The sequence below is a fragment of the Heterodontus francisci genome, chromosome 12, assembly GCF_036365525.1.
Source record: "Heterodontus francisci isolate sHetFra1 chromosome 12, sHetFra1.hap1, whole genome shotgun sequence".
NCBI lineage: Eukaryota > Metazoa > Chordata > Chondrichthyes > Heterodontiformes > Heterodontidae > Heterodontus > Heterodontus francisci.
Window position 1 is genome coordinate 44,113,062 of NC_090382.1, and position 144,179 is coordinate 44,257,240.

General features: G+C 41.5%; 1 protein-coding gene across 4 annotated transcripts; it reads right to left on the bottom strand.

Annotated features, from left to right (window-relative positions):
• Nucleotides 1-1,775: 1,775 nt before the first annotated feature.
• On the bottom strand, nucleotides 1,776-115,468 carry cpeb4b (cytoplasmic polyadenylation element binding protein 4b). 4 transcript variants are annotated; one of them, XM_068043373.1, is made up of 10 exons: nucleotides 114,010-115,467; nucleotides 82,985-83,075; nucleotides 72,159-72,209; nucleotides 48,087-48,110; nucleotides 33,435-33,608; nucleotides 32,978-33,067; nucleotides 23,249-23,367; nucleotides 22,511-22,625; nucleotides 7,792-7,973; nucleotides 1,776-6,043 (listed from the first exon to the last, which is right to left on the bottom strand). In XM_068043373.1, exons 1-10 carry the CDS (start codon nucleotides 115,087-115,089, stop codon nucleotides 5,816-5,818), a joined length of 2,154 nt encoding a protein of 717 aa, XP_067899474.1. In that variant the 5' UTR covers nucleotides 115,090-115,467; the 3' UTR covers nucleotides 1,776-5,815. The 4 variants fall into 4 exon arrangements, with proteins under 4 accessions (XP_067899474.1, XP_067899477.1, XP_067899475.1 ...); XM_068043376.1 differs by lacking the exon at nucleotides 114,010-115,467 and adding an exon at nucleotides 112,593-112,770; XM_068043374.1 differs by lacking the exon at nucleotides 48,087-48,110.
• Nucleotides 115,469-144,179: the final 28,711 nt, after the last annotated feature.

A 144,179-nucleotide genomic window follows, 5' to 3' on the forward strand; every position in this document is an offset into this window, starting at 1 on the left:
TTGTAGCTGCTGAAAAAAATCAATTTACAATTGACCTATTAATAGCTCTCTTTGAAACCATTTGGTGCACTTCTTGTTTTATATTGCACATTAAAATTTCCATGTCTTAGTAATTTAGGGTCTGCAGATTGCATGAAAACAATCACTCTTGAAAGCTAGGGTCATTACATTTCACCATTTTCTTTTAATGAACAAACATACCCATGCCACTAATATCTCCTTCAGGAGCTTGATCAGCACAATGCACTTCACTCATCGTTTTAAGATAAATTATCTTAAATGAGATCAATTACTTCTGTAAATAACCAATTTGCACAGCATATTCAGTTACTTTGAAAGACTGGAAGCATTTTTGTCAATACTTGAACTGACAGTACCTACCACCCTGGTGACATCTGTATTGACTGAAAGCAGAGTGCAGCCTTCAAATGCTACTCAATTTAATTATCTAGATATGCAAGAACTAGGTGGCTCATTTAAAAGTCAAATGAATTGGGAAATAGCTTTGTGCTACAATGCAATCCCCATGTATTTAAATTAATGGTCTTTCTGCTTTTTTTCTCTTATGTGCTGCAGATTTGAACATTTAATGCTGAAAGGAAATGAATAAGGTCTCTTGGCCTACATGATTATCAACCGCTCTGCAAACGGCTTCATTAATAATATTAAAATCTACATGAATTCAACAAACCACAATCAAGTTGAACTTGAAGTTCCAGATTTATGAAGGACCTTGGAGAAAGAGTTCAACAACAATTAAGGGAATGTGTATATACCAGATTTACAAATAAAGTGACAATGTTCTCACATACAGACAACTACTACCATTTAAATTAATTATAAACTATACTAGATACTAGTCATGCGAATGTATTTGGATCAAGTTAAGCTGTGCATAATTCCTTGAATTTAAAATAATGACCAAAAGAATTAATGAGGTTAGAAAAAAAATCGTTTAACACAGGACATGGTTAGAATGTGGAAGTCTCTGTTACAAATCGTCGCTGTCCATAAGTTCGTTTAAAAGGGAATTGGATAATTAAAAAAAGAGTAATATCAAAGGATATGGGGCAAGCAGGAGAGTGGAATAGGACTAGATTGTCATGAGGAAAAACAACTGAGTGTTGATGGGCCAAATGGTTTATTTCTGTAACACACTATATAAATGCCATGGATTCACTGGATTCATATAACCTGAAAAGTGCCAAAAGATTTTAAATATTCATGTAATTTTGTGAAATGGATCTAATGCACTGACAGTTTTCGTTCTTGAAATTGACTCTCAATGTATACCATGTTTATTTTTTAAAAAGTCTTTAGCATTACAAAAATCAGTTGATTTTAAAAGTACATAACAACTGAAATCTGTTCTACATTCAATCCCATGGAAACTGTTATTTGGTGTTCACAGCTATATACATCTTTCATCTCCCAGTTCTCTAGTTTGGTTTCATGTTTTTCACCTCGGCTGAAACCTAGTTATGTTTAAATGTGCAAATGAACATGTGCTACAGTTAAGGTTTCATGTGAACGAGTGGCTTGTAATGCAATGGTTCATATTATACTTGTCTCTAAACAAACCTTAAAGATCATAAGAGAGACAGGCAGGAACACTAAGACGACCTTCAATAAAAACAAGAATACTGTATTGGGTACATTTCAAGATGCAGTACATAGAAGCAGTATAGGCAATGGTTAGCTATCTATTCAAAGCAAATAAATAAATGAAAAATAAGTTGCAGACCAGTGTTAGTATAAAGCTCAGACATTTACAGTACATTGAAACACTTTAATCATTCAACATTTCACATTACAAATATTTTAAAATTACTGAGCGTTATAAATAGTTGGCATAAAACTTTAACAACATTATGTTTTACTACCACTTCAACAAACAAGCTGTAGAAAGGGACATTTTTGTACCAAATAATTTAATAAAGGGGGTACATAAAATATCAACTCAAAAAAGTGAACAAATATTAATAAAAATGAGTTTCCTTTATTTAAAATTGTTAATCATCACTACAACCTCCCCAAACACAGTGAAAAGCACAAGGATTTCAGCCAGAGACACACCACTGATGGCTGACTTCCACAAATAACTATTCTTTCTTTATGAATATTTGCCATACAGTGTTGAATACATAAGCTTTCAATAAAAACTAGACACTTTAAAATATTAAAAAAGCTGCACATTCAAAAAATATTACAACATAAAAAATCTGAATGGTCAAAATGATAAAAAACTAATTATACATTTCAATTTAAAATACCAAAAAATAAAATGGACAGGATATTGACCCAATTATTATAATGCTGCTGAGAAAAGTAGTCTTTGCTACTTCTTAAAGTAAGGTAACAAAAATAAGCAAACAAGCACATTTTTCCTTTAGTCCATATCTAAAAATAACTTCAATTATTTATATTAGTACAAAGATCATATTCTGAATTTACAAATATCAGTAAGATAAAAGGGAATATAATAACAGTAGAAAATGACATTGTGGACAACATATTAATCTGAATGTTTGCAATTAAAAAAAATCGCATTAAAGGTTTACACTGTAAAGTTTTTTCAGAAGTTAGAAAAAAAGTATTGCACATAACAATATGACATTAACTTTCCACAATTTACCACATTCAAGTCTTCTGTAACTTTGTAAGAAATTCTTAAAATCCAGACACAAAGAATAAATTATCAAGTCCTTCCAATGGCATTCATAAAATCCTTTCCTTCTTGAACCACAAGATCAGATTTAAAATCATGCATTCTGCAGAGGTCTGTGTATGAGGATATATTTGCCATGCTATGGGCAAGTGAGAAATGAAATTTAACCTTTGTAAACAACTTTACAACACACAATAAACAAGTAAGTTCTTAAGTTTACATATTTTGTTTTTTTGTTTACATGCATGCTTTTTTTTTCTTAATCATTTCAGCCTTGCACACTATCTAGAATTGAGGTATCTCGATGGCAGTTCAACCCGGTTTTTGTCCATTAAAAACAGGTAAATCTTTTTTTTAAACCATCAAACACCTAAGAATCCATATGTCAAAGTTTACTGCTAATTGTTCTGTGTGCGTTTTGTATTGTAAATTGTGCCAGGTCAGCTTCTGTACCACAGATACAGGAACTGCGAGAAAGAGTCTATATGAATATTTTCAAAGAATATTAGCTAAAAACAGTGTACTATTGGAAGAAATTAGAATCCACATTTAAACAATGGGGATTGGGCTGAGATTGCAACCAGGTCCTAATATCTACTGTATCAATACTTCAGACTTATGAACAATATCAACACCTGGAGCTGGGCGTGTTATACTTTCTATAACTATAGGTTTTTTTTCTGACTCCGCAGTTTTATCAACAGCATTGCTGATCCCTAACATTCATGATATTCAAAGTTCTCTTTGCCTTCAAATGTTAAAAGAAAAAAAAGAAAATTAAACCAAAACTGATTGCTTCAACTCATTTCTTTGCACAATTAAGTTAACTATATGTGCAAATCTTTGAATAACAAACATAGAAAAACTTTTCATCTCTCTTTAGATTATGAAAAATCGAGGTATTGCAAAAGAGATGCCATCAGTGAAAAAAGTGAGCTTAAAAATATTAACTGTTGGAAAAAACAAGATATACAAAAGTAGTGCATAACAAATGTTGGTATATGTATATAAAAAGAAAAGGGGAACAAAAAGCCAGCTAGAGAAACAACATACCAAAAAGTTCAAAGGCAGATTATGCTATGTAAAAAGGGATTTAAGTACTAGTAGAAAAGTTATCTTTCAGTGTCAAATTTCAAAAATGTTAATTCACCACACCTACAAACATCAGAATTGGGCAGGAATGGCACAACAGCACACCAGTACACCAAGAAAGGATGATAACCAACACTTTCTATAGCTTAAAAATTGCCACTAAGAATTACATATTCTTTAACAGTAAATCCCTGACGAGCTAAAAGGTAAGCACCCTCACAACTCTCTGCTGCTGTTAGTTTGTCACCACTGTGGTCAAAACATAGATCAAAGTTAAACTCTTTAAACTTGATCATTTAACAGCAAATGTCTCCATTTTGACTAGGTTTAATTCTTTAAACCCTATTACTTCAAAGGAATAGTTACACTGCTATTATCAGTGTGTTACTTGTGGGTCACAAGTCAGCAGTTAGCAGTGAATAATCCAGTCTTTGGTTTGCAGGAGTTTGAAGATGCTATGCACTGTATCAGAAAAAAAAGCAAGAGTAAGGAGCAATAACCTTTCACATATATAATTTTTAAAAAATCGCACACGGATGCATAACCACCTTTGGCTGAATCACGCAATAATCACAAGGAGATAATTCCTTCAATGCAGTCCAGCATCTACAGCGCCACTGCAAGGGCAGTACCACTTAAAGCTAACCTGCATAGTATACACTTATAGTGTTGTGACACCACATGCTAACCTACAGTAACACAGAAACATGCACCTTGGCACGCTCAAACAAATTTCAGTGTTTCCTTTGTTCTATGCCATTTACATTTTCAAAGTGTAACATTTAAAAAAAAATATAGGCAGAATATAAGTACTGTAGATAATGGGAAAATGTATGAATATATAGTGCATGCAAAACAGGTGTACAAGTAAACATTCAATCATTCATACCATTCCACATAAAAAATAAAATAAAAAAATCTTAGGCAGCTGAAGCCATAGCCTGTGCTACATCTAGTTGTGTTGCATTGTAGCCTTTTTCTTTGTTATTCTCTAATTCCCATTTTATTGGAAAAGAAATGGTATTTTATCATACCATCTAAACAGCAGCGAGGCTCCTATTGTCTCTTGCAATTAAATAGCATCACTAAAAATAAAAAAATATAAATCAAGGCTACAATTGAGGTATTACTTTTTGTGTGTCAAAATGGAGAGCAAAAGCTGACACATGACAATATATTAGTAGATCAAGTCGACTTTGTAAATAGCAACATCAAAAAAATAAAGGTATAAAATCTCTTCCATTAAGGAAAATGCCTCTCTACAATTAGAATTGTGTCAATCTCAACAACTTTGGTAAACTTTTAGGGGCAGCAGATCTTCGAATTGTGGTTTTCCATTTCTGAAATAAGTGCACACTTCAACCATAGCAGCAATCTAACCCCCTTTTCTTAAATTGTTTATTTTGGGGTGGCGGTGAAGAGATGGGGAAGCACCAAAAGCATTTACCCCATATATTTGTATTGTTAGTAAAGCCTGTAGTGTGTTAGAAACAACTTTTTAAAACCACACTGACACAGTTTTTTTTAAAATAACATTTGGGATTCATATTGTTTGAGGGCAAATCCAAGTTTTCTTATATCATACACAGTGCTATTTCCCTACTTTAGATATAATTTAATTGAAAACCCAAACACAGAAGGGCCTGCAGTATAACTTCACATTAATTTTAGATTCTGTCTATACAACCAATAATGGTGCTTAAACTGGTTCCCTATCAGTTTCCTCAACATGACATTTCCCATCAAGTACAGCACCAAGCTGTGCAAATACATGACCCAGAAATACCAATCATGCACACTGACTGAATCTGTATTATTCCATTAAGATAAGGAACAAATATACAGTGGTATCACGTCAGTCAATGTTTACAGAAAACACTGAAACTGGAGTTTAGTTTAACCAAATTGTTTTGAAGTAAATTTTCGAGACATACATTTTGAAATCTGGGATGAGGCAGTAGAAGAATGCACTTATTTATTTTTCCTAGCTAGTCTGGTGTCTGCAGCCCTAGAACACTCTTATCTTGCCACTAGAATCATGTTTAAATATTTCTCTTAGTTCCAACGAAAGGGAACCTGGCGTGGACGGTCTCCTCCTTCTTTCACGAGTGGCTTGTGGAACTCTCTCCCAGCCCGAGAATGTATGGCAGCCCAGCAGTATTCACAGTAGTACTGCAGACAGGTGACATTGGCACAGAAGAATGGAGCAAATTTCCCACCACAACGGGTACCCTGGCATTCATCACACAGTTGATCATCAAGGACATATGGCTTCACTTCCACCTAAAAATTAACACAATACTTCCATTACTGGATGTTGAGATAAATATTAACCAAGCAAAAGCACAGCAAGCTTATGGGCTGTTACATGTAATCCCTGAAACTGTTTCCAGACCTGCACAACATTCATGCTCGTGAGAAAAATAGGATGGCATCATATACTGTTGTTTTCATCAACTAAAATGAGGAGAAAAATAGTTAAAAGGAAGACCTTACATTTACAAATCACAAGATGAGGGTCTCTCAAAGTGTTTTACAAGCAACATTATTTTCTTGAAGTAAAAACTGAAAGTGCTGGAAATACTCAGCAGGTCGGGCTGCACCTGTGGAGAGAGAAACAGACCTAATGGGTTGGATTTTCCAGCCCTGATAGGGGCAGGGACAGAGGTGGACGGGGTCCCAAAATACCGGCGTCAGCCGATATACTGGTTTCCCGACAGCGGTCATTTTAGCGGAGGCGGAATCAGGGCTGACAAGGCTACTTGACCCGATATGGCGGGTAGCCAATGAGGCTTGTTGAGAGCCTTGTCAAGTCCAATTAAAGGAGGCCGGCTGGAATTTTCCAGTCGGTTTCCAATTTCCCGCACCGGCGGGGGACATTTTAGGTGCCTGGAGGCGGGCACCTGGCAGCAGGCTAGGGGGTCAGTGCTCCAGGCAGACCTAAAGGCTCTCCCTGCTTGCTTGGGTGCGAGAGCAACCACATGCCGGTGGCCTGGTTGCAAGAACCATTCATTGACTACATTTTTAAAAAATTGGTGAGGGTGTCTCCATGTTTAAGTGCCCTCTGGGTTACTTACCTACCATCACAGCCTGCTGCTCCTTTCAGGTTGAAAAGCCACTAATTGATCCTCCAGCTTTGAGTGCCTGCCTGCTGCCCTTAATTGAGCAGGAAACCTGTCTCCATGCCAATTAAGGGAGTGCCACCATGAAAATCCAAATGAATGACTGCTTTCCTCCCACCCCCCACCCCCGCAAGGGTGGGTTCGGGATGTGGAAACAGTCCCAACTTCTGTTTCTCCCCCAAGTAGGGAAACTCCAGTCCAACGTTTGAGGTGGATATCTTTCATCAGAAGGTCTTCATCCAGAAGGAGTTCTGATGACAGGTCATTGACCTGAAACGTTAACTCTGTTTCTCTCTCCACAGATGCTGCCGACTTGCTGAACATTCCCAGCATTTTCTATTATTTCCAGCATGCACAATATTTTGTTTTTGTATAACTTTCATGTATATCGACAAATGTGACAGCCAAGTTTCACAGAGCAAGGTCCCAGAAACAGAAAATAAATGACCAAAAAAAATCTGTTTTTGGCTGTCATGGTTGAGGAAAGAATAACACGGGTCAGCACTTGGAACAGAAGTTAAAAACTGAAATGGATGAATGAAATCTTAGCAGTTATTCGAGCAGCACTTTATGATTTCTCAACATTTATTGCGGTCTTATATTGTGAAAAGTGAAACAATTTGAACATTCTTTTCAAAGATAAATTTTGACAATCTAGGACCGAAATATAGACAGCAACACCAACATTTTTTTCCAAAACTAGAATCGAACTACAATTTTGGAACAAAACTAGATCAAACTGCGGATTTTACTCAAATGGTGAAAAGAAGCAAGACTAAAACTAGAACTATAATTTCCAAGTAAAACCCAGCCTGTTTTACATCTCTCCTGACTTTTACTCCCATTCCCATTGAGACATAATTTTTTAGAATGTTTAGATATAAAAAGTGTGCACTGATCAATGCTTACCCGTTTATCAATGTCTCCATGCTGTAACTGGACAAAGCGAGCACTGATAGCAGCAATATAGCTTTGCTGATTTGAAAAAGCCACACGCCCTGCACCTTTTGGATACTTCAGCTCAGGGTCCGTGTCAATGCCAGCATAGCATACTCCACCATAGAGCCTATCCATGATCATTGCCAACTCCACTGCAGCACAAAAATCATGACAACAAAGTAAGCTGGACAGTTACAAATATTAGTGCATTTATACAAAAGAATTTGAATTAAAAATTATGAAAGCATTAAAATTATTACATCAATCTTATTTTCTAGATTTATGTTAGAATTAGAATTAGAACATTACAGCGCAGTACAGGCCCTTCGGCCCTCAATGTTGCGCCGACCTGTGAAACCATCTGACCTACACTATTCCATTTTCATCCATATGTCTATCCAATGACCACTTAAATGCCCTTAAAGTTGGCGAGTCTACTACTGTTGCAGGCAGGGCGTTCCACGCCCCTACTACTCTCTGAGTAAAGAAACTACCTCTGACATCTGTCCTATATCTATCACCCCTCAACATAAAGCTATGTCCCCTCGTGTTTGCCATCACCATCCGAGGAAATGTGACCGCAATTTTTACAGTAGGCACCATATAAACCTAATACTGGGTGTGGATCAATTTAGTGAAATCTTTTTTATCTTCCCTGGACATCCACACCATGTACAAGTCACCTGATACCAAACAGGCACAAGAATGCTGGCATATTTTTTACCTCCAGCCTCAGGTCACTCAGGCTAATTCTAGAATCCCTCCTGCCAAGCCAAAGGCATACTAACAGCAATATATGGGGCATCTTATTCCGGTCAGCTAACACAAAATTACATCTATAAATTACAATTTACCAGTACTGCAGTGGAAGCACACCTATCTATTGTATCTATAGTTGTCCAATACAGAAACTATCCGAGTTTGCAGCTAAGTGACTTAGAACTAAACTCCTGAGATGTTGGATTCTGCCAAGTGAGATCGTTTAGAAACATGGCACTTACAACACAGAAGGAAACACTTAATCCATTTTATCTGTTCTGGCTCTTTTCCAAAAATAATGGTTTGGCCCTGTTCCTTCTCTCCATATCTTCCTCTACTTCAACTATTTATCCCTCTCTCGCATTTCATGAGGCAAAGCATTCCTTATTCCAGTAACATTGTAAAAGAAATTTCTCCTAAACTCTTTCCTGAATCTAATCATGACTATTTTAATTTGAAGACCACACATCACTGACCACTCCTCCTCGCCCAGAGGAAACAATCTTTCCCTATTCATCCGACCGTACCAAAATCCTTCACAATTTGTAAAAACATAATTTAAACCACTTCTAAGCCATCTCAACTCTCCCCCCTCACCCCCCCCCTCCCCACAACTCTAGCTTCCCATCCCTGGCACAGTGGCGCAGTGTTTAGCACCGCAGCCTCACAGCTCCAGGGACCCGGGTTCGATTCTGGGTACTGCATGTGCGGAGTTTGCAAGTTCTCCCGGTCACGGCGTTGGTTTTCGCCGGGTGCTCCAGTTTCCTCCCACAGCCAAAGACTTGCAGGTGATAGGTAAATTGGCTGTTGTAAATTGCCCCTAGTGTAGGTAGGTGGTAGGGAATATGGGATTACTGTAGGATTAGTATAAATGGGTGGTTGTTGGTTGGCACAGACTCGGTGGGCCGAAAGGCCTGTTTCAGTGCTGTATCTCTAAATAATAAATAAATAAATGTAGGCTGATCATGAACTACAGCTTTAAATTCTTCTGTAAAGAAAAAAGTTCCAACCTGTTCAATCTGTAAAAGCTGTAATCTACTGTGCACAGTACTCACAAGTTAGCCTGACCAGGGTTCTAACCCCGTTCTTTGTTAGCATTTTTATTGTTTTGTTTACCTGCGATGCTGGTTTTAATTATTTGTTCACCTGTATCCCTTGATTTCTTTGCCCTTCTACACCTTAGAAAATAAACTGTATGGGGTAAATAATGTTTGTTTTTCCTACCAAGTCCATCACCTCACATTGAACCATGTTAAAATCCATTTGCCACAACTGCCTAAACTGTAAGTTTTCTAATGTCTTCATTGCAATTGCATCTTTCAAGGAATAATGTATTTGAATACTTAGGACTCTATTTATCCACATATTTTTTCCATTCCATATCCATTCTTTGTTTCTCCTGTGGGAATGCCATAGTCCTGGAGCATGACATCCTTAAAAGTAAAGCCAGTCCTGACATTTATGCATCAAAAAACCAAGATACAATTAGAATCAGCTCATAATATGTTTGGTAGCTAAGTAAATAACAGTCTGCTTCCGACACAGAGCTTTGTCTGGTCAGGAGCACATTACGGCAATTTCCAGTTCTCACGATTTTCCATTCGTTTAAATTAATGAGTGGAAGATCTGGGGAGCACCCCTGCAATTGTCAAATATGTGCTTTGGCAGGAAGAGTTCCACAGAAATCAGCCTTTAACAAGCATGTTTTCCCATTCCATAATTTTAACAAAAGTAATAGATGTGATCAAGAAGGGCCACGACAAAGCATTTTTAGTGCCATTCCAAAGAGTCCTATTCCCTCAAAAATCAATCAATGAAAATTAACAAAATGTAAAAGGGAAAGATGTTTTTAACTGTTAAGATATTGTTCGTGTCATTAATTATGAACTCAAGCAGCATTCTATAGTTGTACTGTCAGATTGAAAGGTAACTATTTTTACTCTATAGTAGCTCTGGTGTTAACTAAAGAGAACAGTATACAGGTTTTCTTCTGATAGACACCATTGAGGTAGCAGTCAAACGAGAACAGGAAGAGGAAGAGAAGGAAATAGGATCAGTTATCTGGGCATGGTAGAGGGTCAGTGCATGAGGAAGCTCAGACTCACCAGGGAGGCTATGACTGAGGTCTGCAATTTGGTCTACAAGACCAATAGGCACTCCACATTTGCAATGCATTACCAGGAGTATGGTCATGACTGCTCACAGCTTTTCTGCCACTGAGTCCATCCAGGAATTCAGTGGACAGCTCAAGCATCAGACACTTGACTTTCCATTTGAACAACAATGTTTTGTTTTGCACAATGAAATAACCTCAGACTGCAAGATATAGTAAAAGTGAATATGTTTTATTCAATTATGCCATGTGCTTTGCAGGTGCATTTGCCTTCATTGTATCACAAGCATCTCTGTGCTGTTTGTGCAAGTGCCTTACCAAGCGGTCTCCTACTTCAAGCAGGCATAACTCATGAGCTAGAGAGAGCTCCTACTGTCATATCTAAGATTACACGATGGCACGGAACTGTTGCTAATGAGTGCCAACCAGACATTCTTGCGCTACTCAAGGAACTTCACTTCTGGAGGGCAACTTCCCATAACACAGAATAGTGGGTATCTACAAGGTCTTGGAATCTACCCCTTGTGGTTAACTGTATCCATTCTTAAAGTGAGCTGAAACTGGCTATGAATTCAAATTGAAGTTTAGTTTAGTTTAGAGATACAGCACTGAAACAGGCCCTTCGGCCCACCGAGTCTGTGCCGACCATCAACCACCCATTTATACTAATCCTACACTAATCCCATGTTCCCTACCACATCCCCACCTGTCCCTATATTTCCTAACCACCTACCTATACTCGGGGCAATTTATAATGGCCAATTTACCTATCAACCTGCAAGTCTTTTGGCTTGTGGGGGGAAACCGGAGCACCCGGAGAAAACCCACACAGACACAGGGAGAACTTGCAAACTCCACACAGGCAGTACCCAGAATTGAACCTGGGTCGCTGGAGCTGTGAGGCTGCAGTGCTAACCACTGCGCCACTGTGCCGCCCCATCAGCAAAGCCTCTAGTTACAGTGGGAATATTCATAACAGATGCTTTTCTGGACTATGTGGATGAGGTCACTTTAGTGAATGTCTTTGCTATAAATGCCACTGCTGTTTTAGGCTGCAGTATGGACAACTACTATTCCATGATATTCATCTGGGGCATGCCAGGGCATATCTCGGTGTTAGTAGTGACCATTTCCAACAAGAGAGAAACCAATCACCTCCCTATTACATTCAAAGGCATCACCATAGTCAAATGCTCCATCATCAACATTCTGGGGTTGCCACTGACCTGAAATTCAACTAGGCCAGCCACATAAATGCCATGCTTACAAGAGCAGACCAGTGGCTGGTATTCTGTAGGGAATGACTCACCAAAGCACCTCTCCAGTACCTACAAGGCACAAGTCAGGAGTGTGATGGAATATTTTCCACTTGCCTGAATGAGTGCAGCTATAACAACTCTCAAGAATCTTGACACTATCCAGGACAAAGCAGTCCACTTGATCAGCAGCCCAACCACCACCTTTCATATCCATTTCCTCCACACTGTGGCAGCAATGAGTACTAACTACAGGATGCACGGCAGCAATTTGCCAAGGCTTACTTGATAGCAGCTCAGAGCTCACAACCTCCAAATCCCAGAAGGACAAGGGGAGTAGACCCATGGGAGCACCATCCTTCAGGTTCCCCTCCAAGTTACACATCATCTCGACATGGACATATATTACCATTCATCATAGCTGGGTGAAAATCTTTGAACTCCCTACCCAATAGCAGTGTGGGAGTACTTTCACCACATGGACTGTAGCAGTTCAGTAAGAAAGCTCACCACCACCTCTTCAAGGGCAACTAGGGATAGGTAATAATTGCTGGCTTTGCCAGGGATGTACACATCCAGAGAGTGAATTATTAAAAAAAAACTGTCCTGCATGGATCTTTCAATATGATGTGCAAAGACGTAAGCAATTGCTCAATAGCCCTGTTGTTAAATCAGTGTGCATGTAAAGCACAATTAAAAATTGCATCTCTGCAAAAGTCAGGAGGGCCACTTAGTAATCTGGATTTCTGCTCTGTACTAGTTGGCCCCTCTTCGGTTACTGTTCTGTAACTAAAATAGTGCTTCCTCATCAACATCAGAAGGGGCTTTCCTTGCAGTGTGTATAATCAGTGGCAACTGCTTGAGGTGGGACTGCTGAAGTTTGAATCACTGGCAAACAGAGGTCTTCAGGTTCAGCTGAAGTATTATTGGGCTCTGTGAAGACAGCAGACAGTACATAATGAGTAAACAAGCATATTTATTCATTTAGTTATTGTCATTAGATGCACTATTATGCACACTGTATGTAGGTATGTTTATATAACATATGCAAATCATTGGATATCTAAATAGTTAAAATGTTATGGGTATTCTATTCCAATTCTCTCAGCTTTTCCAAGTATATAAAAAGGAGGAGTAGCTAAAGTATTCGTTGATCCCTTAGAGGCAAAGACAGGAGAAATTTTCGTGGGGATTGAGGAAATGGCAGAAAAGTTGAATATGTTGTGTCTGTCTTCACAGTAGAGGACACAAATTACATATACAGGGTAACCAAAGGGCCAATAAGAGTAAAGAAATTAGTATCAGCAGAGAAAAAGTATTGGAGAAACTTAACGAACTAAAAGCCAACAAATTCTCAGGACTTGATGGCCCAGGGTTCTAAAATTGGTAGCTGCAGAGATAGCGAATGATTTTCCAGCATTCCCATGATTCTTGAATGGTCCCAGCAGATTATAAGTTAGCAAATGTAATGCTGCTTTTCAAAAAAGGGAGAGAGAAAACAAGGAACTAAGGCCAGTTAGCCTGACATCAATCATCAGAAAAATGCTGGAATGTATTATTAAGGAAGTCTTAACAATGCACTTAGAAAATCATGGTATGATCAGACAGAGTCAACATGGTTTTATGAAAGGGAAATGGTGTTTCACAAATTTATTACAGTTTTTTGAAGATGTAACTTGTAGGACAGAAAGGGGAACCAGTAGATGTGGTATACTTGAATTTCCAAAAGGCAATCAATAAGATATCATACAAAAGGTTAATAGGCAAAATAAGGGCTCATGGAGTTGGGGGTAATATATTAGCATGGATGGAGGATTGGTTAACCGACAGGAAGCAAAGAGTAGGGATAAACAGGGCATTTTCAAGTTGGCAGGCTGTAACTAAGGGAGTGCCGCAAGGATCAATTCTGGGGCCTCATTACAATCTATATTAATGAGATGGAAGAAGAGACTGAGAGTAAAGTATCCAAGCTTGCTGACAATACAAAGCTAGGTGGAAATGTTAACCACGAGGGGAACACAAAGAGATTGCAAAGAGACATAGACAGGCTAAGTGGGTGAGCACAAAGGTGGCAGATGGAGTACAATATGAGGAAGTATGAGGTTATTCACTTTAGTAGTGAGAATGGAAAAGCAGAATATTTTTTAAAAGGCATGAAACTTCTAAATATTAATGTTCACTGAGACTTGTGTGTACTTGTGCAAGTAACACAAAAAGTTAGCATGCAGGTACAGCAAGCAACCAGGAAGGCAAATGGCATATTGGCCTTTATTGCAAGCGGACTGGAGTACAGGAACAAGGAACATTAACGCCAATTGTACAAGGCTTTGGTGAGACCACACCTGGAGCTGTTTTGGTCTCCACTTGCATTGGAGGTGGTACAGCGAAGGTTCACTAGATTGATTCCTGGGATGGGAAGGTTGTTCTATGATGAGAGACTGAGTAATTTGGGCCTGTCTGGAGTTTAGAAGAATGAGAGATGATCTCATAGAAATGCACAAGATTCTGAAGGGGCTTGATAGGGCTGAACTTTCGCTGCAGGGGTAGGAAACAGAAGTCGGGACCATTTCCAGGTCCCAAACCTGCCCCAGCGGTGAAACAATTATGGGCTCCCAGTTACATGGGGGTGACCCCTTAACTGCTACAGAGATGGGTTTGGCAGTCAATGAACAGCTGCGGGGCAGGAACAGAGGTGGGACAACTCAAGCGCAGGCCTGATTTAAATTGACCGTAGCAGCCATTATTGTGGCTGCCATTTCACTGCTGTGACTGCAATGTCTCGGCAGAGCCAGAAGCCTGGAGTCCTGGGCCAGGCAGTCACTCGATTTTTAGATGCGGACCTGGACGTTATGCTGGAGGCCGCGAAGGAGAGAAGAGAGGTCCTCTTCCCAGAGGGTGGCAGGAGGAGGCCCTACCCAGGCAAAGCGAGCATGGATGGACATTGCTGCCACAGTTAGTGGAAGAAATGTGGTCAAAAGAAGTTAGAACTAGTGTGGGAAAATGTTCAAAGACCTGGCAAGGTGAGTGAACCATAGAAAGGTTACGGCACAGAAAGAGGCCATTCAGTCCATCGTGTCTGCGCCGGCTGAAAAAAGTACCTGCCCAATCTAATCCCATCTTCCAGCACCTGGTCTGTAGCAGGTTATAGCACTTCAGGTGCAGGTCCAGGTACCTTTTAAATGAGTTGAGGGTTTCTGCCTCCAATACTGATCCGGGCAGTGAATTCCAGACACTCCCCACCCCCTAGGTGAAAATGTTTTTCCTCACGACCCCTCTACCAATCACCTTAAATCTGTGCCCCCTGGTAATTGACCTCTCCGCTAGGGGAAACAGATCATTCCTGTCTATTCTATCTAGGCCCCTCATAATCTTGTATACCTCAATTAAGTCACCCCTCAGCCTCTTCTGTTCTAAGGAAAACAACCCGAGCCTATCCAATCTTTCCTCATAGCTGCAATTTTCAAGCACTGGTAACATTCTTGTAAATCTCTTCTGTACTCTCTCCAGAGCAATTATGTCCTTCCTGTAATGTGGTGACCAGAACTGTACGCAATACTCCAGCTGTGGCCTAACCACCGTTTTATACAGTTCCAGCATTACATCCCTGCTTTTGTATTCGATACCTCGGCTAATAAAGGAAAGCATTCCATATGCCTCCTTGACCACTTATCTACCTGTCCTGCTACCTTCAGGGGCCTGTGGACATGCACTCCAAGTTCGCTCACTTCCTCTACCCCTCTCAATATCCTCCCGTTTATTGTGTATTCCCTTGCTTTGTTTGCCCTCCCCAAATGCATTACCTCACACTTCTCCACATTGAATTCCATTTGCCACTTTTCCAGCCACTCAACCAAACCATTGACATCATTCTGGAGCCGACAGCTATCCTCTTCACTATCAACTACACAGCCAATTTTTGTGTCATGTGCAAATTTCCCAATCATGCCTCCCACATTTAAATCCAAATCATTAATATATATCACAAACAGCAAGGGCCCCAAAACTGAGCCCTGTGGAATGCCACTGGAAACCGCCTTTCATTCACAAAAAACATCTGACTACCATTACCCTTTATTTCCTATCTGAGCCAATTTTGGATTCAATGTGCCACATTCCTCTGTATCCCATGGGCTTTTACTTTTCTGACCAGTCTGCCATGTGGGACCTTGTCAAATGCCTTATTAAAATCCATGTAGACAACATCCACTCATCAATCCTCCTTGTTACTTCCTCAAAAAGTTCAATTAAGTTAGCAAGCCACAATCTTCCCTTAACAAATGCATGCTGACTATCCCTGATTAATCCGTGCCTTTCTAAGTGACAGTTTATCCTATCTCTCAGAATTGATTCTTATAATTTTCCCACCAGTGAGGTCAGACTGACCAGCTTATAATTATTTGATCTACTCCTCGTACCCTTTTTAAACAATGGTAAAACGTTTGCAGATCTCCAATCTGCTGGTACCTTGCCTGTATCTAGTGAGGATTTGAAGATGACTCTCAGAGCATCTGCTATTTCCTCCCTGGCTTTCTTTTAACAGCCTGGGATACAATCCATCTGGCCCTGGTGATTTATCCACTTTTAAGATGTCAGACCCTCTAGTACTTCCTCTCTCATTATGCTCATCGTATCTAATATTTCACACTCCTCTTTAACTACAATGTCTGGGTTTTCCTTGATTTTACCTGCCAATATTTTTTCATGTCTTCTCTTTGCTTTCTTAATTTCCTTTTTAACTTTACCCCTGCATTTTCTATACTCCTCTAGGATTTCTAAAGTATGATGCTTTTTGTAACTGCCATAAGCTTTCTCTTTTTGCTTTATCTTACCCTGTATGCTTCCAGGTAACCAGGGGGCTCTAGATTTGGCAGTACCATCCTTTTTCTTTGTGGGGACATGTCTACACTGTGCCCATAGAATTTTGCTTCTGAATGCCTCCTACTAATTTGCCACTGATTTTCTTTCAAGTAGCTGTATCCAGTCCACTTTCGCCAGATTACCTCGCTGCTTCGTAAAATTTGCCTTCCCCCAATTTAGATTATTCCTGTTCAATCCTCGTCCTTTTCCATAATAATGCTAAATCTAACTGTATTATGGTCTTCTTCTTTGGCCTCCTTGTCTCGAAGACAATGGGTAAGCGCCTGGAGGTGGTCAGTGGTTTGTGGAGCAGCCCCTGGAGTGGCTATAAAGGCCAATTCTAGAGTGACAGACTCTTCCACAGGTGCTGCAGAAAAAATTGGTTGTCTGGGCTATTACACAGTTGGCTCTCCCCTTGCGCTTCTGTCTTTTTTCCTGCCAACTGCAAAGTCTCTTTGACTCGCCACATTTTAGCCCCGCCTTTATGGCTGCCCGCCAGCTCTGGCGATCGCTGGCAACTGACTCCCACGACTTGTGATCAATGTTACAGGACTTCATGTCGCGTTTGCAGACGTCTTTAAAGCGGAGACACGGACGGCCAGTAGGTCTGATATCAGTGGCGAGCTCGCTGTACAATGTGTCCTTGGGGATCCTGCCATCTTCCATGCGGCTCACATGGCCAAGCCATCTCAAGCGCCACTGACTCAGTAGTGTGTAGAAGCTGGGGATGTTGGCCGCCTCGAGGACAACTGTGTTGGAGATGCGGTCCTGCCACCTGATGCCAAGGATTCTCCGGAGGCAGCGAAGATGGAATGAATTGAGACGTCGCTCTTGGCTGACATACGTTGTCCACTATCTCCAAAATGGTCACACACCGCTACTTCACCCACTTGCCAAGCTTAATTTCTTAAGACTAAATCTAGAATTGCACCCCCTCTCATTGGGCTTGTTATGAGCTGGCTAAAAAAGCTCTTGAATGCAATTCAAGAATTTTGTGCCCTCTGCGCCTTCACACAGTTTGCATCCCAGTTGATATTAGGGTAATTGAAATAAAGTTGAGTGCTACCCCCAACCCTCACAGCAGGTCTCTGGGTATTCATTCTCCAGCAGACACGCAAGCTGAGGAGCTGCAAGTTATAAGCTACTCATGAGCATGTGAAGGGTGTGTGCACAGGTCACTTACTGACCCCTTAGAATGGCTCAGAGCAATAGTGCTGCTGAGGACCTGTAACCACTGATAGGTGCATTTTCTAATGAATAGGAGCAGCTGCCAACGGCCATAGAGAACAGCAGTACCTATCTCCTTCTCTTTGGTCCTTGCACATAATGCCTGAGAGAGGGCCCCAACGGGTGGAGGTGTCCCCTACTTCAAGTCTTGGCACGCATGGGGGAAGGAGAAATGGAAATAGACAGGATCGCAGATCGTGAGGATGTCAGACATGGCGAGATGGGCAATCATGGTGGAGATAATGATTAGAGAGGGCAATGCGTTCATTAAGGGGGTGCATTGCATTCCACCCTGGCTTACAGCATGTCGAACACGGAGTTGCATTGGGAAGCCTCAGCACTGCAGAGGCTGCTGCTCTCCAAGGCTTGCTCGTGATCTCTTCGTGTACCTCCCAAAGGGGCAGACGTCGACCCAAGGAGACCTTCTCCCTCCCCATCACCAGGCCAAGAAGAGCAGCAAAGCTCCGAAGGAACACTGTCACGCATTACAAGCGCACCGTCCACCAGCACAGATACACACACCTCGGCGGGTTCTCGCATGCGTTTCGATAAGGCAGCACATGAAGAGCACCGCGCTACTGTACAGGAGGAAGTGCCAGAGGCAGATGCAACTATGGGCAGTTCTCCTCAGAGAAAGGACAGACACAGCTCTGCTCAGCTGTAACAGATGCAGGGTCTCAGGAGTCACTGGAAAGGAGGCTCTACCTAGACTACCACCAGCAGATGCGTTCCCACATGTCCAAGTTCTTTAAGGCAGTGCGGGGTCATGGGAAGAGAATGGAGGAGTCCATCCAGCTCATGTGTGCAACAGTGGCTCAGGTCTTTGACACATGAACTCCTTCAATGGGAAAGTGGACAACCATATTCAGTAGCACTTGGAGTGCATGCAGGAACTGCACACTCATGGACACAGGATGCATGCCACACTATGTAGCCTGGACCAGTTAATGGCGCAGAGATGTTTGGAGGGAATGCCAGTTGCGCCCCAGCTGGTACTCCCATCAGAAGCACCAGTCAAGGGCTGAGGATGCCACCGGAGGTGCCAACAAATTCTTTGGGCTCCTTGGCCCCTCTAACAGAGGCACCTCTATGATGTACAACTCAGCCGCAAGCCGAGACAAGTTGCCTCCAGCTCCTCTGAGGCCACAATGGGAATACTGCATCGTGTGGTGCAGTGAGTGGGTCTTCTTCCTGTAACTGTGCACTGTTTTACTTTTTGAGCATTATGTAAATAATGACACTTGAAGCCAGACATGTGAGACTCCTTTTACTGATGGCAAGACAAGAGGTGTGAGGTGTTATATTCCAGAAAGCCAGTTGATGAAGGATAATACTGGAGCCAATCTTGACTCATTCTTACATTTACTTAGAGTGAAACATTACATGCATACACCCCCTAACTCAACTACACCAGTTTCAGTAAATGTTTCTTTACATGTGCTCAAGTGAAATCCCAATTAATGCACACCACCTGCATATAATTAAACACAATTGATACACAAGTAACATGAGGTGATGAAGGAGATCAATGGTGACCGCAACACCTCTGGGCAGATGTGCATCCTTTAATGCCGATAAGAGGTTATGTTCCAGGCGGCATCCTCAATAGAAGTGTTAGTACAGGCACCACAGAGTGAGTTCCATGCCACACTGTTCATCCTGGGTCAGATGGGCTCAACTGAAACATTCCTGAATCAGAAGATCCTTGACGTTCATGGCAACCTGATGAGAACTTCCAGCCCGGGTGTTCTGCAGCTGAATGTTGAGGGAGTGGAAGCCCTTCCACTGTTGATGAAGTGGAGTGCGTGGTCACTTGGTGCCTTGATTGCCACATGGGTGCAATCAATGACATGCAGCACCAGCGGGGGTGGAATCCAGCGATGGTGGCGAAACCAACTGTGCTCTGTGCCTGCGAGATCCCATCTGTCGTGAACTGAATATATTGTCCAGCTCTGGCAATAAGGGCATTTGTGACCTGCGAGATGCAGTGGTGTGCTGCCGTTTGCGAGATGCCACCAAGGTCCCCAGCTGATTCTTGGAAGGAGCCAGAGTTGAAGAGGTTCAAGGCCACAGTGAATTTGAAGGCTACTGGCAGGGCATGGTGACTATTGCTGAGAGGTGCGAGGTCATCGGCGACAAGGACACAGATGTATGTGACTATCTGACTGGAGAGTTGCAGTTTCCTGCAGCACCGGGTCTCGGTCATCTCCTGGTAGCTCTGTCTTCACCAGTAGATCCTGTGCTGAGGATATGGCCTCCATGTTCTTCCTGCCCCTCACCCCTCTCCCTGCCCCGCTGATTCCCGGGGCTCTGCTATTCTTGCAGAGGGTGTTGCTCCTTATCGGCACTGTGCTAAAAATCTGAGAGCTATGTCCCCATTGTTAGCTGCTGCCTTCCTTGCGCTCAGGTGCCCCACACCCACCCCCCAATTGCATTTGGCAGTCCTGCCCTCTGTTCTTATGCCCTCGTGATATCAGGAGGGTGACGACCCCCAGCACTGCCTGAAACTTACTGCCCACTCTCCCCACAACCTGTGCTGCACCAGTGGCACCTGTTTCCCAATGGCTGAGTGCCCTGCAGTGCCGTCCACCCCTTATGGGGCCCAGCTAATTCTCTGGGGCAACCAGGACCATGTAGCCCGTGCATCCCTGTGAAAAAAACCAACAAGCTAATGAGCTCTTAAATCATCTTAATTGGGCTTCATCATGGATCATGGGACCGCCCTCCCCCACTGCCCTGGTGAAAACGGCCGGCACTAGGAAACAGACACGCTGGCCAGCCTCAGCATTTTAGACCTCTGTCCACCTCTGTTTCCTCTCTTGGTGGGAACTGAAAATTCAGCCCTGAGAGGTTGTTTCCTCTGGCTGGGGCATCTAGAACATGGGAGAACAGTCTCAGGATAAGGGGTCAATCATTTAGGACTGTGAGGAGGAGAAATTTCTTCACTCAGAGGGTTATGAATGTTTGGAACGGTCTACTCCGGAGGGTTTTGCATGGGCCATCATTGAGTATATTTAAGGCTGAGATAGATTTTTTTCATTTCTTGGGGAACCAAGGGATGGGGGGGGCGGGTGGGAAAGTGCAGTTGAGGCAAGAAGATTAGTCATAATCGTATTGAATGGTCCAGCAGACTCGAGGAACCGTATGATCTGCTCCTGTTCCTATTTCTTATGTTCAAATAGATATATAACAGTTTGTTTGTAAGGGATGAGCTGTAGAATATCTAGGTGGAATCCATCACCTATTCCAGGCTGCCATCTCAGATTATATGCAAGTGTTTAAACCCAAGAGAGATAGGGATTGAGACATGGAGAATGGGACCATAGAAATTTATTTCTGTAATACATTCACTTTCCCATCATGGTATGTATAATATAATTTGCACAACTTTTTAATTTTTCACTTCTACTTCCTTATCTGGACATCTTGCTATAACTTATTTCTGTTAGTGCTGTATTGTTTTTTGCATACAAATTTACAATTAACACTTTCGTTTATGTCTACATGTTCTGTTTGGCTAATTTGCATTAATATTTAGGCCTTACCTTGGTACTCTTCAGATGACATGCAACTTCATGAGGACATCCCATCAGGTCTTCAGAGTTGTTGACACCACATCGACATTCAGTGACATACTGAAATGCTTATTGCTTCCTTTGCATATCTGGGAAGTGTTCTACCTCATCAAACGTGCTCAGGTTTATCCAGAACAAAATTTAATATTTCAGGTTTTAGCCACCAAATTGGGCTTTTTCTAAAATTCACTGAGCCATTTTAATCTCAAATTGCACATTCCACAATATATCCTACATGTATAGCAATTCAGTGTCTCATTAGTTCCTTGGAAATGTTAAAGCATTATTAAAGTTGTGCCATGATAGCCAATGGCTACTATTTACTAATGAAATTGCATTCTTAGGAAATACTCATTCTGCAATTTTTTTAAGTCATAAAGTACAAAGAAAATGGGCACTTTGTTGTTTTATGAAAGCAGGGAAATTCTAGTCTCAATTTTTATATACTGCATTCAATTCCATCACGCTAACTTTAACCTTCAAAGCAGCCCTGTAACAAATTCCTGAAATATATTTTTGGAGCTGTGAGATAGTTGCAGGACTGAGGGACTAGTGTAATCCCATTTCAGCCCTTGGAACTAAACTGTGCAAATGAGGTTGAACAAAATTATTTTACATTTCATTTGTATGCATTTTCATATTTATAATATATTAAAGTCTAATTATTGCTTGCACTTACTCTCAAAAATTCCTCTGTCTATATTTATAATAGAAACTGCCTTTGTAAACGTATCATGCTGTAATTATACCCTCCCCTTTAAAATGTGTATCATAGTACAATTATACCCCAATCTCTAATTCAATTCCACATATGGACTGCCATGGGAGATTGACTATTTCTAAATAATAATACAAAACAATTTTTTACAATATGAGAGTATATTATTGATCTGTTGGCTTACCAGCTCTCAGAGGTCTGGGAACACCACCTACAAAAATAGTCTTCCGTGGATCAAGTGGTTGAGAACCATCCATTACAAAATCACTATCATTGAGATTCCATGGCCGTATTTGAACCTGTGTTTAAAAGTGCGTAAATTTAGGACTCCTTGAATTTCAAAAATGATGAGGATGATTCAATGCTTATATGGATCCATGCATTAATTTAAGATGACACTAATCTACTTTTTTTTTTTATTTATGTTGTTTTCACACTGTTGCATTTCATTATGCATCCATGAACGCTGCTCTCTTGAAGAATCTTAATAGTCCACTGAGTGCTGGAGTTTGATCAAATTCTCCAATTGACAGTCCAATACTAAGGCTAGAGTTCAGCATTTTTATATTTTTAATGAAGTGATTATTCTAACTACAGCATTGTAATTTTTGCTTTGTTTTCCTTCCTCTGTACTTAGTAATTTTAATGCAATGCTATTGTAGAAGTAAAACAAATATGAGGCTAGCCTTATGGTATAGGAATACCATGATTTTCTGACCAAAGGGGAAAAAAAGATCCACCCAAAAGTTCAATTGAAAAATTATTCTGTTTTAAAAGGAGCTCATACCTGCATTTATGCACCATTAAAGCCATATTTCCTATCCTACCAGGACCCTTAAAAACAATACTATCTTAGTCTCTGCCTAATTGTTATCAACTATATTACGCTTTTACTGTTACTATGAAATGTGTATCTACTCACTGGTTTATCCTTGATGGTTGGACTTGACACACAGAGATACAACTTTCCATCCTCTTCGATACAAGCATCAATTAAAGCTTGCACAGAACCTTCCTCCTGAAACAGCAGAAATGCATAGCCTGCAAAATAAGACAAAAGTTAATTTATTCAAGTCAACTAGTTTTGTTGTCCATCCATCTAGCATCTTGCCTTTATAATTATTGGAATGTAAATTTTGCAAGCCCAAACACGAAGTGGTATAATTTTTAATGTTAGCAATAATAGTTCTGCCTCTTTATTGAGAGGTCATATACTATATTACATCTTGATAGAATAAAAATGCTCCAACAATTCTAGCAAGGGATACTCCAGGAAACTACACAGGGATCAGCAAATTAAACTCTTGACAGTCATCACAGGCTGTTCTTAGACTGCTGGCAGGTTGAGGAAAATGCTGTCTCCCTGTGCTAAATGGTTTTGTAAGGGTTACATGCTGAAACAAAATACCATTATTATACAAATAAATTTATATCTTGAGAATAGCCTTATATTATTGCTGCATTAACCCTAAATTAGTAAAATATACTACAACATGAAGTTAGTTTACCTGAGCTTGCCCACCCACTTTTTCTCTCCTATTCTCTTTTCCTTATCCTTTTTTTCTACTTTAGCCTTAAATTTACTCTAGTCTTTTTCTAACTAATACATAACTTATCCTATCTTTTTCCTTTACTTTCTTTAAAATTTTGAATTTACCTCATTTCTCCTGCCGCCTTGATCCCATTGCCCCACATTGAAGTAGGGGAAAACTTTCAAGAAAATTGATTACAAACTGGATCTAATGGCCAATCTTGCAGCCTAAGAACTGAAGATTAACATGGTGCCCATACCAACCGTTGACGCATTTGCCATGTCAAAGAGGATGGTGTTGCTGATAGACTAGTATATCAGCTGGTGGTCTCAAAAACTGTGTGGCCAGACAACTAAATATGTCCATAGCGCACTATGGGATAATATGCAAACCTGCAGAAATTGAACTGGTTTTGATCAAAACTGGAAACCTTTTGAAGTCCTTTCTCTGACTGCCATTGTGTAGACACAGATGCCATTTCACTGACCTCCTGATTTCTGAAGTCCTAGGAGTAAAAACAAATCCCTTCGACTTGATGGTAGTGCTAGATACCCCACTTTCAGTCTCATCATATTGGAAAAGAAGCTTCATGAGAATCTGGTTGACCAATATTATTTAATGATTCATCATTACTTATTTAAAAATAATCATAGCTGATCCAATACACAGTTTGCTTCATAAAACCTATCAGCACACATCCAAATTGAAAAGCAAATATTTAACTATCAATTTTATTAATATAAAATTTATATCATATAATGAAAATCTTCTAGCTATGTGCACTTAAGTTAACTTAGTCCATTATAAATTTCTAAGCCCACATTTCAAATGGAAACTGTCACGGAACTAAGATTCATCCTAGCATTGTGACTCCCTGCAGCAACATACCTTATTTTGGGTCAAGGAATGCACTATAAATTTAATCCTTAGCTAAAGAAATTTTAAGATGTCACCATTTCTGGGCAAAGAACAAAGGAAGCTAACAATTCTCCTTTTATGTAGAGAAAAATCTGTTCTGTACTACTATAAGAATGTGCATCAGTGGAAGTATGGGATTGACTTGCATCAGTATCGTGACAATTGCTGTACTCAACCCCTTCACAGAATACTGTGCCAGTTCAATTGTTAGGTGTACCTTGACCCAGATATTTTCTTGGAGAATTGAAAATACTTACCCCAATGGTGTCAGAAATATCAAAGAGATCAATACCGTGCTAAATCTTGAAAAAAAAACAATGATTTTGGTTGATGCATCATTACAGATCAGTTTTCTTTCATCTCTGCCATGGACTAACTTTCCTACATTTAATCCAAAAAGAACTGTTCCTTCCGATAACCTGTATTTAATTGATTTAATAGGCTGCAATCTCTTTGTTAAAAGTTCTTGGAGACAAACCTCATGATGCAAAATTGCAATCAGTGGAACAGCACCAGACACAAATTACAGAAAACTTCAGCCTGAAATTGGTGCAAATTTTGAAAACAATGTTTGACATAAATAACTTGCTCCAATTTTTAAATGATGTTATTTCTAAATCTCCTGTGTCACTTACTATGGTATTCTTCAAAAGGCAGCTGGTCAAAAATTGCTATTCCACATGTGACAGCTATAAATTACATGAAAGCAGCATGCATTGACTTTTGCTTTGGTTTCCAGCTACTCAATAGAGATGGCAGGACTAGTTAAAATCTAGAACTCGCCACCAAACTTTCTGAACACCAGTTATTGGAAGATCCTTTATGATTGTTGCATTCTAGTTTCTTCTGAGCCATCATTTCTCATGAATTCTTTTCCAATAGTTCTTTTGTATTTGAGATAGTTCAGATTTGCGCAACCACCTATCTCATGCAGAAGCATCAATTTTGTTCCAGGAAAGCATATTTACATTTGATAAACCTTCACTGATATAAACAGTTCTGATTCCAAAAACCATTGTTGCATTTTCAGTTTGATCCTATGATCACTACTTACTCCAACATGTAAAGCATCAGTACATTGCTGTAGCAACTTTGCAATCTGCAAAGTATTATCCATCAAACAAATGCATGTTCCTCAAATGAACCCTGGAATCTCTGGTTTCAGTTTAGACCAGTACCACTTTCCAATGCATACATTCACCCAATTGTCTGTTACAGCGCTATCTTCATTTCAAGGATTCCTTAAGAGCAAAGAGATATTCTGATAAATTTAAACATCTTTATTATTCGTGCATGGGAATGAGTGTTATTGGCAAGGCTAGCATTTGTTCCCAATCCCTAATTGCCCTACAGAAGATGGTGGTGAGCTACCTTCTTAAACTGCTGCAGTTCAACTGGTGTAGGTACTCCCAGGATTTTGATCCAGTGACAGTGAAGGAATGGTGATATGGCTCCATGTCAGGATGGTGTGTGACTTGGAAGGGAACTTGGAGGCAATAGTTCTCCCATGTGCCTACTACCCTTGTCCTTCCTTGCAGTACAGGTCGTGGGTTTGGAAGGTGCTGTCAAAGAGGCCTTGGTGAGTTGTTGCATTGCAGCTTGCAGATGGTATAAACTGCTGCCAGGATGTGCCGATGTTGGAGAGAGTGAATGTTTAAGGTGGTGGATAGGTGCCAAGTGGGATGCTTTGTCCTGAATGATGTTGAGCTTCTTGAGTGTTGGAGCTGGACTCATCCAGGCAAGTGGAGAGTATTCCATCATACTTTTGACTTGTTGCTTATAGATGGTGAAATAGCTTTGGGGAGTCAGGTGAGTCACTTGCCACTGAATACTCAGCCTCTGAGATGTTCTTGCAGCCACAGTATTTATATAGCTAGTCTAGTTAACCTTAACCTTCTGGGGTACAGAATTCCAAACATTCACAGCCCTTTGAGTGAAGAAATATCTCCTCATCTCAGTCCTAAATGATCAGCGCCTTATCCTGAGACTGTGCCCCCATGTTCTTGATTCCCCAGTCAGGGGAAACAACTCTGAGTGTCTACCCTGTCAAGCCCTGTCTGAATCTTAAATACAAACAGAAAGTGCTGGAAATACTGAGAGGTCAGGCAGCATCTCTGTCCCATGACACGTTTGTCATTTAATCTCTCCTGCCCTCTGCCCTAGCACACACCTTCCCTTTTGTTCTCTTTCCCACCGCCCTCTCCTTCACTTGCTTAAAACTGAATAAATTTCTAACCTTTGCCAGTTCTGATGAAAAGCCACATGCGTTAACTCTGCTTCTCTCTCCACAGCTGCTGCCTGACCTGCTGAGTATTTCCAGCACTTTGTTTTTACTTCAGATTTCCAGCATCTGATGTATTTTGCTTTTATTCCCCTCAGAATCTTGGATGTCTCAATGAGATCACCTCTCATTCTTTACTACAAAGATAGAACCAATTTACTCAGCCCATGTGAAGAGACACAGTGTCTGCTTCCGTCATCACAGTGAATTGATCCACAATTACCTTTGCAGAGGCTTGCCCCAAGGGATACCCTGTTCATCCCCCATGGTTAAAGAGGTGGGTTAATCATAGTGACAACCCTCTCATCCCAAGGACCAATCTAATGAACCTTCGCTGTACCATTTCCAATACAAGTATATCCTTCCTTAAATATAGAGACCAAAATTATGCACAGTACTCCAGGTGTGGTCTCACCAAACCCCTGTACAATTGTAGCAAGACCTCTTTATTCTTCTACTCCAATCCCCTTGTAATAAAGGCCAACATGCCACTTGCCTTCATAATTGCTTGCTGTACCTGCATGCTAACTGTGTTCCTTGTACAAATATACCCAAGTCTCTCTGAACATCAACATCTACAAGTTTCATTCCTTTTAAAAAATATTCTGCTTTTCTATTCTTACTACCAAAGTGAATAACCTCACACTTCACCACATTATACTACATCTGCCACCTTGTTGACCACTCACTTCACCTGTCCATATGTCTTTGCAGCCTCTTTGTATCCCTCGCAGCTTGCATTCCCACCGAATTTTGTATCATCAGCAAACTTAGATACATTATTCTCTGTCTCTTTGTCTAAGTCATTACGAGAGAATGTAAATAGCTGAGGCCACAGCACCAATCCTTGCAACACTCCACTACTTACAGCCTGCCAACCTGAAAATGCCCCATTTATCCCTACTCTTTGCTTCCTGTCCATTAACCAATCCTCTATCCATGCTTATATATTACCCCCAATTCCATGAGCCCTTATCTTGTAAATTAACCTATACTTATTTGGCGATTCCCTCCTGGACTTGGAACGCATCTGCGAATTATAGAATTTGGGGAACGGGAGTGCTTTGGAGGCTCACTACTGGTACATCTCAGGCACGTGTGAAGCAAAGCTAACATGCCTTCAAAGATAATCTACCACTACAGAAGGAGATGGCACAATCTTCATGATCCTTGAAGTTTGGTCTATTGGAAAGACAACTAAGGCAAACATCACAGTCATCCGTACCTAAATGGTCTTAAGACAGGACGGATAGCGATCAACTATATTGAGGGCAGGAGTCAAAAATGAAATGGTGATCTACACAGAAACCTGTTCTGGAAAACAATGTGGTGCTGCACACTGGAGCTGGAGATATGATGAGCCATATCTATATCAATGCGAGTTCAAGAATAAGAATAGATTTTTAAAATTTGTCATCTGTTACTTGTAGAAGACATGGGTGGGTGGCCACTGCTGTTTGAAAGTCATGAATTTTACCAAGATAACCATGCACTTTATAAATATGTGAAAACAAGCAAATCATGAAAGAAGAAAGTTTTCATATAATTTTAAAAGCATATTTTTCAAAACATTATGGCAGATGACAGTTAAATTTAAATGTTACTTGAAATGAAGTTCAGAGCATTAAAGAATAAGTTGAAATCTAACTGCGATATATTTCCAAGTCAGGATAGTTTGAGACTTGGAGAACTTGGAGGTGGTGGTGGTGTGCCCTTGTGCCTGTTGCTCTTGTCCTTTTACAAGGTAGAGATTGCACATTTGGGAGGTGCTGTCAAATAAGCCTTGTGACTTGTTGCAGTGCATTTTACTGATGGTATACACTGCCGCAAGGTGCACCAATGATGGAGGGAATGAATTAATGTTTAAGGTGGTGGATGGGGTCCTAATCAAGTGGGCTGCTTTATCCTGGATGTGTTGAACTTCTTGAGTGTTATTAGAGTAGCACTCATCCAGGCAAGTAAAGAGTACTCCATAAAGGATGAGATCAGTACCGTAGTGAGAAATGATCATCGCTCAGAAGATCAAGATGTAGAATCAGTTTGATGGAGATAAAAAATAGCAAAGGAAAGAAGTCACTGCTGGGATTAATTTATAGGCCTCATAACAATAGCCCCAGTGTAGGACAGAATATAAATTAAGAAATAATAGGGCTTGTAGAAAAGTACTACAATAATCATGGGCGATTTTAATCTTCATATCGATTGGTCGAATCCAATTGGCAAAAGTAGCCTGGAGAATGAGTTCATAGAGTGTACTTGGGACAATTTCTTAGAACAATACGTTTTGGAACCAACCAGGGAGCAGGCTATTTTAGACCTGGTAATGTGTAATAAGACAGGATTAATTAAAAACATCAGTTAAGGATCTTCTAGGGAGGAGTAATCATGACATGATAGAATTTCACATTTAGTTTGAGAATGAAAAATTTGGGTCTGAAATTAGTGTATGAACTTAAATAAAGGCAATCACAAGGGTATAAAGACAGAGCTGGCAAAAGTGAAATGGAAAAATAAGTGAAAAAAGGTAAGGTGGTAGAGAAGCAGTGGCAGACATTTAAGAATATATTTCATAACTTTCAACAGATATATTCCATTGAGAAAGAAAGACTCTATGAGAAGGATGTACCATCTGTGGCTAACTAGGGAAGTTAAGGAGGATATAAAATTGCAAGAAAAGGTGTACAATGCTGAGAAGATTAGTGGTAGGTCAGAAGATTGGGAACGTTTTAGAAGCCAAAGGATGGCTAAAAAAAAAGGGAAAAATTAGAGCATGAAAGTAAACTAGCAAGAAACATAAAAACAGGCAGTAAAGGCTTCGACAGGTATGTAAAAAGGAAAAGAGTAGCTGAAGTAAGTGTTGGTCCATTACAGGATGAGACTGGGGAATAAATAATGGGAAACAAGCAAACAGCAGAGACTTTAAACAAGTATTTTGTATCTGTCTTCATAGTAGAAGACACAAAAAGTATCCCAAAGAGTAGTAGAAAATCAACAGGCAAAAGGGAGGGAGTAACTTAAAAAAAGTACTAGGAAAACTAAAGGCTGACAAGTTCTCTGGACCTGATGGCCTGCATCCTATGGTAAAAGTGGCGTCAAAGATAGTGGATGCATTGGTTGTAATCTTCCAAAATTCCCTAGACTCTGGAAAGGTTCCAGCAGATTGGAAAACTGCAAATCTCGCACCACTATTCAAGAAAGGAGGGAGACAGAAAGCAGGAAACTACAGGCCAGTTAGCCTAACATCTGTCATTGGGAAAATGCTAGAATCCATTATTAAGGAAGTAGTAGCAGGACATTTAGGAAATCCTAATACATTTAGGCAGACTCAAATGTTTTCATGAAAGGGAAATCGTGTTCAACAAATTTATTAGAGATTGAAGGTTTTTAGCAGGGGGAATGTGAGGAAGAACTTTATTATATAGCAAGTTGTAATGACTTGGAACTCGCTGCCGACAAGGGTGGTAGAAGCGGAGACAATCAATGATTTCAAAAGGAAACTGAATGGGCACTTCAAGGAAATAAACCTGTAGGGCTACAGGGATTGAGCAGGGGAATGGAACTGACTGGATTGCTCTGTGGACAGCTGGCATGGACACGATGAGCTGAATGGCCTCCTTCTGTGCTGTAAATGACTCTATGACTCGTTGAGGACTTAATGAGCAGGGTGGATAAAGGAGAACCAGCAGATGTAGTGTATTTGGATTTCCAAAATGCATTCGAGAAAATGCCACTTAAAAGTTTACTACACAAGATAGGAGCTCATGGTGTTGGGGGTAATATATTAGCATGGATTGGCTAACAGGAAAGAGAGAGTCAGAATGGGACATTTTCAGGTTGGCAAACTGTAATGAGTGGAATACCATGAGGATCAGTGCAGGAGCCTCAACTATTTATCATCATAACTTGGATGAAGGGACTGAGTGTATTGCAGCCACATTTGCTGATGATACAAAGATGGATAGGGAAGCAAGTTGTGAGGAGAACACAAAGAGTCTGCAAAGGGATATAGATAGGTTTAGTGAGCGGGCAAAAGTCTGGCAGATGGAGTATAATGTGGGATGAAGGGGTTGTCTTATGAAGAAAGGTTGAGCAGGTTGGGCCTATACTCGTTCGAGTTTAGAAGAATGAGAGGTGATCTTATTGAAACATAAGATTTTGAGGGGACTTGAGAGGGTAGATGCTGGGAGGATGTTTCCCTTGTGGGGGAATTTAGAACTGGGGCGCACAGTTTAAAAATAAGGTGTCTCCCATTTAAGACAGAGCTGAGGAGGAATTTCTTCTCTCTGAGGGTCTTTAATCTTTGGAATTCTCTACCCCAGAGAGCAGCGTAGTCTGGGTCATTGAATATATTCAAGGCTGAGTTAGACAGATTTTTGATCTACAAGTGTTATGGTGGACTGGCAGGAAAGTGGAGTTAAGGCCACTAGCAGATCAACCACGATTTTAATGAATGGCAGAACAAGTTTGAGGAGCTGAATGGCCTACTCCTGCTTCTATTTTTTATGATCTTATGGTCTTTTGTCAGAGATGGTGATTGCCTGGCACTTGGGTGGAGCAAATTGGTGATGAACATACAAGTTTGTGGCAGTGGGTGAAGTTTTGGTTTCCCCAACATTTAACTGCAGAAAATCACGGCTTATCCAGGACAAGCATTGGACAAGCAATTTGATAACATAGAGGTAGTGGATGAGAGAGGTGGTGAAGAGGCAGAGCTGGATGTTGTGAAATTATTTACGCAATTATTGTTGCACTTCCAGAGATAGCCAGCCCATTTTAACAGAATGAATTTCAGGCTGCCTGCCTCGCTGGCAGTGGCGTCAGTTAAGTCTCAAAGGTCTGATTGCAGGCTGGCAGTGGCCTTTGGGAGTTCTGTGGAGCCAGGAGGAGCATTAATGTCATTGTGAGCATCCAAATCGAACTTTAAAAAAATGCAAACTTTCCTTTTGGTGGCAGCTGGTTACTAGGCTGCATCTTTAATAGGCATGAGGCTATTCATTATAATATTCAAGAGATGTAATGCCTGTTTAGGTGGCTGCCAAGGATATCTTAAAAAACCACCAGAAATTTGGCAGAGACCTGACTGCATGTGCAGATTGGGCAGAGACTGTCCCACTGGTAAATAGGTTACCATTGCACCTGTTTTACACCCAAAAAAGGGTGCAACTGATATCAAATGTCTACCCCAATGTCTTTGGATTTATCTAACTTATTGGCACCATGATACACTCCATCTAGGCACAGTCTGAAAGGAAAGCTTTTGGTAGAACCGTTGTTTTAAATTCTTGTTAGTTTGGAGATAAGGCTATTATTTTATGCTCCAAGGGTTAAAATTGTACAAACTTGAAACTCCATTTATATTGAACTGGTGAAGAGATGCCTGCACTACTGTGCACCCACAACCAGCGATGCTCCCCCTTGTCAGCTTAACTGGAACTGTATTTAATTTTCTTTCTCATGTGAATCATCTGACATCACCAATATCGCCATCCACACATCCTATACCTCAATCAAGTGACTACTCTCACTTTTAACTTTGGAACCAGCCCCAATAAATACACTGCCTGCCTCCTCATCCTCAGCCAGCGAGCAATATTTCACAAATATTTTTTCAAGTCGAAACTACTGACCTATAAGAAAATGATATCACAATTCTTAATATTACTTTCTCATGTAATTTTGGCAATATTTAGACTTCAAACTGCCTCAAGAATCCCTGATGTTTAAGACAAAAACATTATTTTGGTAATTATCTGCTCATTTCCATTACACACCATGAATCTCAAAATAAAAATCTACTGTGCATTTTAAAGACAATGAAGTTTAGACAGTATTGTTCAAATGTGACTTTTTTCCCTCAATCATGTCATGCATTAGCATTACACTAAAAGTAAAGTCAGATGGCAGATCTAATTTGGTTTACCTTTTGGTGGAAAATATGACTTGCTTTCTGCTTTATGAGGCCAGTCAACTACCAGAGAACCAAAACGACGAAAACTAGCTGTGATTTCATCTGTTTAAACAAAAAATATGTTCAGTCTCTGCTGGTTACATGGATCACTTTTCTACAAGATACATATAAAATATATTCTATATCTGTGAACATGGAAGAGAATAAATTACAATAAAAACAGACTCAGATTTCTTGATCTAGAGACCACTAAGTTGACATATACAGATAATATCCCTGATACTTCATTACATAATATAACACAGCTTAAGCAAATATGGGCTTTGTAGATGATCAGCTGAATGTTATTGCATTTATTGTTACAAATAAAAAAACTGGTTTGTCCAAACATTAACTTATCATATTTATACAAAATCATTTTTTTCATGTTTTGGGACAATAAACTAATTTTAAAAAATAGCACCGCTACCTTCATCAATATCAGGTGGCAGGCCACCAACAAATACTTTACGGGAATATCGTTCCACTCGTTCACCATTTTGATGAGGAAAACAATGAGGAGAACTTAAGCCACTATGAATAGTTTGATCACCACGACCATCATCAAGGAAACCATCTTCAACAGGGAACAGCGATGAATGACCTAGAAGAAACAGAAATAAACCATTAATAAATACACAGTTGTTTTGTTACTTTTCAGGGAAGCATTTGTGCTATAAAATTTGTCTTCTACTGTGCACAGTTACTCTTTCTTAAAATATATGTATGATATCTATGGCTGTTTTTATTGTACCGGTTTGCAATATCATATCTTTTTGTGCATAATATACTGAAATTTCCAATATTTCTGCACTTGGTTCACACTAAAACTTGTATAGGTTTGCAAGTACATTACTTAAGCAAACTGAGAAGAGTTCTGGAATAAAAATAGAAAATGTTGACTGACATAGCAGGTCTGTCTGCATCTAAACATTTAAAACTAAATAGGCTAATGTTTCTGGTAAAAATTGCCAAAATCCACATAATTTTTTTTGAATTTTGTCAAGTCAAAATTGGATGATTTATGGTCCACTTGGTATATAGCTTAATTGCACAGGATAAAAATTAAATCATGTTCAGATATTTTTTAAGAAGTATATTTCGAATAAATTTAGAATAGCAAAGAACAAGGTACAATCAAGTATAAAAATACTAAACGGAAGGAGGGATAACTTCAGGGAGTTGAAAATGGATCTGGCCTAGGTGGACTGCAATCAAAATTAGTAGGAAAAACAGTAATTGAATAATGGGAAGCCTTCAAAGAGGGGATGGTCCATGTAGAGAATAGATACATGCCAATGAGGCAGAAAGGAAAGGCTAGAGAGCTCTGTATGACTAAAGATATAGCAGTTAAAATGAGACAGAAAAAATAGACTTTTGACAACTGTAAGGTTCATAAAACAGTAGAAAACCAAGATGAATATAAAAAGTAGTGGGAATCTAAAAAATGAGGAAGAGAGAGAGTATCAGAATAGACTTAACAGTTCGCACAAAAGGGAACACAAAAGTCTTTTATAAGCACATAAATAGTAAAATGGTAGTCAAAGGAAGGGTGGGACCAATTAGAGACCAAAAAGGAGATCTTCTTGTGGAGGCAGTGGACATGGCTAAAGTATCAAATGAATACTTTGCATCTGTCTTCAATGTAGCAGTAAAGGAGGAGTCAGTAGCAATTTTGATTGTATAAAAATAAAGAGGATGTACTCAAAAGGTTGGCACTCCTCATAGTAGAAAAGCCACATAGTCCAGATGGGGTGCATTCTAGGTTACTGAGAGAAGCAAGGGCAGAAATTGTGGAGGTTCTGGCCACACTCTTTCAATCCTCCTTGAATATGGGGCTGGTGCTAAAGATTTGGAGGATTACAAATGTTACGCCTCTGTTTAAAAAAGGGGAGAGATAAATCTGACAACTACAGGCCAGTCAGCCTAACGTCGGTGATGAAGAAACTTTGAGACAATAAATTAATTGGCATTTGGAAAAGTATGGGCTAAAAATGAAAAGTCAGCATGGATTTGTTAAAGGCAAATAGGTAGAATGGTTGATGTTGTGTATATGAACTTTCAAAAGGCAAAATGAAAGCCCATGAGATTAAAAGGACAGCGACAGCATGGATACCAAATTGGCTAAGGGACAGAAAGCAGAGTAGGGGTGAATGGTTATTTTTCAGACTGGAGAGAAGTATACAATGGTGTTCTCCAGAGGTTGGTATTAGGAACGCTGTTCTTTTTGATATATGTCAATGACCTGCGCTTGGGTATGCAGGGCATAATTCAAAGTTTGCAGATGATACCAAACTTGGAAATGTAGTGAACAATGAGGAGGATATTATCAGGTGGACATAGACAATTGAAATGGGAACATGCATGGCACATCAAATTTAATGCAGAGAAGTGTAAAGTGATACAATTTGTTAGAAAGAATTAACTAAATGGTACAATTTTAAAGGGGGTGCAGGAACAGAGAAACCTGGTGGGTGTATGCACACATATCTTTGAATGTTGAGAAGGCTGCTAAGAGCATACGGGATCCTTGGCTTTATTAATAGAGGAACAAAGTATGAATGCAAGGAAGTTGTGCAAAACTTTTATAAAACACTGGTTAGGCCTCAGCTAGAGTATTTTGTTCATTTCTGGGCACCATACTTTCGGAAGGATGTCAAGGCCTTGGTGAAGGTGCAGAAAAGATTTAATAGAATGGTACCTGGGATGAGGGACTTCAGTTCTGTGGAGTGTCAGGAAAACCCTATATGCCAAATGGGACATATTAATTTCATTGGTTGGAAACTTACATTCAACTTTTAATGGAAAAATCCTACAAGTTAACTTTAAAAAAAACTAGCAGCCAAGGTGGCCAATGCAATTTACATTTGAAACACCAGAAGATTGGACTGGAGACAAAGAGTCTAACAGAAGCTCAGCCAGAACAATGGCTTGCTCTAAGTGACTGAACTACCTAGAATGACTTTCTTAGCATGGCCGTCAAGGCCATTCCCACCCATTGACTCTGAAAGAGCTAACCCCCTCCAAGTGTAGATGGGCACCCAGGGGCATATGGCACCTTAAATTTCATTAGAAGATTCCAGAAAAAAAACTCCTGAGAAACAAAGGGGATTGATAGAACTACCTGACTGCCTGCGCATCCCTGAAGAAACTAGAGTTTTGTGTCACAGACAGCAGACAGGCTGTAACTGAGGGGATAGCAGCGAAGATGGCAGCTGCTCCCCCTGTCTATCCCCGGAAAATATCAAGAAAAGAACTGGCTGTAACTGTGGGACCCCCTCCAAGCCTACAGACCGCTATAGCCAGCAACCAGGGGAAGAGAATCAACAACCAATTCTGCCTTCAGGAGCCCTGAGCAAAGCAAGCCAACCACAGTGCACTTGGACCAGCGAGGACTTCAAGACCACGGTTTCAGCCGAGGACTGCTGGACTTACAGACTGTATTTAAGTTCCATTTATTCTGGACTTTAATCCAACAACCAAATCTGCTTCCCTCTGTAATCTATTTGTGTGTGTATGACTCGCATGTGAGCGTATGTGTGAATGTGTAGCGTATTTTTAGTATTTTAAATTGGGTTAGAGTGTTAATCGTAATAAACTTACCTCTTTCTTGTCTAAACTCAAGAAAACCTGCATGATTGGTTCTTTTGCAATCACGTTAGAGGAACAAGGTCAAACAATCACTGAGGTGGTAAGCACAGCCACTGTTTTAAAAAAGTAATAAACCCTGTTGCGGTCAAACGGAAGGGCGAAAGGTGGGGCCTGAGACCCCCCTCCTCACCTAGCTGTAACAGGAGAGATGGAAAGCTGGAGTTATTCTGCTTAGAGCAGAGAAGGTTAAGAGGAGATCTGATAGAGGTATTCAAAATCATGAATGGTTTTGATAGAGTAAATACAAACAAACTGTTTGCAGTGGCAGAAGGATCAGTAACCAGAGGACACAAATTAAAGGTGATTGGCAAAATAATCAGAAATAAAGAAACATTTTTTTGAACAGCAAATTGCGATCCAGTATGCACTGCCTGAAAGTACTGAGTATATTTCTACAAACCTAACATTCAAAAGAGAATTAAATAAAAGGGGAGAAAAAATGTACAGGGCTATGGGGAAAGAACAGGGGCGTGGGGTTAATTGGATAACTCTACCACAGAGCCAGCACAGACATGGGCCAAATGGCCTCCTTCTATGCTGTATCATTCTATATTGAAGTTTTTTTTAAAGATCATAGGGATTTCTATTTGAGAAAGCTGAATACTTCCTGATTTTTTAAAAGCTTAATATACTTTTCTAATGCTAGGGAAAAGTTGAAATTATTTTGGTTGTATTGCTATTACAGCTTAATAAAACATGGATGAACTGTAACATAGTTTAGATTTCGATCATTTTTGACTTGTTGAGGACTACTTAAAACAAAATTTCGTTCTTAGAATGTGGACCATGCTGACCAGATCGCTTTCACTAGTCTTGAGTAGGTGGTGGCGGTGGCGCTTCCTGAATGCATTGTCGTAGGAATCTGCACTCAAGAATCTTGGGTTGCTGATTGAGTACCATAACCACTACATTACAGATCATTTGTGAAAGTGTTTAGTTCCTTCTCTTTCATTTCTCCTCTCCCACGCCCTCAGAAATGATGCAATGGCAGTTATAAGCAAGAAAAGAACTTCAAGAATATTTGAGACAATTTCATTTTCAGTGTTACAAAATCTTACCACTACATGTGCTGATTTAAATTCAGGAATGCTTAAATTTTGCTGCAGGAAATTTAAAAAATGCATTCTATGAATTTCAAAAATTTGTCCATATTAAACTCAGGGCATCTGGGTTATTAGTCCAGTACTACAGCCACCGCACTACCATACCAACTTAAGTCTACAAGTAATGATGATTAACTCAAATAATGCTGAGATGTAAAGTTGGCAATGTGTATGTTATCAAATTTGACTGAACTTCAAGAAATCTTTGAGGATAGGGATCAATAGTATTTGCATAAACCATTAAATATGTATTTGCCTTGATTTATTTATTTTTCTTTGGACCTTGAAAGTATGCAATATAGGAAAAAAAATTAACAGAACAAAATAATTTATTTGCAAATTAGATCCTCCAGCTAAGCATTGAGAGGACCAAAGACATTGTCTGTGGCTCTCGCTACAAACTACCTACCCTCACCAGTGACCTCATCCCCTCCCTGGACACCAAGGTTGAACCAGATGGTTTGTAATCTAGTAATCCTCTTTGAGCCCAAGCTGAGCTTCAGACACCATATCCAGTCCATCATAAATACTGGCTACTTCCACCCAACTTTGTTCCTACCTCAGCCCACCTGCAACCAAAATGCTCATATATGCACAAGAGCAAAATACTGTGGATGCCGGAAATCTGAAATAAACTCAGAAAAAGTTGGAAACAGTCAGAATGTCAGACAGCATCTGTGGAGACAGAAACAGAATTGATGTTTCAGGTTGATGACTTTTTGTCCAAAAGGTCATTGATCTTTAACATTAACTGTTTTTTTCTCTCCACAGATGCTTCCTGACCTGCAGAGTACTTCCAGGATTTTCTATTTTTATTTACTCATACATGCCTTCATCATTTCCAGACTTGATTACTTCAATGCTCTTCTGGCCCACCTCCCATTCTTCAGCCTCCATAAAATTCAACAAACCAAAATTCTGCTGCCTGTATCCTATACATCAAAGTCCCACTTGCCTGTCTTGCTCATCTTTGCTGACATACATTGGTTTCCCAAAGCCACTAGTCTAAAATTCTCATCCTTCTGTTTAAATTCTTCCATGGCCTTGCCCCACCCTACCTCTGTAACTTCTGCCAAACCTGCAATCCCCATACCTGACAAGTACTCTTACTCTTACTTTGAACTCCTTTGCAGACTTCTTCCCTTCCATTATACTTCGCAATTAGAAGCTGTGTCTTTAGCAGTGCAGGTCCCACCCTCTGGAATTACATTAGATACTACTTAGAATTACAGAGGTACAACATGAAAACAGGCCGTTTAGCCCAACTAGTCCTTGTTAGCATTTACCCTCCACAAGAACAGCATGATCCAATGTGTCCACTTTGTTCCCATAAATCTTTATACCCTTTTCTTCAAACATCTATCATAAATGTTACATGATTTCTGCTTCAGACACCAACTCCTGTAGTGCATTCCGGGCTAACAACCCTCTGTAAAAGCATTTCCTGCTCTCTATTCAAAATCTTACATTTAATCTTTTGTGTAACCTCATTTTAGATATCTCATCTGCTGGAAGCAGTCTGTTTCTATCTACTTCACCTGACCTCCATTATTTTATACACCTCTGTCAAACAACCCAATAATCTCCCCAGTTGTAATGAAAACAGCCCTTGTAAAACCATTTGCTCTTCAATTCCCTCTCCTCCTTTGACCAAACAGTTGCTCACTGTTGCTAATCTCTATTATTGGGCCATCTTCTATTTTACGGCTGCAAAGCGTCATGGGATGCTTTTCTACATTAACGGTTTTATATGAACGTTATTGTTTTACATGACTTTCTGAAAATCTTTAAACAGGAACCTCACTTCATAATGTTAATATCTTGAAATAGGAGTGGTTGACAGGCTTTCAGAACAGAATACACTAATCTTAATACTCACAGCTGCTAAATACAATAGCAATGATTTAGACCTAGGGATGATTATAAGCTGGGAATTCAAATCTATTATGGGACTGCCTTTATATAGTTCAAATCCTTGTGGGAGACACAGAACTGGTTCATACATAACTGTATCTGCTTAAAATTAATGTACTGCACTGTCCTCTTGGGCCAAATTTTCCTATGATTTTTTTCACTTGCTCATGGGATGTGAGCATCACTGGCAAGGCCAGCATTTGCTACCCATCGCTAACTGCCCTTGAGAAAGTGGTGGTGAGCTCCTTTCTTGAACCGCTGCAGTCTTTGTGATGTAGGTACACTCACAATGCTGTTAGGGAGAGAGGTGCAGGTTTTTGAGCAGTAAAGGAACAGTGATACATTTCCAAGTCAGGATAGTGTGTGGCTTGGAGGGGAAACATCCAGCTGGTTCCCATGAGTCTGCTGCCCTTCTTCTATGGGGTAGAGATCATGGTTTGGAAGGTGCTGTTGAAGGAGGCTTTGCAATTTGCTGCAGTGCATCTTGTAGAACTTGTATTGCTAAAACTCTGTGCCGGTGGTGGATGGGGTGATCAAGCAGGCTGCTTTGTTCTGGATGGTGTCAAATTTCTTGAGTATTGGTGGAGCTGTACTCATCCAGGCAAATGTAGAGTATTCCATCACACTCTTGAGCTGTGCCTTGTAGATGGAGGACAGACTTCGATGATTTAGGTGAGTTACTCACTGCAAAATTCCCAGCCTCTGACCTCTTGTAGCCACAGTATTTATATGGCTGGTCCAGTTAAGTTTCCAGTCAATGGTAACCCCACCAGAATGCCAATGGTGTGGAATTCCACAAAGGTAAATGATGTTGAATGTCAAGGGGAGATGGTTAGATTCCCTCTTGCTCGAGATGGTCATTGCCTGGCCCTTGAGTGCCGCAAATGTTACTTACCACTTATCAGCCCAAGCCTGAACGTTGTCCAGGTTTTGCTGAAGGTGGGCACGGACTGCTTCAGTATGAGGAAGGTGGTGCTTGGGACTCTAGAAAAACAGTTCACGTGTCCATTCTGTAACCACGAAAAGTCATGTGATGTTAAGATGAACCGTGCGTGAAATACGGGGCTCATATCCTGCACTGTGTGTTTGATCTAATGGTACTGAACACTGTGCAATCATCAGCAAACATCTCCACTTCTGACTTAAGATGGAGGGAATGTCATGGTTGGGCCTAGGGCACTGCCCTGAGGAACTTTTGCAGCGATGCCCTGGAGCTTAGATGATTAGCCTTGAACAACCACAACCATCTTCCCTTGTGATCGGTATGACTCCAGCCAGTGATGACCTTTCCCCTGATTTACACTGACTTCAATTTTGCTAGGGCTCCTTGATGCCATAGTCAAATGCTGCCTTGATGTCATGGGCAATCGCTCTCACCTAACCTCTTGAATTCAGCCCTTCTGTCCATGTTTGGATCAAGGCTATAATGAGGTCTGCAGCTGAACGACCCTGGCAGAACCCAAACTGAGCATCGGTGAGGAGGTTATTGGTGAGCAAGTGCTGTTCGATAGCACCGTCGAGGACACCTTCCATCACTTTGCTGATGATTCAGAGTAGACTGATGGGACAGTAATTGGCCAGATTGGATTCCTGCTTTTTGTGGACAGGACATACCTAGGTAATTTTCCATATTGTCGGGTGCCAGTGTTGCAGCTGTACTGAAACAGCTTGGTTAGGGCCACACTGTAGGTCTAAGGGCCACTTTGTAGTTCTGGAGCACAAGTGTTCAGTCCTACAGCTGCATGTTGTCAGGAGCCATAGCCTTTGCTGCATCCAATACCTTCAGCCATTTCTTGATATCACGTGGAATGAATCACATTAGCTGAAAACTGGCTTCTATGATACTGGGCACCTCAAAAGGAGGCTGAGATGGATCATCCACTTCTGGTTGAAGATGGTTGCAAATGCTTCAACCTTGTCTTTTGCATTGACTTGCTAGGATCCCCCATCATTGTGGATGAGAATGTATGTGGAGTCTACTCCTCCCAGTAGTTGTTTAATTGTCCGCTACCATTCATGACTGGATGTGGCAGGACTACAAGCTTTGATCTGATCCGTTGGCTGTGGAATCACTGTCTATGACATGCTGCTTCCACTGTTCAGCATGCACCTAGCCCGGTGTTGTAGTTTCACCAAGTTGGCACTTCATTTTTAGGTATGCCTGATGCTTCTCCTTAGATGCTCTCCTGCATTCCTCATTGAGCCAGGGTTGATCCCCAGCTTGATGAAAGCACTGAACAATTCTAACACTCATCAGTTTGTTTAGTAATGCTTAACCATCATGAACTGCTTGCCCTTTCAAAACATTTTTGCCTTGAAAACAGGATTAGTTTCTTTGCTATAAGATATGTGAGATAATTACAATTGTTACTAACATTAGTTGTACTCTTGCTTGGGACATCCAATTGCATTAGACAGGGAAGAAATGGCGACATTTATTTCCCAAGAAACTTTTAATTTGAAAGGAGCTCAAATTGCACTGTTTTTTGCTATCTGGAAACATAAGGATACATGAAATGAAATCAGCAAAGGTTGTGTTTTCTTCAAGGAATATAACTGTTGGCAAATCTGAATTATTGGCAGCTGTTTGACTTGGGCAAATTTCAAGAGTTGGAGTTACTAAATATTAGTACCCAAAAATGTATAAAATAGGGTTCCTATTTCTAACAGTGTCTAACAGATAGTTACAAGCACAAAGCCCCTCTTTCACACAGTTGCAACCCTAAATAAATTTGTCAAGATGGACAAGGAGAATACCCATAAAGGGAGCAGAAGTGAGTACATCTGGCATACAACTGGTTTAGATATCAATCAGCACCATATTTGGTTGGATCCCATCAAATGCTTTCGGGCTTCATTCTCCTCTACCAAAACTACCCACTACTGTATGAACATCCTGGAAAGCAAAGGTAACCCACCACTTTTGTCTACTACCAAATGCCTCCTTAAACTGCTACAGGTGAGGTCCCAGAGGACTGGAGAATAGTCAATGTTGTTCCTTTATAAAAATTGGCAAGTCATGCTGCAGCTGTACAGAACTTTAGTCAGGCCACACTTAGAATATTGCGTGCAATTCTGGTCGCCACACTACCAGAAGGACATGGAGGCTTTGGAGAGGGTACAGAAGAGGTTTACCAGGATGTTGCCTGGTCTGGAGGGCATTAGCTATGAGAGGTTGGATAAACTCTGATTGTTTTCACTGGAACGACGGAGGTGGAGGGGTGACATGATAGAGGTTTACAAAGTTATGAGCGGCATGGACAGAGTGGATAGTCAGAAGCTTTTTCCCAGGGTGGAAGAGTCAGTTACTAGGGGACATAGGTTTAAGGTGAGAGGGACAAAGTTTAGAGGGGATGTGCGAGGCAAGCTCTTTACACAGAGGGTGGTGAGTGCCTGGAACTTGCTGCCGGGGAAGATGGTGGAAGCAGGTATGATAATGACGTTTAAGAGGCATCTTGACAAATACATGAATAGGATGGGAATAGAGGGATACAGTCCCCAGAAGTGCAGAAGGTTTTAGTTTAGGCAGGCATCAAGATCGGCGCAGGCTTGGAGGGCGGAATGGCCTGTTCCTGTGCTGTTCTTTGTTTGTTGTTCTCTGACCCCTACACCCTCCCTTCGAACAAGTGCTCTACTGCTTCTCTCCATTCTCCTTGATACCCAAGCCAAATATCTCCAGTCTCGAGTCCACATCTTTCTCTCCCACCTCTTTATATTTTCTCCTGTTTTCCCACCTCCCACCCCCTTGACAGCTGTATGTAAATGGTTCCCTTTCCAGGTCAAAACTGTAATCATTACTCCCTACCTCAAAAAATGACTTTTGATCTCTGATCTTGCAAACTATCCCCTCATCTCAAACTTCCTTTTCCTCTCCCAATCCATGCCCATCTTTCCTGAAACTGCTTGGTTGAATTGCATTCAATCAGGTTGCTGCTCCTACTACTGTTTTGCAACAGCCCTAACCATAACAGACCCCTCAAACCCTATTCCCTCATTAAATTAGGCCATGACTGATCTGTACCTCGTTAATTTACCCTTCTTTTATCTATATCCCTTAATATCCATACCTAAAGAAGTCATTCTTAGCCTTTTGGGGGAGAATTCCAGATTTTATTTTGTTTCCTGACTGCACTAGTAAAACAGCCAACTCTAATTTTAAGATTGTACCTCCTTCTTCTGGATTCCATCAGAGGAAATAAAGGTAGATAGAATTTTGATAGAAAAACTATTTTAAACACCGTAATTAGCTTTTTTCTAATCTCAAGAATACAAGGCAAGTGTATATCACCTGCCCTCATAATTTAACTCTTTTAAGCCCTTATGTAATAGAGGGGAATCTGCACTGTACATCCTTGATGAATATATATCCTTGTGGAGGTTGAGTACACAAACTGAATGATACTCCAGATAGGGTCTGACCAACTGAAGTAAAATTTCCAACCCTTTACATTCCAGCCTCCTTGAGACTAGGGCAAACATTCCATTATATTTTTGATAACTTCTTTCACCTGTGCACCAGTTATTGGAATATTGGCCTTTAGGCTGGAAGACAAACAGGAGTAAAATACTTGGGTTGTACAGAGCATGGATCAAACCCAATTTAGAACACTATGTTCAGTTTCGGCCATCAAAATTCTGGAAAGATATCAAAAGCAAAATACTGTGGATTCTGGGAATCTGAAGGAGAAACAGAAAATGCTGGTAATACTCAGATCAGGCAGTATCTGTGGGGAGAGAAACAGTTAACGTTTCAGGTCAATGACAATCATTAAAACTGGCAAAAGTTAGAAATGTAATAGGTTTTAAGCCAGTTAAGGGGGGGGGGGGGGGATGGAGGGTGAGAAAAACAAAAGGGAAGGCCTGTGATAGGATGGAAGGCAGTGGAGATTAAATGACAAAAGGGGTCATGGCTCAAGGCCAAAAGGAGAGGTAATGGCAAGAGTAAAGAAACAAAAGATGTATCCAGAGAAAGTGTGAATGGCAGAATGATGAAAAGCTGCTGTCTGAAAGTGAAAAAAGGGAAAATGAGAAAAGACAATCAACAGAGAGAAAGGAAACAAAATGAGGAGAGGTTACAATCTAAAGTTGCTGAACTCGATGTTGAGCCCAGGATATAAAGTACCCAGTCAAAAGAGGAGATGCTGTTCCATGCTTACATTGAGCTTTATTGGAACATTGCAGGCGGCCAAGAACAGAAAGATCAGAGTGGGAGCACGGTGGAGAATTAAAATGACATGCGATAGGAAGTTCGGGGTCACACCTGCAAACTGAAGTGTTCTGCAAAGTGGTTACCTGATCTGCATTTGGCCTCCCCAATGTAAAGGAGACATCATGAGCAGCTAATACAGTATACAAAATTGAAAGTACAATTGCTGCTTCATCTGGAAGGAATGTTTGGGGCCTTGGATGGTAAGAAAGCTGGAAGTAAAAGGGCAGGTGTTGTACCTAGATGATCGTAACACCTCCGTTCAGTTTGCAAGCATGACCCAGAGCTTCCAGTTGCCTGTCATTTTAATTCTCCACCATGCTCTCACTCTGACCTTTCTATCCTGTCTCCTGCAGTGTGCCAATGAAGCTCAACGCAAGCTGGAGGAATGCCACGTCATCTTTCGACTGCGTACTTTACAGCCTTCCAGACTCAACACTGAATTCAACAATTTTAGATCGTAACCTTTGCCCCCATTTTGCTTCTTTCTTTGCTGGTTTTGGCTATTCTCTCAATTTTCCTTTTTTGCCCCCCCACCACTTTCAGATGGCCACTGTTCTGCATTCTAGCATTCACACCTCCTCTAGGCATCTTTTGTTTATTTACTCGTCCCATTACCACTCCCTTCAACCTTACATAACGAACTCGTCATTAATCTCTCCTGCCTCCACTGGGTCACAGACCTTCTCTTTTGATCCTTTTCCCACCCTCCTTCATTTGCTAAAACCTATTGCATTTCTAACTTTACCTTGAATTTTAACATACTTGTTTGACTGTAGATTTCTAAAATTTGACAGGGACCTGGCCCTACACAGCATAGATAGTGCTGAATAACTTGATGCACCTTAATTTTAAGCGGGGAGGTTTTAGTGACTTTTTTCCTAAAGAGATTTGCATCTCAGTTTCAAAGACGATGGTCCAGATTCCTTGAGAAGTGAACCATAATCTATAGTGGCTAGGCAATGGTTTTGATTTATGCCAATTTGGTTACCCTCTTACAAACACAACTTCTGTTGAAAACTAAATCAAGACGACTTCACTGCTGGCATTAAAACTATATATATTAATTTTATTCACCTTGTCCTACAGGCAGAGAAATGCATATTTATACACCCACAATACAGGACACTACAATAATAGCAGTGAGATAATCTTATTTCAAATGCTTGAATACCAGGGATCAATCATCTTCAACTCCAGGTATTCATAGAAAGTTGAACTACAAGAGTGATATGCTTTGTGCAAATTAAATTTCACTACTTTGTTTTAATGATTAAAGTCTCATTATTCATTGGTGTCATTTTTAAGAGCATATATTAGAGATTGATTTTATTCCTTTTTTGACAGCAGTTGTAGTAAAGGTGGACACATACTGCTCACCACTCGGCATTCTGGATGGATGACAACAAATCACTAAATTTATCAAGAAAAACACAACTGACTAAACGTATGCTCCCTATTTTTTGGTAATGACCAACACCATTCCTGCCCCTGGAATTCAAGATTAACTACCTGAATTCACCTACAGTAATTACATACTGCATTAGAACTTTCTGAATCTAAAATTAATTTGCCATTGATTTTGCTGTTGTTGCAACAGCATGGAGATAATTAATTAAAAATTACTGTTGACAGCGAGTTATTGATGTTCTTGCTTTTCACTTTACTGACATCGCACAGGTTAAGGGCTTTCAATGGCAAGTATACTGGTGGTAGTGAGTGACTGCTCCTTTAAAGATATCACAGGTCATGTGGTAAATCAGCTTGAATAGCAAATTAAAGGAATAAGTTACTTAGCATATATATCTATAATTACAGGTGTCATAAGTGAAAACCTAAATCTGCAATTTTATTTGGTCTACATTTTCCTTAAAATGTTGCAGAATGGAAAACTATTGCAAAATGTTGAAACATGAGATTTTAATAAATTACACATTTGCAGAGCACTAATATTGGCTGGTTATGCAGAGATGAGGACAACTTGATTTGCCTTTGCTCTTGTGATAGCTGTACACATGCAAGTAGAAAGGGTACTTTGCCTTGTGAAATGAGCTATTAGAAGAGATCATGAAGGAAATTATCATCCAAGCAAAGCTATTTTAAGGAATAGCAATTTCAAAAACCAGCCCCAAAGGATGAAGTATTTTAGAAGTGGATGATGTTTTCATGCAGAGATGAACCTCCTCACAGAGGTGAGTTTTTTCCCCCCATACTGGTCACAGCCCCACATGTAGTAGGGAGACTTAGTGAAATGTTAACGAGGATGATCTGTTTGCAAAATAATCACTGAAAGTGATTGAAAATAATACACAGAACAAAAAGGAATATTCCTGAAGTAGCAGGGAAGTTTATTGGAACACTAAACCAAGTAAAAGCCATCTATTATACTTATATGGTTAAACATGCCCAATAGGGATCCAAATTGTTAAAATTAAAGCCATACCAACTGGAGCTCACACCAAACTTAAAAGAGCAGCTTTTCAATTTTTTTTTTTTTGGAAGTAGCACATAGGGGTATTGAACAACCCAGGGTAGAAATGGGTAGCAAGGGCTACTTTAAACAGTTTTTCCCAATCAGAAAGTATATCAAATGCCTTTCCTGTATTATCAAGCTGAATTATAACCCAACATTTATCATCCTGAAACAAAAACAAGAAATGCTGGATTCACTCAGCAGGTCTGGCAGCATCTGTGGAAAGAGAAGCAGAGTTAACGTTTCGGATCAGTGACCCTTCTTCGGAACGGTCACTGATCCGAAACGTTAACTCTGCTTCTCTTTCCACAGATGCTGCCAGACCTGCTGAGTGAATCCAGCATTTCTTGTTTTTGTTTCAGATTTCCAGCATCCGCAGTATTTTGCTTTTATTTATCATCCTGAGTTCAACAGACTGATGGAGGAAAACATGAAGCCAGCTTTGTATACATCTCAGAAGATAAAAAGCAGGGATCCAGAATGAAATATTACAAATGTACAATGAAAGGATGCTATGCAATTGAATTCACTATGAATCTAGAAGGCTAAATATACTTGCAATTATGTCATGCATTTCATGCTGAAACCTCTCAAAGTCCTTCACATATGGAATTACTTTTTGTTTTGAAATACTGCTGCTTGTGTATAAAAACTGTAATGACTAAATTACTGGTCCAGTCATTGTGAAGTACTATACTATGAATACATTATAGTAATTTATTTTCATAGTTTTACCTCGCCTTCGCCCATATGTCCTTGCTGCATGTAAACAGAAAGAAAACACTTTTCAATCATAGGTTTATTTCCTTTATCACACCCATGTAGAAAAAGCAATGCAGAAACTGTAGTTTATAATGTCATGGAAATAGTTTAAATTAGTTTCATCCTGTGTCTTCAAAGGGTGCAATTTAAATGGCTGTCACTTCAGTGAAAAAGCTAATTTTAATACTGAAAACCCCCAACAGCAGCCATCTATTGTGGTGTTGGTAAGGATGTACTGCCAAGTTACCAACTTCTTCAATCGTCTAGTTACTAGACAGCCATTCTTATTCAAGAGGGACGGACAAAGGAAGACAGGATAAAGTGTACAGGTAATAAAGCAAAGATGACTAATGAGTAATTAACTATAGCAAAAATCTCCTTGCTTTTATTTTGACTTGCTGCGAAAAACAGTATATTAGTCTAATAGCTGTAAAAGTAATAACTCTCATACTGGTCATCTAAATTAAACTAGTACACTAGACTCAGCCTAGATAGCAAATCAAAAAAAAAAAAATCAGCCACACATTTGCTTAAATTTACAGTACTTTAAAAAAATTCCATGATATGTGCATTGCTAGTTTCCCCAAGGTGGTGGTGATGGACCGCTGTAGTCCACAAGGTGAAGGTGCTACCACAATGTTGTTAGGTAGGGAAGTCCCAGATTTTGACCCAGCGAAGATGGAACAGCGATAAGTTCAAATCAGGACGTGTGAGACTTGGAGGGGAACTTGGAAGCAATGTTGTTCCCATGCACCTGCTGCCCTTTTTCTTCTAGGTGGTTGAAGTCGCAGGTTTCGGAGGTGCTGCCAAAGAAGTTCTGGTGAGTTGCCCCAGTGCATCATGTAGGTAATATACACTGCAGCCATATTAAGCCGATAGAGTGGAAGCTTAAGTTAGTGGATGTGGTACCGATCAAGTGGGCTGGTTTGTCCTGGATAGTGTCAAATTTCTTCAGTGTTGGGAGCTGCATCCATCTAGGCAAGTGGAGGATACGATATCCCATCACACTGGTGCCTTGTAGGGTGTGGAGAGACAGAGGGAGTCAGGAGGTGAGGTAATCACCACAATGTCCAGGATCTGCCCTGCACTACTAACCACAGAATTTACATATTAAGCTTGTACATAACCAGAGCGCAAGCATGTCTAATTCATGCTGTGCATTAATCTATTTCAATTTTGACCTGAAAGGCTCTTAAACCTGCCAACTAATCGATCACAATCAATCTTGAACATGTCCTTGACTGTGCACATCATACAGTATATACTGTATCCAATCTCAGCTATTCCTAAAGATGATCTCAATTTGTCTCCTGAGGATTTAAAAGCAGTGCAGCAAAAGAAGAGGTTACATCAGACACAGTCAGTTCCATGCCAACTTCCAATTAACAATGCTGTTTCTTGAAAGTAAAACTAATGGCTCAAAGAAAATTTGATACATTAGGGAAAAAAAGTTTGAAAATAAACCAAAACTGCACAAGACAATGAAGCACTGGTGTAAAAAGCATGGGGTATTTATGACTGCAGTTCATAAATCGGTTTGATGGAATAATTCAGGTTAAAGTTAATACTGTCCTGGAATGACCATGAGTGCTTAAGTAAACATATTACGAAGTTGCGCATCTTTGATTTTAGTACCATCTTTCCAGGCTTATTTGTAACTTGTACGATGGAGTGAAAATCTTGCAAAAAAAATCAGTTATATGTTACAAATATTGATCAATTATATTCAAAATAAATTAACAGAAGACTGATTTCAGAGAAAATTTAAGAGTAAGGACTGGCCTGCTTCTTAACTTGATAGTCAAATAAAATTACAGCAGAATTTTCACTAATCAAACTTTGGAATAATTGGTTAAAATATATCTACACATTTTATTTCCAGGCAGGAATAGACTAGATATAGTTGAGTAAAGGAAGTGGTTTTGTTTGGGAAAGGCTTCATAGGGAAAAAACATTCCCACTTGTACATCACATTCAATGGCAGAAAAATATGAAAGCTGCCCCACCAATAATTAAAAAAAATTAAAGGGTTAAGGCTCCCAGAAAGAGATCAAAAGGGCTGTAGAGAATCAGAGGTTGACACCACAGAATCATTCAATTCATCATGTCTCTTGGTTCTTTGCTAGAAACTAAAACTAATCCCACTGACCTGCACACTCCCTATGGCCCTATATTGTCCTCTGTTCAAATATTGATCCAATGTTCCCTTAAAATATACAATGGTCTGTCTCAACCATTCCCTGCAGCAAAGCACTCCATGCCCCTGCAAGTCACTGCATGAAAATCTTTCTCCTAACCTCTCTCCTCAAGTTTAAACTGATGGTCCCTCATTATTGACATCTGAATCTGAGGAAATAGTCTCCCCCTATTGACTACTGAAACATTTTATAAATAGCAAATATTTTGAATGTTCTTTGCTCCAGTGAAAAACTGTCGCAGTATCTTGGCTCTACCATAATTATCATTTCCCACCCCAGAATCATTCTGATGAATATGTGAGTTTGAAGACATTCCAAAACATAAGGGAGGGAGAGAAGCATCTGGACAGTTTGTTCTGGATCTCAGTCACACCTTAAAGAGGTGCAGGATCAGAACAGTATTGGTACGACAAATAGCGCCCAGAGTAAGGGGAACCCAGGTGAGAATCAGAACAAGAGTCCACAGAAACTAATTCTATCCAACAAGTACAAAGGTACTTTCTACTTCTGAGGATAAAGACCATTGAAAGGCCAACCAGAATACTGACCATGGCACCTTGGAGCAAAGGGGAAGCAGAATGTCATAGTTGCAAGGGATTCAATAATTAGGGGTACAGAGAGCAACCTTTGTAAGTAGGATTGAGTGTCCCACATGGTATGCTGCCTATCTGGTGCCAGGGTGAGGGACATCTCAAGCTGGCTTGAAAAGGATACTGGAGAGGGAGGGGGAGGGTCCAGTCACTGTGGTTCATGTTGAGACTAACAACATAGGAACGAGTAGGCAACAGATCCTGTTCAGAGTATCAGGAGCTAAGTTAAATAAAGCAGAACCTCAAGGATTAAAATCTCTGGATTAACCAAGTCACGTGCAGATTGGCATTGGGATAAGCAGATTAGGGACTTGAACATGTGGCTGAAGGAGTGATCTGGGATAGAGGGGCTCCATTTCAAAGGACACTGGCACCAGTACTGGGACAGGAAGGAACTCTACCACTGGAACGGGCTCCACCTAAACCAGGCTGGGACCAGTGCCCTCAAGGAAAGGGTAAATAGGGCACTCACAAGGGCTTTAAACTAGTAAATAGAGGTGGGGCAGAGGGATCAGGTGGAAATTGTAGCATAATTTGAAAACAAAGTGAAACAGTAGAGCAATAGTCAGAAACTGTGTGTTAGGCACTACAGGCAAGAGGGAAACTAAAAGCTGTAAAGTAATTAAACCGAGAGAACACTAAAGTGCGAGAAAAACAACATTGGAGCAGAAGGATAGGTTAGGGTGTGTGGCTCATATATTGCACAAATGTTCAGGTGCAAATTCAATTAGAGGGTATGGCATGGTAGCTATTACTGAGACATGATTGAGAGAGAGTCAGGACCAAGAACAGAATATACCAGGTTATAAGGTCTACAGGAAAAATAGGGGGAAAAAAAAGTGAACTTTAGTGACTTAGAAATTACTTCAATGATGAGATGACACAAGAGGTAAACAGACAGTGGAGACCTTATGGGTAGTATTAATAGAAAATAATTGAAAACTAATGGAAGTTGTGTATAGAATACTGCTTTTACAGAGTATTTAACTTGGAAATTTGAGTGAGGGAAATGGTGCTGTTCTGGTATTTTAAAAAGAAAACAAGGAGCAGTCAGAGAGGGAGCCAGATACAGTGAGGCCTGACAGCTGAGGTCTGGAGGCAATAATTAGGTGAGCAGGGAGGTAATTGGTTGGTGAGTTTTACATTTTTTCCCCTCTAAAACTAGGGCAGTAGTTGCAACTAGGACGCGGGACATAAGTACTGTACTAAATTTACAGCTTATCTAGTTAAGTACTTAATATAATCGTTTACTGATATCAAAATTTGAAAATATAATTAAATAAAATACAATAGAGATGGCAGATCAGGTGGTGTGCTGTAGCTGCAGCATATACGAGCTGGTGGACACCAGTGCTATTCATAGCAACTACATCTGCAGCAAGTTTCTGAAGCTTGAGGAATTTTGGCTCAGAATGAATGAGCCGGAGCCCAAGCTTCGGATGCTGCAATGCGTCAGGGAGGAAGAAAGTTACCTGGACACTTTTCCAGGAGGCAATCACATGCCCTTAGGTTAAGTATTTCAGATTTGTCCTGTGTTCAGGAACAGGAGGGTGTGACTATGAGTGAGGCAGGTGTGGGAATCCAGAAGATAGCAAGGGAAGAACCACAGCCTTTGCACTTATCCAACAGGTACGAGGATTTTACAGTCTATGTGGATAAGAGCACGGACTGCAGGGAGGATAAGCAAACTCTCCACAACAATGTGGTACAGGGGGGCAACTCAAGTTGGGGCAGTAGTAGGGAATGCTGCAGTATTCGGGGTAGAAGTAGTAGACAGTATAGCTAGGGGATGGATACGGTTCGTTGCAGCCAAGGACATGAATCCTGAAGGTTGTCTTGCTTACCTGGTGCCAGGGTTAAGGACATCTCAGGGCTGCAGAGGAACCTGAAGTAGGAGAAGAATACAGCCATCATGGTCCACATAGGTACCAATGATTTAGGCAGGACTAAGAATGAGGATCTGCTAAGGGAGTATGAGCAGCTAGGGGCTAAATTAATTAAAAAGCAGAACCACAAAGGCAATAATCTCTGGATTACTAACCAAACCACAAGCAAATTGCTATCGGGTAAATAAGATCAGAGAGTTGAATGCGTGGCTCAAAGATTAGTGTGGGACAAATGGGTTTCAATTCATGGGCCACTGGCACCAGTAATGGGGAAGGAGGGAGCTGTTCCATTGGGACGGGCTTCAGTTGAACCACTGGGACTAGTGCCCTGGTGAGTTGAATAACTAGTGCTGTAGCAAGCGCTTTAAACTAAATAGTTGGGGATGGAAAGGTTCAGGTGAGGGGAAATTTAGAAAGTTAGAGAGAAAGGACAGGGCAATAGTGCAGGGTATTGTGCAATGATAACCAGAGTGGAACAGGAAGGGACAGAGCATACAAAGAAGTACATCAGCAAATACAGTCAGAGTAGGGAAAAATGGTAAAAAGGCAGAATTAAAGGCTCTTTATCTGAATGCACGCAGCTTTGTTGGCTGCCCTTCGATTTGAGTATGACGTTTACTCAAGGTCACTAGTTTCTGCCAAGGGTCTTCAGGTGACAGAGCACACAGATTCTCGACCCGCAGATCTTTGGGCACATGGAGCAGGATGTACCATGAGGTAGTGGGATCTGGAGTGCAGGATCTGCTTCCTTTTCTTTCCTTCTCTGCTGCTCTGCCTCATTAAGGCATTTGGACTCAAAACATGATGCAGCTTGATGGACAAGTTGTCGCCATTTTGAACAATTGGTAGCAAGCTCCTCCCAATCAATATCATTGCTGCCGCACTTCAAAAAGAGCTTCAGAGTGCCTTTGAAGCGTTTTCTTTGTTTCCCGCCCCCGGAACGCTGGCCATTTGAGAGTTGAGAAAACAGGACTTGGCGGGGGAGATGGTTTTTGGCCATCTGGACACAGTGTCCAGTCCATCGAAGTTGGTTTTGTAGCAGTTTTGCCTGAACGATTGTGGAGCTGGCTCCAAGGAGGACACTAGCGTTTGTTCGACAGCCCTCCCACTGATTCCGGAGGATGCAGCAGAGGCATTTTTTTCCAAATCGTTCATTCATGGGAAGTGGGCATCACTGGCCAGGCCAGCATTTATTGCCCATCCCTAATTGCCCTTGAGAAGGTGGTGGTGAGCTGCCTTCTTAAACCGCTGCAGTCCATGAGGTAGGTACACCCACAGTGCTGTTAGGAAGGGAGTTCCAGGAATTTGACCCAGCGACAGTGAAGGAACGGCGATGTAGTGCCAAGTCAGGATGGTATGTGGCTTGGATGGGAACTTGCAGGTGGTGATGTTCCCAAGAATCTGCTGCTCTTGTCCTTCGAGGTGGTAGAGGTCACGCATTTGGAAGGTGCTGTCTAAGGAGCCTTGGTGCATGGCTGCAGTGCATCTTGGAGATGGTACACACTGCTGCCACTGTGCGTCAATGGTGGAGGGAGTGAATGTTTGTGGATGGTGTGCCAATCAAGCGAGCTTGAGTGTTGTTGGAGCTGCACCCATCCAGGCAAGTGGAGAGTATTCCATCACACACCTGACTTGTGCCTTGTAATGGTGGACAGGCTTTAGGGAGTCAGGAGGTGAGTTACTCACCGCAGGATTCCAAGCCTCTGACCTGCTCTTGTAGCCACGGTATTTATATGGCTACTGCAGTTCAGTTTCTGGTCAATGGTAGCACCTAGGATGTTGATAGTAGGGGATTCATTGATGGTAATGCCATTGAATGTCAAGGGGAGATGGTTAGATTCTCTCTTGTTGGAGATGGTCATTGCCTGACACTTGTGTGACGCACATGTTACTTGCCACTTATCAGCCCAAACCTGGATATTGTCCAGGTCTTGCTGCATTTCTACACGGACTGTTTCAGTATTTGAGGAGTCACGAATGGTGCTGAACATTGTGCAATCATCAGCGATCATCCCCACTTTTGACCCTATGATTGAAGGAAGGTAATTGATGAAGCAACTGAAGATGGTTGGGCCTAGGATACTACCCTGAAGAACTCCTGCAGTGATGTCCTGGAGCTCAGATGATTGACCAACAACCACAGCCATCTTCCTTTGTGCTAGGTATGACTCCAACCAGGAGAGTTTTCCCCCCGATTCCCATTGACCTGAGTTTTGCTCGGGCTCCTTGATGCCATACTCGGTCAAATGCTGCTTTGATGTCAAAGGCAGTCACTCTCACCTCACCTCTGGAGTTCAGCTCTTTTGTCCATGTTTGAACCAAAGCTGTAATGTGGTCAGGTGCTGGGTGGCCCTGTCAGAACCCAAACTGGGTATCACGTTGCTGATGGAATTTCTCTAGCGCTCTTACGTGGTCACTGATGCACAGTCCAGATCTCACTGCAGTACAGCAGTATGGTGACAACAACTGCTCTGTACACTAGGACTTTTTTTGACTTGCAGAGGTCTTTGCTGTCAAACAAACACTGCCATAGTTTGTAGAAGGTCGAGCTGGTGCAGCTGATCTGGTGTTGGATCTCCTGGTCAATGGTGGCCTTTTGAGAGAGGTGGCTGCCAACATACGGAAAATGCTCAACATATTCCGAAGTCTTTCCTTCAACATATATGGGAGGTGGAATATCTGGCTGATATACAAGTTTTGTTTTGGTAACATTCAAGGACAGGCCAAGTCTCTTGTATGCAGAATTGAAGAGATCAAAAGCAGCTTGCAAATATGATGCAGAGCTTGTCACTATTTATCTTTTTATTTGGAGATACTGCACTGAAACAGGCCCTTCGGCCCACCGAGTCTGTGCTGACCAACAACCACCCATTTATACTAATCCTACATGAATCCCATATTCCCTACCAGATACCCACCATTCTCCTACCACCTACCCACACTCGGGGCAATTTACAATGGACAATTTACCTATCACCCTGCAAGTGTTTGGCTGTGGGAGGAAACCCACACTATCACAGTGAGAACTGGCAAACTCCGCACAGGCAGTACCCAGAACTGAACCCGGGGGTCGCTGGAGCTGTGAGGCTGCGGTGCTAACCACTACAGCACTCTTTTTTCTTTTAACAATTACCTTTTGTTTCCTGCCACTGAGCCAATTTACAACACTGCAGTCATCCAGAAACTGTAGATCATGTATGTCTATGATGGTCAGTTTAGTTTTGGCACAGAGGCGACTCACGTTAAAATAGAGTTTCCCATCTAGGCAGTATTTAATATGCACACCAGAGGGCAGCTGATCTTTCACTAGGTGAATAGCCACTCTCAGGTAGATTTGTAAATAGTATGGGGGCTATCACACAGCCTTGCATGACCCTGGTCCAGATTTTGAAGGAGTCTATTTCACATCTCCCACTCAAGACAGTTACAGTCATATCATGAAGCAATTGCAGGATTGTGATTAAGTTTCTTGGACATCCAAATTTTGGAGCATAATCCACAGACCTTCACGATTTACTGAGTCAAATGCTTTGGTCAGGTTGATGAATGCAATGAAGAGTTCCTGGTGTTGTTCTCTACTGTTTCCTGACAAATCCAGAAAAAACTAAGACCATGTCAGAGATTCCTTTGGAAGGTCTAAAGCCACACTGTCTCTGGGAGAATTTCCCCAGCCATAGGAAGGTGGTGATTCAGGAGAATTAGTTTTTTTTTTATTCGTTCATGTGATGTGGGCATTGCTGGCTAGGCCAGCATTTATTGCCCATTCCTAATTGCCCTTGAACCAAGTGACTTGCTACAGCATCTCAGAGGGCATTTAAGAGTCAACCATATTTCTGTGGATTTGGAGTCACATGTAGGCCAGACCAGGTAAGGATGACAGATTTACTTCCCTGAAGGACATTAGTGAACCAGATGATTTTCCCTGCTATGAATAAGAGGGAAATACCTCAATAGTTTCCACAGCATGATTTATCTCCCTTCTTGAAGATAATTACAACTGTCACATTCCTGGTCAGTGGGGGAGGGGGTAGTTTTTTTCCTCCCAAATCCATAGGATGAGAGCGAGTCTTGAAGTGAGCAAGAGCACACCAGCTTTGAAGACCTCAGCTAGAATACCATTAGGGCCACAAGCTTTGTTGTTTTTCATCCGTTTGATTGCATGTCGCAGCTCTCCCATCGATGGTGGTTCATCCATGGATTCTACCACAGGATTCTGGGGATAGCCTGAAGAGTATCAGCTGTCACTGCAATGCACACAGCACTCTGAAAAGATAGGTGAATTGATCGCACAAATGGAACTAAATGGGTATGATCGGATAATCATTACAGACACGTGGCTGCAAGGTGGACAAGGCTGGGAACTGAATATTCAAGGGTATCTTTTTTTTCCCATTCATTCATGGGATGTGGGCGTCACTGGCCAGGCCAGCATTTATTGCCCATCTCTAATTGCCCTTGAGAAGGTGGCGGTGAGCTGCCTTCTTGAACTGCTGCAGTCCATTTGGGGTAGGTATACCCACAGTGCTGTTAAGAAGCGAGTTCCAGGTTTTGACCCAGCGACAGTGAAAGAATGGCGATATAGTTCCAAATCAGGATGGTGTGCGACTTGGAGGGGAACTTGCAGGTGGTGGTCTTCCCATGTATTTGCTGCCCTTGTCCTTCTAGTTGGTAGAGGTCGCTGGTTTGGAAGGTGCCGTCTAAGGAGCCTTGGTGCATTGCTGCAGTGCATCTTGTAGATGGTACACACTGCTGCCACTGTGCGTCGGTGGTGGAGGGAGTGAATGTTTGTAGATGGGGTGCCAATCAAGCGGGCTGCTTTGTCCTGGATGGTGTCGAGCTTCTTGAGTGTTGTTGGAGCTGCACCCATCCAGGCAAGTGGAGAGTATTCCATCACACTCCTGACTTGTGCCTTGTGGATGGTGGACAGGCTTTAGGGAGTCAGATGGTGAGTTACTCACCGCAGGATTCCTAGCCTCTGACCTGTTCTTGTAGCCAGGGTATTGATATGGCTACTCCAGTTCAGTTTCTGGTCAATGGTAGCCCCTAGGATGTTGATAGTGGGGGATTTAGCGATGGTGATGCCGTTGAATGTCAAGGGGAGATGGTTAAATTCTCTCTTGTTGGAGATGGTCATTGCCTGACACTTGTGTGGCGCGAATGTTACTTGCCACTTATCAGCCCAAGCCTGGATATTGTCCAGGTCTTGCTGCATTTCTACATGGACTGCTTCAGTATCTGAGGAATCACGAATGGTGCTGAACTTTGTGCAATCAGCGAACATCCCCACTTCTGACCTTATGATTGAAGGAAGGTCATTGATGAAGCAGCTGAAGATGGTTGGGCCTAGGACACTACCCTGAGGAACTCCTGCAGTGATGTCCTGGAGCTCAGATGATTGACCTCCAACAACCACAACCATCTTCCTTTGCGCAAGGTATGACTCCAGCCAGCGGAGGGTTTTCCCCCTGATTCCCATTGACCTGAGTTTTGCTAGGGCTCCTTGATGCCATACTCCATCAAATGCTGCCTTGATGTCAAGAGCAGTCACTCTCACCTCACCAGTTCAGCTCTTTTGTCCATGTTTGAACCAAGGCTGGAATGAGGTCAGGAGCTGAGTGGCCCTGGCGGAACCCAAACTGAGCGTCACTGAGCAGGTTATTGCTCAGCAAGTGCTGCTTGATGGCATTGTTGATGACACTTTCCATCACTTTACTGATGAGTGAGAGTAGGCTGATGGGGCGTAATTGGCCGGGTTGGACTTGTCCTGCTGTGTGTACAGGACATACCTGGGCAATTTTCCACATTGCAGGGTAGATGCCAGTGTTGTAGCTGTACTGGAACAGCTTGGCTAGGGGCCCGGCAAGTTCTGGAGCACAGGTCTTCAGTACTATTGCTGGAATATTGTCAAGGCCCACAGCTTTTGCAGTATCCAGTGCCTTCAGTCGTTGCTTGATATCACGCAGTGTGAATCGAATTGGTTGGAGTCTGGCATCTGAGATGCAGGGGACTTCAGGAGGAGGCCGAGATGGATCATCAACTCGGCACTTCTAACTGAAGATTGTTGCAAATGCTTCAGCCTTATCTTTCGCACTGATGTGCTGGGCTCCCCCATCATTAAGGATGGGGATATTTGTGGAGCCACCTCCTCCGGTTAGTTGTTTAATTGTCCATCACCATTCATGGCTGGATGTGGCAGGACTGTAGAGCTTAGATCTGATCCGTTGGTTATGGGATCGCTTAGCTCTGTCTATTGCATGCTGCTTCCGCAGTTTGGCACGCAGATAGTCCTGTGTTGTCGCTTAACCAGGTTGACACCTCATTTTGAGGTATGCCTGATGCTGCTCCTGGCATGCCCTCCTGCACTCTACATTGAACCAGGGTTGGTCTCCTGGCTTGATGGTAAGGGTAGAGTGGGGGATATGCCGGGCCATGAGGTTACAGATTGTGGTTGAGTACAATTCTGCTGCTGCTGATGGCCCACAGCACCTCAAGGATGCCCAGTTTTGCATTGTTAGATCTGTTCGAAATCTATCCCATTTAGCATGGTGATAGTGTCACACAACACCATGGACGGTATCCTCAATGTGAAGGCGGGACATAGTCTCCACAAGGACTGTGCGGTGGTCACTCCTACCAATACAGTCATGGACAGAAGCATCTGTGGCAGGCAGATTGGTGAGGACGAGGTCAAGTCTGTTTTTCCCTGGATGTTGCGGGTTCCAGGATTTAGATGTTTCACTAAGAACAGAGAAGATGGTAAAAGAGGGGGGGGGGGGGGGTGTGGCATTGTCAAGGAAAGTATTACAGCGGCAGAAAGGACGTTTGAGGACTCGTCTACTGAGGTAGTCTGGGCCGAGGTTAGAAACAGGAGAGGAGAGGTCACCCTGTTGGGAGTTTTCTATAGACCTCCAAATAGTTCCAGAGATGTAGAGGAAAGGATAGCAAAGATGATTCTTGACAGGAGCGAGAGTAACAGGGTAGTGGTTATGGGGGACTTTAACTTTCCAAATATTGACTGGAAATACTATAGTTCGAGTACTTTAGATGGGTCTGTTTTTGTCCAGTGTGTGCAGGAGGGTTTTCTGACAGTATGTAGACAGGCCAACCAGGGGCGATGCCACATTGGATTTGGTACTGGGTAATGAACCCGGCCAGGTGTTAGATTTAGAAGTTGGTGAGCACTTTGGTGATAGTGATCACAATTCGGTTAGGTTTACCTTAGCGATGGGCAGGGACAGGCATATACAGCAGGGCAAGAATTATAGCTGGGGGAAAGGAAATTATGATGCGATTAGGCAAGATTTAGGATGCGTAGGATGGGGAAGGAAACTGCAGGGGATGGGCACAATCGAAATGTGGAACTTATTCAAGGAGCAGCTACTGCGTGTCCTTGATAAGTATGTACCTGTCAGGCAGGGAGGCAGTTGTTGAGCGAGGGAGCCGTGGTTTACTAAAGAAGTTGAAGAGCTTGTCAAGAGGAAGAAGGCGGCTTATGTTAGGATGAGACGTGAAGGCTCAGTTAGGGCGCTTGAGAGTTACAAGCCAGCCAGGAAGGATCTAAAGGGAGAGATAAGAAGAGCAAGGAGAGGACACGAGAAGTCATTAGCGGATAGGATCAAAGAAAACCCTAAGGCTTTCTATAGGTATATCAGGAATAAAAGAATGACTAGAGATAGATTAGGGCCAATCAAGGATAGTAGTGGGAAGTTGTGTGTGGAATCGGAGGAGATAGGGGAAGTGTTAAATGAATATTTTTCGTCAGTATTTACAGTGGAGAAAGAAAATGTTGTCGAGGAGAATACTGAGATACAGACTACTAGACTAGATGGGATTGAGGTTCACAAGGAGGTGTTATCAATTTTGGAAAGTGTGAAAATAGATAAGTCCCCTGGGCCAGATGGGATTTATCCTAGGATTCTCTGGGAAGCCAGGGAGGAGATTGCAGAGCCTTTGTCCTTGATTTTTATGTCGTCATTGTCGACAGGAATAGTGCCGGAAGACTGGAGGATAGCAAATGTTGTCCCCTTGTTCAAGAAGGGGAGTAGAGACAGCCCTGGTAATTATAGACCTGTGAGCCTTACTTCAGTTGTAGGTAAAATGTTAGAAAAGGTTATAAGAGATAGGATTTATAATCATCTTGAAAAGAATAAGTTCATTAGAGATAGTCAGCACGGTTTTGTGAAGGGTAGGTCGTGCCTCACAAACCTATTGAGTTTTTTGACAAGGTGACCAAACAGGTGGATGAGGGTAAAGCCGTGGATGTGGTCTATATGGATTTCAGTAAGGCGTTTGATAAAGTTCCCCACAGTAGGCTATTGCAGAAAATACAGAAGTATGGGATTGAAGGTGAATTAGTGCTTTGGATCAGAAATTGGCTAGCTGAAAGAAGACAGAGGGTGGTGGTTGATGGTAAATGTTCATCCTGGAGTATAGTTTCTAGTGGTGTACCGCAAGGATCTGTTTTGGGGCCACTGCTGTTTGTCATTTTTATAAATGACCTGGATGAGGGTGTAGAAGGGTGGGTTAGTAAATTTGCGGATGACATGAAGGTCGGTGGAGTTGTGGATAGTGCCGAAGGATGTTGTAGGTTACAGAGGGACATAGATAGGCTGCAGAGCTGGGCTGAGAGATGGCAAATTGAGTTTAATGCGGAAAAGTGTGAGGTGATTCACTTCGGAAGGAGTAACAGGATTGCAGAATACTGGGCTAATGGGAAGATTCTTGGTAGTGTAGATGAGCAGAGAGATCTTGGTGTCCAGGTACATAAATCCCTGAAAGTTGCCACCCAGGTTAATAGAGCTGTTAAGAAGGCATATGGTGTGTTAGCTTTTATTAGTAGGGGGATCGAGTTTAGCAGCCACGAGGTCATGCTGCAGCTGTACAGAACTCTGGTGCGGCCGCACCTGGAGTATTGCGTGCAGTTCTGGTCACCGCATTATAGGAAGGATGTGGAAGCTTTGGAAAAGGTGCAGAGGAGATTTACTAGGATGTTGCCTGGTATGGAGGGAAGGTCTTACGAGGAAAGGCTGAGGGGCTTGAGGTTGTTTTCGTTAGAGAGAAGGAGGAGGAGAGGTGACTTAATAGAGACATATAAGATAATCAGAGGGTTGGACAGGGTGGATAGTGAGAGCCTTTTTCCTCGGATGGTGATGGCAAATACGAGGGGACATAGCTTTAAGTTGAGGGGTGATAGATATAGGACAGATGTCAGAGGTAGTTTCTTTACAAAGAGTAGTAGGGGCGTGGAACGCCCTGCCTGCAACAGTAGTAGACTCGCCAACTTTAAGGGCATTTAAGTGGTCATTGGATAGACATATGGATGAAAATGGAATAGTGTAGGTCAGATGGTTTCACAGGTCGGCGCAACATCGAGGGCTGAAGGGCCTGTACTGCGCTGTAATGTTCTATGTTCTATGTTCATGTTGGTTCCCCCACCACCTGCCGCAGACCCAGTCTAGCAGCTATGTCCTTTAAGACTCGGCCAGCTCGGTCAGTAGTGGTGCTACCGAGCCACTCTTGGTGATGGACATTGAAGTCCCCCACCCAGAGTACATTTTGTGCCCTTGCTACCCTCAGTGCTTCCTCCAAGTGGTGTTCAACATGGAGGAGTACGGAGTCATCTGCTGAGGGAGGGCAGTAGGTTGTAATCAGTAGGAGGTTACCTTGCCCATGTTTGACCCGATGCCATGAGACTTCATGGGGTCCAGAGTCGATGTTGAGGATTCCCAGGGCAACTCCCTCCCTACTGTATACCACTGTGCCACCACCTCTGGTGGGTCTGTCCTGCTGGTGGGACAAGACATACCCGGGGATGGTGATGGCAGTATCTGGGACATTGTCTGTAAGGTATGATTCCATGAGTATGACTATGTCAGGCAGTTGCTTGACTAGTCTTTGGGACAGCTCTCCCAATTTTGGCACAAGCCCCCAGATGTTAGTAAGGAGGACAGTAGATAGTAGATAAGCAGCAGCAGACATTTAAGGAGACATTTCATAACACTCAGACATATTCCCTTAAGACTAGAAGATGGTTAACTAAAGAAGTTAAGGAAGACATCAAATTGAAAGAAAAGGTCTACAATGCTGCAAAGATTAGGGGTAGGTCAGAAGATTGGGAAAATTTTAGAAAGTAGCAAAGGATGACTTCCAAAAAAAGTAGAAATTAGAATTGGAGTAAACTAGTAATATAAAAAAAGTTAGAGCTTCTGCAAGCATATTAGAAGGAAGAGAGTAGCTAAAGTAAACATTGGTCCCTTAAAGGATAAGGCTGGGGAATCAATAATGGGAAACATGGAAATGGCAAAGACTTTGAACAAGTATGTTGTATCTGTCTTCATGGTAGACAATAAAACAGATGATCAGTAGGAAGCATTCAAAAATTTTTTTTTTTAAACTTGAATCAGAACCTGGCCAAAAGAGTCATGAATAACTAAAGAGGGAAGGGACCAACATAAAACTGAAAGAAAAAGCATAAAGAATGCAAAAAAAGGCACAGATCCTGGTGATTGGGAAAAATACAAACAGCAAAAGGATGGCAAAACAGATAGCAAGAGCTACAAAAAAGTAGTATGACAAGAAACTTGCAAGGGATATCAAAAGTAACATAAAACTTCAAATTATATTTGGGAAAAAGAGTGGCTAAGTTTTAAGACCTTTCATCAAAGGTTAGAAATGTAATCTGTTTTAATCTCCTTAAATGTCTGCTGCTGCTTCTCTACTGTCTTGCCTTTTAACCCGTTTTCTCAGTCCACTTTAGACAACTGGCTTCATCGCTTTGTAACTGCCTTTATTTAAGTTTTAGACACTTGTTTCAGACCCAAGTTTCTGCACCTCGAACTGAAAAGCGGTGTGATAGTTAATCTCTCTGGCCCTCTGCCCTGACAAAGGTGATCATGGGGCAAAGTGTGCGCTAATGGTTTGGTGAAAGACAAAAATTAGTGCAGTGTTAATGACAGAATAATGAACAGCCCTAGCCAAAAGCACAAACATGAAAAACCCAGTTTAAGGCAGGTACATGGTAAAAAAAAAATTTAATTAAATTAAAAAAGGGCGAGTCATGCTCTGAAATTATTGAACTCAACGTCGAGTCCAGAAGATTGTAGAGTGCCTAATCAGAAACTGAAATGTTGTTCCTTGAGCTTGCGTTGATGTTCACTGGAACACTGCAGCTGGCCAAAGACAAATGTGGGCATGAGAGCAGGGGGTGTGTTGAAATGGCAAGCAACCGAAAGCTCGGAGACCAAACGCAGATTGGGTGACTGCTTTGCGGAACACCTCCGCTCAGTCCAAAAGCATGACCCGCCTTTATCACTTTTCAAGTGTCCGACCCCGAGCTTCCGGTTGCTTGCCATTTCAACGCCCCCCTGCTGTCATACCCACATTTCTGTCTTTGGCCTGCTACAGCATTCCAGCAAACATCAAGGAAAGCTCGAGGAACAGCACCTTCTCTTCTGATTAGGCACTCTTCAGATTTCGGGACTCAACATCGAGTTCAATAATTTCAAAGCAAGACTGGACCTTTTTTTATTTTATTTTTTTTTAAAAACCATGTGCATGCCTTAAACTGGGTTTTGCACGTTTGTGCTTTTGGCTAGGGCTGTTCATTATTTTGTCATTAACACTTTCTCTGCACTAATGCTTTGTGTTTCACCACACCATGAGCAGACTCACTTTGCCTTTGCCCATGACCTCCTTGTCAGTTAATCTCTTCAGCTCTCTGTCCTATCACATACCTCTTTTGTTCTTTTTCTTCCCCATTACTTGCATAAAATCTATTACATTTCTAACCATTGCCAGTTCTGATGAAAGGTCACAGACATGAAACGTTAGTTCTGCTTCTCTCTCCACAGATACTGCCGGACCTGCTGAGTACTTGCAGCACTGTTTTTATTTGTGGCCAAGTGCAATGTGGACCCCTTGAAAAGTGATAAAGGCAGTATTGTCCATCAAAATAAAGGAAATGCTGGACACATTTCAATAATTACTTTGGATCATTATTTGCAGAAGAGGATTAGCAAACCAGACATCCCAAGGAAACTAACACAAACAGGGACAGGGCTCACTAAATTTTCTTAAATTCATTCATGGGATGTGGGCGTCACTGGGATGTGAGGTAGGTACACCCGCAGTGCTGTTAGGAAGGGAGTTCCAGGATTTGGATCCAGTGACAGTGAAGGAACAGCGATATAGTCCCACGTCAGGATGGTGTGTGACTTGGAGGGGAACTTGCCGGTTGCAGTGTTCCCATGCATTTGCTGCCCTTGCCCCTCTAGTTGGAAGAGGTCGCGGGTTTGGAAGGTGCTGTCTAAGGAGCCTTGGTGCGCTGCTGCAGTGCATCTTGCAGATGGTACACACTGCTGCCACAGTGCGTCAGCGATGGAGGGAATGAATGTTTGTGAATGGAGTGCCAATCAAGCAGGCTGCTTTGTCCTGGATGGTGTTGAGCTTTGAGTGTTGTTGGAGTTGCATCCACCCAGGCAAGTGGAGAGTATTCCATCACACTCCTGACTTGTGCTTTGTAGATGGTGGACAGGCTTTGGGGAGTCAGGTGTTGAGTTACTTGCTGCAGGATTCCTAACCTCTGGCCTGCTCTTGTAGCCATGGTATTTATATGGCTACTCCAGTTCAGTTTCTGGTCAATGGTAGCCCCTCGGATGTTGATAATAGGGGATTCAGCGATCGTAATGCCATTGAAAGTCAAGGGGAGATGGTTAGCTTCTCTTGGAGATGGTCACTGCCTGGCACTGTGTGGCACAAATGTTACTTGCCGCTTATCAGCCCAAGCCTGAATATTGTCCAGGTCTTACTGAAGCAGTCCGTGCAGAAATGCAGCATGAGTCGTTGCAAATGGTGTTGAACATTGCACAATCAGCAGCGAACATCCCCACTTCTGACCTTATGACTGAAGGAAGGTCATTGATGAAGCATCTGACGATGGTTGGGGCTAGGATACTACCCTGAGGAACTACTGCAGTGATACCATGGAGCTCAAATGATTGACTAATAACCACAACCATCTTCCTTTGTGCTAGGTATGTCCAACCAGCAGAGAGTCTCCCCCCCCCCCCCCCCACCGACCGATTCCCACTGACTTCAGTTTTGCTAGGGCTCCTTGATGCCATACTCTGTCAAATGCTACCTTGATGTCATGGGCAGTCACTCTCACCTCACCTTGGGTTCAGCTCTTTACAGCCTTTATTCAAACGTGAACAAATGAGGTCAGGAGCTGAGTGACCCTGGTGGAACCCAAACTGAGGTTATTGCGAAGCAAGTACTGCTTGATGGCACTATCGATGACACCTTCCATCACTTTACTGATGATTGAATGTAGACTGATGGGGCAGTAATTAGCCGGGTTGGACTTGTCTGCTTTTTGTGGACAGGACATACCTGGGTAATTTTCCACATTGCTGGGTAGATGCCAGTGTTGTAGCTGTACTGGAACAGCTTTGCTAGGGTGTGGCAAGTTCTGGAGCACAGGTCTTCAGTACTATTGCTGGAATATTGTCAGGGGCCATAGCCTTTGCAGTTTACCTTCAGTTGTTTCTTGATATCATGCCAGACTTCAGCCAATTCGATTCACTCTGCATCTGTGATGCTGTGGACTTCAGGAGGAGGCAGAGATGGATCAACAAGGTGGCACTTGTGGCTGAAGATTGTTGTAAATGCTTCAACCTTATCTTTCGCACTGATGTGCCGGGCTCCCCCAACACGGAGGAGGGGATATTTGTGCAGCCACCTCCTCCAGTTAGTTGCCCAATTGTCCAGCACCATTCACAGTTGGATGTAGCAGGACTGCAGAGCTTAGATCTGATCCGTTGGTTATGGGATCGCTTAGCTCTATCACATGCTGCTTACGCAGTTTGGCACGCAAGTAGTCCTATGTTGTAGCTTCACCAGGTTGACACCTCATTTTCAGGTATGCCTGGTGCTGCTCCTGGCATGCCCTCCTGCATTCTTCATTGAACCAGGGTTGGTCTCCTGACTTGATGGCAATGGTAGAGTGGGAGATATGCCAGGCCAGGTTACAGATTGTGGTTAAGTACATTTCTGCTGCTGCTAATGGCCCACAGCACCTCATGGATGCCCAGTTTTGCATTGCTAGATCTGTTCAAAATCTATTAACGTAAGCAAAATAACAGTAATGAAGAAAATAATGGCACAAGAGTGGCAAATACCCCAGGCCAGATGGTTTGCAGCCCTGGGTTTAAAGGAAGTGGGTGAGAACATTGCAGATGCCCAAATTATGATCTTTCAAAATTCTCTCGAATCAGGAACAGTTCCTTTCGATTGGAAAATTGCACGTCACTCCACTACTTAAAAGGAAGATGCAACAGAAACCAGATAATGATAGACTGGTTAGCCTAACATCTGTTGGGAAATTACTAGTGTCTACAAGGATATGCCTGAACACCTTGAAAACTTTCAGCTGATCACACAACCAGCATGGATTTGTCAAGGGCAAGTCACACCTGACGAACCTCACTGAATTTTTTTGAAGGGGTGACTGAAACAGTAGACAGGGAAATGTCTATAGATGTTATTTACATCGACTTCTAGAAGGCACTTGGTGCAAGTTCCTCATAAAAGACTTAACTAAAGTTGACACTCATGGAAGGCAAATTATTGACCTAGTTAGATTGGCTCAGGAGTAGGAGACAGATTAGGAGAATGGGCAGGCACTAATTGTCAGGATGTGACTGGTGGTATTCACAGGGGTCAGTGTTGGGGCTTTAACTATTTATTAACTTAGATGAGACACAGTGCCACATATTCAAATTTGTCGATGACACAAAGATAGGCAGCACTGTAAGCAGTATAGATGGGAGCATAACATTACAGAGATGTTAATAGATTAAATCAATGTGCAAAACCATGGCAAATGGATTTTAATATAAGCGTCAGCTCATCCACTTTGGACACAAAGTATACATCAGAGTACTTTCTAAATGGTGAAAAACCAGAAGCAGTGGGAAGTCCAAAGAGACTTGGGGTCCATAAACACAACTGAAATGTCTTTATATCTAGAAGAATGCTGCAGCTATACAAAGCCCTAGTTAGACGACATTTGGAGTACTGTGTTCACTTTTGGGCACCACACCTTAGAAAGGACATATTAGCCTTGGAGGGACTGCAGCATAGATTTACCAGAATACCTGGACTCCAAGGGTTAAATTACGAGGAGAGATTACAAACTCTGGTTATATTGCCTGGAATTTAGAACATTAAGGAGCGATTTGATTGAAATTTTCAAAATAAAGGGGAATGATAGATTGAATAGAGACAAGCTTTTTCCACTGGTTGGGAAATCTAGGGCTGGGTAACATAGCCTAAAAATTACAGCCAGGTCTTTCAGGATTGAAGTTAAGGAAACACTTCATACACAAAGAGTGAAAGAAGTTTGGGACTCTCTTCATAATGGCAGTTGATGCTGGGTCAATTGTTAGATTTAAATCTGAGATTGATGAATTTCTGTTAACCAAAAGGTGTGAAGGGATATGGGGCCTAGGTGAGCATATAGAGCTAGGTCACAGATCAACCATGATCTCACTGAATAGAACAGGCTTGAGGGCTTAAATCGTCTATCCTTGTTCCTATGCTCTCCCATAGTCTTTATGTAATGGGGTATTTATAACTGCATACAACCTAACTAAATGTGGCCCAACCGCTGCCTTACGCCTCATGGCGACATCTGGAGTCTTGCCCTCTATATCCCAATTTACAAAACCCAAAAGGCTATTTGGCTTTTACGACTTTGTGTGCATTTATCAGGGAGTCGCACATTTAAAACCCTAGGTCTCACTGCTTATCCACAGCTTTTAGCATCTTTCCAGAATGTAAACTCTTACTTCTCATTTTACTCTCAAAATGTATTACCTCATGCTTACCTACATTAAGTAGCATTATTTCTTATCTATGTATTCTGGTAATGTTTATGTCTTATATATTCCTCCTTACTGTTTTTCAAAGTCCCCCTACTTTTATGTAGCCTACAAATTTTGAAATTGTGCTTCTGCACCTAAATGTAAATTATATGCACACAAAACACACATATAAACACACACACACACACACGCCAAGAAGAAAAAAGTGGAGCCAGCACTAATATCTGTTAAGGAATAACGGAATACAAAAGACCAGCAAATATGACTGCTCTAGCAGTCCAGCATTTTCTGTTTTTGTTTCAGATTTCCAGCATCAGCAGTATTTTGCTTTTGTATGACTGCTCTATGAGCTGGTTGACTAGTTATGAGCAGATTCTAGTAGAATATGCAAACATTTCCCATTTTAACCAAATTTCGACCTTCAACCATGTGGGAAAAACACCAGAAGGCAATGATGGATTATGCCACCAAAAAGCTCACTGGTCATGACGCAACATTTTGGATACTTGCAATCTACGCCAAAACCAAACTTGTTTCCTTGTAGGAAACTAAGAACAGGCTGTAAGTTAACATTTTATCAGATTATAGCACATGCTTAAACTTGAACTTACCAAACATGTTTAAGAAGTTAATAAGTTTACCGATTGACTAAAAGTCCATCAATAGATCAGATTGGGTAAAGTTCATTATTTAGCGGAGCACAATATATTAAAAAGGCTATTAAAGTATTACAATTCTTAGATTGTATGAGAAAATTATATTGGATATCTCTTCATTATGAAACCCTAAATTAATAACTCACTCCTTTCAGTAGACAGCCCAACTTAGATGAGCTTCCATTCAGATCACACATGAAATGATTTAGTTGAAGGAAAAAAAATCCCAAAATGATGCAGTGTTCTGCTGTGAAATAGACTATTATGCACATCCATCAAAAGCAAGTTATTGCTTTTCAATGCTGATTATGACCCTTAATCTGCAAAGTAAAAAAACATGAGCTGGAGTGTGCATCCAGTGACTGAATTTTAACCTGGCATCCAAGGTTTAATGTGAAAGTTCAGAGACAAGGCAATCGAAAATTTTATATGATATACATATGTATAATATTTAGGGTAACTGAGGTTACATTGTTATTCAGATTGAAAATGTGAACAGAAGTTTTCTGAAAATCTTTCAGTGAATCATTGGGGAGATCAAATTTGATCAAGAATGTAATGTTAAATATTTCCTCCTCAGACATTTACCAGCATGAAGAATGGGACTAAATCTTCTGCATCCATAAAACTACATTGAGTAGAGGCTACTCATCTATTAGGAAGGGACTACTTCTACAGTTCAAACATTGCAAAAATAATCAACTCAACAGGATTGGTATTTCATGTAAATTGAGTAACATTCCTTCATGACTTGTTCTCAAATCATTAATCTGCGGTACCTTTGCTATCGTTACTTTAGAACATTTGTGCACAGTTCCACCCCACTACAACCAATTGCTACTTAGGGCATTTGTAATAGTTAATTTCAGTTTATCTTAAAATTCTAAACAGAGTTTATTCCCATAGGTGCTTAGTTAGTCTGCTTTATTCTGCACCATTCCTCCCCCCACCCACCATCCAGTGATCCCTCTAAAATTTAAGTTGTTTGTGACCAGTTTTTTTTCCCCAAGTGTGGTCCCTTTAAATGTTTTAGTGCAGCCACTATTTATCACCAAATAAAGCAGACGTGGTATCTTCCAGGCTGCTGCACGGCTGTGCACCCGCGCAGCTTAGCAGGAACATTACCCTTCCCCCAAAAAGACATTTGTGACACAAAGTTACAAAAGACATTACAAGCAGGAAAATAACTTTAGCTTTCAGGAATAGTTTCGACAATTCCATCTTTGTGATATAAAATCTTACTAACTAATCTTGGGGCATTTGAATTTAATTTAGAAATATTAGGCTGTACTGCAGGAAATTTTAAAAATGGATTCTATTACCTAAAATTTATAATATTTAGGATAAATGATAGTTGGCAGTAAACTAGAAAACTAACTCAATGAGGTTTGTTGAAAGGCAAGCATGTATCATAAATATTTTATAAATACCAAGATTGATCCGCCCTATGTGTCAAACTGATTTGTTGTACTGTGTGTTTTGTGGTTTTATTTCTTTTCTTCCTAATTGGGTACAAGAATCAGTTACCAGGCCAGACTAGAGAAGCTGGGCTTGTTCTCCTTAGAGCAGAGAAGGAGCGATTTGATGGAGAGGTTCAAAATTATTAAGAGTTGATAGAATAATTAAGGAGAAACTGTCACCAGTGGGTGAAGGGCTATGTAGTGAGTTGTTACAATCTGAAATGCACAGCCTGAAAGGGATGTGGAAGTAGATTAAATAACTTTTAAGAAGGTATAGGATATATACTTGAAGAAAAAAATTCAGGGCTATGGGGAAAGGGCAGGGAAGTGGGCCTAATTAGATAGATCTTTCAAAAGAGCCAGGACAGTCATGATGAACCAAATGACCTCCCTTCTGTGCTATATCATTCTAATGATTCTATTCCAGAATGAGAAAAAGGTCAAAAAGTCCAAACAGATGATATGCATGATTATTTAATCAGGACATGAACCTCCCTCTCATACCGCTTGTTGATCAATGCAAGAGTGAAGAAATTCTCCAGTTACAATTAAAATTCCAAAACTTGTCAGTATTTGAATAGAATCCATTATTTCAAGCTGATTTATTTACATTTTTATACATATCAGTACTTCATGATACACCTCAGTGCAGTTTTCATTTATTTGGTAGTGATGCAAGGCTACCAATATCAGATTTGTTCCCTTTTTAAAATATAGATGCTGTTTTTTTTTATAGAGATACAGCACTGAAACAGGCCCTTCGGCCCACCGAGTCTGTGCCGACCAACCACCCATTTATACTAACCCAACAGTAATCCCATATTCCCTACCACCTACCTACACTAGGGGCAATTTATAATGGCCAATTTACCGATCACCTGCAAGTCTTTGGCTGTGGGAGGAAACTGGAGCACCCGGCGAAAACCCACGCGGTCACAGGGAGAACTTGCAAACTCCGCACAGGCAGTGCCCAGAATTGAACCCGGGTCCCTGGAGCGGTGAGGCTGCGGTGCTAACCACTGCGCTTCTAATTATTCAGATGTTTCCTATAGAGGGTCCTTAAGGATATAAAATTTTATTTTATACACATAACAAAACAAGAGATCACTGGTTAATCATGGATGAGTAGGAAAGTAGATTCTGATAGGACAGATCCTAAACTAATGCTTACAGGAAATGAAATACTGCATTCCCAGTTATCCTCCGAGCTGAAAACTACTGGACCGAGATATTCACTGCTTCGAGGGAACATTGAATTTCTAGTGTGTTGCATCACAGTGATGCAATGCTGGTTGTGCCCGCAATTCTTCAAATGGTAAGTTCCCAATTTCAGCATTAAGAAATGACACTGATAACTTAACAAATATTTACCATTAATAGGAAGAGGACTATCCGATCCTGGATGTGCGTAGTTTAGACGACCTATATGAAAATAAAACAAAGTTATAGGAAGCTATAAACTCAGCAAAAAAACCCTATTAGTAAATTGTTTACAGTATGGCCTCCCTGTGCTGTAACCATTCTATGATTCTATACTAAAATCTGCAAGGACCATTTTTTGAGAAGCTTTCAGTTTTACTTTAGAGTATACCAAAATTAAGCTCCATAGTAAAAATCTCATTCATATTGATTATACACTGCTATTCTTATATGGCAGATAGTTATACATTTGCATTTGGAGTGCAGTGCTGGATTGAAGTTAAAATCCAAACTCCTGATCAATCTTTTGCTAAGGTATTCCTGTACAGCTAGCACCTTCGTATAGAAATATCTAGTTTATTGCTCATATCCAAGTATGAAACATAACAGAAGCAACTGTGGTGCTTTTTCTTCCAGGGAGAAATTATCTATTGCTCCTTTTAAAAAAAAAAATTCACAGGATCTAGGTGCCAACAGTTATTGCTCAGCCCTAACTGCCCTCGAGAAGGTGATGGTGAGCAGTCTTCCTAAAATCACTGCAGTTGGTCTGAAGGTACTCCTACAGTGCTGTTAGATAGGGAACAATGTTCCCTTGAAACTGCATGGCCACGCAGCAACCCGAAAGTTCCCACGTGGGCTGTACACAAGTTGGCCTCTGTGTTACATGTGCATGACCACGCAAAAAATTTAAAAGGCTCCGTGCACTTAAATCACCTGCACATTACAAAATAAAAATATAGACGCTATGTTGGTAAGCAGTTCCAGGATTCTGACCCAGCGATGAAGGAACAGTGATATATTTCCAAGTAGGATGGTGAGTGACTTTGAAGGGCAACTTGGAGGTGATGCTCCCATGCACCTGTTGCCCTTCTAGGTGGCAGGGGTCATGGGTTTGTAAGGTGCAGTCTAAGTAGCCTTGGTAAGTTTCTGCAATGCATCTTTCAGATGGTACACACAATAGCCACAGTGCACCAGTGGCGATGGGAGTAAATTTTTAAAGTGGTGGATGGGGTGCCAATCAAGTGGGCAGTTTTGTCCTGGGTGGTGTCAAGCTTCTTGAGCGTTGTTGGAGATGCACTTGCCTGGGCAAGTGGAGAATTTTCCATCACACTCCAGACTGGTGCCTTGTAGATAGTGGAAAGGCTATGGGGAGCCAGGACACAAGAAATCCACTGCAGAATGCCCATTCTCTGACCCAGTCTTGTAGCCACAGAATGTGTGTGGCTGGTCCAGTTAAGTTTCTGGTGACAAAAGATGTTGTTGATGGGGATTCGATGATGGTAATGCCATTGAAAGTCAAGGGGAGGAGATGGTAATTGCTTGGTACAAATTTACTTGCCACATTTCAGCTCAAGCCTGAATGCTGACCAGGTCTTGCTGCATGCAAGCACTAACTGCTTCACTATACAAGGAACTTCAAATGTAATTGAACAGTTAAAAAAAAAAATAATCACTCCTCCAGACTCCAGAGCCTGTTGCTCCCATATCAGGATGCAAACATCTACGACGTTTTGGCTCAGCTGGCAGGGGAAATGAACATATCCATTTTTGGTATAAATTGTACACACAATTTTCACAATAGATACAGGAACCATCTCTGACTGCTCTATTCCACATATTAAACTACAATTCCCCATCAATTTTGAAATGTTGATTTAACCCTAACCTTACCAAAAAAAGGCAAGATAAAAACATTCCTTCACACCAGAATAAAATGAAGTTAGGTGCATCAGTAGTTCAGAGGCAAGACCTCTCTCATTAAAAAGGTCCCAGATTTATTTGCTGACTAGGGTAGCAAATTAAAGGTGGTATAACTGGCCACAGTTTGGGAAAGGATCATCCAGGGTCCGTGCAGATGCCTGGCTATCAGATGATAATAGAATATAACTTGGATGTGATGCCCCCCAAGTTACTGGCAGTAACCATCACAGCTCTAGTGACTGCGATTCATTTGTGAGCTAAGTATAGCAGACAGTGACTTCGTCTGTGGAACCACATTCTAGGTGATGGAATCAGCACTTTTGGAAAAGGAGAGGGGAGAAAACGGAGTCTAAAATTCACACACAGAATAGGTTCATGAAAGCAAAGTTGTATAGCATTAGTTACTTCTCTGGCCCTTGCCCACTCCTTCTACACATAAATGCACATGCCAACTCCCAAGAGATAATGTATTATGCTTCAAATGAGTATTCAGCAACTTGCATATTCTTAGTTTATATTAAGGACTAAAATACTGTTAGTGGGACTGAGCAAAAGCAAACAAAAAAAAAAACTTAAGCTACCAAGTTTAATAAATTTGCTTTAAAGATCAACACTGCAGGAAGAGGTTTTTTTTGTTAAATTCTCTCCAGAAGTTATATTTTAAAATCACACTGTTAGATCAATTCAAGTCAACTATAAAAAAAACTCGCTGACTCACTAAACAAAACTGAATAATATTCATTGGTTATTTCAAAGCAATCTAGGTTATTTGACAAAGCATGAAGGAATGGTGCTGGTCTCAAATCAAAGATTTATTTACATAAAGGCCAGTGACCATCTCAGTAGTAGAATGGCCTTTTCTTTTCCTTTTAACACAAACAGCTGAAATCTTTTCATCCAGAGATGTTGGGGTACTGTAACTCACTGCCTGAAAGGACAGTAGAGACATAAACCCTCAACATTCAAAAAGTATTTGGATATGCACTTGAAGTGCCATAAACTACAAGGGTATAGACCAAGAGCTGGAAAGTGTGATTTGGCTGGATGGCTTATTGTAAGCCGGCGTGGACTCCATGAACCAAATGTCCTGCTTCCGTGCTGTAAAGCTTTATGATTTCATGATTCTGAAGTACTGTCTGCTATTATTCCAAAAGCATCATTCCTGCTTCCTATACTTGGCCCTGCTGAAATTCTTTCTCCTTTCCTGAAGGCATTGGCTCATACTGGGGTACATTCCACTTGTGCATAGTCCAAGTGCCCATTCTCAACTTATGAGCCCAGATGTCAAGTTGCAGAATACTATTTGTTCTTGGAGGAATATAGCAGCAGATCCTGATCGAGGCCTCACCCGACATCCATACACGTGCATTTTCCAGCATGGCAGTAGAGGAGATAACAAACTTCATGTGCCATTTTCAACTATAGGTAAACGACAGTGAAACAACTTGTATAAATCCTATCAATTGCAAATGCAGTGTCATGAAACTTGCTAGACAGGAGATCAGTTGACCCATCATGGCTGCCCTTTCTTTTCAAATCTACTCATCCCTTTCCCTGCATCTATTTTTATTTTCAAATACTATCCTGCTCCCTTGTAAATTATGTCCCAAGACTCTTCCTCAGTATATGGCTGTGCTCAAGCATTTCCTATTCTAATAACTCTATTTATTCACTTAATCTAACTTTCCCCTTCTTCCTTCTAATGAAGATCACATGGTCATGCCAGAGTTACTATTTATTTGTTTATGGGATAAGTGTCACTGGCAAGGCCAGCATTTGCTGCCCATCCCCAACAACACTCAAGAAGGTGGTGAGCTGCCTTCTTGAACCACTGCAGTCCATGTGGTGGAGGTACATTCATAGTAGTGCTAGGAAGGGAGTTCCAGGATTTTGAGTCAGCGACATTGAAGGAAATAGTGTCAGGATCGTGTGTGGCTTGAAGGGGAATTTGCTGGTGATGGCATTCCCATCCATCTGCTACCCTTGTTCTTCTTGGGGGTAGAGGTCATAAGTTTGGAAGAAGCTGTCAAAGGCTTGGCGAATTGCTGCAGTGCATTTTGTTGATGGTACACTGTTGCCACTTTGTGCCAGTAGTGCAGAAAGTGAATGTTTAAATCGTGGATAGGGTGCCAATCAAGCGTGCTGCATTGTCCTGGATGATATTGAGCTTCGAGTGCTGTTGGAGCCATACTCATTCAAGAAAAGAGAGATTATTCCATCACATTCCTGACTTGTGCCTTGTAGACGGATGAGACACTTTAGGGAGTCAGGAGGCGAGTTACTCACCACAGAACTCCCAGACTCTGACCTGCACTTCTAGCCACGGTAATTATAACACTAGTCCAGTTAAGTTTCTGGTCAATATTAATGCCCAGGAAGTTGATGGTGTGGGATTCAACAATGGTAATGCTGTTGAACATCAAGGGGAGATGGTGAGATTCTCTCGTTGGAGATGGTCATTGCCTGGCACTTAAGTGGCAGGAACTTTTGTGCCACACATCAGCTCAAGCCTGGATGTTGTCCAGGTCTTGCTGCAGTCAGGCACGGACTGCTTCAGTATTAGAGTTGCAAATGGTACTGAACGCAGTGCAGTCATCAGTAAACACCCCCATTTTAGCCTTATGATAGAGGGAAGGTCATTGATGAAGTAGCTGAAGATGGTTGGGCCTAGGACACCACCGAGGAACTCCTGCAGTGATGTTCTGGGGCTCTGACTGCAACTCCTGAATTCAGCTCTTTTGTCCAGGCTTGGGCCAAGGCTGTAAAGAGGTCAGAAACAAAGTGGCCCTAGAGAAACCTGAACTGCGCATCATTGAGCAAGTTATTGGTGACTAAGTGCCACTTGATGGCATTGTCAAGGACGCCTTCCATCACTTTGATGATTGAGAGTAGACTGATGCGGCAGTAATTGGACAGATTGGATCTGACGCTTTCTGCGGGGAGGACATACCTGGGTAATTTTCCACATTGTTGGGCAGATGCCTGTGCTGTAGCTGTACCGGAATAGCTTGGCTAGGGATGCAGCTTGTTCTGGAGCAAAAGTCTTCAGTATTACAGCCGGGATGTTGTCAGGACCCACAGCTTTTGCTGTATCTAATGCCTTCAGCCATTTCTTGATATCATGTGGTGAATTGAATTGGCTGAAGACTGGTATCTTGATGCTGGGGACCTCAGGAAGAGGCAGAGATGGATAATCCACTTGGCACATCTGGCTGATGATTGCAAATGTTTCAGTCTTGGCTTTTGCATCAATGTGCTGGGCTCCCACCTCTAAGAATGGTGATGCCTCTTCCCACTAGCTTAATTGTCTGCCACCATTTTCAACTGGATGTGGAAGTAATGGAGCTTTATTCTGAGCCATTGGTTGTAGGATCACTTACCTTTATTGCTGCTACCACTGCTTTGCATACACCTGAATCCTGTGCTTTAGCTTCACTAGGTTGGCATCCCATTTTTAGGTATGCCTGGTGTTGCTCCTGGCATACTCTCCTGCACTCCTCATTGAACCAAGGTTGATCCCCTAGCTTGATGGTAGTGGGTGAGGGCTAAACCAGGCCATAAGGTTACAGATTGTGGTTGAATGCAATTCTGCAGTTACTGATGGCCGACAGTGCCTCATGAAGGCCCAGCTTTGAGCTGCTAGATCTGTCCCGAATCTATCCCATGTAGCACAGTGATAGTTCCACACACGAAGGGTAGCCTCAGTTTGAAGACAAGACTTAGTCTCCACAAGGACCGTGCAGTGGTTACTCCTAACAATATTATCATGTACAGATGCAACTGCAACAGGTAGGTTGGCAAGGACGAGGTCAAGTAGGTTTTCTTTCACCAGCTGCTGCAGGCCCAGTCCTTTCGGACTCAGCCAATTCGGTCAATAGTGATGTTACTGAGCCATTCTTGGTCATGGACATTGAAGAGGACCCCATCCAGAATACATCTGTTCCCTTGCTACTCTCAATGTTTCTTCCAAGTGGTGTTTAACAGAGGAGTACCGATTCATCAGTTGAGGGAGGGCAGTAGGTGGTAATCAACAGGAGGTTTCCTTACACATATTTGACCTGATGCTATGAGAATTCATGGAGCCTGGAGTCAACATCGGGGACTCTTGGGGCCACCACCTCCCAACTGTGTACCGCTCTCCTGTCACCTCTGGTGCTTGTTTTGCTAATGAGACAGGAAACCTACAGGAATGGTGATAGAGAAGTCGAGGACATTGGCTGTAAGCTAGAATAATCAGCGAGTATGACGATGTGAGGCTGTTGCTCAACTTGTCTGTGGAGCACAGTTGTCCATGAGAACTTAGTAGGGTCGACTGCACAGCGTGCACCTTTGCCGGTTCTGGTGCCTATGTCGATGCCAGGTGGTCTGTCTGGTTTTATTATTTTGACTTTTCTGTATTCAACTGAGTGGCTTGCTAGGCCTTTTCAGAGGGCAGTTAAGAGTCAACCACATTGCTGTGGGTCTGGAGTCATATGTAGACCAGAAGGGGCAAGGGTGGCAGATTTCCTTTCCTAAAAAGGACATTAGCAAACTAGATGAGTTTTTACAACAGTCCAGTAGTTTCATGGACAAGCTTTTCATCCCAGATTAATTAACTGAACTCAAATCTCACCACAGCAGCTGGTGGAATTTAAACTCATATTTCTGAAGCATTAATCCATGCCTCTGGATTACTAGTCCAGCAACATTATCACATGCTACCATTCCCAGATCTGCCAACAGGTGGCAACAACCATTCGAAGGAATGCTTCATTATTCATCCTCTTAAAACTTTTCATAATCTTGAAAATCTGTACTATATTCCCTCAATCTCGCGTTCTAGTGTTACGACTGAGGCGGGAGGAATGCACTGTCTTTTCTAGTTCCACTTCGCCACAGTGGACAACATATATTTAAATGTTTACCCAGGTACCGATATAAATCAATCATATACTTCACTCTTTATCCCCGAATAAAATACATCAACCAGGTTGCTTTAATAAACAGAATTATCAGTTTATTATAAAACAAGACTTATCCAGTAATGAAGCAAAGCATTAACAGATTGAAATATGGAACTTCCCTTTTTACCTTAGAGAGAGACACACACACAGGTTAACTGAAAAATAGAGATTTTCTCTGCAGAGCTCTCAAAAAAAAAAAGAGAATATTTTGGCCAAATATTTTCTAATTCATGAAGGAAAAAAAAAATGATATGGAAGGATATCACTTGTCCCTTTTGGTCTGGCGTCCGGGTATACGGAGACTGGGATCTTTTCTGGAACGGTTTATTCTGGAAATGTTGAGAAGTAGTCTGGTAGGCTTTCCAGGAGAAATGTAGCATTAGGGATTTCAGTTATTCCACTCTGGATTCAAAGGTTTTTCAAAGAGGTAGAGAAAGATGAGCTGGTGTCTTCTCTCAGTAGGCTGACCTCCAACTGCCTTCGAACAGTCCACACCCCAACTGAACTAAAACATCTCAGAAGCAAAACCCCCAAACAGCAAGTCAGAATCTCCTGACGACTATAAACCATGGCGTCACTTCTCTGTAAACATCTCTAGTCAACAAGGTTTCTATTTATTGAACTTAAGGCATGTGATTTCCAGTAAAGGTTGTTTTCAAACAAGACCTCTTAGTGACTGTGTTTAAAACTAAAAAGATTCCTTGGATTTTTTTTTAAAAAAACAAGTCCTCAAAAAAAAAAATTAAGGAAAGCACTTTCATAACATTAGTTAAAAATGACACCAATTTTGAAGGCTTCCTTCATTGCTATAAACTCATTGCTCTGAAATCATGTTTGTACATTTTCATTGGCTCCAATATTCTTGCCATAACGAGATGCTTACATCTGTATCCAATATTCAACTGCAGCCGAACCAACATTTTGTACCAATTCAACAGCAATTATTTGCTCTTACATTGAGTGCTGCATGTATAAAGCCTAGTATTCCATTCCCTTTCTTCTTTAAATGACCCAATTCTCTACCTGCAGTCCTAATTTTAAACAATTTTGAATAGTGGAGCAGACTCGAGGGGCTGAGTGGCCTATTCCTGCTAATTCGTATGCATCTGTATCTTTAGATTTCTATGTTCCTTGCATAAAAGGCCAGATTTGGAGTAATGAAGAGTGTACTGGATATAAAATTGGAAGAGAAAGGATATGCATGGCTGCAGAGCGATTTAAAAGCCTGACTATAATCCACTGGCAATTGGGACGACTGGGCTGATGGCCAAGCACAAGGTATGGGCAGTTGTATATTTGAGCCAGTTGTATTTTTTTTTTATACAGAGGATAGGACTGCAGTGCAAAGGACAAGACAAAGAATCTGCTGTTTCATCAGTTACTTCATCTGAAATAGGTCCTTTACATTCCATTAAAGTTAGCTAAATTCTGGTCCGACACCTCTATGACTTACTTCATTTGTTTTTCATGTGAACCTTGTTAATTTCTAGGCATTGTCTCCCAAGATATTCTCCTAGGTAACCAACCTGCCTGGCTTCATTACCCAGAACAAAATTCTGCACTGTATCTATTATGTTGCATATTCAATAAAGAAAACAGGCCTTAAATAAATTTAGAGAACGTCGCCACATTTGACCACTTTTTAAAAATTCCAGTCCACATTAGGATAATTCCCATAAATACAACTCCTACCATTGCAAACTTCATTGAAAATCTCATTCTTCACTTCTTTTGTCATAGCCAGTAGTCTATAAGTGTACTCCTAAATGAGGAGCATTAATATTTCTTAACTTCATCTAAAGAGATTCCGTCTCAACACCAATTAAAATGTTCTTTCTGTGGCTGTAATCAGGTCATTGACTAATAAGACCATCTCACCACTGTTTTTCAGAAAGAGTGAAGCTTATAGTACAAAAAGCAGCTTTCAACCCATTGTGTCTGTGCTTACTGAAATTCCTTCTTTCTACTGTGGTAATGGTGCCTTTCTCCAATATTGCTATTCCATCTCCTTACCCAATTTCCATGTCCTTCCTTAATGATCATGTAGCCTGGAATCTTTAGCTTGACATTGTGGTCAGGTTGTACTCCAACTGGCTCCAATAACATGCACCTAACATGAGTCATCCACTTTGAGTTCTGCAGCATTTTTCAGAACAATATTTTTTCTACAGTTGCTACATAACATCCGAGTACTCTGTTCTCAGTTCCACATTCAGTTGTAAAAACTGATGCGAAATATTCACTCAGCACTCCATCATACATTCATTCTCCACAATTAGGCTCCTTCCTTCATCCCTGGGTTGTCCTACCCTCGCTTCGTATTCTTTTAGTTCAAATTTGTCCATAAAAGCACTTATTTCCTTTCACAGAATGTGTCTTTTTTCATGTTCAATGTTAGCCATTCTAATCACCCTTTTCATCTCACTACCAAATTTTCTCCATTATTAACCCTACCTTTATCAAATTTCAGGACAGTTTTAATCTATTGATCCACAGAACAGTATATAATCAATCACCCCTTTTTGCCTTATTGGAACATATTCACTTTTAAAAGATTTCTCACTGATCGATCAGCCCGATTGCTTATTTTTCCGCCAATTTAATTTGGATATGATCCTTTTTAGCTTGTAATTTGTACACTTCCATCCAGCACCCTAGTCTTTTAAAATGTTTCTTTTTTTTTTATTCGTTGTGGGATATGTCAGTCGCAGGCAAGGTCAACATTTATTGCCTAACCCTAATTGCCCACAATGCTGTGATGAGCCACCTTCTTGAACCATTGCAGTCCAATTCTATTCTTACATTGAATGTAACCATGACAGTTACTATTTTCCCAATTGTTTCCTTCACTATTGTTACTTGCTCTACTTCACTTCCCAGAAATAAATCAAGCAATGCTTCAAGACTAGAAACAATCCTGGATGCATGCTAAAAAGCACTCCTTTTGACCTTGTGTTACTCTCATTTAGCCCTCGCTTTGGATAGTTAAAAATCACTCAATGGTATCGTCTGATTGCTCTTGCATAGTTTATCTGAACTGTCTGCACATCACCACCTGTCTCTCCTCTCCACTGGTGGCTTGTAATGCACACCAAAAATTGTACCGTTTCCCTCATTTCTTAATTCTATCCAGATGGATTCTGCCTCCATTCAACTCTGAGGTCATCCTTACATTTCAGCATGACAATAAAAACATTAATTATCACTGCCATCCTACAACACTGCCCCCTACTGCCCCACCCCAAAAATGCAATCAGGAATATTCAAGTTCCCAGACCTGTGCAAATCTACCCCCTAAGATAGGTTTTTAAGCTTGCCACCAGGTGTAAAGCCAGAGTTGCAAATCAGCTACCCATTATGAAACCTGCATAATTTCCATTGATTTCAATAGAAATAAGAAAACAAGCAGCTGATCTGCAACACTAGCCTTGTGCCCAGGCAAGTTGAAAATCTACTCCCACATTTCTAGTATAGCTTCGATAATGAAATTTGACTATAGTTAATTCTTCTCATTCTCCAAGATTATTTTGAATGCTTTGACATTCACATACATACCACTCAACTGGTCTAAAGATCGAAATTATGTAATAAAGCACAATGAAATTTGGTTTCAACCCAAATTAAAAGTTATCACTTTAAATATTAATTACCTCAGTAAAAGTCATTAGAGTCACATTAAAAAGTCACAAAGCACTGAATTTCTGGCTTCAGCTGTGCCACTATAGGCAGCTGCAAAGCCCTTTCCAAAACTGGGGCTGGGGCAAATAAAAAGGCAGAAAAAAAGGGCAAGTGTTACTCCAGATTGCTATGGTCACAATGGTAGAAGCTCTAAACTAGGAGTAACCTGCTCTCTTGAGCTAGGAATAGTGTGTGGCACATCAAGGAAAGGTAGAAAACTTAGCGTTTTGTCACAGAAAGGTATTTAAACAAGTCTTCAAATTAAAAACCTTTTTCGTAAACTTTAGAAATTATATGCTTAATCTAAAACCCTCAAATATTGAAGGAAACAAGAATAATATGAAGATAGGCATTTTGTAACATTTTTCCTTTTGCTATGGCCAAAACCTCAATTTGTTAACAATTGAATGCCTGATGTAAAAACTTTACAACGCTCCTTTTGAGACTCACATTTACCTTTCAGTGGGTCCTGTTCAGCTCTCATGATGTCAATCAGTGAACTCTCCAGTGAATGCATGTTTAAAGTGTCATATAATCTAGTTCGATCCTGGAAAAGGAACAGAATTTATCTTTGTTTGCTGACCTCTTCATTACTGCAGACAAACTATGACAAACAGTAAAAAAAAAGTTACCAATGGTTACTTTCAAGATAGGATGACAGTAGATAGGAAATTAATGAATTTTCAATAATTTGTAACTAGATTTGGAATTTGTATGAAGAATTCAATGAATTTTGTACATGATACATGTAATTGAAAGATTGAAGTTAGACATTTTCAATTAGTCATTATTGTAAAGAACTGATCCTAAATTATGTAAAAATGGACAATTAGAAATTAAATCTTGACCAACACTACTGCAAGAACAAACCAAACTGCTACAATTTAAAGAGTTTCTTTTTAAAATAAGGGTATTTTCCTTCAGGTAAACATGACTACAGCCTGATATCAAATTCCAAGACAAAAATATTATGCAATATTTACTGAGAAAATGTACTTTACAGATATTTACTTACAGATCATTGGTGACAAAGCACAGTTTAAAAAAAAACTGCTCAAATACTCAATGTGGATAATATAGAACATAACAGACTTACATGATGCAAACTGTCCATTCCTTACTGACTTGCATATTTCAGATCACTTCTGAGACAGTTTGATTTGGAATAATTTTGCTTTCCAAGACTAAGGACAGTTTTAAAAGATACTGAGGCATACAAGTCGACCTTAGATGCCTCCAAATATAGTTCCAAGAAACAGGGGTCGACTTATACAGAGTACAAAATGCGATTCACCACTGTGGATGTGGGTGGTCACCATTTTGAAATGTGAAAAAAAACAGTAATCCATACTAAATTAATGTGGCACTGTTTATTAAATAAATTAATTCTATGAAGATACCTTTAACCACAACCAAAGCATTTCAAAACGCAAATTCACTGTCTTTGACAACCGATGCAAAAGGTTCATCGAGGTCATTGAGTCACTTGGCTATGCCATCATCCCAAGGATCCCACTCTGGATCAGATGTGGTGTTTTCAATTTCATAATCTCTCCACAACAAATCATCTTCCTCTCCATCCACTGAATTGGATATTCCACATCTTTTGAACAATCCGAATACATTTGCACTAATAGCATCCCATGATGTTTTGTCATCAAGTGGGGCAGCACGTGTATTTCCACTCCGAGAAGGTTTTTTCTCAGTCAACTATCCTCCTATTCCATGCGGTGTAATCATGATCCTTGAATGGCTTGTTGATGCACACATCCAAAAGGTTGAACGACAAGACGCTAGACCCACTGGTATAACTGCAAAGTGGGTGTTATTTCTTGGCAGGCACCTCTCGATCTTAATATATGGGATCTGAACATGTCCCACATGAATAAGCTGCATTATTTACCTCGGCCACCGGGATGCCTATTCCACACATTATCAATCCAGAACTTCACTTCATCCTCTCATCCATGCAACAGTCATGAATATGCACAAAAACACCTGCAGGAAACTTGATGTTCGGCAGGATTTTACATTCGAAAATTACCATTGGCTTTAATTTTCTTCTGCTGGCCATGCAGGCTAGTACCATCGGTGAATTTTGCCTTCTCATGTCCTGTCGTTTTCACGAATTGTTTTCGAACCTTTCTACTCCACAGTTTTGTGGCTGGGCATATTGAAATTCACAGGCATTTCATCCATGTTGCCAATGTGGCATAACGGGTATTCATGTTTTTGCCATTGTCTGATGAATCACTGGAAACTGATAATTTTGGCATCAAAGTCTTTTAATAGAATGAGAAATCTTGCCACAACACGAGACATTTTCACTTCATAAAACAGCTACAGCAACTAGCTGTTGCTCTGAAATCTTTGCTGGACTCAGGGTTTGATTTGGCCCATTTAAGTGTATATATACACATTGCATTTCTGGTGACAATAGAACCATTCTGACAATTGGAGGACCCATTCCGATACCTGCTTCTCAAGATCAGGCCAGTGACTGGTCCCTATTCTCATGGCGCATTTGGTCTTCAGCATCTTCAGGAAGATTCCTCATTCTTCCATCAGTTTTTCACTAACACTGAATTCACTCGCTGCAGCACAGTTATTGGACGGGTTCGGAAATGTTACTACTTTTAGCTTGAAACTTGCTTCATAATTCATTCGTTTTGCTGGACGGCCCATTTCTCTTCGTTGTTCACACAAGGTCAGCTCTGTTTTGGTGCGTCTTAAACTCCTGCACAACTTCACAACACAGCCAGTATTTCCTGCTTGATCCCTTGCGCCCAGTTCCTTTTCAGCGGTGATGAAGTTAGCACACCTGTTAGAATTAGAATTAGAACATTACAGCGCAGTACAGGCCCTTCGGCCCTCGATGTTGCGCCGACCTGTGAAACCATCTGACCTACACTATTCCATTTTCATCCATATGTCTATCCAATGACCACTTAAATGCCCTTAAAGTTGGCGAGTCTACCAGGTCTCTTTCAGCCTTCACCTGATCATACTGGAACAGGATTTAATTTTTAACATACTGTTTTTAGCTCCCCCTTGGTGAATCCTTGTTCACTGCTTTCCAATTATAAGGCAAAGAAATTAGCACAAACAGGCTTTCTTAGGTTTAAAGAAAAGTGAAATTTATTAAAACTTATACTCTAATTCGGTTAACGCCTATGGATACATGCTGCACCCCACACTAGCATGCATACGTGATACGAACATGCAAATAGAGACAGAAAAGAGAAGAAAAATAGTGGAGAGGTTTGAGGCAGTCTGTGAAGAGGGTTTTTAAAAAAAATATACTGTGGGGAAGCAGGGACTGGTTCCTTTGTTCCAACACTGTCTGCTAGTATGCAAAAAAGGTCTTTCCGCCAAGGAGCCTGGCAATTCCTTGTGATAGGCCCTCTTTTCTTCCCAGCAAGAATTTTAAGTTTTAATGTTCATGTGGTGAAATAATGCGTGCCTCGTTCTTGGCAGGTGGGGGCCTGCAGGATAGCACCATCAAAAAAACCAAGTTGCGACTCATTCAACACCGCAATTTTTTTTTTATAAAAGGGTTTTTACAGCGAGACAAAGAGTAAAAGACCAAGTTCTCACCTGCTCAGTGATTTCTATTTGATTGCAGTCTGTGGGGGCTTCAAAAGCACATTCACAGACAGCAACATCTGGATTTCTGCATTATTCTGCATGAGCCTTCATCAGAAAAGCACCTCCCACTATACCAGTGTGACTTCTTACATTTTCTATACCATCCATCTTGCAGTCTTTCCAAATGAAATTACCAATTAGTGCTAAACTAGGGACAGTTTTGTGCTTTAGGTCCAGGCACACGAGGAATAAACCCGAGGCTGCTCAGTCTCACTTTATTTACAAGATCCTTAAAGTCAGACTGGGCCTGTTTTCAACCAAAGTCCCAGAAATGAAGGTACAATGTGTTCGACACTGGCCTGTCAAGTTACATGCTGCTTTAGATTTATTGCTGTACTGTACTAATATCACAAGATATTGGCTGGGTACATTCTGGACATGCCTTCCTTTATAATTAAGTGGGACACTGCTTACATGTTATTAGGCTATTATGTATGTCCTGTATCATTGTTATTAGCCAAGGTTACTCAAGAGATTGGACAGAATTGACGGTATGCAAAAGAGGTTAGGAAGATTTTCAAGTACTGATCACCTCAAGTAGAGCTACACTTGGCACATTAAAGACATTATTACAAGATTGTGTGCCTACATTACAACAATGAGAACATTTCAAAAGTACTCCATTGGTTTTGAATGCTCTGGAACTTCCCAAGGACATGAAAGTTACAATATAAATGAAAGTTCTTTCTTTCCTCTCATTATGAAGTGCAGTTTCACCATGAAACAAGCAATACCATTCATCTTTGGAGCATAAATTATTCTCCCATTACTGCTTGCTAGACCTCAGTCTCGAGGTTTGCCTCCTGCCATCGCAATTCTTCTCCCTCAGCTTTAATGGCAAGGACAGCTTGGCCTATTTACTTCTGGATAAATGTTTCACACCACTTCGATCAGAATGAAGGAAGGCCAAAAAGTAATCATGCAGTGTTGAAATCTATTTGTTGCAACACAAGTTTAAATACTTGCAGGGAAATCAATTTTAGTTTCTTAATCATCTAGTTTTACCTTTTCTTTTGCCACTTTCATTTACTCCATTATTGCAGCAGTTCCTTCTCAAAATATTAATCTGCTAACATCTCACTATAAACCCAATACATTTACAAAGTACTTATTTTTCACATCAGACTTGAACAGGGTATTGAACAGGAATTTCTTGGCAGTAGCAATCATACAGGTGATCACTGGGTTCCCTCAGCTTTGAAATTTAAAAATTAAATTTCAGTGAAGTCTGATGATCTGCTTAAAAAAGGTATCTGAAGTACTCGAATCCGAAAGATTCACAGCTGGCTTATTTTTTTTTCCCCAGTGAAATAACACTGCTGTGTTTAATACATTTGTTTCCCAGTTATATAGATTGTAGTTTTAATGTCATGTAGCAATGTTGTAATTTCAGCTAAAACTAGTTCTAGTAGCTTAGAATGGTGTGGTGATGCATTTGGCAGAAGGAATATGGAAAGCCAATATATACTTAATGGCACAGTTCGAATGCATGTGCAGGAATAGAGGGACCTGGGGGTGCATGTGCATCGATCTTTGAAGATAGACAAATCGAAAAGAGTGATTAGTAAAGCATATGGATTCTTGGGCTTCATAAACAGAGACATTGAGTACAAAAGTAGCGAAGTTATGCTTTATAAAGCTCTAGTTAGGCCACAACTGGAGTATTGCGGCCAGTTCCTGTCACCACACTTTAGGAAGGATGTGAGGGCCCAGAGAAGATTTACCAGAACAGTTCGAGGACTGAGGGATTTTGCCTACAAAGTTAGGTTATAGAAGCTGGGGTTGTTCTCCTAGGAGCAAGAGAGATTGAAGGGAGATTTGATAGAGGTGTACAAGATTCTGACAGTTTTGGATAGGGTAGACAAGGAAAATTTTTTTCCCCATTAGCTGATGGTACAAGCACGGCGGGGGGGACGACAAAGATTTGAGGTTTTGGGCAAGCGACACATCAGGGATGTGAGGAACAACTTTTTTTAAAAAAAAAAACACCTAGTGGTAATGATCTGGAACTCGCTGCCTGTGAAGGTGGTGGAAGCGGAGACGATGAATTATTTCAAAAGGAATTTGGATGGGCATTTGAAGGAAATAAACTTACAAGGCTATAGGGATAGAGCCAGGGACAAGGACTGATTAGATTGCTCTGCAGAGCCGGCATGGACTCAATGAGCTAAATGGCCTCTTTCTGTGCCATTACGACTGACTTTTGCCAACTCAAAATATTACTATAAAATCTGTTTCTACCGCTTTCAGGTAGTGCATTCCAGATCACAACTAGTTATGTTTAAAAAAAAAAGTTTCCTCCTGTCATCTCTGCTTCTTTTGCCAATCACACCTTAATTCTGTCCTCTCTGGTTACTGATCCTTCTGCCACTGGAGACAGAGTGAATAAGGAGAAACTAATCAAAACCACCTCTATTAAATCTCTTCTTACCCTTCCCTGCTCTAAAGGAGAACAAACCCAACTTCACTAGTCTCTCCACAGAATTGAAGTCCCTCATCCCTGGTACCATTCTAGTAAAATCTTCTCTGCACCCTCCCAAAGATCTCGACATCCTTCCTGAAGTGAGGTGCCCAGACTTGAACACAATGCTCCAGCTGAGGCCTAACCAGTGTTTTATAAAAGTATAGCATGCCTCCTTGTTTGTGTACTCTATTCCTTGCTCAATAAAGCCAAGGATCCCCTATTTTTTTTTTTAAAGAATCCTTCTCAACCTGTCCTGCCACCTTTGAACATTTTTTTATTCATTCATAGGATGTGGGTGTCACTGGCCAAGCCAGCATTTATTTCCCATCCTTAACTGCCCTTGAATGAGTGGCTTGCCAGGCCATTTCAGAAGGCAGTTAAGAGTCTGTGGGTCTGGAATCATATTTAGGCCAGATCAGGTAAGGACAGCAGATTTCCTTCCCGAAAAGGACATTAGTGAACCAGATGGGTTTTTAACGACACTTGACAATGGTTTCATCATCACCATTAGACTAGCTTTTTAAAAAAAAAAATGTTTTTATTAATTGAATTCAAATTTCACCATCTGCCTTGGTGGGATTTGAACCCATGGCCCCATCTAAAAACTGAGAAAAAAAAAGATTTCCATATTGAATAGTTTAATGACATTTTGTCAGGTCCACTGGATCTGCTGAATAATCAAATGAATCTCGAGTTGTAAATATTCACATGGATTAGATTCAGTCTGGGAGATTTGAGGGCATAGAAAATGGTTGCAAAAGCATGTTTTTTTTTTTAAAGATTGCATAAGGTGACGAGACTTAACCAGAATGGAGATAGATTGGGTAATTCCCCCCAACCACACCTGGGACCTCACTTCTAGAAGTGATCAGGATTGGTTTTATGTACATAATTTGTAATATGTAACCATCATGCACTCATTGCATTTTGTTGAACAAATAATCCTGCTGTGCTCAGGAGACTCTGCTATCGTTTTGGTCATAAGTTGAGTGATATTAAAATTAAAACAAGTTCCGTCCCCAAAAAAACTCATTTTTAGGATGTGGGGTTACTGGCAAGGTCAGCAAACATTGATCATCCCTACTGCCCCGAGGAGTTTGATACAACGGAGTGGCTTGCTAGACTACTTTAGAGGGCAGTTAAGAGTCAACCACCGAGATTAACATAATATACCTAGCTCATGCCAGTCATACATCAAACCTTCTCAGATACACAAAAAAAGCCACTAGTTGACCTGAAACTGGCAAACTACTTTCTAAATTGACAAATTCCCTGATTAAACAAACTGATTAATTGTTAAGTAAAAAGTTTGTGGCTTTAAAGAGACCTCCACCAGAATTAAGAAAACATAGTACACAACCTGTCCTTGTAAAACTTGTGCCACTTCGCTTAACATTAGAGATCTACCAGTATACATAAATGTGCACACAAAAGTACACTCTGGGACAGGGAATTAAATGTTCATCACCAAAACTGGCTCAAGTGGTACCACTACTGGCAGAGTCCTGAAGGACAGAACTGCGGCAGGTGGCGAGAACCAAGAGGGAAAAACCTACTTGATCTCATCTTCACCCATCTTTCCTTCTCCGATGCATCAGTCCATGACAGTATTGCTGGGAGGAGTGACCACCATACAGTCCTTGTGGAGACAAAGCCCCGTCTCCACACGGAGGATATCTCCATCGTGATGTGCGGCACTACCACTATGCTAAAACGGGACTGATGAACAGATCTAGCATCTCAAAACTTGGGCATCCATGAGGTGTTGCGAGCCATCAACAGAATTGCATACAACCACAGTCTAACCGCACAGCCTAGCTCACTGATCAAGCTTGGCAACCAACCCTGATTCAATGAGATTGTAAAAAAGAATGCCAGGAGCAGCACTGGATCTACCTTTAAAAAAAATGTCAACCAGGTGAAGCTACAGCACAAAACTACATGCATGCTAAACAAAGTAGCAGACAACAGAGAGCTAAGCAATCCCACAAGCAACAGATGAGATCAAAGCTCTAGAAACCTGTCACATTTGGTCATGAATGGTGGAGGACAATTAAACAGGAGGAGGATGCCCCATGAACATCCCCATCCTCAATGGATGGTGGGACCCAGCACGCGAGCGCAAAAGACACGGCTCTTACAACCAACCTTCAGCCAGCTGTGCTGAGTGGATGATCCATCTCAGCCTCCTCCAAAGAGCCCCACCATCATAGATGCCAGACTTCAGCCAATTGGATTCACTCCATGCGATATCAAGAAACTGCTCAGCATACTGAATACAGCAAAGGCTACAGGACCCGACAACATCGCAGCTGTAGCAAAGACCTGTACTCAATAACTAGCTGCACGTCTAGCCAAACAATTTCAAATACTTACAACACTGGCATCTACCTGACAAAGTGGAAAATTACCCAGGGATATCCTGTCTACAAAAAGACGGACAAATCCAATCTGGTCAATTACAGCCCCATCAGCCTACTTTCAATTAGTGAAGTGATAGAAGTATCATTGACCAGTGCCACATGATAGCACTCTCACAAATGCTCAGTTTAGGTTCTGCCAGGACCACTCAACCCTAGAGACTTCATTTCAGGCTTGGTCCAAATGTGGATAAAAGGGCTCAGCATTTGACTGAGGTGCAGTACCAAGAAGTTCTAGCAAAACTGATGTCAATGGGGATTAGTGGAGAATTCTTCACTGGTTGGAATCAGACCTAATGCAAAGGAAGTTCATTTTGGCCCTAGGCCTTCGCTGCAGGACTTTTTCAAGGCAGTGTCCTTGGCCCAACCATCTTCAGCCACTTTAATGACCTTTCCTCTATCACAAAGTCAGAAGTTGAGAGGTTTGTTGATGATTGCAGTGTTCAGTTCCATTCACAATTCATCAAATAAAGTCGTCCATGCCCCACTGCAACAAGACCTGAACAACATCTAGGATTTGATTGATATGTAGCAATAACATTTGTGCCACACAAGTGCCAGGCAATGACCATCTCCAACATGACAGCCTAACTACCCCCCTGGACATTCAGAGACATTGCCATCATCAAATCCCCCATCATTAATATCCTGGGCAGGGTTTGGTGGGGGTCAGGGGGTGGTCACCACTGTCCAGAAATTTGAACTGGACCAGCCATATAAATACTGTGGCCACAAGAGGTCAGAGGCCGGATATTCTGCAGCAAATGACTCACCTCCTGACTCCCCAAAGCCTTTCCACCACCAAGGCACAAGTCAGGAGTGCGATGGAGTATTCTCCACTTACCTGAATGAGTACAACTCTAACATTTAAGAAGCTCAACACCAGTCAGGACAAAGCAGCCTGCTTGACTTGCACCCCAAGCATTCACTCTCTCCAGTAGCAGCACACTGCGGCTGGAGCATACATCTATAAGATTCACTGCAGCAACTTGCCAAGGCTTCTTCTACGGCACCTCGCAAACCCATGACCTCTACAACCTAGAAGGACAAGGCCAGCAGGCGCAAGGGAACACCACGACCGCCAGGTCACACACCATCCTGACTTGGAAATACTTTGTCAAATGATATACTTTGTGATTTCTGTGCCAAAATCCTGGAACATCCTACTCAACAGCACAGTGGGAGTACCTTCACCACATGTTCTGCAGCAGTTCAAGGTGGCAGTTCACCACCACCTTGAAAAGCAACTAAGGATGGGCAATAAATGCTGGCTTTCCCAAGGACCCCCACATTCCAAGAATGAACAAATGCAACATTTAGCAGTAGGTATGTTACCTATATCTTATGAAATTTCCAGTGAAACCATCTACAACTAGTATGGACAGTACGTATCATGGGATACATCTGCCTTCAATATGGGGAATATTTCATTTCCATTACACCACAGAAGTGTCCTACAGGAGTAATGAAGCTATACCAGCTTTTTATTATTACATAACCACGTAGAGATTTTTTTTGAAAAATGTCAATTCTTCACAAACATAATATATAAAGAAATTTAAATTTTTTCTCAGTCCTCAGCCTCCTAAATTATTCCAATGAAGTTCAATGCAATCATAAACAGCATCTCATCTTTCAACTACATACTAGAGTCTTCTGATCTTAATGGACTAACAACTTCACACATTAACCGCTGCTCTCATTTGCTCTCCCATATCAGGCACCAGTAAAGTAGAATGGAGATGATGTGGGCTGGTGCTTGGGGGTAGGGATTCCCTATCTGTACATGGCCAGCAGCTTTGGTCTACACTGGATGACTTACCTGCCTTTCTTCTGCTACATTCCTGGGCCACAAGCCCACTCCATTTTACCAGATTTTCCAAGCAACATGTCCCTTCTGCTACTCTGCTATATCCATTCACACACTCATGTCTTTATTTCTCTCATTTTACCTCATTTGTCATTTAATCACTGCATCTCATTTCATCCATCTAATCACAGACCTCTCCTGTTTTCGTTCCCTGCCCTCTATTCCCTGGCTCTGTATACGCTTAAAAGCTCATCAGTAATATCTTCTGCTTCTGAAGAAAGATCAACTTGAAGTGTTAACTTTGTTTCTCTTTCTACAGCATTTTCTGTTTTTAATATTAATTTTAGCATTCTACTTTATACAATAAAATGGTTAATTTAGAGATAGAATTGACTGACATTTAGCAGACAAGCAGCATTACCCAGAAATTTACAAGTGAAACAATACATACGAGACCCTCAGGGCAGTACCAGATACAGCTCTGCACGAAGATACCCTGCGGCACAGTCTTATTCCAACTGTTCTAGAGATAATAGCACTGAACCTTCAAATAATTTACAGGGACAGGAATAATCTCTACTGACTGGAAATCAAATAAAATTTGAAGAACTTGGATTTCTGTAGTGCCTTTCCCATTTATTGCCCATCCCTATTAGGCATCCCATAGTGCTTTACAGCAAATATGTACTTTTGAAGTGTAGTGACTGTGGAACAGCAACTTGTGCACAAAAGCCCACAGACAGCAAAGTGATAATGGCCAGATTTTTTTTTATAAAAGTGATGGTGATTAAGGTTTAAATACTGGCCAGGACACTTCTACTTTTCTTCACAGAGCAGGCTTGAACGGCTGAATGGCCTACTACCGCTATTCATGTTATGATGTTCTAAAAAAAAAATAGCATCACAAAATCTGGATATCAGAGGGCAGGTGGGCCCTTAGTTTATCAGATACAAAAGGTGGCAATTCAAACAGTGCAGCACTATCTTGGCACTGCATTAGATTGTCATCCTGGATTTTGTGCTCAAGTCTCTGGAGTGGGACTTGAACCCATGACCTTCTGACTCAGTGGCAGGAGTGCTACCACTGAGCTGTGACTGACATCAGACACAATCAATAAAAGAAAACTTGAGCAATCCTTCGTTGAAATAAAGCTAGATGGTACAAACAACATATATGCAGCTATAGATAGAATACATTAAATAACTCTGCAGTAAAAAGCTGTATGTACTAACCTGTTGAGAAAGACAGCTTAAGAGGAGTATGATATGTATGCCAAGATATACAAGAAACAAATAGTTGCACAATGATAACAGTGGACTGTACAGATTCTTGGGTTGCTGTCAGCCTACCTCAGCTTTGCTGGATGTGGACCTGACCAACCCATGAAATCTGATCAACTGAGAAGGTCACCAAATTTTATTGTACTGCTAGCTGAGGATCATCGAAATTATGGCACAGGAGGACACCATTGAGGCCATCATGCTTGTGTGCATGCTACCTCTTCAATGGCACTATCCACCTTAACCCCATTTATCTCTTTCCTGTATCCCTTATATTTTTCTTTTTCAAATTCATTCAAAATTAGATTATAGTGCATCTCAATGACCTGATGGTGAAGTATCCCATATTCTAATAGCCCAATGAAAAAAAGTTTCTAACTTTCCCCTTTTCTCTTCTAGAGAATCTATAATGCCACATTACCAATTCGCCAACCAATAAGAACATTCTTCTGTTAATTACTCCCCAAAGCTTTTCCTTTCAAGTCCCCTTTAAACCAATGAAAGCCTCAATTTCGGAGCTTCATAATTATAAACTCTTGATTCTGGTATAGCTCTAGTGAATCTGCGCTGCAACTTTCCCATCATTGATATTCTTCCTATATTGAAGGACCCAGACCTGCATGCAATACTCTCAATTGTAGTCTGAATTTAAAAGTAAAGAAATTATATTGTTTAATGCCCATATATACAAAACTCATTTTTCTACCTGCACTTCCATCTTTAAAGATCCAAGTATCTACATCATCTCAGCTTCTACAAAAACACTGGAATTATCCCCTAAATCCTTTTAACTGATCTATCCCCCTCCCCCATTAAAAAAAACTTTCACACTTTGATGCATTGAAGTGCATCTGTTACCTAACTACTCACTGCACTAACTCATGTTTGCTTGCTACATTCCTCCAGCCTTCAGTTTGCCCTTCTCCTATTTGGACATAAACAAACTTCAATATCATTTTTCTGTGCCTATATCCGAACAATTTACACTTAAATAGAAAAGGGAAGCATCCCCAGAATAGAAACCGAGGCACACCATGAGGGGGAGGGGTGGCAGTGGTATAGTGGTAATGTCACTGGACTAGTAACCCAGAGCCCCAGGATGATGCCCAGGGTGGGGGGGCATAGGTTCAAATCTCACCACACAAACAGTGGAATTTGAATTTAATTAATAAATTTTGAATTAAAAACTTGTGTAGTGACTACCATGAAACCATTGTCCATTGTAATAAAAACTCATCTGGTTCATTAATGTCCTGGTAAAAGGAGGAGTGGAGCTGATTAAGGACCAGAAAGGATTTACACATGGAGGCAGAGGGCATAGCTGAGGTATTAAATGAATACTTTGCACCTGTCTTTACCAAGGAAGAGGATGCAACCCAGGCAATGTTGAAAGAGGTGGCAAGTCAGACATGAGGGGGGTTTAAATTGATAAAGAGGAAGTATTAGATAGGCTGTCTGTATTTAAAGTGGATAAGGTACCAGGACCAGATGAGTTGCATTCAAGGATACTGAGGGAAGTGAGGGTGGAAATCACAGAGGCGCTGGCCATAATTTCAGTCTGCCTTAGACTCGGAGAACTGGAGAATTGCAAATGTTACACCCTTGTTCAAAAAAAGGGTGTAAAGATAAGCCCAGCAACTACAGGCCAGTCAGTTTAACTTTGGTGGTGGGAAAACTTCTAGAAAAAATAATATGGGACAAAATCAATAGTCATATGGACGAATGCGAGTTAATTAAGGAAAGCCAGAATGGATATCTTAAGGGAAAATCATGTTTAACTAACTTGCTGGATTTTTTTTTTGAGGTGGTAAAAGAGAGGGTTGATGAGGGCAATGTTGTTGATGTGGTGTATATGGACTTTCAAAAGGCATTTGATACAGTGCCACACAACAGACCTGAGCAAACTTGTAGCTCATGGAATAAAAGGGACAGGAGCAACACGAATACAAAATTGGCTGAGTGACAGGAAACAAAGTAGTGGTTAATGGATGATTTTTGGGCAGGAGGAAGGTTTGTAGTGGAGTTCCTAGGGATCAGTGTTGGTACCCTTGCTTTTCCTGATATACATTAATGACCTAGCCCTTGGCGTACAGGGCACAATTTCAAAGTTTGCAAAAGAGTGCAAAACTTGGAAGCATTATGAACGGAGGAGGATAGTGTAGAACTTCAAAAGGACAGACAAGTTGGTGGAATGGGCAGACAGGTGGCATATGAAGTTGAATGCAGAGAAATGTGAAGTCATTCATTTTGGTAGGAAGAACATGGGAGAGACCTTATAGAATAAAGGGTACAATTCTAAAGGGGGTGCAGGAGCAGAGGGACCTGGGTGTATGTGCATAAGTCATTGAAGGTGGCAGGACAGATTGAGAGAGTGGTTAATAAAGCATACAATGTCCTGGGCTTTATTAATAGGGGCATAGAGGACAAGAGCAAGGAAGTTATGTTGAACTTGTATAAGTCACTAATTCGGCCTCAGTTGCAGTATTGCATCCAGTTCCGAGCGCTGCACTTCAGGAAAGTTGTGAGGGCATTGGAGAGAGTACAGAAAAGATTCACGAGAATGGTTTCAGGGATGAGGAATTTCAGTTATGAAGACAGATTGGAGAAGTTAGGACTATTTTCCTTGGAGATGAGAAGGCAGAGAGGGAATTTGATAGAGGGTTTCAAAATCATGAAGTGTCTGGACAGAGTAGATAGACAGAAACTGTTCCCACTTAAGGATCGAAAACGAGAGGGCACAGATTTAAAGTATTTGGTAAGAGAAGCAAAAGTGACATGAAGAAAAACTTTTTCACGCAGCGAGTGGTTAAGGTCTAGAATGCTCTGCCTGAGTGTGCTGGAAGCAGATTCAACTGAAACATTCAAAAGGGAATTAGACAGTTATATGGAAAGGAAGAACGTGCAGGGTTATGGGGAGAAGGCAGGGGAATGAAACCGAGGGAATTGCTCTTTTGGAGAGCCAGTGCGGATACTTCTGCTCTAACGATTCTGTGATTACATAGCTTACAGCAACTACACATTCCTTCAAGGCACAAAACCCCCAAAAGTAAAGGCAGTCGCCCATGGCTAACAAAGGAAGTTAAGGATTGTATATTAAAAGAAAAGGCCTATAAAGTTGCCAGAAATTGTAGTTAACCTGAGGATTGGGAGGCTTTTAGAATACAAAAGAACAAAGGAACTGATAAAGGGAGAATAGAATATGAATGTAAACTAGCAAAAAACACAAAAATAGACTGTCAAAGCTTCTGTAGCCAAATGTTTCCTTTTTTACATAGCTAAGACAGATGTGAGTCTATTATAGGCAGTTAGGAGAATTTATAGTGGGAATAGAGAAATGGCAGAGAAGCTAAATGATTACTTTGTGTCTTCACTGAGGAAGATACAATAAATCTCCCAGAATTAAAGATCCCAGGGACCAGGGAAGATGAGGAATTGAAGGAAATTAGTATTAGTAAGGAGGTTATATTGGAGAAATTAATGGAGCTGAAGGTTGATAAGTCCCCAGGACCTGATATTCTACATCCCAGAGTGTTGAAAGAGGGAACTATGGAGATAGTGGATAAATTGATCATCCAAAATTAAATAGATTCTGAATGGTTCCTGCAGGTTGGAAGGTAGGAAACGCCACCCCACTATTTAAGGGAGGGAGAGAGAAAACAGGGAACTACAGACCTGTTAACCTTACAGTAGTAGGGAAAATGTTAGAATCTATTTTAAAGGATGTGATAGATGGACATTTGGATAATAATGATCTGATTGGGCATAGTTAACATGGATTTATGAATGGGAAATCATGTTCGACAAACCTGATGGAGTTACCAATAGAATCGATAAAGGGGAGTCGGTGGACATAGTATACTTGGATTTTCAGATTTTTGATAAAGTCCCCACAGGAGGTTGGTTCGCAAAATTAAAGCACATGGGACAGGAGGTAATATACTGGCATGGATTAAGGATTGGTTATCAGGCAGAAAACAGTAGGCATAAACAGGTCATTCTCACATCGGCAGGCTGTGACTAGTGGGGTACTGCAAGGATCAGTACTTGGGCCCCAGCTGTTCACAATATATATCAATGATTGGGATATGGGGACCAAATGCAATATTTCCAAGTTCACAGATGACACAAAACTAGGTGGAATGTGTGTTGTGTGGAAAATGTAAAGTGGCTTCAAGGGGATTTGGAAAGTGGGCAAGAACGTGGTAGATGGAATATAATGTGGAAAAATGTGAGCTTATCCATTTTGGTAGGAGGAACAGATGTGCAGAGTATTTCTTAAATGGTAAGGGATTAGAAAGTGGACAAAAAGGGACCTGGTGTCCTCATCAATAAGTCACAAAGCTAACATGCAGGTGCAGCAAACAATTAAGGCGGCTAATGGTATGTTAGCCTTTATCGCAAGTTCCCCTCCAAGCCACACACCATCCTGACTTGGAACTATATCACCATTCCTTCACTGTCGCTGGGTCAAAATCCTGCAACTCCGAACAGCAATTTTGATGTACCTACACCCCAAGCACTGCAGCGCATCACCACTTTCAAGGACAATTAGGGATGGGCAATAAATGCTGGCCTAGCTAGCGACACCTATATCCCATAAATGAATAAAAAAAATCATGCCAATCTGAAATATTCATTTACCATTATTTTGCTGTCAGATCCTTAACCATCTGGCTATCCATTCTGAGCATTAATTTTGTTACAAGTCTCTACTCAACATCTTCAAAACAATCCCCATGTACAATATGAATCACATCCTCTATCTATGCAATGATTTTCTTGAAACGCTCAAAGCTAGTCAAATACAACTTGTTCCTTAAAAGTTAATGTTGACTGGCCATATTATTTAATACTTTAAATGTTTATTCATTTCATTCTGTATTATGTACTCTGGAAGGTAATCACTTGTAGGCAAACCTAACTGGCCTGGAATTTTCTGGTTTATCCCAAGCTCATTATTGAACAGGGCAATGATACATCACCTTCAAGTCCCTTGCCAATTCATATTTCTCAAAAGTTTTGGAAATGCTGGCTAATGCCTCAGCTATCATCACCCTGATTTTCTTCAGTAATCTGGGATGACCATCATCTGGACCTGGTAGCACCTCCACTTTTAGTCCTATTAAATCAAATACAATTTTCCAGTTATATAGTAGTCTTTCCATTCTGAAGTCCCTCACATCTAAATGCAACTGAAATGGGTAATAGTTCTCAGATCATATAGTTTCATGGAATAATCTGGTTAATAATATTGAACTTGACCTTGCAAGGCCAGGAAGATCCTAACCTCAAGCCCTGATCTATGTTGAGATACGTAATCTCAGCAGTAGGTTGCTACAATGGAGCTCAGCATTCCTAGGCTTTTTTGGGTGGGGGAGGAGCTGGGAAAGAGCAGGGAAAAACAGCTCACGCAGCAATTCCCACTCCCGACTGCTCTCCTCTAATAACATCTCGCATATAAGGCAAGGACAGAGTCAGGTGCGTCTGATGGCTCCCATACGATCAATTGCAAGCAACACTTTTCATGTACAAGCCAGAAAAGTTAATGAACTGAAGGTGCTGAGCAGCCGTCACCATGGAACAATACACCAGTATGGCTAGCAAACTTCAGGACAGTAAAAAGGTGGATAAAATTAAAGATACCCACTATGCCTGAAAGTTAATGAGTAATTATGTTAGTACCTTGCAGGACATGGATAGGAATATGGGTACCAAATGGTAAAACAAATTCAGAACTGATGTCAGAAAGCACTTCGACACAAAATAATTAATATGAAATGACCTTCCCAGATAGGGCAGTGTGGGCAAAAACTGCAAACTCATTCAAGAAGCAGTTAGAATGCTGCAAAGGGATGATGATTATAGATTTAATGGTTAGATGAGCTGAATGACCTCCCTTATCTAAACTTAGCTTTGTGAAATTTTAGCAAATTCAGGTTTCCTACAGCAGTTTCTATACTTGAGACAACAGGCATTTATGAAAAGTTACATGCTGGCCATAGGAAACAACCACTGAAATTAACAGTTAAACAAAATAGAAGGGGAGATCAAAAGACTGGAAAAATAACTGGTACTCAGCATTTAACTAACCAAAATCAAGGCATTACAAAAAAAAAAAATGTGCATGCAAAATGGATTCTCTGCTGAAAACAAAAGCAATTCAACTAATTGAAACTATTAGAATGCAAAACTGATGGGCTCCACCACTTAATTCAGCGATGGTAATGCCATTGAATGTCAAGGGGAGATGGTGAGATTCTCTTGGAGATGGTCGTTGCCTGGCACCTTGCATGGCAAATGTTACTTGCCACTTATCAGCCCAGGTCTGAATGTTGTTCAGATCTTGCAGTATGTGGGCACCGACTGCTTCAGTATCGGAGGAATCCTGAATGGTACTGACGCTCTGCAATCATCAGCAAGCGTCCCCACTTCTGACCTTATGACAGAGGGAAGGTCATTGATGAAGCAACTGAGAATGATTGGTCCTAGGACACTACCTTGAACTCTGGCAGCAATGTCCTGGAGCGGAGATGAGTGGCTTCCGACGACCACAACGATTTTCCTTTGTGCTAGGTATGACTCTTACTAGTGGAGCATTTTCCCCCCGATCCTCACCGACGTCAATCTCGCTAGGGCTCCTTGATGCCACATTCACCCAACCTCTTGAATTCAGCTTTTTTATCCATGTTTGGACCAAGGCTTAGTGAGATCAGGAGCCAAGTGGCCCCGGTGAAATCCAAACTGAGCATCAGTGAACAGGTTATTGCTGTGTAAGTGCTGCTTGATAGCACTGTCAACAACATCTTCCATCACACTGCTGATGATCAAGAGTAGACTGATGAGGCAGTAACTGGCCATTTGGATTGTCCTGCTTTTTGTGGACAGGACACACCTGGGCAATTTTCCACATTGTTAGGTAGATACCAGCATTGTAGCTGTTTGCAAGGTAAGGAAACATTATGTGACCTCAAAATAAATATACTTAATCCTTGAAAGTATTGTGAACTGTGAGGATAGTGATGGACTTCAAGACAACACAGATTGGCTGGTGGAATCGGTAGACGTGTCAGATGAATGTTAATGCAGAGAGGTGTGAAGTGGTATATTTTGGTCAGAACAAAGAACAGTACAGCACAGGAACAGGCCATTCGACCCTCCAAGCCTGCGCCGATCTTGATGCCTGTCTAAACTAAAACCTCCTGCACTTCTGGGGACCATATCCCTCTATTCCAATCCTATTCATGTATTTGTCAAGATGCCTCTTAAACGTCGCTATTGTACCTGCTTCCACCACCTCCCCCGGCAGCAGGTTCCAGGCACTCACCACCCTCTGTGTAAAGAACTTGCCTTGCACATCCCCTCTAAACTTTGCCCCTTGCACCTTAAACCTACATCCCCTAGTAACTGACTCTTCCACCCTGGGAAAAAGCTTCTGACTATCCACTCTGTCCATGTCACTCATAACTTTGTAAACCTCTATCATGTCACCCCTCCACCTCCGTCGTTGCAATGAAAACAATCCGAGTTTATCCAACCTCTCTTCATAGCTAATGCCCTCCAGACCAGGCAACATCCTGGTAAACCTCTTCTGTACCTTCTCCAAAGCCTCCACGTCCTTCTGGTAGTGTGGCGACCAGAATTGCACGCAATATTCTAAGTGTGGCCTAACTAAGGTTCTGTACAGCTGCAGCATGACTTGCCAATTTTTATACTCTATGCCCCGACCGATGAAGGCAAGCATGCCGTATGCCTTAACTACCTTATCCACCTGCGTTGCCACTTTGTGACCTGTGGACCTGTACGCCCAGATCTCTCTGCCTGTCAATACTCCTAAGGGTTCTGCCATTTACTGTATACTTCCCACCTGTATTAGATCTTCCAAAATGCATTACCTCACATTTGTCCGAATTAAACTCCATCTGCCATTTCTCCGCCCAAGTCTCCAACCGATCTATATCCTGCTGTATCCTCTGACAATCCTCATCACTATCCACAACTCCACCAACCTTTGTGTTGTCCGCAAACTTATTAATCAAACCAGCTACATTTTCCTCCAAATCATTTATATATAATACAAACAGCAAAGGTCCCAGCACTGATCCCTGCGGAACATCACTAGTCACAGCCCTCCATTCAGAAAAGCACCCTTCCACTGCTACCCTCTGTCTTCTATGACAGAGCCAGTTCTGTATCCATCCTGCCAGCTCACCTCTGATCCCGTATGACTTCACCTTTTGTACCAGTCTGCCATGAGGGACCTTGTCAAAGGCTTTACTGAAGTTCATATAGACAACATCCACTGCCCTTCCTTCATCAATCATCTTCATCACTTCCTCAAAAAACTCAATCAAGAACAAGGAAAAGCAATAAAAAAAAATAAAGGCTACACTTCTAAAACGGGTGTAGGAACAGAGATAGTTAGGGGTATAATGTGCACAAATCGAAGGTAGCAGGGCAGATAAGAAAGTGGTTAAAAAGGCATATGGGATCCTGGACTTTATAGTAAAGGCAGAGAATACAATAGTAAGGAGATTATGATGAACCTTTATAAAACTCTGGTTCAGTCTCAACTGGAGTAGTGTTCAATTCTGGGCACTGCACTTTAGAAGAATGTGAAGGCTTTAGAGAGGGTGCAGAACATAGAAGAGTAGGCCATTCAGATTTACGAGAATGGTTCCAGGGATGAAGGCCTTCAGTTACGTCGATAGATCGAAGAAGCTGGGGTTGTCCTTCTTTGGAGATGTGATAGAAGTATGCAAAATCATGAGGAGTCTTATAGGCGAGAGAGAGAGCAAAACAGGAGGATGACGAGTCAGCGTTGCTTGAAAAAAAATTGAAGAGATGACACCCGCCTTTCTTTGCTGGGCATCTATCAAGGGAATTGAGAGCAAGCTTGAAGACATAGTTTTACCACTCAAATATCCTTGATTTATTATAATCCTTCATACAGACTCGCTTTCTAAATAGTCATGGCTGGGGTGTCCATTTATAAAGCAGCTATATGACACAAAATATCCTATTATCTTACCCGTCTTAGAACGCACTGTAAATCATACTTTCTCTTCCTTTTAGGTTACTCCCAAGATGAGGAAAGCAGAAGTGGCAGTGTTATGGATTCTGGCAATTCACATTAGGCTGCATCAAGTATTCCACCTTGTCCAGACACCAGACAGATGTTATCTGGAGATTATGTGATGTGAGTTAAAGGAAGGTGCATTGGTGATTCACAGTTCACAAGTGAGGAAGAGTTAGTGCAGGTAGGAGAAGAGGCAAGTTCAAAGGAGGGTGACATAACATATGTGCCGTATGAATAAGTGATTAGCATCCAAAATATTAAAGGTAATTACGAATCAGGAAGATCATTCACCGACCTTAATTCATCTATCCAGCATGATCCTAAAGTCCCTCCATTGCAGTATCCAATTGGTTCTTAAAATGAAAACCATGGAATCATTTAAAACTCTCAGTTTTCCTTACTCTATGAAAAAACTTCCTGATAGTCCTAAATTTGTCATTTACCAATTTGAACTATTGACCTATTAAGACTCTTAGGGGGGAAAAATTCGATAGGCTTATTTTTGGGCACAGGGATCGCAACGTGCAATTACCCTGCACCCAGTCCCATTGAGGCAGGCTATAAACAAACGTTGTGCTACCCAACATGATGTTGAATGGCTGCACAGTCAACAGGGGGCCGAGCAGCATGCAAGGCTAGCATGACATACAGCAAGCCTGCACTTCTTAATGGCAATTTGCTCCTCTTATAGGGGAGGAACACTCCAAGACCAGTATCTCTGATCAGAGGTTTGATGCCCAAAAAAAACGAACTGCAGAACTCTAGATGGAACCTGAATGTTGTTCTTAACTTGCTGTCATTTGCCAATTTGGATATACAACTCTATTCCTTCATCCAAATGATCATATTAATCTATATTGGGAAAAGTTGTGAACCCAAAACAGATCGCTGGGGAACACCATGTCACATTAAGCCAGAGAACCAATTCTTTATCCCTACTTTCCACCTCCCAACCAATTACCAATCCAAGTCATAAGGTTACCTCCAATTCCATGCACTCTCATTTCTGTTAATAATCACTTGTGCAGAATCCTATTGAATGCCTCCTAGACATCCATAGATGCTCCCCTATCCACCATGCTAGCAACCAGTTCAAAAACTTTCAACTAGATTGGTCATCCATGATCAACCCTTCACAAACCCATAATGACTCTGATCAACTGAACTGCTCAGGTGCTGGGTCACACTTGCCAGAGATGGCTCATCAATTGTGGGCAAGTTACTGGAACCCGATAGATCTGTTATGTCTGGTTTCTCTCACTACCTACAGTGGAGACCATTGGGCCATGGAGATTTGTCTGATTTTCTCTACTAGCAATTTTTTTTTTTTTAAACTTGCATTATATCTACTAAGTTCCTCCCCTTGACTTATTTTTAGGGTTCTTGGATTGCTGGGGACTGTGGCGTAGTCATAATATTACTAGAATAATCCAAAGGCCCCGATTAATGCTCAGGGAAGCAAGTTCAAATCCCATGACAGATGATGGAACTTCAATTCAAATAATTAATAAAATCTGGAATTAAAAAGATAGTCCCTGTAATGGTAACCATGAAATTTGTAATAAAAGCCAATACGATTCAATAATATCCTTTAGGAAGGAAATCTGCCATCTTTACCCGGTCTGGCTGACATATGACTCCAGATCCACGGCAACGTCGTTGACTTAACTGCCCTCTGAAATGGCCCAGCAACCCACTCAGTTGTACCAAACTGCTACAGAAAAGTCTAGAAAGAATAACGGATGGGCCACCAGACATTGACCGAGGCACTGGAAACGGCAACAGCACATCATGCTCAGTTGACCCTGCAAAGTCCTCCTCACCAACACATGGGGACTTGTGCCAACACTGGGACAGCATAGTCACACTCACCGAATCATAACTCACAGCCAAAGCGTTCAGACTCCATCACCATCCAGGTGACGACACAAAGTGGTATACAGTCAGGAGGGAGCTGCCCTGGGAGTCAACATTGACTCCAGACCCTATGAAGTTTCATGGCATCAGCCAAGTATGGGCAAGAAAACCACCTGATTACCAACTATTGCCCTCCCTCAGCTGACAAATTAGTGCAGGTCCATATTAAAGACCACTTGGAAGAAGCAGAGGGTAGCAAGGACACAATGTACTCTGCGTGGGGGACTTCAATGCAGATCAACAAGATTGGCTCGATAGCACCACTACTGACAGAGCCCTTAAGGACATACATGCCAGAACTGGGCCTGCAGCAGATGGAGGGGGAACCAAGAGGGAAAAACCTCTTTAACCTCGCCCTCACTAACCTACTTGTCACAGATGCATCTGTCCACGACAGCATTGGTAGGAGTGAACACCGCACAGTTCTTGTTGAGACAAAGTCCTGTCTTCACATTGAGGATACTGTCCATTGTGCCTTGTGGCAATACAACTGTGCTAAATGGGATAGATTCAGAACAGATCTAACAGCTCAAAATTGGGCATCCATGAGGTGTTGTGGGCCATCAGCAACAGCAGCAGTATTATATTCAACCACAATCTGCAAACTCTCAGCCTGGCATACTCTCCACTCAATCATTACCATCAAGCCACAGGATCAGCCCTGGTTCAATGAGGCGTGCAGGAGAGCATGACAGGAGCAGCATCAGGCATACCTAAAAATGAGGGGTCAACTTGGTGAAGCTAAACACATGACTACATGCATACTAAGTAGCGGAAGCAGTACATGATGACTGAGCTAAGCGATCCCACAACCAGATCAGATCAAAAGCTCTGCAATCCCACCACATCCAGTCATGAATGGTAGTCAATTAAACTAACTGGAGGAGGAGGCTCTGCAAACATCCCCATCCTCAATGATGGGGGAGCCCAGCACATCAGTGCAAATGATAAAACTAAAGGATTTGCAAACATCTTCAGCCGGAAATGCCGAGTGGATGATCCATTCGGCCTCTTCCCGAGGTCCCCAGCATCACAAATGCCAGTCTTTAGCCAATTCGATTTGCTCCACGTGATATCAATAAACAGAAGGCGTTAGATACAGCAAAGGCTACGGGCCCTGACAACATTCCAGCAATAGTACTGACTACTTCTGCTCCAGAACTAGCCATGCCCCCAGTCAAGCTGTTCTAGTAAAGCTAGAATACTGGTATCTATCAGACAATGTGGAAAACTGCCCAGGTATGTCCTATCCACAAAAAGCAGGACAAAATCCAATCTAACCAATTACTGCCCTATCAACCTCCTCTCAATCAGCAGCAAAATGTTGGAAGGTGTCGTCGACAGTGCTATCAAGTGGCACTTAACACAGGAAAAACCTGCTCATTCACATTCAGTTTGGGTTCTTTCATGGCCACTCAGCTCTGGACCTCATTACAGCCTTGGTCCAAACATGGGCAAAAAAGCTGAGTTCAAGAGGTTAGGAGAGAGTGACTGCCCTGGACTTCAAGGCAGCATTTATCAAGTGGGGCATCAAGGAGCCCTTGCAAAATGGTCAACGGGAATCGGGGGAAAACTCTGCACTGGCTGGAGTTATGCCCAGTACAAAGGAATAGCTTGTGGTTGGAGGCCAAACATCTAAGCCCCAAGACATTGCTGCAGGAGTACCTGATGAGTGTAATTTCAATCTTCAAGAAGGTCTACACCATCCAGGACAAAAAAAAAAAAAAAACAGTCCTCTTGATTGACACCTCATCCACCACCTTCAACATTCACTCCCTCTACCACTGGCACACAGTGGCAGCAGTATGTACCATCTACAAGAGGCACTGCAGCAACTGACCAAGGCTCCTTCAACAGCACCTTCCAAACCATAAAACCACAAAAAAGTTACGGCACAGAAAGAGGCCATTCAGTCCATCGTGTCTGCGCCAGCTGTAAACACTAGCCACCCAATCTAATCCCACCTTCTAACATCTGGTCTGCAGCCTCGTCAGTTACAGCACTTCAGGTGCAGTCCAGGCACCTTTTAAATGAGTTGAGTTTCTGCCTCCACCACCGATCCGGGCAGTGAATTCCAGACACGCACCACTCTCTGGGTGAAAATTTTTTTCTTCATGTCCCCTCTAATACTTCTACCAGTCACCTTAAATCTGTGCACCCTGGTAACTGACCTCTCGACTCGGGGAAACCGATCCTTCCTGTCCACTCTATCTAGGCACCTGCAACCTTTACCACTTAGAAAGACATGGGTAGCAGATGCATGGGAACTCCACCACCTGCAAGTTCCCCTCCAAGACACGCACTATCCTGACTTGAAACTATATTGCCGTTCCTTCACAATCGCTGGGTCAAAACCTGATATTCCTTCCCTAACAGCATATTGGGTGCACCTACACCAGATGGACTGCAGCAAGTACCACCTTCTCTATGGAAACAAGGGATGGGCAACAAATGCTTGCCAGTGACACACTCATACCACAAAAGAATAAAAAGTCATCTTCCTCCACTGTGAAAACAGATTGAAAAGTTTGCTACATCCTTATTATACTGCATCCATGGCCCACATTCCCCTTTACCATTCTCTTTTACAATATTTGGAATAATCTATATCCCTTGCAAGTTTTTCACATAGATTCCCCTTTTTGCACCTACTCCTTCTTTTGCATCCATTTTTGCTTTTTACAGCTCCCCCATGCATATGTGCAAGGCCTGTTAGCATGAAATTGTCGTTTTCTTACTTCATAATTTGACCAAGGTTCCTTAACTAAACAAGTGGAACCTTTCAGGGATACACAGGTTTTGTACTGCAACAAACACATTTTGAATAATTCCCAATGTTTTTTTTAATCAATAGTTCAACCCAAGTTAACGTAGTCAATTAAATTTTCATCCCATTGAAGCTTTCTTTACCTAAATTTAAAACCTTGGTTTTGTGACTATCCTCCCTCTCGAACATCATAGCAGATTCGATCATATTATGGTTACTATTCACAGGATGCTCCCTTATTGTCAGATTGCTAGCCAATTCTGGTTTATTAATCGCTAAATCCAGAATGGAATGTTCACGATGGTTCCAAAATGCATTGTTTTAGAAAACTATCCCAAATACATTATGGAAATTGACTGTCTTTATTACTTGATCTGTTCTGCTTTTCCCAGTCTATATGTAAATTAAAATCTCCCATTGCAACCACTGTTTTTGCTTCATGATCTCCCTATTTATACAATCCTCCATTACATCACTACTATCAGTTGGTCTGTAGACAACCCTGATGGGGGTCTTGCATCCTTTGCTGTTATTCAACTTTACTCATACTGTTTCCATTATCTGATCACCTTTACTGAAATCACTTAATTCCATCTTTTAGCAATATTGATATTCTCCCTTCTTTCTAAAGATCCCAATGCTGGAATAATTAGCTTCCAAGTATGCTCAGGTTATAATTCATCATATTCTCTAAAGTGAATTCATACTTCCAACTCATAGGAAAGATGTTTAGGTGATTGAGGGGGTGCTTAGGAGATTTACCAGAATGGTTCCTGGGATGGGGAGTTTTAGTTACAAGGTTAGGTTGGAAAAACTAGGGTTGTTCTCCCTGGAGCAAAGGAGATTGAGGGGAGACTTGACTGAGGTGTGGAAGATTATGACAGACTTAGACAAGTTAAACAAGAAAAAACTGTTCCCTTTAACTGATGGTGCAAGGACTAGGGGACACAGCTTGAAGCTTTTGGGCAAGGGATGCAGAGGGAATGTGAGGAAGAACTTTTTTTTCCCCCCCACAGTGAGTGGTAAGGAACTGGAATATTCTGCCCACAGGGCGAAACAGTGGCGCAGTGGTTAGCACCACAGCCTCAGCTCCAGCGACCCGGGTTCGATTCTGGGTACTGCCCGTGTGGAGTTTGCAAGTTCTCCCTGTGACCGCGTGGGTTTCCGCCAGGTGCTCCAGTTTCCTCCCACAGCCAAAGACTTGCAGGTTGATAGGTAAATTGGCCATTGTAAATTGCCCCTAGTGTAGGTAGGTGATAGGAGAATTGTGAGGATGTGGTAAGGAATATGGGGTTAATGTAGGATTAGTATAAATGGGTGATTGATGGTCGGCACAGACTCGGTGGGTTGAAGGGCCTGTTTCAGTGCTGTATCTCCCGATGACTCTGACTCACAAGGGTGGTGAAAGTGGAGACAAAGATTTCAAAAGGAAATTGGACGGAAATTTGAAGAAAATACACCTGCAGCGCTACGGTGATCAAGCAGGGGGGAGTGGAACTGACTGGATTGCTTTGCACAGAGCCAGCATGGATTTGATGGGCTGAATAGCCTCCTTCGATGCCATAAATGACTCATTTGTTTTATTTCTTATGCTTGTGCATTTGTGTATAGAGCTCTTACCTGGAGAACTGTCACCACCTTGCCCACATGTCCTTTTTTCCCCAGACTTTGACTTAGTGGGAAATTTCCTCTCCCACATCCCTAACTAGTTTAAAAAATTAGTTCAATGTCTTAGCGCAATACAATTTTCTAGAAACCAAAACAAAGGTACAGAGTGATGTGTGGATTTTTGACATGCAAGTAGGTGCGGGATAAATGAGGAATTGATAAAATTAGGGTAATTTTATTCTGTAATCTTACATTTCAAAAAAAAAAAATCTTTTGGTGCACCGCCAATACTATAATTGTTAAAAATTACTTTCCGTAGAGTTCCAGCTTTATGGCTATACTGAATGCAGCACAAAGGATAAGACTTTTCACACAAGAACTCTTAGTTTGGATCTCAAATAATGTATTATATGCAATCTAAACATTTTACTATATTTAGTGGCGTATTTATTGCATGCTACTGAAGCCTTGTCTTGGTTCATCAATATCTTCACTTTTACGTTCACTTCAATGAATCACAATGGCATTCATACGCAAATCCATTTTTCTATTCTATTAGCCATTCTTTCATCATGTATATATTGAGTTTCTATTTACAATATACATTAATATGCACAATAAAACACACTGCCATTCTGTTTAATGGACTCATTCCTTTGAATGCCATTAATCTCTCACGTTACATGGGCACAACAAGTTCTCTATTACAAGTACTCTCCTCCATACTCATGAATAGCAGAAGCATCAAGGGATCCAGAACAGAACTCTAGTTACTGTACGGGACAAAATTTTTCATTTTAACTTCTTGCTTTTTTCCTAAACCAATTTCCAAACAAACGGGTTAAATTTAACTCTGTTTCTATGAGCTTCAACCTTCTTTAAATGCCTACAAGTGGAACTTTATCACATCTTTTGAAATGTAGGCAGGAGATATCTTTTGGATAATCTGACCTCAAAACAATTCCAGTGATCTGTGAGGCACAATCTAGTCCATCCTGGAGAATGCCAGCTACCTCATGGTCTCTAAACAAAAACAACATTCTGTAAAATGACAACCCATTTCACCCACCACAGTTGCTAGGTTTTAACTGGACTATGATTGCAAGGTTCATACCTTACTCACTTTAATATTTGGAAAAGACTTACTATCCTCTTCTATACATATACAGTTGTATTTCCCAACTTGACCATTTCCCCATTCACTTCCTTGAAGATTGCAGGGGGTGTCTTATTTGCTCTAAATGCCTAATGGATATTCATTCCCCAGAGTGTCATCCTTGAAGGGATACTTTACTGATCTTTTACATGTTATAGATTCATTAGGCAACAAGGCTGTGATGACATGCAATAACTTGGTATTAGCAATACAATGCACCGTACATTGAAAACACAAACAATGCCTGCAATTAAGCAATTGCTCCATCTTGGTCCAATGATTGCTTTGGGTTCATTGTTCAACACAATTAGCAACTAACCATTGCCAATACTGTATTTTGTGCTCCATTTTTTCAGATTACATTCAGCTTGAATGAAATGTTGCAAACCACCAATAAAAATATGGCTCCTGCAGCTCTAACTCTTCTCTGATCAAATTTTAGGTAGTGTTCAGCACAATATCCCAGTCACTTGAGGGGGAGAATGTTTAGGTTTGCTGAATGCCATAAGACTCAATTTTTGAAGCTACTTTATTGTTTGTGTTTGTTCCTGCCAATGACTGGAAATAGGGCTCTTGATCCAACAATCAACTATCACTTAGAAACTACTTGCTCAACTGGACAGGTCGATTCTAGTTTTTTTCCCCCAAAAAAGAAAGGTTTAGTTCATGCATGTGCAATATTGTTTCTTGAAGCACATCTAACTCCATTTATGTGCTTTTGCTTTCCTGCTTGCCAGCATTATCATCTGTGGCATTTAAAAAGTAGAAAGCAAGAGAGTAAGATTGTGTGTTCTCTACATAAAGTTCTTCCTGCCACAATCTATGCAACAAAATAAAATCTTACCAACAAGCCATACAGACCAGAAGATACTGGATTCAATTCCTGGTCTGTGTTGAGCTGACTGATCTGAGTCAGGCTAGCAAAGAGAACACAACTGGAATCAATGCTCGAGCTAAGGAGATGATTGTATATATTCTTTAAATAAGCCAGGGTTCTCATTTCCTAATTACTATCTAGTAAAATTTGTGCAAAATTCTGCAAGTATCAAGTATGGGCTTCCATCTGTGATAACTTCCATAAACAAATAGCCTGCCAACTCATCACGACCAGTCACTTGGACAAAATACTGGATCCCAGCAAAAGGCAATGCCTTCAGAAGACATGAAACATCGAATTTGTTTTTTTTTAAGTCCTCATTTGCAGGGAATATTTATTTCCTGTTCACAGTCCAACCATTTGGATCCCCATACTCAGCTAACATTACAGATTGGACCCATTAATGAGTGGCTCTATGGGAAAAAAAACAAATCAGAGACATTTTCCATTTTGTGTGCCAACAGGGAAAAGAACCTGAGCCAGGAAACTTGAATACTAGCTAAATATACCTGATCAACACTGAAGCTCCCCATTATGGAAAATTCTCAATCAATATCCAGAATGCAAAAACAATGAGAAACGTTATTGTCTATGAATTGCTCACTGCTAGATCCTTCCACAGAGTTCTGAAATGATGTCAATGTAGGGGAAAAAAGGTTAGTACCTCCTAGGTGAGCATTTAAAATAAGTGTGGAGAGAAAACAAAAAATCTCTATATAGGAAGTGCTTTTGTTAAACATACATTTACCCTTTTCCTTAAAATATCAAAGATGGCAACATGCCAGCTATAAATATAACAAAAATAAAATCAATCCAGCACGAGTGTTACAGTGCATTCAGAGATAATACTGAAGAATTTATAATAATGCATCACGTTATATATTAAAATTTTGCCAATGGACACAAAATGTAATTTGTGGGCAACTTTTAGAGATACGTAAAATTTTAAAACAAATTAAGCAATAGGTCAATCTGTAGTCACTGTTCCGATACTAACTCTCCATCTCTGATTAGGAGTGCATTATCTTCTAATGGCTTACCATGTCATCAGACTATTGCACCATTAGTTCTGTCCAACGGATGGCAGGGAACATTGCTACTATGCATTGAAGACATCGATCAGCCAAGCTCATGACTGCTGGGAAGTTTAAAACTCCCCTTTAACTGCACAGGCTGAGGGGCGTATGATCTTTTTAAAAATGAGCTACTGTTCAAGTGTTCTTCATATTTTGCTCACTATGTCAGAACAAAGCCAGCAAGAGCTCATAATTACCTCCTGAAAGGGAACAAGAGTGCAATCAATTTTGCTACACCAAGGAGAAATTGCAACAGGATATTCCATTTGCCTAATACAGGTTTCAAAACTAAGACAACAATATACCAAAAGCAGCAGCTGGGGAGAGGGGAAAAAAAAATCACTGGCCCAAAATTTGAAAAGTAATTTTTGGAATTACAGGAGTATTCTTATTATACCTCATGCATAATTGCAAGTAGTTGTGAAACTAGTTTGTAAAAGCTCAAAGAACCATTCTGCATGCTCCAAAGTGCAAGGGCTTGGACTATGTGCTCGTTAGCCCATCAGGCTAATCATGCTTTCACAAACACATTGCTAAATTTACTGGCCTCATGTAGAGCAATCTTAACGTTTGAGCTTCTTCACCAACAGCTAAAATTTACAAATGTATATGCAAAATAGTAAAAAAAAAACTTAGTTGCCCCATTTAAATAGTTCAAGATATACAATTCCCCCAATATTTTTAAAGTGTCAAATCTTTCTGTCCATCAAAATTATGTAAAATAGAATTCCTGCATATTAGCTTCTGGCAAGTTTAAGGTATTTGATTTTTTTGAACTAATAAGCTATAAAGAACAGTGAAGCAATACTTTCCTTACTTACATCATTAATATTTACACCCTTTGCAAACAGGTTTGAAATTTACTCCTGTGTTGACATGTTTATTAGCACACACAAAAAAATTTAAAGGGTTTCAAAAAGCTAGATGGAACTGGTCTTTCTTTTAAATTTAAGGAAAACTAAGTTCTTAAAATATTTACACATTCCCAACAGCAAAGGGTAGAGTTCAGTACCGTGTTTCATAAAAATCAGGGTTCTGTTTGATCTTAATGCCCAAGTCTTATGGGAAGTTAGAACTTCAACTCGGGAAAGGCAAAGGAAGAGTAGTAAGAATACAGGAAACTCAATAGATAGCTACTTTCTTGATTAATATTGAGAAAACTGCATTTTTACTAGTTTATAATTAAAAATAAGAGAAACAGTAGGAATTCATACCGAAGCATTACAACATTTATGACAGCAGTCCTTTGTATTTGAAATCTACATGGATTCGCCACTGCCGACAAGCAGCCGAATTGTAGAGAATATTTGACATCATCTCTGCACTATTTAAGACATTGCAGCTTAACCCAAATAAGCGTTAGACTCCAGTAATTGCTCACCTGAAATGGTAAAATATTATCATTCCTCAGCATACTATCTTCCATCCAAGACTTTGGTGGGAAAGCTGAGCTGGATCTCGAGTACTTATGCGCCGGGATGTGGTTGCCTGGGAAAGGCTTCTTCATTGGAGATATAGAATTGAGGCCTGCCATTCCGCTAGTCATCCCTCGGCGGTGATCTCTACCTTGGGATCCACCCCAAACGCCAACACCGCCACCGGAGCTCCAGGACGACGTCGAGGATGATGAAGGCGATGGGCTTTGGTAGCTGTTCCACGGAGAGGGAGGTTTGTTGATACTATTGGCCAAATGAGGCAGCTGGTTGAAAGCATTTCTGTGCGGAAACGGTGCGGGATGCGGGCTGGCAGGAGACCTCCTCTGCTGCTGGTGATGGTGGTGAGGAGGCGGCGGCGGTGGATGGTGGTGGTGGGGATGGTGATGCTGAGAAAGGGCCATCTGAGGCGAAAAGCTACCTCCAAAGCTGGGGCTGACGTGGTGAGGGAAATTTTGAAAAAGCATCGCACCGTTGGCAGAGGGAGCAGGGACTCCCTGGTGAAAGAAATTATCTTCGCTGACGGTAGGAGGAGTCATCGCTGCTGACCAGTTGCTGAAACCGGTCAAGGAGGATGTTGACGAGGTGAGAGACGGCGTTCCAGTCGTGCCTGCTCCTCCTAGCCCTGAAGGAGGAGGGTCGTGATAGTCGAAACCCGGCAGGATGGGCGACTCCATCCTCAGCTTCTCCTTGCCGTTGGTGTTACTGTTACCGCCGCCGCTCGGATTCTCTTCCTCGGATTTCGGGGAGTCGGAGAGTATGACTACTTCAGGAGTAGCTTGATCCAGTCTAGGAGAAAGCTGCTGTTGCTGGGATTTGGATTTCTCTGACAGCAGCAGGTCATCCTGCATGGTCTGGGTAGCCGAAGCAGGAAAAAGCCAAGCCGAGCCGGTGGAGGCAGTGGCGGCGCTCTGTTGCGGCTGCTGTTGTTGGTGATGGTGGTGAGCCTGGTGATATCTGACTGGAAAAGCTACCTTACTGTTGGTATTATTGCTCTGAACTAGTAAACCGAACCCGTAATCCCCCATCGAGCGTGAGTGACGGCCGCACGATTTCCCCCCCACCCTCCCTTTCCCTTTTGGTTTCTTTCTCCTTAAATATATATTTAAAATTGTAATTATAAAAAGGGGGAAAATATCGAGTCACCGCCCTTTCGGCACCACTTTTTTGCCTCAGAAAATCCAATTAACTGTTTCAAAACCAGTAGCGCTTTTCTTTTTTCCTCCTGTCCTCTCCGACCGGCTTCTCTCACATACCCAGCTCGACTATTACATTATATATATATATAAATATGCTTATATATCTACCCCTTTTTAAAAAAAATACAAAAAAAAACTTGCCCCCCTTTCCCCCGTCTCTCCTCACTCTCGCCCGCCTGGACCGACAGACTGAGCGCAATGACAGAGTCGCGAGCTTCTTCCTGTTCGACGGTTTTCAGGCTCCTCCCCTTCTGCTGCCCCATTCGCCCTTCGCTCTGCGCAGAGAGGACAAAAACACACCGGCTTTCTCTTCCGGTTCGGCAGTTTCAAGGCTCCCCTTCCCCCCTGGCCGACTCGTTTGCATATTCATTTCACGTCACAAACGGGAAATCCGCACGTGGAGGCACGCGCGGATTTTAAATGAAAGTTCCAACTGAACTGTTGGTGCGGAGCGGGTAGGACAGCAGTTACACGTTAAAGGGTTTTTTTTTTGCACATCAGGTTTGTCATAGTTTGTGTATGTGTGAATACCACATTATTCATTGCAAAGTATTCCGCCTCAATATTGCAGTAAAATTAGGAGTGTGAAGTATAATTCCATCATATGCCTGATGAGTGGTACATAAAATCCCAATCAGTAGCCCATTGACTGAAGGGGTTCAGTTTTTGGCGGACTTCTCTGTCCTCCAATATTTTTGCTACTTGATTATACAAATGCATGTTGAAATGTGTCACTCTGTTGCAAAATCTAATGACATTGCCTTCTGTGTGTAAAGTGACCCAAAGTCTTATCCTTTCTGCAGCCATCAAGAAAATGTTCATCAGAAAGGAGGGGGACTGCTTTCTACCATCTAATGTTAAAATTTGAAATAAAGTTCTAGAACACGATATCCTTCTTTGACTGTTATGCACACTCGACATTTTAAGTCATCTTTTGCACTGAGTTACTCTGCATGTATTTTGCAGTCGATTTGCATTGACTAACCTAAGAACCTATTTTGGGGATTGGTTTGGATGCAGGTCAGGATGGATTAAATTGGGAAAGGTTATTAGTACTGCTGCATGTTTATATCCGTACTCATCCATATCCTATAGGATTCAGTGGCTCCAAAGTGCAAATTGAGATTTTCTGCTTTAGCATCCAATGAATATTTTCTAACAGGCACGATGGGCTGAATAGCCTCCTTCTGAGTTATGCAATGATAAGTGGTACAATGGGGTCCTAATTTTGGTAAAACCCAAGCTCATCAGCATTTATTCAGCATCCCTTCTCTTTAAAAGGGTGTCACCACTAAATGCTCAGAGTAGAGTGGCTCAGCTCAACTAATTTAAAACCAAAGCAGACAAAATTCATGAAAATAGCAAAATTATCTTATATTTACTTAGCACCTTTAACATAATAAAATGTCCCAAGATTCTTCACAGGGGCATTTTGAAACAAAATATGACAGCGGGCCACATATGAGATATTAGGTTAGATGACCAAAAGCTTAGTCAAAAGAGGTAGGTTTTAAGGAGTGTCTTAAAGGAGAAAAGTAAAGGAGGTAGAGAGGGGTAGGGAGGCTTTTCCAGAGCTTAGGGCCTCAGCAACTGAAGGCATGGCCACCAATGGTCATAGAGTCATAGAGTTATACAGCACAGAAACAGGCCCTTCGGCCCATCATGTCTATGCAGGCCATCAAGCACCTAACTATTCTAATCCCATTTTCCAGCACTTGGCCCATAGCCTTGTATGCTATGATGTTTCAAGTGCTCATCTAAATACTTCTTAAATGTTGTGAGGGTTCCTGCTTTTACCATCCCTTCAGGCAGTGTAGCGATTAAAATCAGGGATGCATAAGAGTGCATAATTAGAGAAGCGCAGATATCTCAGAGGGTTGTGGGGCTGAAGGAAATTACAGAGATAGGGAGAGGTGAGGCCATGGAGGGATTTGAAAACATGGATGAGATTTTTAAAATCAAGACGTTGCTCGACCAGGAGCCAATGTAGGTCAGCAAGCACGGGAGTGATAAGTGAACAGGACTTAGTGCGAGTTAAGACACAGGCAGCAGAGCTTTGGATGGCCTCAAGTTTACAGAGGATAGAATGTGGGAGACCAGCCAGGAGTGCGTTGGAATAGTCAAGTCTAGAGGTAAAGAAAGCATGAATAAGGGTTTCAGCAGCAGATGAGCTGAGACAGGGGCAAAGTAGGGAGATGTGACAGAGGTGGAAATCGGTGGTATTAGTGATGGTGTGAATATGAGAATGGATGCTCTTCTTGGGGTCAAATGTAACACCAAGGTCGCAAACAGACTGGCCTAATCTCAGATTGTTGCCAGGAAGAGGGATGGGGTTGGTATCTCGGGAATGGAATTCGGGCCAGGGACCAAATGCAATGGCTTCAGTATTCCTGATATTTAATTGGAGGAAATTTCTGCTTATCCAGTACTGCTTGCTGGATAAGCAGTCTGATAGTTTAGCAACAGTGCAGGAGTTGAGAGAGGTGGTGGTGAGGTAGAGCTAGGTGTCGTCAGCATACATGTGAAAACTAGCACTGTGCTTTCAGATGATGTCACCAAGGGGTAGCATGTAGATGAGAAATAGCAGGGGGCCAAGGATAGATCCTCGGGGGACACCAGAGGTAATGGTGTGGGAGCAGGAAGAGAAGCCGTTGTCTGGCTATGATTAGAAAGATAAGAATGGAACCAGGTGAGAGCAGTCCCACACAACTGGATGACAGTAGAGAGGCGCTGGAAGAGGATGATGTGGTCAACTGTGTCAAAGGCCTCAGACAGGGTGAAAAGGACAAAGAGGGAAAGTTTACTTTTGTCACAGTCACGTAGGATGCCATTTGTGACTTTGATAAGAGCTGTTTTGGTACTGTGGCGGGGGACGAAACCTGATTGGAGGGATCCAAACATGGAGTTCTATGAAAGATGGGAGTGTATTTGGAAGGGGACAACATGTTCAAGGACTTTGGAGAGGAAAGGGTGGTTGGAGATGTGACGGTTGATTTCAAGGATGGTGGGGTAAAGTGTTGGTTTTTGAGGAGAGGGATGATGATGGCAGATTTAAAGGAGAGAGGGACAACACCTAAAGAGAGAGAACCAGTAACAATATCTGCTAACATATGGACCAAGAGGGGAAGTTAATTGATCACCAGTTTAGTGGGAATAGGATCAAGAGAGCAGGAGGTGGGTATCATGGACAAGGTGAGCTCAGAGAGGGCATGACGGTTGCTCAAAGAGAAATGTTAAGTGTGTCCAAAATGATCGCCTTTCCTTTATACTTGTCAGGAACCCCGATGTTAGTACTTGATCATGTGCAACTTAAAAGGATCAGAAAGCAAAGCATGATTTAAAAAAAACAAAGTTCAGGATTAAGATCATCAGATTTTAAGAGGCGAGTTTAGGGCAAGAGCAAGGGGATGCATTAGAGGAAGTTTGGTCCGGTGGGCTAGTGGAAGGGAGGGACATGGCAGAAGTAGCTGATTGGAAGGTCTGTAAATAGTAAGTGGGTAGTAAGAGGTGGAGTGGGCCTATTAGGGACAAAGAGGGTAATATATGCTTAGAGGCGTAGGGCAAGTATAATAATATACTTAATGAGTATTTTGTTTCAGTTTTCACTAGGAAGTGGAATCTGACAAAATATCAGTAGAAGCGGAGAGTGTAGAGGCAATGGATGGGGTAAAAATTGAGAGGAGGGAGGTACTAAAAAGGCTTGCCATGCTTTGGGTAGATAAGTCACCTGATCCAGTTGGTTTGTATACCAGGTTGCTAAAGGAAGTGGGGATGGAGATAGCGGAAGGGCTTGCCATAATCTTCCAATCTTCCCTGGATAAGGGGTAGGTGCCAGAGGATTGAGAGTGGCAAATGTGACACCCTTATTCAAGAAGGGTGTAAGAACAGTCCTAGCAACTACAGGCTGGTCAGTTTAACATCAGTGGTTGACAAAGTTTTAGAAACAATTGTCAGAGAAAAAATCAACAAACATCTAGAGAGGTTTGAGTTAATTAAGGATAGCTAGCATTGATTTGTAAAAGGCAGAGCATGCTCGACTAATATAATTGAATTTTTTGATTAAGTAATAGAGAAGGTTGATGAAGGGAATGTGGTGGATGTTTATATGGATTTTAATAAAGCGTTTGATAAGGTACCACATAAAAGGCTGGTTAACAGAACTGAGGCTCATGGAATAGGAGGGTCAGTGTCCAATTGGATAAAAAAAATTGGCTTAAGGACAAAAAACAGCAGTCGTAGTAAATATTTGTTTTTCAGACTGGAGAATGGTAGACAGTGGTGTTCCCCAAGGGTCAGTACTGGAACCACTTTTTTTTTTGCTATATGTAAATGACTTGGATCTTGGAATACAGAGTAGAATCTCAAAATTTGCCAATGACACCAAACTTGGAGGTGTGGCAAACAGTGAAGTTAATATGAACTGCCTGCAACAGGACATAGATAGGCTAGCAGAATGGGCAGACAGGTGGCAGATGGAATTTAATATTGACAAGTGTGAGGTGATGCATTTTGGCAGAAGAAATAGGGAGAGGCAATATATACTTAATGGCACAGTTCTGAAGAGTGTGCAGGAGCAGAGGGAGCTGAACGTGCATGTGCATCGATCTTTGAAGGTGGCAGGACATACTGAGAGAGTGGTTAGTAAAGCATATGGGATCTTGGGCTTCATAAACAGAGACATTGAATACAAAAGCAGGGAAGTTATGCTTAACCTTTATAAAGCTCTGGTTAGGTCCCAACTGGAGTATTGCGTCCAGCTCTGGTCACTACACTTTAGGAAGTATGTGAGGGTCCTTGAAAGGGTGCAGAGGAGATTTACCAGAATGATTCCAGGGATGGGGGATTTTAGTTACAATGTTAGGTTGGAAAAACTGGGTTTGTTCTCCTTAGAACAAAGGAGATTGAGGGGAGATGTAATAGAAATGTATAAGATTATGGCAAGCTTAGATAAGTTAGACAAGGAAAACGGTTCCCATTAACTAATGGTACAAGGACTAGGGGACACAGATTCAAGATTTTAGGCAAGAGATGCAAGGGGAATATGAGGAAGAACTTTTTTACGCAGCAGCTGATAATGACCTGGAACTCGCTACCCACATTTATGTTGAAGCAGAGACAATCAATGACTTCAAAAGGAAATTGGATGGCCACTTGAAGGAAATAGAAATGCAGGGCTTCCGGGATCGAGCAGGGGAGTGGGACTGACTGAATAGCTGCTTGGGGAGCCGGCATAGACTCGATTGGCCGAATGGGCCCCTTCTGTGCTGTACATGATGCTATGGTCATATTCTAATTGTGCTACAATTGAAGATTTATTTTCAATTCTCTTTTATATTTCCCACAATGTGAACCATTGCCTAATAAAAGACAATCAACTAGATGGGAGGGCTCTGCCATTTTGTGACCAACCTATAGAAGGTACTCATGATACAATATCAACATATTTTGTTGTTGCATATTTTTCTCTTTCTTCTAGAACATCGTCCCAGATTTCTGTTAGGTAGTTATTTATACATTTTTTGAAATATCCATTGGAAATGCTAGCACTTAGGCTCTGGTCCCTGTGTGGCAGACTTGTAGGAACAGCTGGTCTTTTCCTGACCATCAATTTTGTATGTTCGTAAGAACATGTGGCATCCCAACCTGGAGATAATCTACAGTCTCCAGAGGTGACCATGCACTATTTTTATAAATGCATGTTGAATCATCGAATGGTACAGCACAATAGAGCACCATGAGACCATTGAGTCTTTTGTGGTTCTTTTGAAGCTTGCCCAACACCCCAGCTCTTTTCCTATATTCTTGCATTTTTTTCTCTCCATCAAGTGTTTATCCAGTTCCCTTTTTAAAACTACTATTGCATGTTTCCATACTCTATTAAGAAATGCATTCCAAATTCTAACCACTCATTCTGTAAAAATGTTTTCCTCTTGTCACCTCTACCTGAAATAGTATTCAGTACAGTTTTATTATGAAGGTTTGATAGATGGACTTATTGGATTCTAAAAGTAGGTTGTTGTAGTGGAAGGATTCACAGGTTGATTAATAGTCTGGTAGGCCGTATGAATGCTTCTTTCATGGCTGTAACCATCTTTATTACAGTGTTAAGAGTGGTTAGTTTCATACAGTGGGATGACATAATGGGCTCCCACAAACCGGGGGGCCCACCCACACCAGATGCAAGTATCCTGCTGGTTCTCAACCTATGGAATTAGAGCTGCAGTTATGGTTTCCACTTGCCAGCACTATCTTGAGCAAGTTTTGAACTCTGCACCTTTTGACTCAGAGGTGGCACACAGATTAAAGGTTTTGGGCTATCACTATGCCAAATGGTTGCTCCAAAACAGGTTGTGACAGACTTGGACTTGTGTGGCAGAAGATTTTTCACAGGACCTTTGCAAATGATACATTTCTGATTACAATGAATATCCAAGGTAGTAGAAAACTCCATCTCTGGAATGCAACAGCCATGATTGGTATCAAATCTGAAGTATATTAGCTGCAATAAATGTGTTTAAACCACCAGAAAAAGTTTTCAACAAAACTTAGATCTTGCACCAAGAAGGACTGTAGACTGAAGATGATGAATAAGGCCAGTGGCAAACCAATCTAAAATCTTAGTAAGACTACAGTTGGAACACTGTGTGCAGTTTTGGGCTTCATATCATAGCAAGCATTGAGGAAATAAAGAATGTACAGTGCCAATTCAATAGGATACTGCCTATGAAGAAAGACTTGAAAAACTGGGACTGCTTTTGTTAGGTCAGAGGAGATTAAGGGGTGATTTGATAGAGGTGTTCAAAATGTTAAAGGGATGGGGACAGACTAGATAAAAATAGAAGGTTTCCAGTGATTAATGGGACGAGAACAAGGTGACATAGATATGATTTAATGTAAGGGATTTAGGATAGAGAGCAGGTGAATTTTTGTTTTTACACAGTGTTGTGAGACTGTGAAATGCACTACTGGAGTTAAGGACTGAAGCAGATAATTTACCAACATTTTAGTTAGCTGGTTAGGTTGAAGGGGCTAAAGGAATAGGCAAGCACATGGGATAAGGATTATTGCTTGTATGGAGCATAAACAACAACACAGACTGGTTAGAGTGAACAGTTTGTTTTGATATTGCGATTTCTCTAAGGCTAAAGCTGAACCCAATCCAAAGCCAGCGATATTACTGATCGGCTAGGGACAAAGGCCAAGGTCACAACAAAACTCCAGAGCAAAGCAAATTCATTGGAAAATGAAAAATGCATTTACAACTCCAGTACACATGAACAGCTTGCTCTTCACCTGTTGTTGGGTAGTATAGAGGTAGTTTTTGAAGTGCATCTCATCTCTCTCAATAAAGATAATCAAACATTTACTCGGTATAGATCACTGAGCAATGCCATTCTGATTCTCAAACAGTGGGAATATGCCAAATATTTTCACAACAACTTGAACTAATGCACTGAATCAGAAACGACAGTAGTACAACTCAGTCAAGGTGGTATTTAGATTGTCAATACCAGCTCAACTATAAGTTCCTCTGATAGTACTGTGCACTTATGTAGTGAGTAGCTAAGCAGGACAGCTGGGTGGTGGTAGGAACAGTACAACTTGCTTCAGTACCACAAGGTTAGGATCCTCACTCCCGTTCAGTCTTCAGCCATCTCTGGTGAAAATGCATGTGTGATGGTGCCAACTGGATCGGGGTTGGCTCTTATACCCTCCCGTGAATGAACAGACTGCCAATTTGCCAACACCATTAGACGCACACATAAATAATTGCCACTCGGGTGAGATACTGGAGGATGCCTGTTCTCTGTGCGAATATAACAAACCGAAGGATCAACAGCATCACAAAAAAGGGAGGGAAGAAAAATTGATGAAAGGCTAGAAATTTTAGTATTAAGTGTGATGAAGAAGGTTTGCTGTCTGTAAGCACAATGAGTAAGTGAATTCCCTCATTTAAGTGCTTAATCAGAAATATTGGGCTGAATTTTGCCACAAGTGCCAGGAACCCGACATTGGGGTCATTTCTGGGCCGTGAACCCGCTCGAGGTGGCAGTGCGCTTCTGGCTGAATTTAACAGGAGTCAGCCAATCAGTAGGTCGCCTGTGTGTTCACTGTCCAATGAGGGATGGTGGGTGGTTCCAGAGGTGGGAGCCTGCAGATAGGGCAGCCCACTACAGGGGAGGCCAGCAGCCCTCCACAGGGGAGGCCAGCAGCCCTCCCTGTATGATGCTGAGGCTCAAGCAGCAGGAGTGACAGGGAAGCACTGAACCCACGATCAGTATCAGGGAGCGGCTGAGACCTCATTAAACTCATGGCAATTGGAGATTCGTCTCCAAGAATCCCACAATCAATGTCAAGGCTATGAGATATGAAGAGAGCAACATTACCATTTTCTACCGGAAACATTTAGATCTCCCTCAACTGTAGTGCAGCCTCAACCTCCTGTTGTACAGTAGCCTCCTCTCATTTGCCAGGTTGCAGACACAATCGGCGGTGGGTGTTGGGGAGCCCACACAACACCGGCAAAATTGCTGCGCTGCTACAAAAGTCACCTTTAAGTGGTTCCTTAATTAGCTTGATTGCATTCTCACCATTGCTGGGCAGGTTATAACCACTTCACACCCACATGTGCAAAAAGTGCGAGGAGACGGGAGCGCTTTGGGGAGACAGTTTGATGCTTTTTTTTAGAGCTTTACTCAGTATCTAACCCTTTTTTTTTCTAAAAGGTAGCCTTTATACCTCAGTCCCCCTTTATATACATTTTAAATAAATAACTTTATTAAAAACAGATAAATAAAACAAATTAAATTAAAATGCCATTTTCGGCATCGATGGTGCACTCCAGACCCTGTGGTGTCCACTGGTCGCGGAAGGCCTCAAGCGTACCAGTGGACACCGCATGCTCCTTCTCCAGGGACACCCGGGCGCGAACGTAGGTTCGATGTTTTTTGGTGCAATTATCTCGACCCACCCCACTTCGAAAGCTGTCCTCCATGGGACTCCAACTCACAATAAGGATTGCACTCTAATGCTGAATTTTTATCCAAAATGTGCCCGTTTCAGGCTGTTTTTCTAAAAGAAAATTGTCCTTGCATGAAATGGACTAAAAGCCCACCCTGGAATATTTTCTGTACCTATGTGAACCATGGAATGCTGTAATTAAAGTGCCAGTGAAAGCTCAAGAATTTCATAGTGAATTTTATCTTGCTCTAGTTGGTTATGGTGAGTGTAGCATGGTTTGTAGATGTATGCACACTTTGTACTGTAATGATGATGTTGGTCAAAAGCTACAAGACGGGAAATATCAAAATACAGAAGAAAACAGCCTGTTGAAAGCAACTGGAATTAAGGGGCAACGTTGCCAAATGCTTCAATATTTAGTAGACGTTCCTCTGCTTCACTAGTATGCGGCAGCATCTGTGGAAACATTTTTCACATTTCTACAATTGCTGTACTATGACAGCATCATATAAAAGTTTGTAACACTTTACCAACCTTAAAATAGTCTCTGACTAAAGCTACATTTTTTTTATAAACAAGAAGAATGTAAGTCAGACAAAAGAGAATGCTCAGTAACATCCCACCAATTAAATATGTATTTTTGTTTCCACATCTACCTAATTTCCATAAAGCCAACCCTGTCACTGAATATTTATGAAGCTGGCTGTAATTCACTTGTGACCTTGTTGTTCATGAGTTGCCTAGGCATTCTTACTAAGAAAGTAAAAATGTATTTCCCAAGGATAGCCTTCAGCTTTCTCTATGTATTTTCCAATGAATTATATAGAGCTTTCTCACTGCTGAAGATGAATTACAGTATTAAAAAAGTGTCTTTTCCCAATATTGAAATATGGCATTCCTGACATCATTATATTGGTGCCACTACGACAACACCAATCTGAAATATTTCCAAAATATTAATTTTTGGAAATACAGTGGCCTTGTCCTTTTTTTGGTTTTACTAAATAATCTAAAATTGATGCTCATATCATGGTCGTTCAAAAATATTGATTTTAGATAGCAGAAAACCAAAGCCAAGTAGATATTTTACAATTTTCAGTATACTGCAGAAAAAGCATGACTGAGATCATTTTGAATGAGTTCCCAGCCTATTGGAATTTCATTTTGGTGTTAAGCAGGAAGATTCTATGTGTTCCCAAAGAGGCTGTTTTCTCAAAGTTAGGAGAAAGCCAGGAAATAAAGGACTAGGCTGATCAAATATACCCGGTCTATTGGCACATGCCAATGAAAATATAATTATTTTAAAAATAAGTGGTTGTGTAACAATTATATTCAATATTCATAGTGAATTGTTGGGAGGTGGTGTTAGAAATTTATAGTTGATTGTGCATATTGTAAAATTATGTTTTTCGCTGTATTATCTAGGGAAAACACAACCGTAGTATGTAAATAAAATAACTTAAACAAGTAAAACTGATTTGCCAAAGTTTTACTAACACCTGGTACTATAATATGGAGTCAGCAATCAGCATATTAACTTCAAACAGACCATGTAAAGCTTCTCCACTTATGCTAGATGCTCTCAGTGTAGCAAGATCACAGATTAATTCAGCTGCCTATACTCCATATTTTTGGAAAAATGTTATCAGAGCAAGCTGATAGGTCTAAATGCCAATGTGGTTGTTTTCTAAGTATCACATATAATTATCTATTATGTGGTTAGCAAAGACAAATTAGATACAAGATCCCCAAAGAAAGTGTCATATTTACATCCACAAACTCATAGCTCTCAGGTTGACATTGGACTCAGCCTCTTCTTGAATTGCACTCTTCACTCTCATGCCTTCTTCCTGCACCCCAGCTCTTCCTTAAAGGTTGCATTGATGCGAATGCTAAGTCTGACCCAACTGTAGAAACACATTTTGGCAATAGACCACTAAAAATAAACTGCACACAACATTATTTTGGGTAGAAATTTTCAAAAATGCTACATTGATGGTGTGTACCTGTAGCAGTGTGACTCACAACCATACTCAAGGAAATTGATTTATGAGGATCAGTTTACCTCCCATGCCATAGACAGACAAAATGTTAAAAATGTATACATTTACTGTACCATAATTCTTTATTGATTTTATAATAAATGGAGAATATTGACTCTTCACCTCCCAAACTTGTATTCAATTAATTTATGATTTTGGACCTTTTCACCCAAGAAAAATCAGCTGAAACTTCTCCATGATATTATTGTGCTACTGGTGTAATTTCTTGTTATGCTCACCAGGATATCAGGGATCACTGAGCAACATTTACCATGGACCAATATCAAAATTATATTATTCAATCACTTTATTCCCATTCAAAGCCAGTCCTCTGGTTACCATGGACCAATAAGCTTTCACAATATAAATTGAAGTCTGCTGAATCCCTGCCTTTCCTTTACCTGCAAGTTCATAACATTGCAAATCAAAAATGACAAAAAAAACCAGATCATTCGCACACTTATTAGTAGCCAATAAGATAGAAAGTGGCTTGAAGGTCAAAATATCTATGATTGCTATTACTAATGAGCTTTCTAGAAAGTGATAAATGTTTGGAATGGTTACATGAATACTTTTTGTCAGAAAACTGGTTCAAAACAATTGCCTTTCCAGAGTATGAGAATTCAATCCATATAATTCCATTTATGGTAACAATTGATTGGTTTTCATATTATCTACACTGCTGTGCAGTTTGATCTATTAGACTGCGCTACTATTTTTGTTGTAAGAATCATTATATCTTGGGATTGTACTGTGGCTCCAAGAACAGGCCAGAGGCTGGGTATTCTGACTCCCAAAAACCTTTCCACCATCTACAAGGCTCAAGTCAGGGGTGTCATGTAATACTGTCCACTCGCCTGGATGAGTGCATCTCCAGCAACACTCAGGAAGCTCAACACCATCCAGGACAAAGCATCCCACTTGATTGGCACTCCATCCACTGCCTTAAGCATACGCTCCCGCCACGACTGGTGTACCATAGCTGCAGTGTGTGCCATTCACAAGATGCACTGCAGCAACTCGCCAAGGCTTCTTTGACAATACCTTCCAAACCCATGACATCTACCATCTAGAAGAAAAAAGACAGCAGACGCATGGGAACACCACCACCTGTAAGTTTCCCTCCATGTCACACACCATCCTGACTTGGAACTATAGCCATTCCTTCATCATCACTTCGTCAAAATCCTGGAACTCCCTCCCTAACAGCACTGCGGGAGTACCAACACCACACAGATTGCAGCGGTTCAAGAAGGCGGCTCATCATCACTTTCGAGTGCAATTAGATATGTGCAATTAATGCTGGCCTTGCCAGTGATGCCCACATCCCATCAACAAATAAAAAAATGTAAAATGATAAATACTTGAGACTATGTGATACCATAGCAATTAAAGAAACACCCCAGGATAATGTTTTAAAAAAGAACAGCCCTATGTAACTTCAAAGAAAATAAAAGTTGAAAATTTACAAATAAAATTGTTGACAAGGATCATTCTCTTTCTTGTGGAGCAGAAATATCCACGCTGGCACAATAGAAATATTGAGGTTTGGGTTAAACTACATTGTTCTAGAAGAGCAGAGGGTCCTCTCCTCTGGAACTTGCGAGTACTCAATGCTGACACTGGGTAACCAAAGAATCTATTTCCAGTCAGTGATAGTCTCACCCTGATGAGCACAGTGGGTCATTGAAGGTTCAGGTAATACCTAAAGGGGTGGAGAGAAACAAGTAAGCAGATAGTTAAACAAATAGAGTGAGGTTTAGTTTGTCAGTCAGTATTGTCATGAGACATCAACTAACTCAGCCATCAAAAAGTTACAAGATAGTAATGCATTAAAAGGGTTTTAGTAATGTCATTGTAGCAATTTGGATTTTGCCGTGTTATAGAGTCATAGAGAGATATAGAACTGAAACAGGCCCTTCGGCCCACCGAGTCTGTGCCGATCATCAACCACCCATTTATACTAATCCTACATTAATCCCATATTCCCTACCACATCCCCACCTTCCCTGTTGTCTGAGCTAGCTTGTTAAATGTATAATATTTCTATAATGTTAAACTTGTAATATTTCTGTAGTGTTAAATTCAGCATTTTTTTCTCACAGTCGGAAGCCAGAAGCCTGAAACCATGCTATTTTCAACTGTGTTTTGAAGTATTCATTCAGGGGTTGCAGGGGGTGGGAAGGAATCATCGTCTACAATCTCAAGCATTTAATGCCACTTTAAGAAAATGAGGCGTCATAAAGTTCCTTTTACTTAGCTGAGGGTGGTGGGGAGTTAGTCTAGGCAGGCACTGAGGAGTCTTATACTCACACAAAGGGTAGTAACTCTGATAGATTGGTGGGCTGAACCGCCACCTCACCCACAACACCCTCCTGCTCCAAATATTACAGACTTAAGATAGGTGACAGAGAACTCTATCTATCACTCTCTATCCCTTTTTTTCCCCTCAAACAGAGGGTGAGTTGTTTCCTAATCGGCAGCAACAGGAAATTGCCTGCATTTTAAAAAGGTCTGAACCACCTAGCTTTGAATAACTTAGCTAGAGTAGCCAGCTTATGCTTAGAGTTTATAAGTTGCATGTTTATTATTTTCCATATCTGAGGACTGTAGGAAATTGACTGTTCTCACTGAAAACTGTACACTGCCTATTCATGGTTGGCTTGAAGCTGTGGCTGTCTCAGCACAGTGCTTTTCAGTCTACCTTCTGGAAAAAGAAAATGCAGGTGGCAGTTGCCTGTATACAGAAATAAGTTTGTCTATTACAAACCCTGGTTTAACTAGATCTTGGGCAGTAAAAGATGTACTGAAAATCATAAGGTCATGAGATTCACTTATAAAATTGAATGGTTAAGGGGAACCTAAACAACAGCAACTTATATTTCAATAGCACCTTTAACGTAATAAAATGTCCCATGGCACTTCACAGGAGCATTATAAAATAAAATATGACACCTAGTCACATTAAGATATTAATATTTGTAAAAAAAAGTACTAGAGAAATTAGTCATAGAGAGTCATAGAGAGTCATAGAGAGATACAGCACTGAAACAGGCCCTTCAGCCCACCAAGTCTGTGCCGACCATCAACCACCCATTTATACTAATCCTACATTAATCCCATTTTCCCTCTCACATCCCCACCTTCTCTCAATTCTCCTACCACCTACCTACACTAGGGGCAATCTACACTGGCTAATTTACCTATCAACCTGCAAGTTTTTGGTTGTGGGAGGAAACCGGAGCACCCGACGGGAACCCACGCAGTCACAGGGAGAACTTGCAAACTCCGCAAAGGCAGTACCCAGAACCAAACCCGGGTCATTGGAGCTGTGAGGCTGCAATGCTAACCGCTGCTAACCATGGGCTTTAAAGTAGATAAATCCCCTAGACCTGATGATCTACATCCCAGAGTGTTGAAAGAGTTGGCTGTAGAGATAGTAGATGCATTGGTCGTCATCTTTCAAAATTCTATAGACTCTGGAAAGGTTCCTGCAGATTGGAAGGTGTCAATTGTAACCCTGCTATTTAAGAAAGGAAAAAGAGTGAAAGCAGGGAACTACAGACCTGTTAGCCTAACATCAGTCATAGGGAAAATGCTAGAATATATAATAAAGGATGTGATAACAGGACACTTAGAAAATAATGGTAGGATTGGGCAGAGTCAACATGGATTTATGAAAGGGAAATCATGTTTAACAAACCTGTTGGAGATTTTTGAGGATGTAACTAGCAGAATAGATGAGGGGGAACCAGTGGATGTGGTATATTTAGCTTTTCAGAAAGCTTTTGATAAGGTGTCACACAAGAGGCTTGTGAACAAAATTAGAGCACATGGGATTGGGGGGAATATATTGGCATGGATTGAGAACTGAGTAAACAGACAGAAAACACAGAGTAGGAATAAATGAGTCATTTTCAGATTGGCAGGCTGTGACTAGTGGGGTACCGCAAGCATCGGTGCTTGGAGCCCAGCTATTCACAATTGGTATCAATGATTTGAATGTGGAGATTAAATGTAATTTTTTCAAGTTTGCAGATGACACAAAACTAGGTGGAAGTATGAGTTATGAGGAGGTTGCAAAGACACTTCAAGGGGATTTGGAGATACGCGAATGGGCAAAGATTTGACAGATGGAATACAATGTGGAGAAATGTGAGGTTATACACACTGGTAGGAAAAACAGAAATACAGAGTATTTCTTAAATGGTGAGCGGCTGGGAAGTGTTGATTTTCAAAGGGACTTGGGTGTCCTTGTTCATGAGTCACTGAAAGCTAACATGCAGGTGCAGCAAACAATTAAGAAGGCAAATGGTATGTTAGCCTTCATTACAAGAGGATTTGAGTATAGGAGTAAAGATGTCTTACTGCAATTATATAGAGCCTTGGTGAGACAGCAGCTGGAGTATTGTGTGCAGTTTTGGTATCCTTACCGAAGAGAAGATATACTTGCCATAGAGGGAGTGCAACAAAGGTTCACCAAATTAATTCCTGGGATGGAGGGATTGTCCTATGAGGAAAGATTAAATAGACTGGGTCTTTATTCTCTGGAGTTCAGAAGAATAAGAGGTGATCTCATTCAAACATACAAAATTCTTACAGGCTTGACGAGTAAATGCAGGCAGGATGGTTGACCTGGCTGGGGAGCCCAGAACGAAGGGACACAGTCTCAGAATAAGGGGTAGGCCATTTAGGACTGACATGAGGTGGAATTTCTTCACCCAGAAGATGGTGAATCTTTGGAATTGTCCGCCCCAGGAGGCAGTGGCGGGTCAGTCATTGAGTATGTTCAAGACTGAGATCGATAGATTTCTACATATTAAAAACATCAAAGGTTATGGGGATAGTGCAGAAAAAAGGTGTTGAAGTAGAAGATCAGCCATGATGTCATTGAATGGTGGAGCAGGCTCAAAGGGCTGAATGGCCTACTCCTAATTCTTATGTTCTTATTAGCAGATATTAGGTCAGTTGACCAAAAGCTTGGTCAAAGAGGTAGGTTTTCAGGAGTGTCTTAAAGGAGGAAAGTGAGGTGGACAAGTGTAAGGAGGGTATTCCAGAGCTTAGGCCCTAGGCAGCTAAAGGCATAGCCACCAATGGTGGAGAAATTAAAATCAGGGAATTCTCAAAACACCAGAATTAGAGAAACGCAGATATCTCCGAGGGTTGTGGGGCTGGAGGAGATTACAGAGATCAGGAGGGGAAAGGCTATGGAGGGATTTGAAAACAAGGTTGGGAATTTTAAAATGAAAACATTGCTTGACCAGGAGCCCCTGCAGCGAGCACAGGAGTGATAGTTGAATGGGACTTGGTGTGAATTAACAAAAAAAACTTAAAATTGTGACAATCAAAAAGCATGAGACTGAAGTTTGTGTGATATATGAAGACCAGGGTGTGTAACTGCCTTGACAGACACTCCAGTGTGCTACTCAATATATGTACAATATAAAGTTATGGGGACGATTTTAACCCACTTAGCCTGGTGGGAACAAGTAGGTCAAGCAGTTAACGTTGCATTCCCGCTGACCGCCATTTAACCGTGCTGTTTTGTGAATCGGTTCAGATGCCCAAAGTTGGGCAGACGCCTTATGAATACATACAAATCTGGATCCCAAGATGTCCTTAGGACCCTGACCTATTTTAATGCAAAATCACAGAAGTTTGCCTTGCATTTAACTGCTAGTGAAACCTAGTAAAAGTCATCTTTCAAGAGCCACTGAAACGGTATTTAAAAGGACACTCAGCTGTCGGGAATTGGATCTTAGGATCTGTGCACATTGTGCTGTTTGATGTGCCAAGAGAGTTTCCAGCTTCCAGATTGCTCCTTTCTGACACTGATCTCAGGAAGTTCTGACTGTTTATGGGTGCCACTATTGCCAGTTTGATTTGTACCGAGTTGGATGAAGAGAAGCAGCAGCAGCTGCAAACTCGAGCAGCAAGTTGGCCTGCTCGTAGGAGGCCAAACCCAGCACACAAGATCTTAAGCTAAGAATCTGTGGCATTGCTGGAGGTGGCCACAGACTCTAAGATAGACTGGAGCGTGCTGATACCATGTGAGATGACACTACACAGACTGGAAGCTGACTCCTATACACGTTCAGCCATAGTGTTGAAACTCCTTGGTAGGCCTTTAAATACCTCATATATCTTGTGTAAGTCAAGCTGTTTTCATAGCTGGGCCTTTCATGTCCTCATCTCCAGTCTGCTCAGCAGAGCTAGAAGAGGACCTTGCCTTGCGGTGAGCCGTCTCCTGGGCTGTCTCTGCTGCTGCTTGCTCATGATGGGTTTTTCTCCACATGCAGCCCCCTCTAGCTCATTGCATAACCCATGCAGAATGCTAATTCTGTGCTGGTGCTTGGAAGGAATGGAGCATGTAGTGATCTGCTCTCAGAAGCATTGTCTTTTTCTAATGAATTTATATATCGTCGTTCCTTTACCGTTGCTGGGTCAAAATCTTGGAACTCCCTCCCTACCAGCACTGTGGGTGTACCTACACCAAATGGACTACAAGTGGTTCAAGATGGTGGCTCACCACCATCTTCTCAATGGCAATTAGGAGCATCATTAAAAAGGCCAGCATTTAGTGCTCATCCCTAATTGCCATTGAGAAGGTGGTGGTGAGGCACCATCTTGAACCGCTGTAGTCCATCTGGTGTAGGTACACCCACAGTGCTGTTAGGGAGGGAGTTCCAGGATTTTGACCAAGCAACAGTGAAGGAACAGTGATATAGTTCCAAGGCAGGATGCTGTGTGACTTGGAGGAGACCTTACAAGTGGTGGTGTTCCCATGCATCTGCTGCCTTTATCCTTCTAGATGGTAAAGCATGCGGGCTTAGAATGTGCTGTCGAAGGAGCCTTGGTGAGTTGCAGCAGTGTATCTTGTAGATGGTACAAACTGCTGCTACTGTGCAACAGTGGTGGAGGGAGTGAATGTTTAAAGTGGTGGGATGGGGTGCCGACCAAGTGGGCTGCTTTGTCCTGGATGGTGTCAAGTTTCTTGAGTGTTGACGGAGCTGCACTCATTCAGGCAAGTGGAGAGTTTTCCATCACACTCCTGACTTGTGCCTTGTAGATGGTTGAGAGGCTTTGGGGAGTCAGGAGATGAGTTATTTGCAACAGAATGCCCAGCCTCTGACCTGCTCTTGTAGCGATAGCATTTATATGGCTGCTGCAGTTAAGTTTCTGGTCAATGGCAAATTCCAGATGTTGATAGTGGGGGATTCAGCAATGGTAATGCCATTGAATGTCAAGGGGAGATGGTTAGATTCTCTCTTGTTGGAGATGGTCATTGCCCAGCACTTGAGTAGCATGAATGTTACTTGCCACTTATCAGCCTAAGCCTGGATGTTGTCCAGGTCCTCCTGCATGCAGACAAGGACTGCTTCAGTATCTGAGGAGTTGTGAATATTATTGAATGCTGTGCAATCATCAGCGAACATTGCACTTCTGACTTTGTTAGAAGCAAAGTCATTGATGAAGCTGAAGATGGTTGGGCCTAGGAGCACCTGCAGCAATGTCCTGGAGATAAGATGATTGGCCTCCAACACACACAACCATCTTCCTTTGTGCTGGGTATGATTCTAGCCAGTGGAGAGATTCCCCCTAGCCCGCCCAACCCACTCCCGATTCCTATTGACTTCAATTTTGCTGGGGCTCCTTGATGCCATACTTGGTCAAATGCTGCCTTGGTGTTAGGGGTTATCACTCTCACCTCTGCTCTGGAATTCAGCTCAGTGATATGCTGAGCTCTGCCATCATTGAGCAAGATGATGTTTGTGGCGCCTCCTCCTCCCACTCGGTGTTCAGTTGTACACCATCATTTACAACTGGATGTGGCAGTACTGCAGAACTTTAATCTGATCCATTGGTTGTGGAACTATTGTGCTCTGTCTATAGCTTGCTGCATTTGCTGTGTAGTCCTGTATTGTAGCTTCACCAGGTTGGAACCTAATTTTTAGGTTTGCCTGGTGCTCCTCCAAGCATGCTCTCCAACACTGAACCAGGTTTGGTCCCCTGGCTTGATGGTAAAGGTAGAGTGAGTGATATGCCAGGCCATGAGGTTACAGGGGATTGTAGTTGAATACAATTTTGCTGCTGCTGATGGCCCACACTACCTCATGGATGCCCAGTTTTGAGTTGCTAGATGCGTTCTGAATCTATCCCATTTAACACAATGGTAGTGCCACACAACATGATGGAGGGTGTCCTCGTGTGAAGACGGGCCTTGGTCTCCACAAGGACTGTGCGGTTGTCACTCTTACCAATACTGTCATGGACAGATGCATCTGCAGCAGGTAGCTTGGTGAGGATGAGGTCTAATAGGTTTTTCGCCCTTGTTCTCAGAGTCATTATGGCGCAGAAGGAGGCTGTTCAGCCTATCGAGTCCATGCTGGCTCCCTGTAGAAAAATCCAATCAGTCCCATTGCCTTACTCTATCCCCGTAGCCCTGCAAATTTATTTCCTTCAAGTGTCCATCCAACATCCTTTTGAAATCATTCATCGTCACAGCTTCCACTACCCTCGCAGGTAATGAGTTCCAGGTCATTACCATTCGCTGCGTAAAAAAGTTCAGCCTCACATCCCCCCTGCATCGCTTGACAAAATTTTAAAATGTGTTCCCTAGTCTTTGTGCTATCAGCTAATGGGAAGAGCTTTTTTTTGTCTACCTTATCCAAACCTGTCCTAACGTTGTATACCTCTATCAAATCTCCCCTCAATCTCCTTTGTTCCAGGGAGAACAACCCCAGCTTCTCCAACCTAACCTCGTAGCTAAAATCCCCATCCCTAGAACCATTTTGGTAAGTCTTCTCTGCACTCTCTCAAGAACCCTCACATCCTTCCTAAAGTGTGGTGACCAGTTATGTCCTTCAGGACACAGCCAGCTCAGTCAGTAGTGGTATTACCAAGCCACTCTTGATGATGAACATTGAAGTCCCCCACTCAGAGTACATTCTGTGCCCTTGCTACCCTTAGTGCTTCTTCCAAGTGGTGTTCGATATGGAGGACTACTGGTTTACCAGCTAAGGGAGAGCAATAGGTGGTAATCAGCAGGAGGTTTCCTTGCCCATGTTTGAGCTGATGCCATGAGTCTTCATGGGGTCCAGAGTCTCAGGGCCACTCCCTCCTGACTGTATACCACTGTGCTGCCACCTCTAGTGGGTCTGTCCTGCCAGTGGGGACATGCCCAGGGATGTTCATGGAGCAGCCTGGGGCATTGGCTGTAAGGTATGATTCAGTGAGTATGACTATGTCAGGTTGTTGCTTGCTCTAAGCTATCTTCTTCTGCAGGGCCCACTTGCTGAGAAGAGTCTAGAGGAAAGAGAAAGGCAACAAGAATTAGGATGGCACTGACAGGCTGGACATTAGCAGCTGACAGTCTTCAGAATGCAGATTTAAAGGCATCAAGCTGTAGGAATGTGCTATTTGCTGAGGTGAATGGAGAATTACAAATAATATTTAGATACCCTGCCAGCCATGCCTGAGGTGATGCTCATAGCTTTAGTCTGGCCAACAATCTCCAGGATTTTGTACTCCATTTGGGTGAGGGCTATGTTGTCAGGTACTCTTTCGGACTGAAGAAAGAGAGGACAAGAGTTAGCAAGTGACTCTTGAATAGAAAAGTGGAGATGTGTAGTGGAGATTAGTGCATCTGCTGAGCACTAAAGAAGCAAGATGGACTCAAGATGGGAAGATAATGAAAGAAAAGCCAAGTGTCTGGAATATGAAATGCAAAGGGGTCTTGGGAAGAGTTTCTTGTTCTACAAGTGCTAACATGTGAGTAAAGAATGCTGTTAGTTACTGGCGTGAAGATATTAAAGGAAGACGAGTTTGTTTGCAATGAGAAAGAGGTGCAGTATGCCCTTGTGATTGGATGTTGAAAGTTGCGATCGAGAGGAAGGAATTGTAAAGAGTCATGGGGGAACGGATGAAAGGAGCTGTTGTTGAGAGATGGAGAGATGAAGAGCTATGCTCAACTTTGCTGCTCTCATGTGATCATTGATTTCATGTCCTGGGGCTGATGCTCCTCACACTGATTCTCTCAGCAACATCTGTCGAGGCCTGCTGGATATTCGTTCTAGGGATCTTCGTGTGGATGCCGGAGATCAGTACATCTCTTCTTACCCTGCCCTCCATGAGGACTTCCAGGGAAGCATCAGAAAATTTGAGGCAGCCCTGCAATTCATTCTCCTTCTTAATCATTTTTCCAGCAGTGCAACAAACAAATTAGGCAGAAGACAATACAACATCACTTTAAGAGATGCATTCCTGCTTTAAATAGGCCATGGGTGCATTGCCGGAAATTGGACTGTGATAATGGGTGGGCTGTCTGTTTCTCAATGTGATCAAGTGGGCAGCTTGTCAGTCATTAAAATGAGGCCCTGGCATTAAGATTGCCTGGGTCTCATGATGGCAATGTCATGGGGGTTTGCTGTTTTCCCAATTCCTGCTCCAGTTTAAAAATCAGGGACTATATCTTCATTCTGTAGCTACATTAAAGAGAAATCTGCAGTGGGGAAATTCAAGTTGCTGCTGGACTTCTACAAGTGCAGCACATGAATCATACTGCAGTGGTTTTGCTTTGTGACTCATACTGCAGTTATGCGCAATTTTTATTTCACTAAGCATTGCAGTGTAATAGGCTACACACATTATTTTAATACATTCTATTCCTTTGATCAGTGGAGGACATTTGGATTTTCCATTATGCTATGAACAGAGCAGATACTTTCTCCTTACTGCAGATGCAGTGGTAAAGTATAGTTTAGAAAATGTAGAAAAATCAGAACTGAGTAGAAGGACCAAAATTTTACACACATGCAGTATGAGAATAGAGATGGAAGATGATATGTTATGAATAACATTACAACCTCAGGGCAGACAACATTCCATTATAGCATTCTATGAAAAAAAATCATTCTGGAAAATTTGCTGAATGGATCAAACTCAAACAATAAGCCCTTTGGATCAGTAAGGCAAAGCCTTGTTAGTTGCATGGTTGAGAAAGCAACCGCATCTCATAGATCTAGCACAGCAACAAGGGATAACAATAGGCTGCTTGGATGTTGTGACTTAAAGCTTGCACAATAGTTAGCCTAAATTCAGTAACATACGTCACTGAAAAGATTATATGATCACTATCTTACAAACATTATCTATAATAAAAGGTTAAATTACATCAGCGATAGCAGCATGAAGATGGTCGAGGGGAAATGCAGTGAGTTCAGAAGTGAGAAATAAATAGAAGTATGCAGTTAGCAAGTACAACTGTCATTTTTATATCGGTATAGATTATCAGCAGCATGCTAACTGTATCCACAACAAAAACTTGCACATATTGCAATACATTAGAATGTTCCACAATGATTCACAGAAGCAAAGATATAAAACAGATCAATGCCGAGCCAAAGGAAGAGATATTCGGAGGACTGATCAAAAGCTTTGTTAAAAGATAGGGTTTTAAGGAGAGCCTTAAAGGAAAAGAGGGATGTGAAAAGACAAAGGTACTTAGGCAAGGAATTACGGAGCATAGGGCCTGGGCAGCTGAAAGCATGATTGCCAATGATTGGGCAAAGGAAAAATGGGTTGCGCAACAGCCAGAGTTCGAGGAACAGAGAATTTGGGGAGGCTTTTAGGGCTACAGGAATTTTCAGAGATAAAGAGGGTTAAAGCTGAATGAATTTAGATACAAAGAACAGAATTTTAAACTGGTGGAGTTAGGGGACTGGGAGCCAACGTAAGTCAAGAGGATAGCGATGAGCAGGGCTTGGTGTTTGAGCAGTAGAGTTTGGATGAGCTGAAGTTCCCGAATGGTAGAGGGCAAGAGGCTGGCCAGGAGAGTATTGGGATTGTCAGTCTGAATGTTACAAAGGCTTGGATGAAGGTTTTTGCAATAGATGAGCTGAGATACGGCCAAAGGGATGTAATGTTATGGCAGTGAAAGTTGTTCATCTTTATGACGGAAAGAATATGAGGTTCATTGGATGCCAAGATTGCAAACAGTCTGTTTCAGCCTGAGACACAATAGCCAGGGAAAGGAACAGAGGTTCCTTTGGTATGGAGATAGTGGCTGGGCCACAAGACAATGACTTTCCCAAAGTTTAACTCATCCAAGTGCAAGAAGTCTGACAATATAGAAGTAGTGACAGGATGAAGAGAGGGTGTGATCAAGTAGAGCTGAGTGTCATCAGTGTACTTGTTGAAACCGACACCATGGGGAAGAAATTTGTTTGCATAGTGCCACTTCCAGCAGCGATACGCAGACTTACCTGGATTCCCTGGTGACAGGCAGCGCTGTGGACTGCTACCTGCGCAACCCATGTGAAGTTCTTCACTGAGGAGAGAGGGGGAAAATGGGGAGGTCAGGTTTGTGGCCAGTATGGTAAATTTGCTTTCGGGTGTCTATGGGCAGAATCTTCCCAGTCCCACACAGGCAAACTTGAAGTCGGGACCGGGAGGAAATGTAGATATGAGGGATTCCAGTCAGTGGCCTGACACATTCCCACCTTTGGGCTTTCTTGCCAGAGGCAGGACATCACTGACATCGGCTACCCCTGCGGCACCGGTGGGTAGCGAATTTGAATAATTAAGTGCTCATTGGTGGGCTGATTGGGGATGTTGCCAGGATCTTTCCTGTGGTGGGCGAGCCCCCCCTGGCTGATGCCAAAACCCGGGAGGTGCCTGGAGGTGGTTTGCTGGCAGCTAACCGGGGTGACCTATGAGGCCTCTTGTTCTTAGCCCCCCACTGGAGAAGTATGGTTCAGCAGGCCACAGCTGTGGCCCCGGCACAACGATGGCCTGGCAGCTGTGGCTGGAGTTATTATTTATAAAAAGTTCAAACCTCTTCATAGGCGGTCACCATCCTGCAGCAGCAGCGCCCACCACTGCCGGTGGGACTGCTGTCCTTCCAAGGCTGCAAGTCCTCTGATTGGGCTGGCAACCTCAAGAACCCACCCACCATTTTTAATTGGAAGGCAGACCTGGAGGTGGTCTCTTAATTGGCTGCCTCCAGAAAAATCTCCCAGGTGGGCATATTGACAGCCTGTGCGGGGTCAGGATCTGGAAATAGTTATTTTTCAATTGCTTAAGCTTCTCTTGACTCCTCCACTGCTGCTAAATTATCAGACTGCTTACCCGACATCCAGTACGGGATGAGAAGAAATTTCCTCCAATTAAATATTGCGAAGACTGAAGCCATTGTTTTTGGTCCCCGCTCCAAAGTCCATTCCCGAGCTACCAGTCTGAGATTAAGCCAGTCTGTTCACAACCTTGGTGTCACATTTGACCCCAAGATGAGCTTCTGATCTCATATTCGTGCCATCACGAAGACCGCCTATTTCCACCTCCGTAACATTGTTCGACTTTGCTCCTGTCTCAGCTCATCTACTGCTGAAACCCTCATTCCTACCTTCATCACCTCTAGACTTGACTATTCCAATGCACTCCTGGCTGGTCTCCCACATTCCGTAAACTTGAGGTCATCCAAAACTCACGAGACCATGTCTTAACTCGTACCAAATCCTGTTCACCTATCACTCTGGTGCTCGCTGACCTAAATTGGCTCCTGGTCAAGCAATGTCTTGATTTAAAAATTCTCATCCTTGTTTCCAAATCCCTCCGTGGCCTCACCTCTCCCTGTCTCTGTAATCTCCTCCAGCCCCACAACCCTCCAAGATATCTGCGCTCCTCTAATTCTGGCCTCTTGTGCATCCCTGATTTTAATTACTCCACCATTGGTGGCCACGCCTTCAGTTGCCTCAGCCCCAAGCTTTGAAATACCCTCCCTACACCTCTCCACCTTGCTTTCCTCCTTTAAGACACTCCTTAAAACCTACCTTTTTGACCAAGTTTTTGGTCATCTGACCTAATATCTCCTTGTGTGCCTCGTTGTCATATTTTCACAGAATCACAGAATTGGTACACCGCAGAAGGAAGCCATTCAGCCCATCGTGTCTGCACCGGCTCTCTGAATGAGCAATTCACCTAATGCCATTCTTCAGTCTTCTCCCCATAACTCTGCAGATTCTTCCTTTTCAGATAAGTTTAATTCACTTTTGAATGCCTCAATTGAACCAACTCCCCCACACTCTCAGGCAGTGCTTTCCAGACCTTCACTCACTGCGTGAAAACTTTTTCTTGTTCGCTTTTGCTTCTTCTGCCAATTACTTTAAATCTGTGCCCTCTCATTCTCGATCCTTTCACTAGCAGGAACAGTTTCTCTCTATCTACTCTGTCTAGACCCCTCATGATTTTGAATACCTCTATCAAATCTCCTCTCAGCCTTCTCTTCTCCAAGGAAAACAGTCCCAACTTCTCCAATCTGTCTTCATAACTGAAATTCCTCATCCCGGGAATCATTCTCATGAATCTACACTCACTCCAATGCCTTCGCATCTTTCCTAAAGTACGCTGCCCAGAACTAGACACAATACTCCAGCTGAGACTGAACTAGTGTCTTATACAATCTTAACATAACCTCCTTGCTCTTGTACTCTATGCCCTATTAATAAAGCTCAGGATACTGTATGCTTTCTTAACCGCTCTGTCAACCTGTCCTGCCACCTTCAATGACTTATGCACATATACACCCAGGTCCCTCTGCTCCTGCACTCCCTTCAGAATTGTACCCTTTATTCGATATTGTACTTCTATGTTCTTCCTACCAAAATGAATGACTTCACACTTCTCCGCATTCAACTTCATATGTCACTTGTTCACCCATTCCACCAACTTGTCTATGTCCTTTTGAAGTTCTACACTATCCTCCTCACAGTTCATAATGCTTCCAAGTTTTGTATCATCTGCAAATTTTGAAATTGTGCCCTGTAGACCAAGGGCTAGGTCATTAATATATATCAGGAAGAGCAAGGGTCCTAACACTGACCCCTGGGGAACTCCACTACAAACCTTCCTCCAGCCCGAAAAACATCCATTAACCACTACTCTCTGTTTCCTGTCACTCAGCCAATTTCATATCCATGTTGCTACCATCCCTTTTATTCCATGAGCTATAACTTTGCTCATAAGTCTGTTGTGTGGCACTATCTCAAATGCCTTTTATAATGCTCCTGTAAAGTGCCTTGGGATGTTTCATTACATTAAAGGCGATATATAAATATAAGTTGTTGTTGATTCTACCCTCCTCCTTTTGTGATGGATGTTGGACCTTTTTGTAAATAACCATTTAACTGTAAATTGTTAAAACACTTTTGCTCATTTCTTCAGTTAGATGATGCCTGCATGAAATTAGGCAAGGTGTTCACTGTACTGTTGACACTGTACCATTTTGTTTGTGCCTTCTGGCTCCACATTCAGCCAAATATTTTTTTTAAAACTATACCTTTATGGTGGCGACTCCCAGCAGTCACATTAAGGACCACTGGTTAGGCTGCACGTCAGCCTGGTAATCCTGAATGCAGCAATCATGTTCAGATGAAGGCAGTTAGTCCATTAAATTGGACCTCTTTAAATTTGTTTTCCACAACAAGTTCCAATTTCACCTCAGTGTTCAGGTGACCTCATAAAAACTGGAGCTTCACACCGCAAAGAGCTGGATGGTGGCTTGGGGGCAGGGGGAAACGTAAAATGGAGTGGGAGGCATGGGAGGGTCCTTCCCAACCCACTCCTGTCCCCATTCTACACAGGGTGGCGGCAGCAAAAAATGGCCCTCCTGCCCCTGGCCAATTAAGGCTCTTAAGTGGCCAGTTAACAGCCTGGCTACAAACCTATTTTTGACTTTGTCCCAAGCTCGCAAGAGGTTTTGTACTGATTTATTGAACCTCATACTACCTCCATTCACATAAGAAATCTATATTACTTTAGAATTGAATGTTGCATTTGAAGGAAATACTCATAGTGTAGTGAATACAAGTCGATATAATTCCCTTTTTATGTCTTTGGTACAGATGGATCATCTGCTGTACTTATTATTCACAGCAAAGTAGTAAAGTATAAAGATGGATTTATGATTTTTCAACACAAAGAAAATCCTCACCAATGGTTGATTATGTACAAGAGTATGATAGTAATTGGAAATTACTCTGCATTCTTGGGACTTAGTTTTAAATGTTGTGTCAGCAAAAAGTAATAATCAGAGAACTGTTTTGCATTTCTGATAAAGTCATGCATTGTTTTGAATGTTAATATTTGCAGGAAAACCCTGTGTATTGAAGCGAGGAGAAAAAACAACATGTTCCATTAAAATTCTCCTCATTAAGCTGTACGCATTTCCGTAAGCTTGTGGAGCTTTTCCTGTGATGATTCAATAAGATTATTTACTGGACTAGTTGAGCTATACAGATCAGAACAATCACAGGATTGATCTTTAGTCTGTACTGAGTTAGTTGATTTCAACTGGGCTGACAGGAGGGCACTTATAATTGATTAGCCTCAGTGCCCCTGTGTTAGAAAGAGGAAAAATTGAACAAGTATCCCATTCCTGTGTAGTGGTCTGTGTTGAAATGTTTGTGCTTGAACATTGGTTGAGGACAGGTTTGGGCTTAGATGTGGTGCCCTCAGTGGTCAAATACCACTAATGCTCAAGTCTCATGGAGGAATAATGGAGAACGGAAAGCACTTTCAAGAGTGGAAGTGAGCAAGGAAATCTAACTACAGGGCCATGCCATGACAATGTTCACAGGTTTAGTAGTGTCATATGAAGCTATCAAAAGCTAGATGCAATTGAAAAAGTATTTAAAATAGTGGCATGGATGTGTATTTTTGGAAGCCTATTCAATACCTTTGTATCTGTTAGGGTGATGATTAAAACTGTTTTTGATCTCCTCAGTGGGGAGGTGCTACTGTTGGTTTCTACCTTACCTTATTTTGACGAACGAATTCCTAGCCTGCTGGGATTAAATTGCAACATTTCTCCCATGGTGCAATTACTTCAGTGGAAAAACGACACATACAGCCTTCAATTGCACTAAATGTGCAGCGGTAATGTCAACATAGAAAACTGCTAAAAATTGTGTTTGTGAAGAAATTTATTAAAAATATTTGGTATCAACACAAACTGTAAATATTGGGGGCATAAATACTTTTGAGAATAGATTCTATACTGTATAGCCATATCTAAAATCTAATTTGAACATTCAGCTACTAATGTGTTTTGTACAGTGAATTCATATGCATTATATTTGTATCTTTAGTTTGACATAAAAGTGGCACCTATCTATTAGCACCTGATGATAAATAGTTCACTATTGAACAAAAAATATTTTCTAACTAGTTTACAGTAAGACTTGGAAAATAGTAGGGTGTTATGTTATGTTGATTCATGCTCTAGGATTAACAAATAAAACAGGCAGCAAATGTGGGCCATGAAACTCACTGATGTGGATCTAGAGACTGATTAAATTTTAAGGATGGACTGCTTTAAACTTGGTCCCACCTCTACCTTTCTGGAGTATGCTCAATCTTATTTACTAAGATAAAAGGCAACACTGTCTGGTTCAGGATGATCAAGTGTAGACAAGGCTGTTGAGCTTCACAGCTGAATTATAAAATTCAAAAGGAAATTGATTATGGACTTCCGTTATTTTCTATAGTTTAAAATTTCTATTTTTTTTTTGTCAAGTGATTGAATGTTTGTTTCTTACAATGTTGTCACCCAAATAAATGCAAAACCGTTTGCCTCATTTAAGAATATCTGTATCTTAGTTTCTTCACGTCTTTTAAATCTTTTATGCAACTATTGCAATCTTAATGTCAGTTAAGCACAAATTGGCCACTGTTATATTCACTTCAATTATGCATATCATGTGTTTTGGTGCAAAAGTGTTCGAACTGGGCATAGATTTTTGGTGCATCCAACTGCAGGGAGGGAAGTAGATGCATTTATAGAATGAGCATCTTGCTTGCTCTTCTTCACATTTTAAGAAATGGAAACAATCTCATCACCAGTGAGGCCACAAATTGGTG

Excerpts from the sequence above, each read along its gene's own strand:
- cpeb4b (XM_068043373.1), bottom strand. The coding sequence starts at position 115,089 with ATGGGGGATTACGGGTTCGGTTTACTAGTTCAGAGCAATAATACCAAC. Across the intron at positions 33,609-48,086 it reads GACATATGGGCGAAGGCGAG|GTCATTCATCGCTGTTCCCT; the intron begins GTAAAACTATGA and ends TGTTTCTTCTAG. Across the intron at positions 7,974-22,510 it reads TCCCAGACCTCTGAGAGCTG|TGGAGTTGGCAATGATCATG; the intron begins GTAAGCCAACAG and ends TTTGTGCTGCAG.